General features: G+C 34.9%; 3 protein-coding genes across 3 annotated transcripts; 1 reads left to right on the top strand and 2 right to left on the bottom strand.

The window, feature by feature from the left end:
• The first annotated feature begins 73,639 nt into the window (after positions 1-73,639).
• LOC149417237 (protein takeout-like) lies at positions 73,640-98,598 on the top strand. The gene is made up of 8 exons (XM_089640561.1): positions 73,640-73,766; positions 82,205-82,460; positions 84,113-84,255; positions 85,641-85,729; positions 87,018-87,148; positions 94,749-94,803; positions 97,928-98,058; positions 98,397-98,598. The coding sequence occupies exons 1-8, from the start codon at positions 73,697-73,699 to the stop codon at positions 98,596-98,598; spliced, it is 1,077 nt and encodes a 358-aa protein (XP_089496687.1). The 5' UTR covers positions 73,640-73,696.
• Positions 98,599-106,825: 8,227 nt separating this feature from the next.
• On the bottom strand, positions 106,826-111,137 carry LOC149417236 (protein takeout-like). The gene is made up of 5 exons (XM_089639963.1): positions 110,961-111,137; positions 109,180-109,435; positions 108,457-108,599; positions 107,452-107,554; positions 106,826-107,027 (listed from the first exon to the last, which is right to left on the bottom strand). Exons 1-5 carry the CDS (start codon positions 111,028-111,030, stop codon positions 106,826-106,828), a joined length of 774 nt encoding a protein of 257 aa, XP_089496089.1. The 5' UTR covers positions 111,031-111,137.
• A 14,080-nt stretch (positions 111,138-125,217) lies between these two features.
• Positions 125,218-136,794, bottom strand: LOC149417235 (uncharacterized). The gene is made up of 2 exons (XM_089640172.1): positions 136,728-136,794; positions 125,218-125,680 (listed from the first exon to the last, which is right to left on the bottom strand). Exon 2 carries the CDS (start codon positions 125,663-125,665, stop codon positions 125,333-125,335), a length of 333 nt encoding a protein of 110 aa, XP_089496298.1. The 5' UTR covers positions 125,666-125,680; positions 136,728-136,794; the 3' UTR covers positions 125,218-125,332.
• Between the last annotated feature and the right edge of the window lie 207 nt (positions 136,795-137,001).

The following is a 137,001-nucleotide window of genomic DNA, read 5'->3' as shown; positions in this document are numbered from 1 at the left end:
GGTATTGATCTGGACAGCGTTCACTTTCAACAAGACGGCGCTACGTGCCACAAAGCAACGAAACCATTGATTTTTTACAGTTGAATATCAAAATAACACCTCTGATTGGAAAACCTTGTAGTTATTTGAACATTTACGGCAGTGAACACTTACTGAAAAATTAATGAAGAAAATGTTTGACCAATTTCATCAGAAATATGAAACATTTGAGTTTACTATGGGCACAAGGATATGCCCACAAACACCTCTATCAGTTTATCTCTTCAGTGCGTGACGGGAAGTGAAGGTTCTCTCCGGGCGGGCAATGCCACGGACAAAAGGGGTGGGGGTTGGGGGTGCAGACGTCAGGTGACCATGATATAATGGATTATTAGTAGGGCTTAACTCAAGGTTTTTAGTGATTCAATTTCATTAGGTATAAATTATTGAAGCTTATATACCTCATTATAATATTTGGTCATTGATAATATCAAGAACTCTGTTGGGACCTAGTTCACAGATGTGAAACATCGGAATTGCAGATGCCAGGCGTCCTGTGATGGCTATTTTTTTTTCTATTAGTTATAAGAAGATACGAAATAATATAATCTAGCCAGTGTCTAACGTTGGCTGCCAAAACTAAAACATATAGCTATTACAATGAGGTGATTTTGTCACGAAAACGGCGCTATACAAATGATCCAATCATAACAATCCCAATTTTCTCTAGAACCGTGGTAACACCATCAGTTCTTTGCCCTATCGACCATTTGATTGGCGGTCAGCGGTGGTAGGTTGTGTGTTTTGTTGTCCGGTCTGGCTGTGGACTGCGGACTGCGGAGGCATCTGGCGGGTTTTCGCGGAACTATTTTGCTAACCTTACGAAAAACTTCCCTTAAGAATTTTCACGGGGCGAATTATTGTTATAATGATTTGTTAAATTAAAACATTTCGTGCATGATTTATATTTTGTATGGATAGACACTCTATACAACGCTTTAGTACCTACTTAGACGACTTCTTTTAAAGGAGAAAAAATTTGCACTTTGCACATTGTATGCTTGAAAACAGTAGTACACGAGAGAAACTGGTGAATCTTCATCACAATTGGAGTCGATTTTGAAGTATAATACTCACTTATTGCATAAAGCGTGATAAATAAATTTTTGCATAAAATTTTAGTAGTAATTTTAAAACTGTATTCGAATTATTGTTTGAAAGAATAAGGATATTACATTTACAGATACATTTGCTAGTTCATCGACCTCCACAATTTTCAATATTTCAAAATGCCATTCGTGAAATTGCTCAAAGAAATTTTTTGGCTTACGTTGGCAACAGTTCTATGAAAAAATAGCTCCGGGCCCGTCAGAAATAATTGGTCAATAAAATAATAATGACCACCGCTCGCAGTCCAACTCATAACTCACAAAAGGAGTGACATTACGCGACATGTAATTTGGTGAAACTTTTCGCCTTACGTGTCAAAAAAACATGAGAAAATGAACCTAGCCAAGGGCCCAGGCCTACACTGCATTCTTTTCCGTTCCTCCAATGCAGGCGGGAGGCGATATTTTCATGAACCAACATTTTCTGTGAACATTTTCAAGTGTCAAGGAAAAAAAATTCTTCTTATAATTAGTATAAATAGTACAATATATATGTAGAGGACTTAAATAATTTTTTTATGACTTTGTACAGGGTGTTAAGAGTTGTATCTGATTTCTGATTGACTTCTGAGTGATTCGTGACATTATTTGTAGTAAAAAATACTAATGAAATTTTGGTCTTTTCTATTTTTATATCAAATTTTTTAATTGTTTTTCCTGTTTTTTTTTATGTTTTTAGTCGAAAAAGAAATTCATCGGAGACCAAAATGCCATCCACAATTTTCACTTTAATAACCTCAGGAATAACTCGTTAAAATAGGAAAGTATAAAAATGACCTATCATTTTTATACTTTCCGTTACTTTAACATTTTATATATAAGTTTCCACCAATACCAGTCGGGATTTTTTTTTAAGTGCAAAAATTCTGTGACTAACTACAATAATAACATGTACTCCTCATTACCCAGAATGGAGGGTAAAATTGTAGATTCTGCAGTGGATACCTTCAATTTATCACTTAATAAATACGAAATATTGTTGCTGGCGCACTTCAGTTACTATAATAAAAATTGAAAACCGTTTAATAGAATTATTTTTTGTTTATAATTTTAATTGTATATAACTTTATTTGCATATAATTTTTACTTCATATAATTTTAATTGTTTGTAATTTTAATTGTACATAATTATAATTATAAATAATTTTTATTGTAAATAAATTTATTTGTACATAATTTCAATTGTATATAATTTTAGTTGTTTATAATTTCAACTGTACATAATTTTATGAAATTTTCTTATATAAAGGTCCTTATATAAGAAAATGGTATTACGGATTCTTAACCAGACATGTTAAACTAGATTTTTTATAAACCGGTTCCAAATTTATGTAAAACTGTGTACATATTTTCAAAAAATATAATATGCGAGCTATTTTAAACAACACAAGATTAGCTAGGGTTGAAGTTTATTTAAATATTTTCCATTAAAATATGACAAATTAAAGTACTCTGCACAAAATTCATCCTTATTCTCCAAAATTATGAAAATTCGTCTTCGCAAACTTTGACACCTTACCACATGACAAGGCAAAGTTAAAACCCTATCCAACCAAAGTGAAGAACTACAATGTGCCTCATTAAAACGATCAAATGTCAGATACAAACAAAATGGCGATGAAAAAAGGTTCAAAGTCATGTTAGAGCCTTGCAAAATAAATAGAAGTTTTTTATATAAAAATTATTTTTGTTATACTCGTAGAAATGATCAAAAATGTCAATTAGATCCTTGAATCAAGGCGACGATTGGCGTGATGTTCACATGAAATTGAAATTTTTAGTCTAAGATTTATGCAAATTCAAGTTGGTAAATGCTTTTGTAAAAAGTTTTGGGATGATGAATATTATTGTCACAATATTGCCACTCATTACCTCATTGAAAGTAAAACTTTTCTATTATCCTAATCTAAGACAATCGTGCGGGTACTTTTATATAAATATGTGGTATGATTAAAAATTATCATCTGAGTGCAATAATGAATTTTACTATCTTTCGTTTAATTTTTGCTGAGCAACCCGGGCGTTTATTTATTATTATTTATGTACATACATGATTTTTCTCCTTACCCTCCTCACTAGACAAAGTCTGTTCTGAGGCTGGTAACTAACAATTTCTAATTACATAAAAATAAATAAGTGGTAAAAAAAGAAAAAAAAGAAATATATATATTATAGTAAAAATAATAATAATAAAATAAGAGGAGAATCAGAAATTAAAAACAGAGTAGAAAAAAGGAAATATATAATTTTAGATATTAAGAATATATATAACATGTATATTCATTAGTTAGAACCATAGACATATGAATATTAGTAGACCTGCCCTAAGTGATTAAAAGCGTATTATCCCCACTCCCCATACCGGTTCCATTGGAGCCGGCTGTGCTTGCGTATAGCCTCAAGTGATATTTGAAAACGTGACGTCATCATTCTTGTGCGAACTATGGTCGAGGCATCATCGGTTCATTTTACGAAATAACACGGCAAAATGTTGACTTGTACTATGAAAACTTGTAAAAATAGATTTGAAAAAGAGAATAAACCCAATTGTCGTATTACATTCCATATATAAGCATTATTTTACTTTATTTTAAGCATATTCACATCGTATAATATAGATCAGTTTTAGAAACATATACTATCACATCGAGAAACGTCTGGACGCGAAACACAAAGCTGGTTGGTTGCTGGGAAGTAAATAATGAACATTTATAAAAGTGTCTTAACTAAATACTTAAACGAAATATTCGACTCTGAAAAGGGAACCGAATTTTTTTGCCGAATTTGGACTTCGCAAATTTGTTCATAACGTGGCGAGTAATTTGCGCTCCCATGTAAAAATGTCTATTCATTCAAAAGCAGATTTTACTTTTAAGAAGTAAATGGTGATATTATAATGCGAGATGCCTATTTACTGTCAGATTGATTTATTGACGAATCACAGTCAGCCTTACTCCCTTCGTTCTTCAACAGTTGATTTTACCCCTCGCCATTATCTTCTCGTCTATTAATTCCTATGTCTGTGGTTAGAACAGTATTTTTTTATAGCTCGTGTCCTGCAAATTTTTTAAATGTGGGATATTTCCTCTTACCATTTCACAATTGACGTTAAGTTAACAATAAGGCTTCGATATTTAACTGAGTACACAGGTTTATTATTAAAACACCTGCAATTTTCCACCATTCCCGTCATACAATGTACATAGTACGTAACCCACTTCTGCCTCGGCAACTCCGGTTATAGTGTTTTATTCATCGGGTGGGAATATTAAATCATTTTCATCAGGTACATGTAAAAATTAAGGCACCATTGTACATACTCTAAAAAAAAATACGTTATGATTTTTTTTGCGTTTAATAAATATTTCAATTTGGAATTAATTGTTCTTACTTTAAATAACATACGGGGAGGGGGAGGAGAGATTAATACTAGAGTGGTAATTTTTTTCAAAAACGATATAAAACCGCGCTAGACGTCAACGCCGCCGAAGTCAAGAATGAAAACGAACATGTCGTTTTGGTGGCAAATCCACAATGGCACTTTTTAAATCATGGTGGCAAAATTTGTTCAACATAAAAATATTATGAAAATGCCTTCATTATCGTATTTTTTCGTGAGTAAAAAAAACAATGAAAATACCCTAATGATGTGGATTTTTCTGAAATTCCTTAATTGTCCGCTTATATTATAAGTAGATGCATTCTTATAAGACTTCTAAGTAATTGATATATATTATAAGCCATTGAATGGTGACGTTATTACAAAACAGCGTAATGGACGTTTACAATTAATTCTTTAGAATGTCCTACAATTCCAATTTCAGGAAATGAAAATAACAATTTCCATTACATTCTTGCTTAGAATTTTTGCGAATTAGCGAATGAATAAATGCGGCCAATCTCTACATGAAAAAAACACGTGACTCAAAAAGAAAGGTTTATTCTTCTTAGGTCACCAAGTAAATTACAGGGGTATTTCATGACTATATTAAATGGGGCCGTATCCCCAATACAACCCTTATCTTGAGAAAGAGGGTAGCCAGTACCGTAACACGGGGCCACTTTGATCATCGCGGATGTCTCCATGATTGGACAAAGAATTGCGTAATTTTTCTCAATAAAACTATTCAATATCCTCCCATTTGCAATATTAACCATTAAAAAAATAACCGACTTCAAAAGAAGTGTTAACAAATGGATTATGGACACGGGAAGGAATAACATAGAAACAATGTAGCAACCTAATAAGATTAACACTATATTATGTTTTTCTTCTATATTTTGCTTTATCTTTTTCCTCTTGTAATATATTAGCACACTCACAGAAAAAATAAACATGCTTAGAAAAAAAAAAACTACTAAAAAAAACAAATAAACAAATTTAAAACCATGTATAATGTGATTTTAGAACTGGGTACATTCTTTTCAACATTTGAAAAAAATTATATGTATTTTTTAAAATTATAGTTAAGTACCTCTCTGAAATAACTCGCTTCTTTTTGATAATTTTTTTGGTGAACATGGATGCAATGACGCTTTGAAAATAAGTGTCAAGTAAGTTGATTTCGAGTTATATTCACACATATTGATTGTCAAATCTTGAAACTGTTTTTTTGCAAATTTTTTATAAATTCCTCAGCGATTATTATAGTTTCGTGTCATTTATTTTGTAAAGTATATCAGTGTCAATCAATAGAATATCATATAGCAGCATGACTCCTGCTTTATAAAAAAAAAACAAAATTAGTGATCGTTCTAGAAGCACCTGAAAAGAAAAAGACAAACTTGGGCAGTTCAATACATGTGAACTGCTTCAAAATATTCAGAAGAACTTTGTTCCTGGTATATCTATCAGAGTACATCTTGCGCGTAGTATCCAATAGACAAAATTCTCATGTGATGTAAAAAATCCGTTAAAAATTCACGATTATTAGTCATTTTATAAAGCGGCGATATAATAATAATAATAATTGTTTATTCCAGAATGTGGGGAGGAATTTTTAATAAATTAAAAATTGTCCAATATTATTATTATTATTAATTTGTTAATTTTACGCTCACAACAATTACGCATGACGGCTCCCTGGGTCCCTAGGAAGACTGAGTAAAGTGGTTCAACCGTTCAACCACGCTACAGACGATTCAATTTGGTTAATGGTTAATAGGTGGTTGGATGGTGGTTGGACGCTCTGGCGGCAAAACCGTTCAACTTGATACCCACGCCCCCTTATCGTATTCAACGCATCTCCACACGATTCAACTATACGTCCAACTCAACCAGTTTGATACAACCGTTTAACCAAATTTAACGGTCTGTAGCACCCATAAACTAACAAAAATGGCTATTCAAAGCCGCCCACTCCAAAATGTGACTTAGATCACTATGTTTTTTTGACTCATAAACATATATACAACATTTAAGTATTTTATTAACGTGTGCTATAAATGTGACCTAAAATTTTCTGACACAAATGATTTTTTAAATTAGTTATCTGGTTTAATGTTGAAAATTTAATAAAGTCTCCCCATTTTACAGTACCTAATAGTTAAAAGGCAGAGTAGCCAGTAGCCAGTAACCAGTAGTGGTAGTTAGTGGAGGAGGGGGTGGGGGGAGGTTTGAACCGTTTCCCAAGTGGGTCACACGCAAGAACTATGACTTGCTTCATGCTTGTTATTAATGTGACCGAAGAAACTGACCAAATGTAAGTGGGTTTATATTTTTAATGACTCGGGGAAATGAAACTTTATCGACAAAAAAAACTAAGTCATGCAAACAATTTGCATTTTTTTGTCGGACTCATTACAAGCTCTATTCTCATCTTCCAACAACCAATCTTTATTGATATTGGGGTTAGAGACCCTACTCGCAAATTTAAATTTCAATCTTCCAATCTACTTCTTCTTCTTTTCGTATTATTCAATCTTCTTCTTCTTTTCGTATTATGCAAGGTGTAACATCACTATACTGAAGAATTTTTTTTCAGTGAATCCTGAGCATATTTGCAGTAAAATATGTGATAAAAAATTGAAGGAAATAAGAGAAAAAGTTTTCAGCTAGCGCAAAAACGACATAATCTGTTATTTTTTATATACTTCCGCCTGGGCCCGAGAGGCCCCGGCCTAGGATTCAACCTTGCGGCGGGGACACCGGCCAGGTACCGATTTTATTTTATTTTTTTAACATTAACTCCACGTGTTTATTGATGCTATAATTCATATTCCACTCCCTTAACCCACACCACCTATCCCAATTGGGAACACCATTGCAAAAGTTTTCACCTGCGGCGCTTTTTCATGTCTTTGTGAGAGTTACTTTGTGAGTAACTAACTTTTCACTTTCTTCGCTCTCGTCATTTACTCCAGTTACCGTATTTTTTTTCAATACCGGTGTAGGTAAACTACAAAAAAAAATGTGAATTTTATTTTTATTTGACACTTTTTAAATGGAACAGAATATTTTCGTACGTTAATTGTGTAATAATAATAAATCAAAATGATATGGAATAGTGATATTGAATCTTATTAAGTTATTTTATGCTTTTAAATATACTCACATATCACGTTTAGGTGGCACAGCACTATCTTGCACGAACCCCTTTAATAATTTTTTAAACGTGGTTTTTCTGTTAATGTGCGGGTTTCAAAAGGGGTCCTTTAACTTATATATATATTCCCATGGGCCCCTTCACGGCTCAAGATGGCCCTGTTCATAACCCCGAATAAACGTCAGTTTGTATGTAAATATTTTAATTTTATTATGACTACTTTTTTGTTCCTTCCCTGTAAGCTCTATTACCTAGCTTGGAAGCTAGGGGAAAATTAATATAGCTGTATAATATATTATACATACATAATTTTATCAGGTTGTTACTTCTTTAACTCAACACCTCAAACCCTAAAATGTTTTTATTCTTATTATTTGTACAAACATAATTATTACAGTCATATTTTGGTAGTGTTTACAGAAGGTAAACCTACAAAGCTGTCAAATGACAGCTTTTTTGCAGCTGTCCAATTTATCACAGTAATCGCAGTAGCACCAATGTGTTATTCTTCGTAAATAAATAATGTAATTCGATTAGACCCATTCCCTATCTCCTTCCTCTAACAATCAAATCTTACCTTTTATAATCCTATCTGTAATAATTATATGTAAAGTTTGGAAGATTTAGATAGCTCTCAAATTGTGATGTTTAAATGAGCTCCCACAGAGGCTGTTTTTCCCCGTAATATTTCTAATCACAATAATTGACCTTCTGACCCATTCTTTGACGCGTTGCCGAGAGAATTGTCTAAGAAACATGGAACGAGAAGATGGAATTATGCTTCGAGTATTACAGGTATCTCCATATCAGATACCCTGCGATCAGCACGGAGCCATGCCAAATGGAAGGAATTGCTTACCAAACCCTTTGGAACAATGCAAGATCACAAAAAATCAAGATGACACAGAATAATAATACTTTAATTCCTCGCTGCATGAATGGGATTTGCAATTCAATTTATCCATATTGGCAGAATTATAACAATAAAATATAATATAGACGAGAGAAAAAAGAAGAGTGAAGAGAGAAGAGAGAAGGGAGAAGGTAGAAGAGAGAAGGGAGAAGAGAGAAGGGAGAAGGGAGAAGGGAGAAGGGAGAAGGTAGAAGGTAGAAGAGAGAAGGGAGAAGAGAGAAGGGAGAAGGGAGAATGGAGAAGGGAGAAGGGAGAAGGGAGAAGGGAGAAGGGAGAAGGGAGAATGGAGAAGGGAGAAGGGAGAAGGGAGAAGGGAGAAGGGAGAAGGGAGAAGGGAGAAGGGAGAAGGGAGAAGGGAGAAGGGAGAAGGGAGAAGGGAGAAGGGAGAAGGGAGAAGGGAGAAGGGAGAAGGGAGAAGGGAGAAGGGAGAAGGGAGAAGGGAGAAGGGAGAAGGGAGAAGGGAGAAGGGAGAAGGGAGAAGGGAGAAGGGAGAAGGGAGAAGGGAGAAGGGAGAAGGGAGAAGGGAGAAGGGAGAAGGGAGAAGGGAGAAGGGAGAAGGGAGAAGGGAGAAGGGAGAAGGGAGAAGGGAGAAGGGAGAAGGGAGAAGGGAGAAGGGAGAAGGGAGAAGGGAGAAGGGAGAAGGGAGAAGGGAGAAGGGAGAAGGGAGAAGGGAGAAAGAAGGTATTGATACCTATCTAGAAAATAGCAAAAATCAACATTAAAAGAAAAAGTGAGGTATATGATAAATATTTAAATAAAAAAATAAGTCATAAAAAATATTAATAATGTCAACAAAACAAAATGTTGAAATTTCTGATTTAAATTTTATTATTGAATAATTGAAAATATTAACGGAATTGAATTTATTTTGAAGTATATGACTGGGCAATCAATAAAATAGTTTGTTTTAAGACAATTTAAAAAATAATTAAATGGATATGATAGGATCTGGCCTTATGATAGACTCTGTAACGCTGTCCGAAACGTAGGCTAAAGAAAGAGGAAGCGTAACACGACATAATGACCCAAAAATTAATCACGATATACTTTTGACCGTGAAAATTTTAAATCATACCCAAGCTCATATTAGTTTACAAAACATGTGGAATAGTAATTGGCTATTGAAAACGGGTTAACGTCTTAGTTACGTGCAAATAGGCCTTTTATGGCCGGCATGGTTTCAATTAAACACTGTTATATCCCTAACCGTTTTTAACAAAAATAAAGATTTTTTATATTCGACTTTTACAAATTAGTAGATCTCGAATTCTAATCGTTTTGTTAGTTTTGATTTGATTGAATGTTAACATATATTTTTTAATAATGATTAATGAATTATCTTTGTTACGATATTTTGATACAAAGCAATACCCTTTGAAGGCAATGACAATTTTATAATACCTGCGAAGGGCAAATTTGTTGTTATATGAAAACAATTTTAACAAATCTTTTGCTGTCCTCCATAACAATACAAGATACATTTTCCTCTTACTGTGGTGGTAAAAGGAGATTTTTAAATACTGTCAGGTTATTCGGTACCCGGGAATGATTGTCTTTCTTTAAAAAAAATATTGAAAAGCAGAAAAAAAAAATTATTTCAATGTTTTTCTTCGACAAACATTTAATTAATAACGAAAATACAAATCAATCTTCGTAAACATCTATGACATTTCTAACGCTCAAAAAAATTAATATCTAAATAAAATATTTGTACATCGTTCTTAATCGATGCTACAAAGTCAAATGTCATAACCCTGATGAGTTAATTGTAATTGAATAATTTCATTATTGAAATATATCACTGGGGTAAATTTCAAATTACGCTTTTTCCCCTTTTTACATTAACCAAACATATGAGCCCTTGATGAATATAATTTTCTTCAGGGTCAATATGATGTTTATTTATTCCTATTAAAATGGTCCATAGTTATCTATATCCTGATTCAATCCTTTTGCAGATATTACTTTTAAAAAACACACATTTTCGTAATTGAGGTTAAATTTTTAAAGCGGTTTATTTTTGGGATGTTATGCCGTGTAGCGCTACCTCCTTCTTTAGCCTACGTTTCAGACAGCAATATAGTTTCGATCATTGGGGCATATGTGTAATAATGATGTCCCGATGATTAACACTATAATGCTGTGCGAAATATTGGCTAAATAAGGAGGAACCGCTATACGGCATGATATCAATTCATATCTTAGGTTAAAATTTGTTAATATTTTCTTCTAATTTTATTTCTTCTGGTAGATTCTAGCGATCAGTTTGTCCAGGAGTGACGAACGTATGCATCTATCCCTCCTGCTGCAGTGCAATGCGATGGGTCGAGAGAGACCATTTGGAGAGATCTAAGGGCCTCCCGAACCAGCCTCTTCTGATCTGACTCGCCACGCAGCCTGTGAGACCTGAACATGCCTCACCAGATGAACCCCGGTAGCCCTGCTAAATCGTGAATAACTTGGGGTATTTACAGTAATAGAATAAAAATAAAATAGTATCAGCTGTCGGCAATCCAAGAGTTGTAAGAATATATACAATTTGACGGTCTCCGTCACATCCAAACGTGCTAAAGGAAATTTAGTTTTTTTTTGTTTAACAAAATTTATTTACTAAAAATAATATTTTTGTATGTTTGCGGTACGTTCCAGATATGTAAATACTCTTTGTATTGCCATGGTGCAAGACGAACATTGAAAATTAAAACGTTTCTCAAAATGGCTTTGGCCGTGTTTGGTTACCAGATCTAGCAACTTCCCCACCTTCCCCTCTATCATCTCCTTCCTATCCCCACTACCATCAACCTCACAACATACCCCAATTGGGGATGCCATTGACTGCGGTTGGGACTCTTGTGCGGTACAAGAACTTCACAAAAATAATTGGAATATGTGGTGGTGTTTGTTAGGTGAAGAATTAATAATGATTGCATTTTGATGTTGTACAATTTTTTTCTTAAATGGTTTTGTCCACATGGCATACTCATAGTGCACTGAGCCGCTCCCAATAAGGACGTTAATATAAATACTTTTTGAAAACTTTTGTACATTATACAGGGTTTTCCAATAAGAGGTGTTATTTTGATATTCAATCGTAAAAGATCAATGGTTTCGTTGTTTGTGTGGCACGTAGCGCCGTCTTGTTGAAAGTAAACGTTGTCCAGATTAATACCATTCAATTCCGGCCATAAAAAATCAAATCTCTCGATAGCGCAATCTATTCACCGTAACTGTTGTTCCAGCCTCATTTTCATATATAACAATATTTCATTACATTAAATGACAGAGGTTAATCAGCATCTACGGGTTTTCCAATAAGAGGTGTTATTTTGATATTCAATCGAAAAAAATCAATGGTTTCGTTGTTTGTGTGGCACGTAACGCCGTTTTGTTGAAAGTAAACGCTGTCCAAATCAATACTATTCAAATCCGGCCATAAAAAAATCATTAATCATCTCTCGATAGCGCAATCCATTCACCGTATCTGTTGCTCCAGTCTCATTTTCGAAAAAGTAAGGTCCGACGACTCCGTTGGACCATAAACCGCACCAAACAGTCACACGTTGAAGATAGAGAGGCTTTTTAATAATAACTCTTGGGTTTTCCGAGCCCCAGATGTGACAATTTTGCTTGTCGACGAAGCCACCGAGGTGGAAACGGGCCTCATCACTCAAGATGATTTGCATTTGATTTACTCAAGTGAATTTTTATAATTTCAATGCGTTGTTGAAGCCTGTATTGTTCCATTTTAATTAATGACGTAGTTTTTACTTGTCAAACTTCAAAAAATAACAGTTTCAAAAGTAACATCTACCGAAATAGCGGGCTATTCTAAATAACACCTCTTATTGGAAAACCCTGTATTTTTCCCATTACCGTTCACTACTGCATACCACGTTTTTAATGCTAATAAAACTGCATTATATCTACTTTAAATCGACTCCGTATATTATTCCAGTGCAGAGATAACGCGTTAGTCTTTCAGGGGTGTCCCCGACTTTTTATACCCTTCAAACCACTCTCCAAACACTACTAACAATTTTTTTTTTGATATTTTCAGTGAAATCGGTCCAGTATGTTTTAGTCTATAGGGGACAAACAAACAAATACTAATTTTTTATATATATTAACTACCAATTATTACTAATTGTCCAATATGAACGCCCAGTTAAAAATATTAAAAAATCTTTTAAAATGAACTTACACAACTGGTGGCAGCATAAGTCCTCCACTCCTAAACTCCATGTGTTCTCGTACAATCTCTTCGTGTCGCATCCTTGGTTCATCTACTCGTATATCTTATTCACTAATTAATTTATCCCTTAAACCCAATGAATTCAAATATTATCTATTCAGATTCACTATATGCGATAATATTACGTAATTTTTTAACGAAAAAAAGCTAACGAATATTCACAATAACTTTAAAATATTCATTAAAACACTTCGAGGAACTAGTTAAACCATGACATAAATAAATATGGGTCACAAAATTAATAAATAATTCGCGCACTTTCACATTCACGTCAAATATCAATACGATATCTTAAAAAAAACTTCATACGAATATTTCGTAAAGATACGTTGATTATAATAAAATTTAAAAATGTTTGTAAAAGTTAGCAAGTGTGTTGTAAAGACTTCTTTGTAAGCTTCCACGTCCGTGCTTGGCGGGTGGCAGTTTGAAACTGTGGGTCGGTTGGATATATACAGCGTTTTCATTCACGTTTCAAGCGAAAGTGGATTAGTTTTCAGGAGGGACGTTTGAAGAATTGTAATACAATAATATTATTACAATATTTATTTCATGGTTTCATTTTAATATCATGGTACATTTTCGATTTTTTTACAAAATTAGGTTTGTCGACCTTATGTAAAATGATATATTTCAAGAAAATAGACAAGATATATTTTTTATTTTTGGGATAACTTGATTAGCAGAACCTCAAATTATAATATTAAATCGAAGAGCAAAACCCCGGCAAGGCTGAGGGTCCTTGGTTCGATTGCTAGATATGACCGAATTTGTTTCTGATTTTTCTGTTTCACATCTTTCGTTTGATAGTTGTTAATATTGTCTTCAATGATTAAAAAAAATTATGTGTTTTTTACCTCTTCCCATTTTATCAATACCTTCGTGTAAGCATCTATTAGAAGTTGACATTATAGGTAAACTTATTCAAATTCCTGCAGATAATGACGACCTCCGTGGTTGAGTGTTTACGATCCCTGCCTATGAATCCGGAGGTCGCGGGTTCAAATCCCGAGATGAATATAAATGTATAATATAGATGTATATTTGACTAATTTGTGTCATTTCGTAAATTATTCATATAAAATAATATTCAATGACCGGAGTTGCTAAACAAGATTCCATTCAATTTACCTGCGCTTTCTTTTACACGCTCTTGTGTCCTGTTCAGGGTTGATCAAAGCAAAACGAACTCTAAGCAGAATTCTTGCCTGGACAGACTATGCAATAATTACAATAGCATATTATCTAAGGTTGATATTTTCAGTTGCGAACTTACCAAATACAAGAGGTCCATAAAAGAATATTTCTCGGATGGTTTGTTGATAATGTTTACGTCTCTATTGTTTATATCTCTGTTATGATTTTATTTATATCTACAAACTCTCTCTATGGCTATAAATGTATTGTTTTGTAAATTATTCATTTTATATAATCTTTTGTTTTGTATAAATTTTTTAATTCATATTCTTTTCTCACAAATTTGAATAACTTATTCCATATTATGCTGTCTTAGTTAAAGTCAAAAGGAGGAAATCCATAATTGGTTTTATTTTACTATATAATACTTATGTACAAACTGATTAAATGTAAACTGTCGATATCCTGAAAATGAATAAATAAAAAAATAAATAAACTAATCTATAGTATATTTGTATATTTGAAAGCCCACCATTCAGAAACGAAACGTGGCTTAAAATAGCCGAGTTTGGTGACCAGATTTGAATAGCCAGATACTTCCCCGCTATTCTCTTCTCAATCTTCTTCCCCTCTTCACAAACTTCAGCATCACAAAATACCCCAATTATGGATGCCATAGCCACACTACTTCTCTTAGAAACTGTCTCACCACACAGTTGGGAGCAGTTAGGACTCTTGAGCTTAATAAAAACAAAGAATATTATAGCTGTTAAAATAACTAAGTACTTAAAAATTGTGGTAACATTAATTTTCTTCAATAACCGTGTTATATACTGTCTTGGTGGTACTGTGAGGATCTCAATAATTATACGCGTGTGGGGATAGAATGTTTATTAACACTTTAGAAGGGATTGTCTACTACTATCTTCTTAGCTGTCGGTTGGGAAAAGAGAGCGAGCAGATGCATCCATCATATTTTATACGTCGATCTGTCATCTCGCTCTTACACATTCAAAAAGCAGGCGTACCACCTAAAACCTTTCTTAGATCCTCCCCTACTAAAATTGAATGTCCCTAGCTACATATAGTATACCCTATTTCTACATATTTCAATATTACAATTTTATTTCATTATTTCAATATTATTTCATATATTTCATTTTCTAAAAATTAACACAACATTTTTTTTTTTAAATTAACTATCATTTCCCGCGTTCTTTCTGCTTTTCTTCTCTCTGTCTCGTCGTCCGTCCACTCCTCCTCCTGGACTGCAAAGTACCCTCATCTTGGACGAAGTCTTCCCTGCCACGGGTTAGACCTGAAACATGGAGAAACAGTATTAGAGACACTTCTATTACGTAACATACCTGAGAGATTTACTTCATCCGTCCTAAAACCTTTCTTACAAACCGATAGAACGCTCCTCCCGTAAATAATAACATAAGAAATCCGTCCGCACGAAATTTTCCTGGACTGACCAATTTGTCGGAAAAATTGGGTCAAATTCAGTAATTACTCACAGAATGACCGTGAAACTCTAAAACACTAGATCTTCAGATGTGGGTCAAGTGAGGCAGATGAACTGGGTAGATGCCCAGCACTTAAATGTATAAATTACTCTCTTTACCTTGTTCAGCATATTAAATGATTAAACACTTCTTCTGAAATAACACCAATTGGATAAAGTTTATGGCACTGGCTGAAATGTCGGCCTTGTTCAATTAACGGACAAGGTTAGCATTTTTCAATGATTAGTTTTACCTTGAATTTTATTATTTTTAAGAAGTATTTTCTTTTATCTGGAATTCTCAGGTTACGAACTATACCTTGCATTTTGTTTTTGTTTATACCCATAAAGTGATTTATTTCCTATAAGTCTGGTTTATGCTTGGAAATTAAGGGATGAAAAACGCAAGAATACACAATGCTTAGTTATTTAATGAGAAAGCTTGGAAAGATTAGAAAACCGAAACTACTTGCGGCAATAAATATCCTATGCGTACCATACTAGTGACTAGTAACTAATGACTAGTAACTAATAACTAGTGACTAGTGACTAAGGTTAGTAACTAGTGGCTAGTGACCCGGCAATACAGGAAAGAATCATTTCGCAAATCGATAGGTACATTTTTGGAAACGAGTCAATCGTCTTTCTTCCTTATTTTTCAGGATTCTTCACAATACTGTGAAAACAACCTTCCTTAACCCACCTCACAATTAAGGAGCGACTCATTTAAGCAAGGAATCTCTTATGAAGTATGAAGAAACCAATGTTATAATATAGATCAGCGTTTCCCAAAAGGTGTTCCGCGGAACCCTGGGGTTCCGTAGAAGCATCACAAGGGTTCCGCGTTCCATCCAGATTTAACGTATGTATTTAACAACAAAAATAATGCGCACGGGAGCTAGATCCAGCGCGCTTGACCGCCGTCGCCTCCTGCCGCCACCCACGACCCGTATCGCCCGCCGCCAGCTCAGTCGACTCGTGAGTGGTTCATTTATGGTCGACTCTATGACTGTGACATGAGAAAACGTGTGTGTTCTCGTTCTTTTTTAATTCGCGTGAACTTACAAAGGTGACATTCCAGTGATATTGTTATTCCTGTTCTTATAATCTTGTACTTACGATATCCGTTTTAGGTAAGTATTTTTTTTATTTGTTACCAATTGCAGATAGTGCCAAAACAAATAAAAACGATTTATTCATATTCATGTATTTTTTTTTTATTTCAGCCTTTATTAAAAAATGGATAACTGGCTTAAGACAGGGCGCTTACAAAGTGGCATTAGTGCTTCATCAAGTTCATCGTCAGCAAATAATGAAAGTATTTCAGAAGAAGCTGTTGATTTATCCGTAAGTAAATTATACTTACCTAGCAATAGTAATCATTTATGCCCAGTTCATGAACATATTTTGATTGGTGACAACCGTGACAACCCTGACAAATTACTTTAATGTAGTATAACTGACGCATGGGTTTTCGACTCTAGCCTTTTAAACAGCAAATGCCATCTAATTTTGATATAAATGAATCACGCCCGAAAAAGGGGTCAAATTCCAGACTATGCCAAAGGAAGATTTGGGGTGGGACTGTTCTTTTTAGCCAACACCAAACTGCATATTGCCGTCACATTACTATTGTTTTTTTATTTCATTCCAGGATATCGTAAATACTGAAGGATATTGTCCTGAGCAGGATAGACAAAATACACAAACGACTAAAAGGGCTGGGCAATCTCAGGACAACACTACTTCAAAAAAGAGAAAATATGACGAATCTTACTTGTCCTTTGGATTTATTTCTGTAGGAATGCTTGAGAATCCGGATGGTCAATGCGTTATCTGCAACAAAATCATATGTAATAGCTCTCTGGCACCTGCAAAGCTAAAACGACATCTTAATACCAACCACCCGCAATTAAAAGACAAAAGCTTAGATTTTTTTAAAAGATACAAAGATGCACATAAAACCAGTGTGGCTGCTTTACATAAATATGCTAAAACTGATAACGAGAATGCCACCGAAGCATCATTCCTGTTAAGTTACAGGATTGCTCGTGCTGGCAAACCACACACGATTGCAGAGACTTTAATAAAACCCTGTATGACAGAAATTGTCAAGTGTGTACTTGGCGAAGAAGCAGCGAAGAAAGTTGCAGCAGTTCAGAGTTCCAATAATGTCATATCTGATCGAATCCATAAAATATCTGACCACATTGAAGATGAATTGATTTGTAGATTGAAAAGTAGTGAAATGTTTGCAATGCAACTCGACGAAAGTACAGATGTCGCTGGACTATCAATACTGCTTGTTTTCGTAAGAACGCCCTTCGGGAGATCTATTGAAGAGGATTTGTTTATTTATGCTCCTTTGAAGACCAACACCACTGGAGAAGAAATTTTCAAAGTCATTGATAATAACATGAATGTACATAACATTCATTGGAACAAATGTGTCGATGTATGTAGCGATGGAGCTGCCGCTTTGACTGGCAAAATAAAAGGTACTGTAACAAGAATTAAGAATGTTTCACCTAAATAAAGCAGCAGTCACTGCATTTTACATCGACATGCCCTTTTCGTAAAAAAAATACCACACGAGGTAAACAAAGTTCTCGATCAAGCCGTACAAATTGTGAATTACTTTAAATCACGTCCACTCCAATTGAGACTTTTTAAAAAAGTGTGTGAAGATATAGGAAGTCAGCATCAATCACTTCTTCTTCACACGGAAGTAAGATGGCTTTCCAAAGGAAAAGTATTCTCAAGATTGTTTGAATTGCGCAACGAACTAGTGGTATTTTTTTCCAAAGAATCGCTTTCTTCATCTTTGAGTGGTCTTGTTCAACTATTGCACGACGAGCAATGGCTAATGAAACTTACGTATTTGGCAGACATATTTGATAAACTGAATGTAATTTGCAAGTTAGTAAGTTTGTAAGTTATTGCAAGGAAGAAACACAAATAATTTTACAGTAAACGGCAAAATCTCTTCTCTTAGAAAGAAACTTGTCTTCTGGATAGAATGTGTTGAACAGAAACAGTACCAACGTTTTACTCTTTTAAACGAGTTTCTGGAAAAAAATGAGTTGCAAGTAACCTCAGATGTTGAAAAATGCATTTACGAACATTTGATGGCCCTCAACAAATCTCTGGAAGAGAATTTTCATGAAAAAAACATGCAGTACATTGACTGGGTACAGAATCCATTCCTAGTTCACAGGAAACCGTCGACTCTTACAGCAACAGAGAACGAGGCTTTGATTGATATCATGTGTTCTTCTTCCTTACAACAAAAGTTTAATTCAGAAAAAACTTATCTGGATGAGTTTTGGATTGGACTTAAAAACGAATATCCAGAAGTCGTCAAGAAGGCTATCACAGTTTTGTTACCGTTTGTGACCACTTACCGATGTGAAACTGGTTTTTCGGCTTACGCTTACACAAAAAACAAATACAGAAACAGACTGGATGCAGCTCCAGATATTCGTATTCAGCTGTCATAAAGCCTGATTTCAATGCTATTTTAACAAAAAATGTAAAAAGATATCACTCTTTACATTAAATTTAGTTTTACACAAAACTTTTGATCTTTCTTTTCATGGTAAACATGAAAGTATTCAAACTACAAGTTTATCTTTTTCTTATAAAAATAGGGTTCCGCCTAGAAAAGTATGATCGATAAGGGTTCCGGGGCGAAAAAAAATTGGGAAACGCTGATATAGATTATGCTCTGGCTCTAGAAATACTTTGGTCGAGTAAGAAAATTGTTTAAATTATTAATCAACTCAAAAGTATTATTGTGATTATTTTTTGGGTATTTATGCCGTGTTGCTATTTTTACTTATTTAGTCCACATTTTCGACAGCGTTACAGTGCCATCATCAGGGCATATGATGATGGACATTAACATAATAACCCAAAAATTAATAACGATAGTACGTTTGGCCCTGAAAATTTCAAATCGCATCCCTGCTCAAAGGTGTTTATATATAAGCTTTCAATATTATTATTTAAAATTATAGTAATTTAAAAAAATGTTTGAGAAAACAAAACAAAAATTGTGTGATATTTAAATATTTTACCGAAATGTTTTTTCTATTTTGAGTTTCTTGTAATTATGATTCTTAACTAATTAACCAAATATTTTAGATGGGATTTATTCATAATAATTATGGTAATAATAACTAACTACTTTTATTACTAGCGCTTATAATAAGCTATACAAACGATTGGAAAAACTATCAAACGTGATCAAACAATTTGGAAAGATAAAATACGTTATTTTGAAACCATAGGAACAAAATGAAAACATACAGTAATGATCGCTCTGTCGTAGTAAATAGAATACTATAATGTTGAAATAATTATAATATTTAAGCTTAAAAATTATATTCGTGTGGTTTAAAATGTTATAGATTATACGAAAAAAGCATCATTATAAAGACATCTTTGATAATCTAGCCTCATCCAACCAATAATATACACATAAATGTTTTAATTTGTGTTTATATTTTATTAATTGTAATTACGTAAATTTTCCTGCTTCGATGAATTAATTCAATAATAAGGAAACAGTTTTTCATTTAAAAACACTATTTATAGTATTTTTTGCATGTTAATAAATTTATGTAGTATCTGTCACCCGTTCATCCGTTCGTAAAAATAAATATTTCTCTTCCCCTCATAGCTTCCACTCAAAACCATTAGAGAAGTATTTAGCATTTAAAAAATTACAATAAATAATTTATTTAATAAATACGGACGAGTGAAAGATTCTTTCTATATATTACCAAAGTTACGATTCTTAATTCTTTCTAAATATTACTATAGTCACGATTCTAAATTCTTTCAACATATTACCAAAGTCACGATTCTAAATTCTTTCTAGATATTACTATAGTCACGATTTTAAATTCTTTCTACATATTACCAAAGTCACGATTCTAAATTATTTATATATATTACTATAGTCACGATTCTAAATTCTTTCTACATATTAACAAAGTCACGATTCTTAATTCTTTCTACATATTACCAAAGTTACGATTCTAAATTCTTTCTATATATTACTATAGTCACGATTTTAAACTCTTTCTACATATTACCAAAGTCACGATTCCAAATTCTTTCTAAATATTATTAAAGTCACGATTCTAAATTCTTTTTATATATTACGAAAGTCACGATTCTACATCCTTTCTATATATTACCAAAGTCACGATTCTAAATCACATGGTCGCTTGAAATGACCTTATTTATGTTTCGTAGATACATTTGAATAGTCTGTCTTCCAATTCCTGTTCTACTAGTGTCAGAAGGAGTTTTCAGGTTTGGGAAATTTAGTGCGAAGTAATGCAAAATCAAGTGTTTTTTGTTTGAAAATTAAATTAAATACTGCGAAAAGTACATATCTTTGCTTTTGAAATAGTTCAGCGCTTTTTATAAACCCAGGTAAAATAAAATATCAAGCTTATAAAAACTGTTTTAAAGTGCATAATCTTCAGCTTACGAGCTCGTTTTCGGACATAGTTTTATTGTATAATGTGGCAAATTAAGTTCTTTAGAAAATGATCGGAAAATATTTGAGTCTCAACTTTGCAAAATAAAATAAAACGTGTTTTTAATTAATAACCTTATCGCATTTACATAAGAACTGTGTGATTTTGCCCGATTCCGAATGTTCCACGTCGCGGTGCATCGCATCGCCTTAGTTATTTCATTTTGTCGGCAAGAAAACCATTCCCGGCTTTCAAATAACTTGATAATATTAGAAAAATTCCTACTGCCAGCATTGAAAACGTTTCTTGTGCAATGATGAAGGACTCAGGTAGACGATGAATGAACGCACTCGGTCAATGTTGTATAAAGCATCACGAGTTGATTCAAAACCAATAATCAAATTACCCTTGAATACCTCCCCTAATTACTTGACCTTGAAGTTTTCACAAGAGACACTATTATCAGCGGGTTCAGCGTGTTACATGGTCAAATAAGTGTAACAATATCCCCATCATGTGAAATATTTATAGTCACTGCCGGTTCACTAGGGCGGCGGTTCATCGCTCGAGGCTATTCCGATAAAATGAATAGCCCCGCTGGTGAAAGGAATTTTCTATATCCTGTCCTTCAGAACCGTGTCATTATCTAGGGGTTGGTTGGTGTTTATCCATAATGTAATATAAACCATCAGTTAATAATGTAGTCTGTTAATTAATGGAATATTAAATATAAAAAATTTCGATATCGATTTTTTATAATGTTGCAAGGGATTGCGATGGTGGGTCGCATGAGAGGCATAAATCTTGAACATTCCTGGGATATTAAGGCGAAGCTTAATGCCAAATCACTATTTTGATTAATCTTTATAACGAATTGGTGTACATTGTGAATACCAAAAATATGCTTTAGATAAATTGAAGGTTTTCCTATCGCTTCACTTGAGTAGAATACAAATAAATATATAAATTACTCATATGAGTGTAAACTACTAAAAAATATATTTTTTCAATAGAAATGTATGAACGCGGAAAGAAAACAACTTAAAAAAAACAGTATTATAGGGAAGATTATCTGTGATAGTTTCACTTGATTAACTTTTTTGCTTTCTTATAAAATTATTTACAAAATAAATAAAAAACAGTTTTTTGCTTCAAATCGAACGTTTCCAGACTCCGTTTGTCAAGCGATTTTAATGCCTATACCTACGATATAAGGTATACCAAGAATATACACATTTTTGGCTTGTGGCTTCCTCTTAACCTATTTATGTTTAGACTTACGGAATCCAATACTTCGTTTGTGTGAAAGCACTATGAAACTTTACATGATTATTAATAAAAAAACAGCTGTAACGGAACGCCTGGTAGATGTGAAACATCGATTTTTAAGTGATTTTTATTGAAGTAAGTGAAAATGGAACTGAATAAGTCGTTATGTTTTTGATAGTAAAACAATTATTTTATTATTATTAAAATATACATAAAGAAATTTTTTACAAATGAAATAGAAAACACTAATTTATACAATGAGCTTAAGTTGCATCGTAAACGAATCATTTTTCAATAAAGACATAACACATGAAAATATTGATGATATTTTCATGTGTTATTTAAATATTACTGCACAACTACAAACATCAGAACGAAAAAAAATATTTGAGAATAGTTCCAGCACAACAAAATTTACCAAAAAGCTTACTCTTCGATAATCCTCTCCCGCACAGAGTTTTGGCGGTCGGGTGGAAAGAGCCGACGAGTCACGAAATTGACCAAATGAAGCGTCGTTTCGTGCAAAAGATTGCTACGCAAGAGTCGGTTTCTCCCCATATAATGTTTCAAAGGCGCGCCATAAAATGTTTCAAATCAATAAGTCGACTAAAAATGCTTAATTTAGTCGACGTGAACTGCTGTTTGAACTGATGGAAAATTAGCGACATTGTTAATAAAACCTTTATTAAACAAGCCTAAAAAAGTTACAAAGGTTTTTAATTTCAAAATGTAATAATAAAAGCTTCATCGTTCTGCTTGTACTAAGGGCCGTTGAATGTTCTGCTATCATAATCGAAAAAGCGGCTCTTCTTAATAATAAAAAGTTGATCAAAATGTGAATTTTGCAAATTCCTAGCTGCGTTTTTGCTTATTACGGCGGTATATTTCGAGCGCTTAGAGGAGAAAGGTACTAGACGCCAATGTCCTCCAGGTTTTGCCGAGTTATCTAGTTTCTTTATAGTTTTTGGAATAAATGATTTACGCAGTATATCTAGCATTTGATATGTAGCTTAAAATGATCAAGGTGAAAGCATAATAATATTATTGATGTTGAAAATCCCTTCAATTTTCCATTTTACAATAAGGACAAGTAAGCTTCAGGGCCTCGATTCTCGACGTAGTCATTCCACTCGAACAACGAGTAGTTCAACCCACTCGTTGTTCGAGTGGTAGGTATGTCTTGACGTTTGGCGTATGTGAGTATGTACCTTGATGAGACTAAAAAATAGGAGCGTCGACCTGTTTGTACTTTCGACAGCGATTACGAGCGGCCTGGATTAGAGAATCGATACCCAGCACTCACATTTATTACCAGTCGATACTTCAAAATAACTATGATTGAAAACGTATTGAACTATTGATTTTACTTATTCGTGACTCAGTTTTTATAAGAGTCCCAAAATAGTTATATATTTGACAGCTTTTTGGCACGTCTACCAAGGACTGTTTTTTATTTGTTTGTCGAATCAGAAATTAAAAAGTCGTTAAGCAAATTACATTACGACGATTTTTACTGAAGTAGGTAAGTACTTGTATAAAAGAGAAGGCTGACTTCACCTAAATATTGTATGCCGAACGGGTTTAACGAATGTGTAACAGTTATTTTTGTTATTTAATTGACGTAAGATTAAGGTTTTTTTGTGTGACATATTAATGCCCTGAAAACTTTTGTATTAAAAAAAAACTTTGTGGTCGCTTTATTGTTCTAGAGCTTGTTATTGTCTTACTGTGGGAGAAATAGTTTTTCACTATATGACTTTGACAAAGTTATTTCAAAACTCATACATAGCTCATGATAAAAATGGCGTTGCGTGCAGCAAATAGTTACTTTGACCTATACAATTCATGGAGAATAAGGTGTGTAGAAGATGGTGATATAGACCGGTTTGAGTGGAAAAATATGTCATATTACCACCCAGGCCTCATAATTTTCAAAGCAACATGTTCCACTCAATAAGGAATTAAAGTCATTTTAAAAATAATTTTTCGCCACCCTCAAAATTATATACCAGTATGTATATATTTTTTACAAATGTCGGTTTCATAGTAAAAATAATTTTCAAGGCTTGCATTTTGTAAAGCACGCAAAAACGATCTGACGGGGTGTTTGTGACGTCACACGTACATTGGTTTTGTCGGTTAACAGTAAGGCCAATCCCTTTCCAGTCGGTATGACAAAAAAAACTTTCAACAGAATATTGAATTCAATGCCTGCAAAAATAAATACATATTTCAGCTTTAAATGATAAGATAGTAATCTTCGTCCACTCAAGGGCTTCCGTCACTTAAAATCTTGATTTGCAATGATGTAGTAAAGAGATTAAATATGTATTTAACCCCTCAGACCTCTGGCATATTGACCGTTATGTTTTTTTTAATACGCTGTCAAAAGGTTTGTGTATGTGTTTGTGCGAATTTGTGTGTATTTCCGCTATGTAATAAAATCCAAATAAATGGAATATTTTTGAACGTATCCGAAAACTAAAAACTTTTTTTAAAAATTCACAAAATACGCTTTCAAATTAAATTATTAGAAATTTTTTTTGAAGTATTCAAATTTTCAAAGGAAACATAAAAAATATTTTAAAGTGACTAACTTCACGTTTTTTTGCCTACATACACACTGGATTGAAATTACTGATAGCAAAAAAGATTCGTTTTATTAGAGAAATGTAGTAGAAAATTTTTTGGTTACTTTTTTGTCGTTTCATGTGAAGAAAATAAATAAAAAATTCACGAAGTTACATAATTTTTCTTGATTTTTTTCGTTTCATAGAGGTGTATATTTTTAATTCATCTTCTAGATTAGAATATAAAACGTGGTGTTTTTGCTTTCTAACACCGTTTAGATCATATTTCTCACCAAGTAAGGGAGATGCAACGGTTTCATATGAGATCATATGAGCTGTTCCCGAAAACGAACAAATTTACTCTAGGGGTAAAAGTTGTTTGTTCCCAAAACCAAATAAATTAGCTTGAGGGGTCAAGCTCAACTTAAAAAAACAAAAAAAAAACATTAAGAAATATCTATTAAATGGTGTTCACGAAATACCTACCAAATCCATGACTCAGCAAATTCGAACTCCGGGCATTGAATAATATCTGACCTATTTATTTCGCTATTTACAAATGCATTCGTAAGGATTTTGTTTTGTTGTGAAATATTCAGAAGCAACGTACCTAGATAATGAAGTATGTGGGTAAAATAGTGTTATGCGGGGTTGAGTGTTTCGTAATTCATCACAAATTCTGACATGAATACTTGAAATGGTTCAATGATAACTCAACACAGTGACAATTCAACACACTTTTAAAAAGTGATATAAAGTCATTAGAAACGATAATTTTTTTTTAACCTAACCTAACCTAACCTACATAACACAGTTAATAATTTTTTTTTTCATCACTTTCCATGACTTTATATAACTTTTTAAAGATGTGATGAATTATCATTGTGATGATTTATCCGGTTACCCTTAAAATGAATCGGTACACACAATAGACCTAAAATGGTAAAAGCAATTTTTGACACCACAAATTCAGTTATATAAATCTATTTATAGACCCGTGAAAATGTACGGGATATTATAATTACAGGATTTGTGAAGTTGAGAAATTATTTAAAGGACAATTGCTTCAGAATGTTCCTTTTTTAATTTTTTTTATATGAACTTCCTACACGAGGTCCTGAGGAAATTAATTTCCCTAAGGACCTATTTCATCTTTGAAGATGCTGTGTGGAGGGTTTTTTTGAGGAGAGGATGGAGTGAAGATGAGTCTTCATGAGACCCATGTTGTAGGAGGGACACAGAGTTCTGCAAATGTTCCACAGTTGAGCTGTTGAAATCACGTGACAGAAGATTGCAATCCGTTTGTTAACATAGGAAAATTTATCAAACGGACCCGGACCGCTCAATTCTGTCAAGGGTTTTCCATGTATTTGGGACTGCCAAATTCAACCGTGACAAAATTTAAAATAAAAATAATGTTTTAAAATAATTTGTATAATTTTGGATGTATTTTAATCATACTTTTCATTTATTTTTTCTTAAAAATATATTTTAAAATTATTATATTTTAAAAACATTTTTTCTGTGACATGTCTTTTTCCCTTATGTGTTATTATTTATTCTACAAAATATTATTTTGTTATTCTTACATACATCATGTACGACTACCATAATACGGGCATTAGCCTAGTATGGTAGTAGAGAAAATTGGGCATATTCAACGAAGGAAAAGATTATTCGAATATTAAAATACACAACACCAAATTTTCTCGATGCTTCATCGATAGCACGATTTAGAAAAATAGAAAGGAATTATACATTTTAAAATCGGTATAAGAATACGTAATTCTTTTCGTGTTGTACTTTATTTTGTTTCTTTCTTTCTCCTTTTCTGTCCCCTGTATTTGTAATCGAGCATAATATATTTTTACCAATCTATTAGTGGGTAAGTACCTTCTTTCAATTTTTTTCCTTGGCTCTGTTCTTGTGTGTATATCCCTGTCTGTTTCTTTTTTTGTTTCTACATGTTTGTTCTACTTGACCTCCATTTTCTATTTGTGTACTGTTTTTTACGTGACACTTATTATTATGATATTTTTCTATTTTTGTACTGTTTCGTATTTGAAACTTATAATTATGATATAAAAATACCAATGTAAAATTGTACCTATTAACTCCCACCTATGTAAATTCCTCTCATCCTACAATGAGTTTTGCAACTCATCGGGATAGCTCAAGCAAGAAATAAAATTTAAAAAAAATCTTTTTATGAGACTGAGACTTCAGACTAACAAACACTTTGATGAGACAATTTTTTTAAAGTCAGGATTTAAGCGAATGATTGTTCGTTTCAATGCGTTCGTAATCGGTATGTTCACGGTGCCGGACCCTGTAGGTACACTTTGGGTTGAAGACTTGACTCACTGCTCCACTTTTGACCAATATCGAGTCTAAAAAATAACAAGAACCACGATATATAAGGCAGCATGGACACAAAACGTATATCGATTGAATAGTGGCCTCCAAGAAATAGAATAAGATTTTACCGCACGTAAAATAAATTTACCGTATTCCAGTACAATAAATAAATATATCTGCCATTTCACATCATGCGTCACAATATGAAATTGGTTATTAAATCGAGAAGTTAAGAACGAAAATTATAAAAAAAAATCAATAACCAAAAAAAATGACTGTTTTTAATTTATTACAAATCTCTTAGAATTATTGGTAATTCCAGTTAAAAACGGGATTACAGGCATTTCGAATGAATTAACAGGTATTGTAATAAGCTTTGGGTAAATACTAATATATTATCATGATGTCGGAATTCTTTGTATCGGCATCGTTTAAACAGTCTTAAATAATTTAAGAAATTTTACTAGATGGAAACCTGTTCATTTATTTGCAAAGCCTCCAATCCCGTTTTTAACCGGAACTACCTGAGAGATTCTTAATAAATTAGCAAAAGTCATTTTTCTCCATGTAGCTAGCTTATTTTATTTAAAAATAAATTACTTTCACAATAAGGTGGGACTTTTAATTTATAACAAAAATATTCACCATTCTGCAAGCGAATTTACTTTTCAATCAAATGAGCGGGAAGGAAGTAACATAAATGAAATATAATTATAAACCCTTTTAGTTAAATTATTTTCTGGTCGAAAAGTAACTTCAACGTCAATATTAAAATTCACATTCAAAAAGTGCAAACCTAAAAGTGCGAATGTTATAGTTTTATTTTTATTTTTTATTATTTTTTTTTTTTACTTTATTTATTTTCATTTCTTTACACATATTATACATATTAATAGATAGTATAAAATAACATAATATATAATACCAAATAGTTTACAAAAGAAATGAAAACCCACTAAGGCACTGACTGCCTGAGTGTGGGTAATATAAAACGATTACTATATTTCAAGTACCTAAAGTATAATATACATTAGTAGAAAAAGTTTTTTTTTGTTTATAGTTATTATAAAAAGTAAAGAGAAAACATTATGTACAATAGTTTATAAAGTTTCAGCAAGTGAGTTGTAGAAAGGATAAATAAATTTATAGTAAAAGCGTTTCAATATCTGCGTCAATCAGCCATAATTTTACCTCTTTAATATATTCTATCTTTTTATTTATCATTTGAGTTTGTAGTGGTAGAAGGTTAAATGTACGAGGACCAATGAAACTGCTATGCGTCTGCATTAATTTAGTATTGGTTTGGGGGGTGTAAAATATATTATTTGTTCTTTTGCTCATTCTGTTTTCATTTATTTTGAAATTGTTTTTGTTTTTAAATAGATATTTCATAGTTTGTAATATAAATAATTTACGAATGTTAAATAATTTAGATTCCTTGTATAATAGGTCGGTCGAAAATGTTTTATTTTTGTTATATATGACTTTAATTATGTGCTTTTGAATTATTTGTAGAGGCTTAATAAATGTATCAGGTGCACCACCCCATCCTATTATGCCATAAGTGATTGCAGATTGCACCAGGGAGAAGTAGATCATTTTCAATTTTTCAGCGTTTAAAATTTCCTTGAGTCTATAAAATATGTAGATTAGATATCTTAGTTTAGAAGTGGTTTGATTAATATGAGATTTCCAATTAAGATTAATATCTACTCCTAAATATTTTATATTTTTGACATTAGCGAGTTCGTTGCACAGGAAGCACATTTCTTGATTGCAAGTTGTATTATGGATTCTAATTTTAAGGTTGTCTTTTGGTTTGTTTTTGATGTTTTTATAAAAAGGTAAGTAAAATGTTTTGCTGTAGTTTAAGACAAGTTTGTTGTATTTTAACCATTTTGAAACAAGTGAAATACATACAGTTGCATTCGAAAAAGTTTCTGTCCAATTATTACCATCCACTATTATTGCCGTGTCATCGGCGTAAGAAACAATTTTACCAGGGATTACAAAATTACATAAATCATTAATATAAATTAAGAATAAAACCGGGCCAAGAACAGTTCCCTGCGGAACTCCGTTTTTTATCTGTGTTTCTGAACTATAATTATTCCCAATTTTTGTTTTTTGTGTTCTGTCTTTAAGATAGTTTGATAGTAATTTTAGTGTGTGTTTTTTGAAGCCCAGTTGAGTTATTTTTTTAATGAGTAAATTATGATTAACGGTGTCGAAAGCTTTTCTCAAATCTAAGAATATGGCAAGACATTTCTTTTTTTATCGATAGATGTATAAATATTTTTTGTCAATTCATATATGGCATCCTCAGTGCTTAGATCTTTACGAAAGCCGTATTGGTTTTTCGATAGAATTTTATATTTTTCTAAGTGTTCAATGACTCTAAATTTGATGCATTTTTCGAATATTTTTGATAGGTTTGAAACAAGGGATATTGGTCTGTAATTGTCTAATTTATGCGTATCCCCAGATTTATGAATAGGTATTATAGTGGAGATTTTAAACTGTTCTGGAAAATGACCATCTTTGAGGCATATATTAAAGATATGTTGTAATGGCGTTAATACATGTTGTTTTATTTTTTTTAATGTATCACATGATAGGCCATCATTTCCCTTAGAGTTGGATGGTTTTAGGTTATCAATATATTTTTCAATTTCATTAAATGTAATAGGAGAAAAATATTCTATTGAGTTAATTGAATCGTTATTAGAGTCTAATTGAGGAGTTATAATCATGATTAACATTAATGCCGGAAGATTGAAGTACCTCGTCTACTATATTTGTAAAGAAGTTATTAAAACATTCTGCAATGGTCGATTTGTTAGTTATTATTTCATTATTTATTTTAACCTCATTTACAATATTTGAAGACATAATTTTTTTGTTGGCAATTTCATTTATAATATTCCAAGTTTTTTTAGTATTATTTTTAGCATTTTCAATTTGTTCACAATAGTATTTCTTTTTGCAGTTTCGTATCAGTCTATTTAGTAAGTTTCGGTACATTAGATATTTTGTTTTCAGATAAGGCATTGTTCTGAGATTATTATTTTGGCAATCCATTTGATATTTTATCATTTCTCTATATAATTTATCCCTTTGTTTAATTGATATAATTAATCCAACTGTAATCCAAGGTTTAATTTTTTGATATTTTCTGTTAGTGACAACTATTTTACTTTCACTTTTTAGAATATACTCTCTAAGAGTATTATAGAAATTCTCTAATGCTAAATGTGGATTTTCTATTGATATTACATTTTCCCAGTTTTCTGACTGAAGTAAAGAGTTTAGAGTTTTATAATCAATGTCTACTTTTTCTAGAGTTACAGAATTTTGGTTTAGAGGTGTATTTTTGAAATGGTGTCCATAAAAGGTCGGGTAATGATCTGTGATATTAGTTTCAAGAATTGAAGAGTAATATTGGTCGCCTTGTGCGACTTAACAAATATGTGGTCTAAACATGCAGAGTTACTTAAGGTTACTCTAGTTGGTGAGCTAATATATGACGTATATCCAGAGCTTGATAAACAATCTAGATACTCATTTTGACAATTTAATTTTATATTGTTATCATTAATATTTATATTAATGTCACCTGTCAAAATGGAAAAAGTAAAATTGTTTCTGTCAAGATTTCTAACAAAAAATTTTAGTTCTTTTACAAATAAAAAATCGTTTAATGATGGAGATCTGTATATGGCTAGTACGTGATATTTATAATTGTTTTGAAAAAAGGTTAATTTTATTGCATTGGCTGACTTAAATTCAATAAATTCAGTGGCAACATTTTTCAGAGTATTATGAAAGAAGACAGTGACTCCATCATGACTAGTATGCTTACAGGCAGAGGAAATTGTGGTATATTCTGATAAGTTATATGGAATAACATCTTTCATTTGTGTTTCAGTCAAAACAATTACGCTTGGAGAAAAATCTAGGTTATTAATAAGGATACAGAGCTCATCGAAATGTTTCCTTAAACTTCTAATATTCATATTTAAAATAGAGAAATTAACATTTTTAAAAAGTAGATTTAGTTCATTTGGGTTTGTACATTTATAATTTTCATGTATATGGTTTTCTTCAGCCATGTTAAAGGTTGATTGGTGTTTGCTATGTGGTGTTATTATTATTTATTCGGAGGGGATGTCTTCTGAGCTGTTTATTTGTATGATGGGAGATTTTTCATTTTTTCTCATCCAAATTTTTCCGTTCTTTGCCCAAATAAATTTGTACCCAAGCCTTGAAGATTTAGCAAGGTAAAGTAGATGTTTATTGTATTGGGTCAGTTGTTCGTTAATATATATTGTGTTGTTTTCTTCAAAATTTATGTTTTTTGCACATAAAATACCATATTTCTTTTTATGTGTTATGATTACGTCTTTACTATCTTTGTTTTGTAGACAAACTACTATGGGAGGATTTTTGTTCGGGTTTTTATTTTTGCTTCTGAAAATATTTGCCACTTTAATAGTTTCTTTATCACATTTGAGTGTTTCCAATATATTATTAAATACTTTTGTGATATTTTCATTTTCCTTCAAAGGAACACCCTGTATTTCGACGTTATTTTGTTTTTCATTTTGCTCCATTTTATTAATATGTAGTTTTATTTCTTTATTTTCTGCTTGAAGTTGTTTAATCAATAATTCTTTGCTTTTGTTTTTTTCTTCATATTCGTCTAGTTTCTCACAACAAAATTCGACGGACTTCTTAAGTTCTTTTATTTGTTCATTAAAAGATTTCATAAGTTGACTGGTTAATTCATTAAATTTTTTTTCAATGCATTCGATCATTTTATTAGTCATTGTGTCTTCTTCTTCTGAGTCGCTAGATGGCGCCTTTTTTTGAGGTTTCTTTTGCTTATTCATTTTGAAGAAAGGTTCGATGATCGGATATTTTAAATTTAAAAATAAAAATGTACGAATTTATTTATAAAATAACTTTTTCTTTGGGCTTCAGTAGGATTCGATCCGACTTCACCGGAATGTCTGCATAAACTCGTCCGGCTGTTGATACCACTGACCCACGAACGGCGCAGGGCGATGCGTGGATTTATCAGATTATAATAGGAACCGAGCAGCAAAGAAAATAAAAATAGTTGTTTATTGTTGTGTTCATTGATTGCTGTTAATTTTTTAATTTTTTTTTAGAGAGATGAGTCCTATTTCACTGATTCAAAAACACTTCGTATGATAATTTAATTATTGTTAGCTAATTTTATATCAATAGAATTTGATGTATTTCGCTAGACAAATTTTAATCGTAGCTGGTAAAATACATTGAGCTGTCACTTTTTGATTGTCACTTCACTTTATCATTGGATCACAAATGTTTTTTAATGTTTCTCAGTACACAAGTCACTTTTGAGTTAAATTGAATTGAAATCCTTCACTGTAAACACTTCAAACACCGCAAAAACTTTTTACTTTCTATTTCATGGGTTAAAAATCATATATTTTTAATGTTAGTTCGGAGCGATTAAGATGCGTATATACTGTGTAAGGTACTTTTTGTTGATGATTACTAGAATTAGAATATTACTAGAACCGTTCCAGAGTGAAATATACTCTCAGTATTGTGATGGACTCGCCCTGGGATAAATTTTTTTTATTGTTGATTTATTATGGTGGGAAAGAAATTTTCAGTTGGTCTCACGACATAGGGGATTACCAGATGTTGGACAACTGATTTTAAAACAAGAGCTTAGATTTATTAGGGTAGAGAAAAAAAAATAGGAACATGCACTGTATTGTCAGAGACCTCCGTGATGGTGGTTGATAATAGTAAGCCGAGCTAAAATGCTGGTGGGCCGACACGCCACTGGGCTGAAAGGGTCTTGTTTCTTCTTTGTCAATTCTTTGAACAAAGAATTGGACAGTTTACTGGAGAAGTAACAATTTATTGGTTTCGAAACGATTTAAATTGATGAGGGTTTTTAGTGCGTTTCTGCCCTTGGATACACGAAATTTCGAGAATTCAGGAGACATAAATTAGAAATCGCATATGGTGATTTGGGGGTTGGTTTGGGGAGGGAGAGTCTGGATTTGAAAGCGCGGGGAGACGGTCGAGACAGTTAGCGTTGAAGAACGGAAGAAGGAAGTCGATAGTCGGTGGTTAGAAAAAGCGGTTCAAGAGAGTCAGGTTTTGAAAACGTTGGGAGACGATCAAATACAGTCAAGGGAGTCAGAGTTTCAAGGTCTGGGAGACGGTCAGGAATAATCAGGATCGGTCAGCGTTTTAAGATAGTCGAGTCAGTAAAAACTAGGAAGCGCGTCAACTAGAATTAATCGTCGGGACGCGAACACGGCTAAAGTCATTTAGTGTAGAAGGAGTGATTTTTTTTTTAACAGCATGAGTATTTTACTGCATGTGTGTGTGGTTGTTTCTTATAATTATTTAGATTGTTGACACTAAGATGTATCGGTAAGTCTATTATAATCTAATTATTAACACTTATTTCCCTAATGAAAACCAAATAATTCAATTGTATTTTGAAGTAAGAGTATTTAACTTGAATACTATAGAATAAAATCTTCAACAGAATAATAGAGTGCGGACCCTTTTAGCAGAAGAGGCCATAAATCACCTATTGTGTTAAGACCGCCTGGGCACTGGGTTAGTTTTAACTTTGGATTATCGAACAATGCGCATTATTTTGAGTCGTGAGTTGGACTATTTTATGCAATTTAAAATGATTTTATAATTCTCCAGTAATAATATTTAACGATTAGGTTATACGGAATTCATAAAATATATTTAATTAAATATAACTTATTCAAACATCACTCTTTTCATTCATTTTTGAATCGGGATAACGCAGCGGGTTGAAGCTAGCCGCCGAGAGAATGCATCTGTCTGGCATTCCTATTCTATCAAGTGAGATTTTCATTTTTCATAAGTTTGGCGGGGACGAGGTGTACGAATTTTCCGTAGGCTGTCCTATCTTATCAAAGCGACAAAAGCGAAGGGAACGAAATTTGTGATTGGCTTGCCTAATAGGGGTTTTTGTGTTAGCAAAGTCGATAACCCTGGATACCGAGATAAAGTCTATTTTCAGTAGAGTAGCGCCGGTTTTTACCCTGCTCAGGTGTGGTTGAGTTATTCCCGTAAAAAGCACCGGTTTCTGTCGAAGGTGTTGGCGGACCAGCCTTAGATAGTCACCCTGAATAGACCCCTGTTTCGAGTATTTTCGGCTGGTGAGAGAACGCTTTCACTGAGTTCAAATCGAAGGGAACGTAAATTGCTAATGAGCTTTCCTACTTGAGTTAGCTGGTAGACGAAGGAACAAAGCGGATAAGGGCTATGCTATTCTTGTCTGGCGTATGGGGAGGATTTTCTCGCTGACAGAACGAAGGGATCGTGACGAATATGAAGTTGTTTCGGCGATCCCTGACGTCCTTCCTGTTAAATTCAATAAGTACTTACCCCACTATAGGAGGAGAAGTCATCCAGAATTAGGTTGGAAATTGACTCCGACTGAAACCGTTTGAGCTGACGGAGATCGGATGATTTCAGATTCACGACCTGATGATTCCAGTATCCCTGATCCTTAGCGCCGGAAGTCGAGGATATCAATTTCTACCATTCTTTGATATTTGAAGCGAACGGAGGGTAACAAACGATAGAGCGAATGACCATGACTTTGAAGTGGGGTAAAATCTCCCGTCTAGGAAACATTCGTTATGTCGGATGGACGCCCTCATCCAAATTAAATATTGACATGACTATTTTGAGTGTGGACGAAAGACTTGAAGTATGTTCTGTATTGTACATATGATAAATATGTGTCATTACCTCTACTGGAACGAGAAGCTGTATAGACTGGAGCCAGGAGCTATTTGGAGTAGCGTGACTGCAGAGGCGAAGCCGAACAAACTGAAGCTGAATTCATCATTATTTTTACGAGCGTAAACCAGAGGGGTGTTCACGGGACTCCCGAACTCCTGACGTTGCTGATGCAAACCACTTCAGTATATGTTTATGTTTGAGGTTAGTAGAGTGGACTCCTAACTTTCGGCATGCTGGCGAAGCTTAACTCATCATCGATTTGGGGGAGGTTGACGCGACCTAGACCTCGCGCTACCCACGTGACCCAAATGGTTCCTGACACCAGGCTGTCATGCCACCGGACCGGAGCAGCTTCTTATACCTAACGGTATAAGATGAATCTTCTTCAATCATCATCATCATCAACATCATCATTCACCAACAAGGACCCACATCCCACTTTCATCACCCTGTTTTGCAACACATGTTTTGTCTCTAGCTATTCCCGAAAATACCTACTCATAGAAATAACTCACAAAACTAACAATCCATAGTCAAATCATTAACTTAGAATCTTGTGCATCTTGAATTGAATTGTCTATAGTGAATTTCATGTACTTAATTTGTAATTAATTGTCTCATTATATTAGCACATTATCGACTGCAGCATCCTGAAACGTTTGGGCGAGCAAACAAGGTAGGAAAAGGTAGTTAAAATCAGGGTAGTCGGTCATTGTCTTATTTTCAAACCATACAGAATGTAACACGCCTCATCTAAAAAGAACCAAAGTTACCACAACCAATTAAAAGGATCCTTCAATGAATTAATCCCTGTCGAAACAAAAAATTGACACAACGTGACATATTAATTCGTTAAGATTGAAGGGTTGATAAACTGCGAGAAGTTGCAAATCAAACGTAACAAAATATTAATTCGTTAACAAGAACCTTGAGGGAGGGAGAAAACATTACAGTATCGATCTGGTGAAAAACCACCATTCACAATTAAAACGTTGCTTGAAATGGCTTCAGTCTTCCTCACCTTCCTCTTCCCCATCTCCTTCTCTTTGCCGTTACCTTCAGCCTTACAACATACTCCAATTATTGGGAATGTCATAGTTTCACTGGCTTTATACGGTTGGTAGCAGTTGGAACTCTTGTGCGGTATTAACATAAAAAAATTATATATTTTGTTAATCTTTGGTTCGAATTTTTTTATGGTACAAGCCAATGTTTTCCATTATTTCTAATTCGCTAATGTGGGAGATTCACCCTGTGTGGGTTCGATGGCTCCCAACGGTGTCAACGGGCAGACACTCTAGCGGGTGGGCGACGCCCCAACTAGTTCAAGACCACTAAACTTTGTACTTGAACTACTTAGGGGTAGTCGGATACACTCGCATTATTATTTACACCTTTGACGGTTGAGCTGCCCTTGAAAAGGCCTTTGAAATGTAAAAGCTCTGGAACGTGTGCGCTACTTTCAGGTTGTTGGCTGCTTCCTTGATATTATTTCCTAATTACTATCTGAAGCGTACCCGTCGTTACTCGGGGTATTGAGATTTATTTATTTATATATATACGCCTAAAAAGGCTTTTACATAGAAGTGATACATGATGCAGTGTACATCGGAGAATATCTGTATTATACAGGAGATACTGACAGTAAATAGATGTAATCCATTGTAAAGAAGGTAAAAAATACACAATTGTAAAATTGTGATTACAAGTATAATGCGAAAGTATTAAGAAATAATTAAAAGAAAAACTAAATATGAAGCAATATTAGTAAAACGTAAGAGTAACATAAAGTAAAAAAGAAATTACAACAACACTACATATAAGAAAAATCATTAAAACTAATTTACCAACGCTACTCTAATTTTTAGGATTCGACAAAGTGTTGGTATAGATTATGCTTAGTTCTATAAATTGAGTCAATAAATATATCAATAGCACCCCCATACGTGTTGCCCAGATTATGCATCCTATTGGTCAGTGAGTGTGTCTGATAGTTGATCGTGTATGTATTGCAGAAGAATTTTATATTTTATCTTGTATTCCTAGTCAGCACATGAAATTTAATAGTGGCAACGATGGCAGGACTATCAATTAAGTTGTTCGACTCTATGTAAAACAACCAGGTATGAAATAATTCTCCTGCCATACAGTGTTATTAGATGCAATTGATTCATCAAACTAACATAATTAATGTAATCAATATGAATTCTGAGCTTAAAATTTACGTACTTAAGAAATTTAAGTGAACTTTATATAAAGGGGACCAAATTGGTGAATTGTACTCCAATTGACTTCTGACTAATAAAATATAGAGGATTCTCATACAATCTAAGGACATTCTTGCTGCAGAGTCTCCACCTTCTGTCTTCATGTCACCTGTTCCTGTTCTTCATTTGACTTTACTTAACTTCACTTTATTTTGGTAATATTTAAATTTTTTGTAATACCTGCATCAACTGTAAAGCGCCCCTGAGGTGATAACTCACAAAAGCGGCGCTATAAAAATTGTCCAATATTATTATTATTAAAATCAGTTAAAGTTCTGCAAAGGAAGCCGAGCATCTTTAAGGCCTTATTAGTTATATAGTTGATGTGTGCAATGAATGACAAGTTTTCATCGAATATTACACCCAAGTCACGAATTTGTGACACTGGTATTATTTTAATATTATTTAATGTATATTCATGTAAGATATTATAACGAGTTGATTGTGTATTATAAACTAAAACTGAGTATTGTAATAAGTATTTGTTTCTCTTGAACGTGCCATATCTTTCTCGGGCTTCCTCGACTTCTTTTGGCATTCACTCTACGTCATACATTCTCCTTACACCTATTCTTCGTTCATCACATATTCCACATGTTACAAAACATATGCATTTGATTCATTCAATAGTGACATTTCTTCCTCGTGCGTGTCATATTGTTACATAATGCTAATCTACCATTCAACGACTCTCTAAATACTCCTGGAATAAGAACAAATTTTGTAATTCAGCGACATCCACAGGTCACAAACATACGGACATTGCCTTTTATAGAAGACGTATATTTTGAGGTGGACAGATGGGTCATTTTATGGTGAGTAAACTTATCCTTACTAAACATAATTTATTCAAGTTTAGGTATGGAAGAATTCGTCCTAGACGTCCTTGAAATTACCTCCAGGAAAAATACAGCTACTTTTAAATACGACAACAGTGATAATATAATATTTTTTGTGTGTTTATGTATCATGTGAAATATTTAGAGTCACCTGTTGTAAATTATACAGACTCTTTGTTTTTGGAAAAAAGTATGTATTGAAATAAAATATCTTAGCCAAGTCTTGAGTTAGCCGGGGGAGGATGTTAAGAAGCTTTGTAGATACACGCACAGATGGCAGTGCGTAGAGCTTGCGGGGAAGTACGCGAGATGGAGCCAGTGGCTGGTTGTAGCCATGGACAGTGCGAAGGCTCTCTCACTGGCCCAGATTCCAATTAGCAAGCTTCTAGTTAGGCCGACTAACGAGTCACCAATATAATACGCGTAGTATTGATAAATCCCTGATTAATATAAAATAACTTATTATTTATAAAACTTCTTCCAAGACGAGTTGGAGACTGTTTGTGCGAACACAACAAGGTATAAATAACGGCTTTGTCATTTTCAATCCTGTGGTACATTTTATGGTTGTGGAAATTATTCTTTAGTAAATGTTATCAAGGTTTCATACTAGATTTTACTTTTGTGAAGGTTGGTAAATGGTTCATTTTATGTTTACTGATAGTATAAAATTTAATAAAGAGTTTACATTTTTTTTGTAATTTATTCGAAGCATAATAGGTGGGTCATTATATTTACTATGGCGAGTGAACTCATCGATAGTAAATAAACAATTTTAATTACAAGGTTTGTAATTTTTGCATAAATTACTTTATTTTTATGGTGATAGTATTATTTCGTGGACAATGAACCCAAATATATTACGTAAATATCTGTGCCATGATATCAAGGTTTGAATTTATTTATTTAAAAAGCTGACATGTACCCGGCATTGATGGGGGTTAACCTTAGGAGATAGACATATACTGTTTTAGACTTTCCTGTAGGCCTTTTTAAAATAAACAATTCATTACTAGATTATTTTGATGTATCTCACAAGGTTTGCCAGCGTTAGCAATGTTTAACTTTTATTTACTTTCTATTATTATAATATGTATGTTTTGTATATATAAACGTTCCGGAAGAAATTCTCTAAATGATAGGTAAAACCCATAGACATATGAATATTAGGAGACCTGCCCTAAGTGATTAAAAGCGTATTATCCCCACTCCCCATACCGGTTCCATTGGAGCCGGCTGTGCTAGCGTATGGCCTCAAGTGAAATTTGAAAACGTGACGTCATCATTCTTGTGCGAACTATGGTCGAGGCATCATCGGTTCATTTTACGAAATAACACGGCAAAATGTTGACTTGTTCTATGAAAACTTGTAAAAATAGATTTGAAAAAGAGAATAAACCCAATTGTCGTATTACATTCCATATATAAGCATTATTTTACTTTATTTTAAGCATATTCACATCGTATAATATAGATCAGTTTTAGAAACATATACTATCACATCGAGAAACGTCTGGACGCGAAACACAAAGCTGGTTGGTTGCTGGGAAGTAAATTATGAACATTTATAAAAGTGTCTTAACTAAATACTTAAACGAAATATTCGACTCTGAAAAGGGAACCGAATTTTTTTGCCGAATTTGGACTTCGCAAATTTGTTCATAACGTAGCGAGTAATTTGCGCTCCCATGTAAAAATGTCTATTCATTCAAAAGCAGATTTTACTTTTAAGAAGTAAATGGTGATATTATAATCCGAGATGCCTATTTACTGTCAGATTGATTTATTGACGAATCACAGTCAGCCTTACTCCCTTCGTTCTTCAACAGTTGATTTTACCCCTCGCCATGATCTTCTCGTCTATTAATTCCTATGTCTGTGGTAAAACCCTATAAAAATCAGTTGAAAGACAGACGCGGAAAGTAAATTTATTTGATACTGTTTAGTTAATAATTAATTAATTAAAGATTATCGATGGCCTGGTGCACACTTTGAAAATTCAAATGTAAATCAATATGACAGCCTCCGTGGTGGAGGGGTAAGGTTCTCGACTAGCAATAGAAGGTTTCAAATTCCGGCGTGCGCAAGTAAATTTTATTTCATGAATTTAGTTTTTTACTATTTATTCATTAAAAATAATATAAAGTATACTTGCGGCACGTTCTAGAGTGGAATATACTATCAGTATCGCCCTGGTATAAGACCACCATTCAGAATATTATTTCTTTCTTTCTAAGGTTAAGAGATGGATAATTTAAAGAATTGTTAACCTATCTACCGTAAAGATTATTTTTTTTTAGGTTTTTTGTCATATAATTAATGTAAATACGTTCTCTGGGACGTTAAGGGACAGTTCATAATAACTTATCGACAGTATATACGAATTATTATCAAGGTTTGATAAACTTTATTAAAACTTTCTTTTGCGATTTTAATGGGTACAATTAATGCTTAATGATAAGTGAACTAAAAAGTTATAATATTGTTTCTAAAGTTGAGAATTGGTCCATTATGGAAAGTAAATTTTATGTAAGCTTGTCTTGACTGCTTTCAATATTGGATTGATCATCAACATTAACTCGATACTACACGAAGAAAAAATAATAATGTCGAATATTACTATTTTATTGAGAATCTCTTTAAGTTATTCGTAATCCGGTTGAAAACGGGATTGCAAACCCTAAACGAATGAATTTATAGGTTTGCTTTTAGTAAAAGACAAATGTATTTTCATGATGTTGGAACACGTGTTCATAAAAATCCTAATGTTTCCGCATTTCGTCATTATACATTATTAAGGCAAGTGCAGGTGCATGAACATGTGTTCCGATAAATTTAAAATTTATCAAAAGATTATCAGGAAATGTCGAGAAATCCGGTTTTAACCGGATTAGCAATAATTTGAAGAGATTTTTAATAATTTAGCAATACTCATATTTTTCTCAATGTAGTTAATAATAATATTTTTACTTGACTATTTGTTCGGATTTTACACCATCGTATCGTGGATCTGAAAACTATGAATTTTTAGATTAATTTTTTTTTATTTTCACGTTTTCCAAACGAATATAAATATAGCATCAACAGACCTTCCCGGTGGGATTGAAGAAGTCTATATAGCGACACCAGAGGCCCTAGACTTACCTAGATATTGCCCCACCTGACCCCCACCATACGAAAGAAGAGGAAGCAAATCTTCATTTTTAAAAGCAACTCAGTCGTCACTACTTAAAACTGAAAGTAATATCATGCAACCAATATCAATTGCACAGAAGGAACTCAACAAACTTTTGATTTTTTCGTTGGTTTTTATTTATTCAATGGCAGATCCTGAAAAGGTTGTAGGCTATAAGCATTAATGGCAGGCAGCGACCCTGCGAACAACCTGTCATTTATATTATAAACTTGTCTTTCCTTCAACTCTCTGAATCGAAGGTCAAGAATTCCATTGATGGGTAAACAACTAATATCCATAATGTCCTCATACATTAATGAATTATTTGATGACATTCATTTTGGATGGTACATTATTTCTATGGCTGAAAGTTGTTTTAAAGTAACGAATTGCTAGCAGCGTAACAATTAGCCCAGTCAATGAAGGGAAAAAACACCTTATGTAGGAACTATTTCCCCGGAAGCTGAATTTTTCTCAGATGTTAGAAGATCTTTAGAAATGATTTTTAACAAAAGTCCCCAACTTTCCCCCTTGTGCTTCCTTCCCCATCCCCTCTTAAATATATTATTCAAAGCCTTTCGGAATAAGCTAAAATCTCGTTAATGGTTTTATTAAATCAGATTATTTAGTTTCTAATTAGTTATTCTAAAAAATTGTAAACTTTTATTTCTGCGAGAAAAGCTATAAAATCTCTACAATTTATTAATAAAGGAAAAATATCAGTTTTTAAAATAGTATTTCAGAATATATTAGCACATAACTTTTTCTGAGCATGTTAACGAAAAGAAATAAACCAACAAAACTTGTAGACAATATTTATATCTTTAAAACTATGTAAATAATGATGGGTTTTAATTTATAATAGGGCACGTAGGCTGTTAATAAAGAGGACGGCGCGTGGCGGCTCGAACGCGCAGCGGTTCGCGGCGCGGCGAGAAATTACAAAAACCTAAGGAAAGTAATGATTAATTAATGTATTTGCTTTATTTTTGTAACAAATTCTTCTAACGTTGAAGAGTTTTACTGTTATTTACCAGTTTTAAATCGTTGGGAAGGCGTGGGGGTATGTTTTCCCCTACCCAATGAAGCGCCTTCATTATTCACCAACCGCCGTGCCCTGGTCTGGCTAAACCGTCTTATTATGTTTTGTGATTGTTTGTAACTTATTAATTAAATAAAGGCATGTGAAATAAGCCAAAAATACCTAAGACAGTGTGGGACTACCCTCTCACCACATTAAAATATTGCAGACCTTATGTTATGGCGAAGTTCTAAAAAATCTTTTGTGGAAATTCTCACTTGTTTTATTATGTGCACACTGCACATATCAACAATTAACACTTATTAACAGCCTACGTGCATTATTACAAATTAAAACCCATTATTATATACATAGTTTTAATGCTATAAATATTGTAAGTTTTGATGGTTTATTTTTTTTCGTTAACAGACTCAGAAAAAAGTTATTTGCAAATATATTCTGAAATACTACTTTAAAAACTGATAACTTTTCTTTATTGATAAATTGTAGAGATTGTATAGCTTTTCTCGCAAAAATTAAAATTAAAATTTTTTAGAATAACTAATTAGAAACTAAACAAAAAATAAATAATCTAATTTTATAAAACCACTAACGAGATATTAGCGTATTCCGAAAGGCTTTAAAAAATTTATTCAAGAGGGGGTGGGGAAGGAAGCACTAGGGGGAAAGTCGAGGACTTTTGTAAAAAATCATGTCTAAAGGTCTTCTAATATATGTGAAAAATTCAGCTTCCGGGGAATTAGTTCCGACACAAAACCTTCATTGACTGGGCTAAATGCTAAACTATCCACTTAACACGAACTACGTAGTTCGGTAATTGAAACTACAAAAAAGGATAGGTACTGATAAGAAATATCTTTTCCTCCTAAATATAATCCAGGTCTCTTCAAGACCCGCATTAACTCAAGACCTTCTCTTCTACAGCGCCTATCTTAACCCGTCTCACTACGCTGCCCAACCGGGTGGTGACTTAGACGGGCATGTAAGTCTTGTGCTTTATATGAATCATCAAATGAAGTTTTATTGGAAAATGATTTAAAACAAATTCCCTAAATTCAAAAACTAAAAAACTACTCGTTCTTCCAATCTTCGACCCAAACAAGTATTAAAATTTAAAAATAAATGTTCTTACTTTTCCAACAGCCTCACTGCTGAACAAATGAACGCCGTCGTAGGAAGCATCTACCTGAATTCCAGAGGTGCCGAGTAACAAATATCTAATGTCATCTGCCACCCCGACTACAATAATGTAACTATCGACAACTACATCGCCCTTCTCATCACCAGTGAGGCCATCACCAGCAGTTCCAGCGTGGGCTTCATCTTCCTGCCTTCTAGCTTCACTGGCGCCGGAGTTGACGTCGTGGCGACTGGATGGGGAAAAAACGAAGTGAGTCGTTTTCGAAAACACTGTTTTTCCAATATCTTATTACGAAATTTGATGATTTTATTCAGACATTTAGAACATAAATTTAAAGAAATTCAACCAGAACGACCTGTCAACATTGCCAAAAGAGCGTATGGTTTACGGTAGGTTTCTGGAATACACGACTCCTTGACTACAAACTAGAGGAGGTGGATGATGTTTTTGAGGATTAAAAACTTCACAGATTCGCTCTCTTCTCTCTGGTGGAATCATAGACATTTTTTTATCAAGGTGTAATGGCCCACCTTTGTTACCAAAGTTTGTGATATAGATTTATCGGATCCTCATCATGTCAGCACTGATATTGACTTCAAACCTCCAAAAGTGACATGTTTTTAGAATAATATTATCGAGGGAATGGCCTAAATTTTATTCGGATAATTTCCTAGAACAACTAAAAGATCTTCTTTATGTATAGTACGTAATTGAGTAACATGACTGTAACGGACATTGTTGGTCATTTTTCATCTTTTTTCAAAATCTTTATTACTTTTATAAAATGTGCCAACTCCACACCACTAGCAAATCCTCACTCAATTTTACAGCAAATTTTGTTTATTTTTTTTTGATTTTCTAGATTCTTATATTCCATGAAGTGGTGAATCATTTAAATTTACTGAATTTAAAGTAAATGTTCTTTACACAAGTAGAACGGCGCGGCGTCATTGCGCCTCACAACTTTTACCGCATATGGGTGTTTAAAATGTTACCTGGCTATTATAGACTTAGAGGAATTGTGTTTTCTCGGTGGTGAAAAAAATAGTTACCTAAAAACCCTACTAAAATTGAAATGTTTGGAGCATCATATTATTTTCTTTAGCATCACCAGTAGCCGACATCGGCTATATACTCATACTACAAACATGTCTGTTTGTATTATGTCGGGATCGGGGGGAGATTCAAATTTGCTCCTTATTGTAGATAAAATATTATATAAATAGATATATTAACATTATATATTTGGGAAGGGAGTCGGAAGATTAAGAAATACCTACTGCTCGCTGCTTATTCGTCCGCGTCTGAGTCTGAGTCACACCAGGTATGGTAGTGGTCCATCAGGATGTGTTTAGGGAGTCTGGATGTATCTAAAGGTAAAGTCACTCGGGGAATTGTATTGTCCGATGTCTCGTATAAGCTTATTTTTTAATAAGTCTTAGTGATTTGTTAAAAAAGTGGGTGTGTCAAGCCTACGCAAGACAGAAGTGAAACTTCTAGTTTCAGCTGATGCTTGGCGTGGCGCAGTTCGCTGGTGTCTGAGAGAGAGGAAAGAAGAGAAGAGAGAGAACGTTCGTGAGCGGCTCCCCCACCTCAACAAGGTTTCACTTCAAAAATGCCACAGCCGAGAATCGAACCTCGCTTAACTGATTGAAAGCCAACCACGCTGAGCACCAACTGTAAGCAAAGCCGCATAAATTGATTATATTATGTAGGTTCTGAAAATATGAGAGCTTGTTATGTTTTATAATGTTACCTACATCACACCCAAAATATAATATATTTTTAAAAATAATGTACAATGTACAGAAATAGAATCCCACACAAGATCGCGTAGTGCGCTCTAGCGAACGGATATTTTATCAGAGGGAGATAGTTTTAATTTTTTTTTCTGTAAATTATTACATATTATCAAAATAAATAAATTAATTAAATAAATGTAATACAATTATCATAATATACGGATTAGATAATAATTTTAATCCAACACAATAACGCAAAGCGCGCTCTAGCGGAGTAATGTTTTATCACAGTGAGATAAGTGTTTTTATTATTTTGCAATATTATTTTCTTTTAAAAAATGTTCTGACCTACTAAAAAATAAGATATTGAATGAAAAAGGCGTTAAAAACAAAAAAATAATGTGCGATGGCCGAGAATCGAACTCGGATCAACTGCTTGGAAGGCAACTATGCTGACCATTACACCACCAACGCCAGTTGTCGGGATGAGCTAAGAAGCATTTATATGTTACTTCAAAACTTTGACTAGATCAAATGAACTTTAATCGGTGGTGGGGGTACCCGCATTTTCGTTTCGGTCATGAGTCGGTTTTACTCCGGTCCTCGAAATTGCATGACGCGCGTAAAGAAGTTTCACTTCAAAAAGTTCAGTCTATCTGTGTGTAAATTCATACAAAGTCGGTATTCGTTATCGGTCGTGTGGTCTCTTCATGTTTGTTCTGAGTCTCGTATTGTATGTGATTTTAATGCACAGATTTTCAAGCGTCTATAGTTTTGTGAGGTCGGTGTGTGAGATACTGCTCCATACGGGAATCACATAAGACAGTACCGAACGAACGAGTGAGTAGTAGACGAGGAGTTTGGTTTTGCGAAGTAGCGGGCTTCGTCTGTTGAAAATCGGCTTCATCGCACCGATCGCTTGTCGCGTGCGCGCGTGCATCTTGGCTTGATGAGATTTCCAGTTGAGGCGCGAGTCCATGGTGAGGCCCAGATATGTGACTTCATCTTTCCATTCGATGGTATGTCCTCTCATTTCGATGTTAAAGTCAGGTGTTTTCTGCCGTTTCCTCGTATACATGATGGCTTCGGTTTTCGCATCGTTTAACTTCAGGCGCCATTTTTTGTAGTACTCTACTAGCGCGTCAAGCGCCCTCTGTAGGCCTGTATATAACGGCCATGTTTGCTTTGAGCGAGGAAACGTAAAGTTTGACGTCATCTTCATAAAAATCCAGGTTTCATCTCTCGTCTCGGGATGTTAAATGTGAAATGTGGGGAAGGGTAAAAGATACTCCGATCACCAGTCATGTACCAGTCGCGTTAGGTATTTTATTTTATAGTAAATTTAATTTGATTAATTTGTGTTATTTCACAATTAATTAATTAAAATAATATATAGTATATTTGCGGCACGTTCCAGAGTGGAAGATACTACCAGTATCGCCCTGGTGTAAGACCACCATTCAGAATTGAAACATTGCTCCAAATGGCTTTAGCCGTGTTAAGTGACTAGATCTGAATAGCCAGGTACTTCCCCACCTTCCTCTTTCACTTCCCCACTTACCTTCAGCCTCACAACATCCCCCAATTTGGGATGCCATAGTCTCACTGGCTCCAGACGGGAGCAGTTGGGACTCTTGTGAGGTATTCACTATAAAAAAAATGTATATGAGCGTGTTGTGCACGAGCCAGTTTATCCAAAAGGAGCCAATCAAGAAAAATCCATCTAGGAGCGCAGCGGCGGTGAAACGGTATTCGTTGAACTTTCTTGAGATTAATTCCGCTACTCTGGTGAGTTGTTGAGTTGTGGAGTTGTGGAGTGCCTCTTTCTGAAGCCGAAATGCTCGTCTGGCAAAGTCTTGTTGTCGTCGTAGCGTGGTACAAGCCTGTTGAGTATAATCTGTTCAAATACCTTGCTCAAAGTAGATAGTACACTGATCCGTCGGTAATTCGTCGGCTGGGTTCTGTCTTTGTTCGCATTTGCAAAGGGCACCACGGTCGCCAATTTCCACATCTTGGGGAAGTGCCCGGTTATGAGGCAGGCATTGAACAGTTTTGTCGTGTAAATGATGGCTTTTTGAGGGAGATGTTTGAGTAAAATGTTATGTATTTGATCGCTTCCCTGCGCTTTATTCGTTTTCAATCACTTGATTGTGGCTGCAATGTCGCTCGGCGTAGCAAAGTGGATGTCGATAGCGTTCGTCTGCTTTGATTCGCTCAGGTCTCGAAGAGATTAGATAGAGACGATTCGGTCCATAACCGGGTCGTAAAGGCAGTCTGCGGCCGCGTAGGCTCTCTCAAACCCGTCGGCGAGCGTGATTGCTTATTCTTGTAGCGACAGCACCGTCCCTGAGCCATTTTGTTTTGCTAGAGGGGGGATTGTGTGGTCTTTGTGTTTCAGCGCGCTGACCATTTTCCATAGTGAATTGTTCTTTGGCGTGAGCAATGCAACAAGCACTTCACAAAACTTGCCATGTGGGAGCAATTACAGGACCCGTGCTCCTGGCACCGGTAGCGCTGGGTGCCGTGCTGCAGGTGGTGGTTCCTGTGCTTCTGCAGGCGTACGCGGCAGTGAAACAGATATTTGACGGCCGCGCGCAGTTGTCCCATATTTACTTCCTTATTGAAGTGGGCTAGGTAGATAGGGTATTCAGTGAAGGCGGTCGTCATCCTTACTACCTTGACAGCCGGGAAGCTTTGTGGCCCCAATTCCTTCGCGATGTCGGCCAAGTCCACGCTTGGTAGGCTTCGCTTTTCCGCTTCGGCCGTGAATGTATGGAAGCCGCGAGCCTCCGCTCGTTGGTGAGGGCACAGTGGTCCTCTATCGAATATATTGGCCGTGCCACCCCTGTTATAGCTGAAGGTAAAAAGTTTGCCCACCCCTAGATGTCCTTATAATAATATTGGACAATTTTTATATCGCCGCTTTTGTGAGTTATCACCTCAGGGGCGCTTTACAGTTGATGCAGGTATTACAAAAAATATAAATATTACCAAAATAAAGTGAAGTTAAGTAAAGTCAAATGAAGAACAGGAACAGGTGACATGAAGACAGAAGATAAGACAGAAGGACTCTTTCGCTGCAGCAGCTGGACCAGTTTCTTCACCACCTGGGATTCTTGCTGCAGAGTCTCCATCTTCTATCTTCGTGTCACCTGTTCCTTCACTTCATTTTACTTAACTTAACTTCACTCTATTTTTGTAATATTTATATTTTCTGTAATACCTGCATCAACTGTAAAGCGCCCCTGAGGTGATATCTCACAAAAGCGGCGCTATACAAATTATCCAATAATAAATAAATAAATAATAAATAAAATGGAGACTCTGCAGCAAGAATCCTAGGTAGTGAAGGGCTGGACCAGTTGCTGCAGTGAGAGAGACTACCGCGTCCACCAACAGTGCCAGCACGAGGTTCGTCATCCGTTCAGGTATGTGTCTGCTGCTAATAAAGCGCTGACATGTGTCTGCTACTATTAAAGCGCTGACACAATATCCTCACATAGATAACAGACCTTGGCAGCACCGCTGTGACGTTCAACGAAGATAGAAAATGGAGACTCTGCAGCAAGAATCCTAGGTGGTGAAGAAACTGGACCAGCTGTTGCAGGGAGAGAGTCTTCCGCGTCCACCAACAGTATCAGCACGAGGTTCGTCATCCGTTCAGGTATGTGTCTGCTGCTAATAAAGCGCTGACATGTGTCTGCTACTATTAAAGCGCTGACACAATATCCTCACATAGATAACAGACCTTGGCAGCACCGCTGTGACGTTCAACGAAGATAGAAAATGGGGACTCTGCAGCAAGAATCCTAGGTGGTGAAGAAACTGGACCAGCTGTTGCAGGGAGAGAGTCTTCCGCGTCCACCAACAGTACCAGCACGAGGTTCGTCATCCGTTCAGGTATGTGTCTGCTGCTAATAAAGCGCTGACATGTGTCTGCTACTATTAAAGCGCTGACACAATATCCTCACATAGATAACAGACCTTGGCAGCACCGCTGTGACGTTCAACGAAGATAGAAAATGGAGACTCTGCAGCAAGAATCCTAGGTGGTGAAGAAACTGGACCAGCTGTTGCAGGGAGAGAGTCTTCCGCGTCCACCAACAGTACCAGCACGAGGTTCGTCATCCGTTCAGGTATGTGTCTGCTGCTAATAAAGCGCTGACATGTGTCTGCTGCTTATAAAGAGCGCTGAATTAATATCCTCACATAGATAACTGACCTGGGCAGCACCGCTGTAACGTTCGGCGAGTCCATCATATCTAGTCTCTATTAATAATAATAATAATAATATTTGGACGATTTATACAGCGCCGCTCTTGTGCAAAATCACCTCATCTCTCCTAGTCTATTTTAGTCCCTTCTAGTCACTTCTTAGGTATTCATGCCACTTAGTGCATCTTCTCGACCCTTTTAGACTCTTTCCTGGCTCTAATACATAAATAAATAGTCCTTGACCTGTGGATGTTAGTCAAGCGTGAGTAAAGTTTCCCAGGGTCATCACCACGGGGGGAACACGATCCTTCCTGCCGGCACCAGCGAAAGAGAAATTAAGTGTTGGTGTGCTTTACCCGTGGCGCGCCGGCGCCTTCACTCACCTCTGGCAATCCAGTATACCGGTTGCCGCACTGGATCTGTTGTGGTTCTTGGGGGACAGGGGATTTCTGGTGGGGTTAGACGGCCTCGTCCAACCTCCATCCTGGGGGGCAGCCGTCTCCAACGGCTGCTGTGGTCTCTGGGGCACCTGGTAGGCCTAGGCTGGGCCTACCTGGGGGCGTCTGGTGGCTGGGCTGGGTCCTGCTGCCCGTGAGGGGCCTGAGACGGGCTCAGAGGCGCCGGGTATCAGGTGAGCCATAGGGTTGGATAGCCTCCGGGTCTTCGGGTCCTAGGGTCGGGACTGCTGGGATGCGGGGACCGTGTAGAGTACGGTACCTGTCTTCTGCCGGGGAACCAACTGGTGGGCGCCCGGCGGTACCACGACCGGGGAGTCCTTGTGGTCCACGGGGAGCAGCCTCGTCGCGAACATCGTAATTATTGATTACTCTTTAGTATACTCACTAAAGAGTAAAAACAGGATCCCACTAATAGAAGTAGATTTATTTATTTATTATTCATTAACGCCCTATCGGGCTTTTCCATAATAAATTGAGAGTATATGTATGTAAGTGTAACATAATACATAGATAAAATAGCATTACTAAATTCAAAAAAATAAAATTCAAATGGTAATACTAAGGACGGGTTGTTTCGGAGAATCTGAACAATTCATCAAATTTCAACGTTCATTTTCAAGTTATGTGAAAGATTTTTTCAAGTTCTGTTTTTATTTCAGTTTTGTCAAGCAACTAGCCTACAATGATATAAAAACAGAAATTGAATAAGTCTTTCACAGAACTCGAAAATGAACGTTGAAATTTGATGAATTGTTCAGATTCTCCGAAACAACCCGTCCTAAGATTAACATAAATCTAAATAAAGTAATATTGTAAATAAAAATTGCTGCGTGGTTGGGGCCAGCATGGGTCTTCGTACGTAAATATTATTAATTTCAATGCCCTGGTGGGCTTTTACATAACAAGTTTTTTACATAACAAGCTTTTACATAACATAACATACAGAAACATTTTTAAATGGAAAAAGATAGACTATAAAAATAAAAATAAAAGTAAACATAATATGAAAGGTAGGTAGGTGAATAGATAAGTTAATGTAGAGTTAATTCACTGCAATAAAAGAGAAATAAACTAGTAGGTATGTTAACAATTACAAAATTACATGTGAATGGCTAAATGTGATACATGACAAAATTTATTTATTTGTTTGTTCACGCCTTGACGGCTTTTACATGCAATGAAGAGGGAGGGGGGGGGGGTGCCTTGAGAAAGGCAGTTGGTACGTGCACCTATGCAGGAGACCGGCAGGGTTCCTCCGGCCGGCTGAAAACTAGCGGGGCCTGGCTGTGTACACACAAGCCAGACAGTGACACTTTCTGCGGCTATATTTCAAACCACAAAAAACGCTTCCTAGCTCTAGCTGACTTTCATCCAAAATGGCCCGAATTCCTAGACTCAGAAAAGCATCGATACCGCATCGCCCACGTAATCCAGCCGATCGAATCAATAAATGTTTATACAGCACTTTTGAGGTAATTTTTCACAAAACTTAACCATACAAAATATCCAATTATTATGATTAGTAAGCCACTATCTATAAATCTTAGATGTACTTTTTTCCTTGGAAACCCAACTACAGTCAACGCGATGTTTTAAAATGTCAACGACCGCTGTTTACTTTTACGCAGATCGAATTGACGAGATGATTTTTGATCAACTCCACCATTTCAATCAGCATGGTGCTAGATGCGAGGATACTTATTGAATAGTGTTTATTAGGCTGGAATCAGTCCACTATTCATGAAATTATGTCGAACTAACCGCTGAAAATGTAATGTTGTACAATGGAATTTTTTAAATTCCGCTTACCCTTACCAGCCTTTTTGCAGATCGAGTAACATCCTTTATCAATTAAAATCATCGGAATTCCTTATCGCTCGACTAACCATCGTAGTTTTTACTGGTAAAAGTGGGCAATTTACATAAATTTAGATGAGAAGAAAGTTTTCTTCTATTTTAGGTTATTATTATTAACTAATTTTCTGCTTAGCAAGGATTAAGCATCCGATTTAAATTTGAGCGATGAATCTCGCACTTAGTGAGGATTATGAGCAAATGGAATACTAGGCCTAAAAAGTGATAAATTAATGCCTAGTTCACACGAAGATCGGACAACATTACATAACAGAAGTTAGGATGACAGGACAATGGACCAAGAAATAATTACGTAATTGTTCTAGAATCAGACTGGAAGGGGATCTCCGCAGGACCCTACCACCACCGCATTGTCCGCGAGTCAACGTGCACGGACAGACAATATGACAATATCAACTATCCAGTTGATCCGCGCTTACGTGTCACTCCCTCGCATTTCTGCTGAAAATGTCTAATAAATGGATTCCGGCAGATTGGTTGTGATTTGAGATTTTCACGGCCAAAAGTAGTATAGTGATTTTTTTTCGGGTATTGTGCCGTGTTGCGCAACTTCCTTCTTTAGCCAACGTTTTGGACAGCATTGCAGATAGCACATCTGCCCTGATGATGGAGCTAAGTTTAGAGCTAAAGTACAGAATTTTGTGATTAAAAAAAATTCTTGATTGGTCAAGAGTGTTCAAGATTTATAAGTAAAATAGATATAGTATAGTTTCTAACTAACTCGGATAAAGTATGGTATAGTACAATAGTATGATTGATGGAAGCAGCAATTTTTCAAATATTGATTTTTTTTTTTAAAGATAACAAAAATTTCAAATGTGCTATTTAAACGGTTGTAAATATTGACACTAAATTTAATCATTGGGTATGCTAAGCTTATATATATATAAAAGAGAAATAAACTAGTAGGTATGTTAACAATTACAAAATTACATGTGAATGGCTAAATGTGATACATGACAAAATTTATTTATTTATTTATTTGTTTGTTCACGCCTTGACGGCTTTTACATGCAATGAAGAGGGAGGGGGGGGGGGTGCTTTGAGAAAGGCAGTTGGTACGTGCACCTATGCAGGAGACCGGCAGGGTTCCTCCGGCCAACACTCATCACTCACTCACTCCAGTCCTGTTCCAACAGCGGTAAAGTTCACAACCCCCTGCGCCTGCCATAGTGAAATCGTTAATTATTGTGTTTTTATACAATCATCTATTTTAATTGTAAAGACAGTTCTTCCGTGTTTTTGCTCCACTGGAGATTTTTCACGTCAAGTGCTGCCACCTCACAGTGAAAGTAAATCGTTCTTCAACAGAAACTTTTCACATTTGTGTTTTTTAAATCCAAATATCATTTCAAACTACAAACATTCAGTGCCTTATCAGTTTTGTGACTTGATTGAACTTGTGAATTCTTAAGTGTTACAGACTCAAGTGCTAGTGCTTTGAACTTTCGTGGTTTATTCTCTACGTACAAAGAATTCCGTCTGAAAGAAGAGTAAGACCGTCTGGCTACGTGGTACTAATCTCGAAATCAGCGCTGAGCACCCATCAGCTCCAGCCAACGTCCAGATTCCATCGCGCTGTACATTCAACAGCATCTCCACAGACATCTACTCAATATCCGGTGAGAGTATTTTACCTACATTGTACTTGTCATATTGTTTATTTGTCAGAGTTCACCAAAATTTTTCAGATCAAGCGACGTCTCAACTCAAAAATAATAATTAAATTACATTTTTAACAATTCTGCCGCGTTTTTCCCCAGGAACTAATTACTTAAAAATCCACCTGCGCACTTTCACTTTTCGCATAGTAATAGCCATTGTTAAACTAAAAGCACTTAATTTTTGGTAAAACCCTCATTAGCGAAATAAATAATCTCCTTCAAAAAGGGTTTATTCAACGACTTAAGATTGTTAACCGCCGGTTGCTACCCAATTCAAACAATTACCCTTCATACTTAAGTTTCATAATACTTTAGAATCATGAACGCATACGAAAACAAACTTGCCGCATTCATGTATGCACGTATTAATAAAGATGTTTCTGCTGAGGAAAAAATACATCTTAATAAATTGATACACCATGAGATGGCTTCATCATCTCACAGAGTATCACCAAGCCTGCCGCCACTTTCTCCACGCCGTCTCCCTTCTCCAAGGAGGTTCCCTTCTCCATGTGTCCTCTGATATGGAAGAATCTTATTCGTCTTCTGAAGAGACAGGTTTTAGCCTAGTCTCCGGGCGTAAAAGATCACGCGCTAGTTCTGGGGGATCACTGACCCCTGTAAATTCTCCGAGAAACTCTCCTAATGCCTCTCCCCGTTCTAAAAAAACAAATTACGAAACTCGCCCGCCATCCTCAGAATCCTCTCAAGCCAATAATCAATTCGCAGTTCTGAGGTCACCATCACCCGCGCCAGGAACCTCTTCAGGGCAAGATGAACCTATTTCGGCTGAACAACCGCCGCGTAAATTTACCCGAATTCCCCCTATAGTACTTCATAACAAAAAAGAAACGACCGCCCTCTTCCGAAGCTTCGAGGATAAAGGCATCGACTTTCTAGCTAAAAACATGGGTAAATTCATCCACATCCAAACAAAAACCCCAAAAGAACATAGCAACATAACTAGAATACTCCTTTCTAAAAACATAGAGCATCACTCTTATCGGCTACCAGAGGATAAACCTCTGAAAGTGGTGATCAGGGGCATCCCTGAAGATATCCCCACAGACGAGGTCAAGCGTGAGCTTGCCCTAAAAAAATACCCGGTCACTTCCGTGCACCGTATGAAATCGGGTCGGTCCCGTCAGCCGATCCCGCTAGTTCTGGTTAACTTGACGAAAAACGAAGATTCAAAGCGAATATTTACCGAATTACAAACTGTTCTCCACCTACGTATCCAAGTAGAATCATTGCGTAATAAAACTAGGATGGGGCAATGCTTCCGTTGCCAGACACATGGCCATTCGGCAAACTGCTGCCATGGCCAGGAGCGCTGCGTGAAATGCGCAGAGCCCCACAGGTCCTCGGATTGTAAAAAACCGAGAGATACCCCAGCAAAGTGTGCCCAAGGCACAACAACAAGGGTTGTCCAGCCAGACCCCAACATAATCTCATGTATAACAGAAATAGGAACTACAATTACCAAAATCATCCCAAGAGGAACCAACGTTACGATTATCGTCGTGATTACCGACGTAATCAAGACATCTCCACCCCCCAGTCACAACCTCAGCAACAAAGCAAATACGCTAATCCAGGACCTAAAAATAACAATAATACGCATGTCAACCAGCCTACCCACCTCGCCCCATCAACCTTGACTTCACACTCTTGGCCTGCACCAACTTTTTTCAAAAACCGTAACTCCCATCAGGAAAACCGGCTCCCCAAAACCCCGGCTTTAAGCCAACAATTTCGGCTCGAACGCCGACCTGAGTCCCCCCAAACCTCCCAAAGTACCCTCCCGCCCCCTCCCCCTCCCCAATTCTCAAAACCCGAGGCTAGTCAAATTCAAACCCTCATCGAAAGAGCTACGGAGCTCCAATTCCTCATTCAAAATGCCGCCAAAGAGCTAAGTTCCATACAGACATACATTAAGAATCACAATGGCTAGACAACGTGTCAATAAATCAAATTTACAAACAGCGTACTGGAACGCCAATGGCACAGTACTAGCATACCGCGAAGAAATCATAGAATTTCTCCACGATTACAACCTAGACGTATTTCTTATAAATGAAACGTGGCTAAAACCATCACGCAATCTAAGAATACCAAACTATAACGTTTTCCGCAATGACAGAACCGCCACAAAAGGAGGCGGCACTGCTATCTTTGTAAAAAGTAACATTGACCATTGTCTAGCTCATTCCTTTTCTAACGATAACATTGAATCCACCGCGGTTAAAATCAATACTTCTTCTGGCCCACTTAAATTCATATCTGTTTACAGTCCGCCCAAACGTCACTTGATTCCTTCAGAACTAGACTCACTCCTCTCAGAAAATGTCCCCACTATTATAGCCGGCGACCTAAATGCAGAACACGGCTCTTGGCACAGCCAATACGATAACAAAAAAGGTAGAGACCTTGCTAAATACTCTCTATCAAAACCAATCGTCATAGACGCTCCGGACCTGCCCACACTTTATCCTCCAAATGGCAGGCCTGATATTATTGATACTGTCATACTAAAAGATACGTCTCACGTACATTCCCTAAGAGTACTGTACGACCTCGCATCCGACCACAACCCTGTTCTTCTAACACTAACAGGTGGTTCGAATCCACTGGTCCCATACAAGCCAACTCGTAAAAAAATTAAATGGCCAAAACTAATAGATTTATTAAATTCAACTACGACAGTGCCAACTACTATTCCTGACGAAGCCAGTCCTAACACAGCCACTTCAAATTTAATAAATTCAATAAAATCATGCATCAACGAGGCATCCGTTGATATTCTCAATGACACAAGTCGTCACGGTATCCCCGAAGAGATCAAAGATCTTATTAGGGAGAAAAATCTTATTCGGAAAGAATGGCAAAAAAGTTGCAATCCCATAGTAAAAATGCATTATAACCGATTAGCCCGTGAAGTCAGGGACGCCCTAAATGAATTTAGCAACGAACGTTGGCACGAGTATATATCGTCCCTCGAAAACGACAGAGCAGCGTACTGGAAGCTCTCCAAAACTCTCAGACGTCCAAAGACCAGAATATCTCCTCTTCAAGGCCCAAACGGAGTAGTATACTCTACTGCAGATAAGGCAGAAGCCTTTGCAGATAGCCTTGAAGCCCAATTTACTCCAATAACCGACCATGATGACCCAGCCTTCGTTTCAATGGTGGATTCAAAAGTAGCCTCAATTTTAAATACAGAATCTGATGACTTGCCAATCAAATTCACAACACCTAAGGAAATCAAAAAGATAATTAACGCTCTTAAGATAAAAAAAGCAGCCGGTCCAGACGGCATATCAAATAAAGTAGTAAAATGTCTCCCAATTAAAGGCATCTGCGCCCTAACAGCCATCTACAATGCGTCACTACGACTTAATTGCTTTCCTAAAGCATTTAAACATGCAAATGTAATTCTTATACCGAAACCGGGTAAAGACCCATTATTAACTGAAAATCATCGCCCAATCAGTCTCCTCCCTTGTTTAGGTAAAATCCTAGAGAAAATCATTAAAACTCGTTTAGAATCATTTACTCGCGAAAATAAAACCTTGCCAGATTTTCAACACGGCTTTCGACCGGGACATTCTTCAGTCCATCAACTTCTTCGCGTAGTCGAACACATAACAGAAGGTTTCAACATAAACAAACATACGGTTATCCTTACGTTCGACATAAGACAAGCATTCGACAGAGTATGGCATTACGGTTTACTATATAAAATGTATCTCATGGGCTTCTCCAAAGCTTCAATTAAAATGATATTCAGCTATCTTTCAGAGCGTACTTTTCAAATACAATTGGAGGACATACTATCCTCAATACATCCGCTAAAAGCCGGTGTGCCCCAGGGCGGATCACTATCTCCTGACCTGTATAACGTATATTCTAGTGATATTCCTCCACCAATGGACCACAATGTAAAACTTTCTCAATTCGCAGACGATACAAACGTTATTTCAAGTTCAACTGTCGTGACCACTGCTACACGCCGCGTACAGCTCCAGGCCAGTCTAATCGAAGATTATTGTAAAAAATGGAGAATTTCAGTTAATCCCACTAAAAGTGCTGCGACAATCTTCACACGAAGAGTGCCCAAACAGCCCCCGAACATAATTCTGTTTGGGGAAAAGGTCCCATGGGAGAAATCAATAAAATACCTCGGAGTAACTTTAGACTCTAAATTAACGTGGGCTAAACACATAAATGAGAAAATAAAATCAGCAAATAAGTCAATATCAGCCCTCTACCCGATGCTAGGTAGAAATAGTCGACTATCAGCAGACAATAAATTACTTATATACAAGACGACCATACGGTCGGGCTTTACATACGCTGCACCCATTTGGGGACACGCAGCTCACACACAATTAAATAAATTACAAGCCCTGCAAAACAAAGCCATTCGATTAATATTGAATGCGCCAAAGTGGATCAGGGTTAACACTCTCCATAAAGACACAAACATTCCTCTGATAAAGGATCTAATTGTTTCACACTCGGAAAAATTCTATGCCGGCCTAGCCGGACATGAAAATCCAACCATTAATACTCTCGCTCAATACAGCGAGAATGAAATTACGAAACATAAAAGACCTAAAGTAATCCTCCGCAAGGAGTAGGCAATTAAGTATATAAAAATTAAATTAATCCTGTCCCAAGTCGCAGTATAGTTTTAAGTTTCATTTCACACCACCTAATAAAATCATTCCAAGTAAAGTTTCAATAGAAAATCCAAATTTGCCCTTACGCTAGAGTCAGTAAACTCATTGTTTAGGAACTCTGTCATTAAATAATATCCAAGTCCAAGTCCTCCGGCCGGCTGAAAACTAGCGGGGCCTGGCTGTGTACACACAAGCCAGACAGTGACACTTTCTGCGGCTATATTTCAAACCACATATATATATATATCTCATAGTTCTGAAAAGTCGTTTGCCAAGTTTTCATACATGAATATCCCATTTGAGAATACATTCAATTTATTTTTAAGCCTAGATCACAAACAACCTCAATATGCAGAAATGGACATCGCTGTATTTCAGAATTATGGATACAACTAACTGTAAGAAATAAAAATGGGGTATAGGGGGTAAGGGGTTAAAGGGTTTATGGTGATGTTGGCATGAAGAAATCTGATGTGCATAAGCTTGGTTTTTTGGCATTGATTATTAACCCTACACCATGCGACACTTTTGAAGAGTGGCGAAATCTTTTTGCACTAAAATATTCGGATGGGTTGTTTCACAGAATTTGAACAATTCATCAAATTTTAAGGTGAATTTTCAAGTTCTATGAAGGTTCTATATAATTACTGAACAGTTGCTTCACAAAAATGAAATAGTAACAGAACTTGGATAGAACCTTCACAGATTAACTTTGAAATTTGCTGAATTGTGCAAATTCAGTGAAACAACCCGTCCTCAGTAATCAATAAATCCTCACACATAGTAAGCATAAATATAATGTTTTACGTGAGAGAAAAACAATTCCATTGCAGAAACATGTAAATATAATATACAATGTAGGACCCAGTATCGACTCTTGTGGTATGCCTACGAAAATATTTTTTGCTGTAGTTGCTATATATAATATTATAATGTGTCCAATATTTTTATCTTTCTGTTTTTAAAATAATCTACACTTATTATGTGCAGGTTTCCTATAATTCCACTTTATTCAAGAATTTTCAGTAATTTAATAATTATTCAATTTCTTTAAGCCAGTGAAGTTTTCGCATAAGAAACATATTATGTAAAAAAATGTTAATCAATAAAGAAAAACATGAACTGTATAAAATTAGATAAATAATAATACAAGTACTGTTTAATTTTAGTAAGATTACTTACTGCAACGGTATTTATGCCAGCCTTCCAAATATTAAGCTGACAAACTTCAAACAGTGTTAAATGCAGCAGCACCGCTCATAACCGGGGTCTCTAAATATTAACACATTTCGACAACACTTTCGTAACCTTCACTGGCTCAAGTGCCCTGAAAGAATCCAGTACGAAATGAAATGCCCCTACCCTACATCTCTGAACTATTCGTCGCGGAAAACAATGGTCTAAGGCAGTTATCTCTTAGATCGGCAACATCATCAGTTATAGGCAGACTGATGGAACCTAAACGCAAGCCAAATATTAAATTTGATGATCGCGCTTTCTGAGCATCTAGGCCGAAGGCTTGGAATAAACTCTCCTAGGAACAAAGATGCATAGCAAGTCCAACAGAATTCAGGTCTAAACTAAAAACTTACCTTTTTAAGTTGTCATTCCCTTAAATTAAATTTACCATTCTTGAGAGAAAGTCTAGTTATATCCAATTTTTCAATTATGACCTAAATCTAAAAAATTTCGCTAATAAATAATTAGTTAATGTTAATTAAGTGTTAATCTCAAGTGACCTACCAGGTAAGTATTGTCCTGTATGTTTTCTCCATAAATAGTTAGTAATAACATAGATCAAACGGCGCTACACAATTCATCCAAATTTTCCAACTTTATCTCCGGGTTAAATCTTCCCCACAGGAAAAACTAAACCCTTCCACACACTTTTCCACAATTGATCATCTAGTCAATCCACATTATGCAAGTGCATTATATAAGCATAATAAATACAAAACAATACAAGAACAACACCAGAGATCAAATGGGAAAATAATTCACCGACTCCAGATATTTTATTATCAGAGGGTTCGGCTCGGTAGAACTTCTAACTGGACTTATAAATCCTACTGATCCCTCAGTACAAACATTTAAAAAATCTTTCGTAATCCTACAAGTATTTAAAATTACTGATTTTTGCATTTTTATATATAAATTCTTTGAGAGGTCTAATACTCCTAAATTTTAAATAAGAGAGCTAGGTATAGTGCCAGTAGCCAAAATAACAAATCTTAATATTTTTTTATTATTATTAATAACATTTATTATTATTATTAAAAATATTAGAAATTTTTGAAGTAATAGATCTGTGCTCTTTTTTCTGGAAACCAAATAACTACCCATCGATAGATGGGTGTAAATTAATGATAATTAAGTTATTTTTAAAAATATAATTGTGCACAACGATTCTACTGCAACTAAAGGGTTAGAAATGTTGGACGACAAGCATTATATTAGTATTGGTACGTACTTTAAAACACAACACGCAAAACTGGCTTTCGAAAAAAATGTTGTCACAACTTTATTATTGTTAGTGAGGTTTCATAATCCTGAAGTATCACATTATAATTAGAGGGAATCATTATTTATCTTAACTTGCATTTCTAATTAGACTTAATGACCTTCCCGACCCCGAGTTGCTGGTGGATGCAAAACGTAATTATTATAAATTAATTCATACATGCATACAATTTATCATCAGTCATCTTCTTCCCTCTGTCCTATTCAGGTAGGGGACTCCTTGTATCGTTGCAGCGCCTCCAGGCGTCCCTGTTCTGCGCTACTTCAGCGACCTCCATTCATAATAGGCCCATCTTCACATCGCACAGCCCATGGAGTTTCTCCCAATTATGTCTGGAGCGGCCCATAACATTTAATCTTCTACCAAAACAAATTTAAATCAATCTTCTACATAAAAAAGCAATGTCCTTAGGCGTGTGTCCTATAAACTCAAAACCACTGGACCGATATCGCTGAAAATTACAAAATATGTGTTTATTTTTACCAAGATGTTTAAAGGGTAATATGATTGATAGAAAATTGCCAGGGACACCCGAAGAAGAATTAACACATTAATTCATTAATAGGAATGAGATATTTATTTACATTTTTACAGAGAGTCTAATTAAAGCCGATAAATTTATTTTTTAACGATAGTAATATGGTGTACGGAATTCAATGGTAGAAAAGTCGGGGACACCCGGGAAAGCTAGAATGTCAACGACGCAGGTAAGTGAAGCAGCCGTGCACGAAAATATGCGACACGCGGCCTTGGTGTATTGGATAGACCAGCGGTGGATTTGCTTTATCAAATCTCTAAAATAAACCCTTTACCTCCCCCTTATATGGCCCCTGGATGAAACTATAAATCGTAGTCATCCTCTTTACTTCCACGTTTTTTTTTTTTTTTTTCGTAATCAATGTAATTATTTAAATTAAATTAAATTATTAAATTATTTAAATTTGTGAAAAGAACAGAACGTAAGGAAAGAAAATGAAATACGTTCTCCAGGGCAACATTACTTACTCTTTCGCATAAATATTAGATTTAATAGACCATAAATAACGGTGTTAGCTTCTCGTAAAATACGCGTGTAATCATACATGTATAACATAAACATAGTTTCCGACAACCAGTATTTTAATATCATATTGTGTCGTAATAAAAGTAGATAATTATATTAATAATTGGTCCTAATGAAACGTGCAGGAATTAAGCGAAAACAACAATATTAAATGTAATTAAAAACAGCAATAAATAAAACCACAATATTAATTAGTTATCCTTTTAGAGGATGTTAAGGGACGTACTTGACTTATGTTGACCAAAGATTCCTGAAGTTACTTGGTAATTTATTAAATTTAGGTCTCCGGTGATTTTTGTAATGTTTTTTTTATTCGAAATTAAACAAAAATTTACCCAAAATGTCGTCACTGGTCACTCAGCCGACTAACCGTCCAACCCTTCGCCTCGACCCGAACTGTCCAATACTGACAGATTTCTTCCACATGTCGTCACTGGTCACAGCCGACTAACCTTCCAACCCTTCGCCTCGACCCTAACTGTCCAATACTGACAGATTTCTTCCACATGTCCACACTGGTCACTCAGCCAACTAACCTTCCAACCCTTCGCCTCGACCCTAACTGTCCAATACTGACAGATTTCTTCCACATGTCGTCACTGGTCACTCAGCCGACTAACCTTCCAACCCCTCGCCTCGACCCGAACTGTCCAATACTGACAGATTTCTTCCACATGTCGTCACTGGTCACTCAGCCGACTAACCTTCCAACCCTTCGCCTCGACCCGAACTGTTCAATACTGACAGATTTCTTCCACATGTCGTCACTGGTTACTCAGCCGACTAACCTTCCAACCCTTCGCCTCGACACTAACTGTCCAATACTGACAGATTTCTTCCACATGTCCACACTGGTCACTCAGCCGACTAACCTTCCAACCCTTCGCCTCGACCCTAACTGTCCAATACTGACAGATTTCTTCCACATGTCCACACTGGTCACTCAGCCGACTAACCGTCCAACCCTTCGCCTCGACCCGAACTGTCCAATACTGACAGATTTCTTCCACATGTCGTCACTGGTCACTCAGCCGACTAACCTTCCAACCCTTCGCCTCGACCCTAACTGTCCAATACTGACAGATTTCTTCCACATGTCCACACTGGTCACTCAGCCGACTAACCTTCCAACCCTTCGCCTCGACCCGAACTGTCCAATACTGACAGATTTCTTCCACATGTCGTCACTGGTCACAGCCGACTAACCTTCCAACCCTTCGCCTCGACCCTAACTGTCCAATACTGACAGATTTCTTCCACATGTCCACACTGGTCACTCAGCCAACTAACCTTCCAACCCTTCGCCTCGACCCTAACTGTCCAATACTGACAGATTTCTTCCACATGTCGTCACTGGTCACTCAGCCGACTAACTTTCCAACCCCTCGCCTCGACCCGAACTGTCCAATACTGACAGATTTCTTCCACATGTCGTCACTGGTCACTCAGCCGATTAACCTTCCAACCCTTCGCCTCGACCCAAACTGTCCAATACTGACAGATTTCTTCCACATGTCCACACTGGTCACTCAGCCTACAAACAGTCCAACCCTTCGTCTCGACCCTAACTGTCCAATACTGACAGATTTTTTATGGTTTTAGTGGAAAAAATTGTCACCGGAGACGAAATTTCATTTAAATTTTTTACTCCAAATAATTTCAGTAATTACTGGTTAAAGTAAGTCCCTTGTCATTTTGTGTTAGTAAGGAATGTGTATATTTTTCTTACTGTGCCTATCCCTGTGATATAAAATATTGCTTATTTATTAAAAATCTTTTCAAATATTAAAAAAAGAGACTGCAGACCCTAGGTATACGGAAGAATTGATAGGTTTCATGTTAAGCTTGTAGTAAAAAAAGGAATGTATTAACGCGGCGTCGGAAAACGTGTTCATAAAAAATAATATATTTTCGCATTTCGTCATTATACAATATTAACAGGGCAAAAGTACTAACATTTTATTAGGAAACGTCCTCCTGTCCAGTTTTTAACAGGATTTTAATAAATCAGCAATTCTCATTTTTGTTCCGTGTGTAGAGGCAGGCTATAGTTGACAAGTATCTTATTTTATCAATTGGTAAATTTTTCGATAAATTGGAAGCAAAAATATTTGACAGATTTCAATGAGGGTGTTATTGGTTTCAGTAGGAAGATAAAATAAGAGAATTTTTATTATAGATTTGTGAGATTTCACTTATTATTATTACACAGCCATTGTTGATCTATTATTATAATTTTTTAATTGCGTATTTAAATATGCACAATCACAGTCATTAAAACCGAGATGTAAATTATTTTATTACAAAACTTTATCTATTTATCTTGAACCAAACACTGTTCACTTAGAAGAAAACATAAAATTTCATTCCGTATTATGCAGGCGGGATTAGAGCGTGTAACACCACCTACCTACGTAGGCACTAAATAGATTGCTCGCATGTCTTGTATAGGGAAAATTCAGATAAATATCTATACGTATGGTGCAAAGTGCAAATGTAGATAAATACCTACCTAACTGCAAGGTGCACGGAGAAAAATAAATACGGCTTTTTTATCAATGTTAAATAATGTTAAAATGTGACTGCATAACCATTTCCTAACCAAATATTAACCATTGAAAATATATCTGAACACGTGTTCAACGCAGGTGGCCTCGTCCCAATAAATATAATAAATGAAATGCGAAAATATTATTATTTTGAAGAAAACGTGTTCCGACTTCCTTATAACAAATTCGTCCTTTACTGACAGTTTGTTATGAAATTTGTCAAATCATTCGTTATAAGCCTCTAGTCCCATTTTTGAACAGGACTGTTTCCAATTTAACCATTTAAAAAAATTAACAATATTTGATATATGAGTAAGTTTTATGCGTGTGTAAAATGCAAGTGTAGATAAATTCCTATCTGCATGATGCAAAGTGTAAATTTAGATAAATACCTACCTAACTGCAAAGTGCATCGTGTAGATAAATACCTAGCTGCATGGTGCAAATTGCAAATGTAGATAAATTCCTACCTGCCTGCATTACAAAAAGTGCATATCGTGGGGTTACTTCCGAAAGTTGGTAACTTACAAAAACATGTTTTGAATTAGAATGTAAGGGTTTTGGGAAATAATGACAATGTTATTTTTTTAAATTAACTAGGATTTTGTTTTTAAACAAACGTGCTTATTTCTGAAAGTGGTTATCAAATATTTTCCTTTCTATTCATCATAAAAAAATTCAGTCACAAAGTTTTATAAAAAAAACAAAACAGAAGCTAAAACCGACTTCACGATATGAAGAAGGAGAAAACTAAACCTTATTCCAGACATAGATTATAATTATTATTATTATCTATATCTGGAATAAGGTTGGGTTCTATACATAAACATTAAAACCGTTGCTAACTAAAAAAACTAAAAAATTAAGTTACAAACATTTGACAGTAACTCTATACGAAAACGTAAAAATATGTAGGAACAATTTTTTATTTTAACTTATTTTGAGCGTCATACCCATCAATGTAATTTATCATTTGAAGATAAAGATAATACTAATAAATTTAAATGAAATATGAAATATAACACGACTACAAGATAACGGTCACAACTAGGAATTGAACCCAGGGTCTTACCGGGACAGGCGTTTTAAACCACTCGACTATTGGGACCTATTTATTAAGAATGGGTTGTTTCGGAGAATTTGAACAATTCATCAAATTTCAACGTTCATTTTCAAGTTCTGTGAAAGATTTTTTCAAGTTCTGTTTTTATTTCAGTTTTGTCAAGCAACTAGCCTATAATGATATAATAACAGAACTTGAATAGGACTTTCACAGAACCCGAAAATGAACGTTGAAATTTGATGAATTGTTCAAATTCTCCGAAACAACCCGTCCTAAGTGTCAAATTTGTCGATTTCATATACCGAATTCAGAATAAAAAATATTATCTTCCAACTAATTTCGCGTATTTTTTTATTTTTCTATGTTTATTATAGATAGTTAAAAAAAAAATATATATATAGTTAAAGAATAGATTCGCGATTTTTGCAAATAATTTATTACCCACACATAAAAAATCTGTATATTTACTATATAGGTTAGTAGACGACATTTAGATTTAACAAGTACAACGAAGGCAAAAGATAATTACCAGTCTCCCTTGATTAAAAATACAATGAACGTTTAATCTATTGAAAATTATACTTACCTAGCTAGTAGAACCTACCTTCATTATAATACTGTGTTGCTAATGATGATCAGAACTGCTAATTAAGACGTATAACCCTCTCAAGCCCGCAACAAACGAGTACCTCTCCGGAATAATGATTTATATAGTGGGTTAAGTAGGTTGAGTAGCAAGTCGATACTGGATTCTAAAAAAAAATTGCCGTGATTAATATCTGTGGTTGAATTTTATTCATCGCGTATAAGGATCTATGTTATCCAAATATAATAGAGTATGTGTGATGTTACTCAAGATTTCGAACCACCACAGGGCCGAACTGGAACGGGGGCGTTGCCTTTTAAATAACATTCTTAAATTTTACAAAATACTTAACTAAATAAAAAAAGGTTTTCTATAATTTATTCATTTATACATGTAACAAACACTTTATGGATTTAAATAATTATAATAAAATAATTTTATTCTTAATACCACTTTATTGTTTATATTTTTCAATCAATAACCATTAGTATCTTTTAAATCTAAAAAATATCGAAAATATTAATTAACTAAGATTAAATAGAAAAATTATCGTAAATATTCATTAATTTAGATCAAATTTGAAAAATTATCGAAAATATTCATTAATTTAGATTAAATTGAAAAATTATCGAATATATTTATTAATTTAGATTAAATTGAAAATTTTTCGAAAATATTCATTTATTTAAGTAGATTAAATTGAAAAATTATTTTAGACCACACATAGGTAAGAGTCCACATATCTATTTTTTTTTTTTTTAAATCTTAAAATATATTTTTGATAAATGTTGTGTTTCTCTTACTTACTTTTATGTTTTTTAATAATTCCCTCACAAAACACAAGAGCTTTGTCTCTTTATGGCGAGGAAAGACTACTTTTTGTTTCACCTTATAATACTGTATGACATATAAACATTGTACATTTATTGTAAAAAATACAAATATTAAATAAAATTTAAAAAAAACCAACCGTTTCGGTTCACTCAGAACCTTCATCAGGGTAATATAAAAACATATTAAATCAATAACAGAGTTACAGTGTATTTATAGGTAAGATAGAAGAGGGAGACAGAACATCAAATTTGGTGAGGGGCGAGGGGGAGGTAGGGTAAAAAAGTAGAAGGGTAGAGCCGTCTATTTCTACGCTTGCTATAGTGAAAGTAAAAATAATAGTAATTGCTAAAGTTAAATTTCACCAAAATGCGTTTTTAATCAATTTAACTGCCTGTTTTACGTGTCTTTTAACATAAGCCTTTACTCTCCGAAAACCTAAGGTTAATCGCCATTTTGGCACATTTGACAGTTCTGTTGGCGGAAAGGTAAGAAATTGTGCGCCTCAATATTACATACGATTATTAATCATGACCATAGACATATGAATATTAGGTAGACCTGCCCTAAGTGATTAAAAGCGTATTATCCCCACTCCCCATACCGGTTCCATTGAGCCGGCTGGGCTCGCGTACGGCCTCAAGTGATATTTGAAAACGTGACGTCATCATTCTTGTGCGAACTATGGTCGAGGCATCATCGGTTCATTTTACGAAATAACACGGCAAAATGTTGACTTGTACTATGAAAACTGGTAAAAATAGATGCGAAAAAAGAGAATAAACCCAATTGTCGTATTACATTCCATATATAAGCATTATTTTATTTTATTTTAAGCATATTCACATCGTATAATATGAATCAGTTGTTACTATCACATCGAGAAACGTCTGGACGCGTAACACAAAGCTGGTTGGTTGCTGGGAAGTAAATTATGAACATTTATAAAAGTGTCTTAACTAAATACTCTGAAACTAACTACGACTCTAAATATAGAAGCTGCCTTACTTTGCCGAATTTGGACTTCGCAAATTTGTTCATAACGTGGCGAGTAATTTGCACTCCCATGTAAAAATGTCTATTCATTCAAAGCAGATTTTACTTTTAAGAAGTAAATGGTGATATTATAATGCGAGATGCCTATTTACTGTCAGATTGATTTATTGACGAATCACAGTCATCTTCACTCTCTTCGTTCTTCAACAGTTGATTTTACCCCTCGCCTTTATCTTCTCGTCTATTAATTCCTATGTCTGTGATCATGACTAATATTACAGATGACAGTGAAGATGAATTCTTTGTCTAAATTACAGGGAAAATCGAAAATATTTTATTCGGGATTTCTACTGCGATATCGTACGTCGAAAGATCTTTTGTCACTTGGTGACGGTGGGAGATGTGAAAAACTTAAATTATTATTTTTTTCTAACTAATGAAACATATTTTTACTATAACCTTTGTGATTTTATTACATTCTATTTCACAAAGCAATTAAAATAATTATTTCAGGCGTGTTGCAGTTGAACTCAGCTTCGATGCAGTTAGTAGATTATATCTAGCCAACTATCTACCTACTTCGCAACCAGTTCAACTTTGTAGTTTCTTTCGCAGAAAAATTGCTAACCTTGTTCCCGTATTAATATTATCGTAATATTTAATTAGGGCACGTCAATAAACAAGTAGGATATATTTCTTCTTCATGTACCCAGCTGCAAATGTATTCAGCCATATTTGAGGATATGTTTTACATTCTTGTACTTTGGCGCGATACTAAAGTAAATACCGCGGAATATTTTGACACATACATAAATAAACCACTCAATTTAGACATTATAAAGTTTTGTCTGTCTCTATAGATCAAATCAGATATCAAATCGTCGGTGTGGCAGCACCAAAAAATAATACGGCGTTTTTTTTCACATAATTTTGAGGAATATTCTGCTTTTTAGACTGGCCAAACTTATATCTGTTACTTTAAGAAAATTATACTTGAATCTTGCGATGGGCACTATCGACGAATCGTCCATCTTTTTGACCATCGAATTATTTTGATTCATTGTCATGGACAAATTGACAGTCCGAGACAATTGTCTTGAAACGTCATCGAACAAGGAATCGATTCACAAAGCACGTCATTGGACAGAATTAATTAATCTTTATAAAAGCAGTCACGTCATTGGTCAGAATTCATCGATTCCCAAATCCGAGATACTAGGCGCTCGTAATAAATTATCATATGACATTTTTCAATAATATTTCCGAGTCTGTCCTGCCTAAATCTAATTATCTATTTTGCTATTTTTGGACCGAAGGATGACTATTCACATCTGTTCAGTTGTGAAGGGATTTCATTATATATTTTTGGTCCGAGGTACGAGAATACTTTTTAATATGTCGCTGTGTTGCTCGTTGGAACAGAAAGGCCATTTCTGCCCTTACTTCTAGTCTGATATTTGTGTTAGATGGTTTTCATGTAATTTTATTTTTGTGAACATACATTATTATATTTTTCATAAAATGCTTTCAAACCTAAAATACTTTTTAAAATAAGTAACGAAGCAAAGTTTTAGAAGAGTACTGCGATAAAATTTTTTAAGATTTTTGAAAATTGTAAATTTAGAGTTTGTTTTACAATTTTAGATAGGTACATAGTTTCATCATAATATAACATGTGTTCAATCACCAACATAATTTAGCATTCAGCGTCATTCAGTCTACTTTCGCCATTCTTCTGCCAATCCAAGGCTCGTTGCTCCATAAGAGTTTGTATCATAACTCCACTGTGAAGAATACTACCCTCGCTTCCAGCGCTTTGGATTGTAATTTATAAGATCACCTTGAATGTTTTTGACAAGATGGGCCCTGGTACTCATCAATTAATTCCATTTTGAGGGAGCTAAACGTACAATATTTATTTGTTTTTGCCTCCCAAGAAAACAATGGCCTAACTTATTATATTGAAATTGATTCGACAACCAGACACTTGGATGACATGATAATGTCGAATTAGATTTGAACTTAAAGTGATAATTTAAAAGTATTGAAAATGAAGAAGGCCAAAAATAATATTGTATTAATTAATAATATTAATTTACTCAATTTTCCATGTCCATCAGCGTTCCTTAAATTTTTGCGATACCTCTTACATGAGAGAGTTTTTACCCAGTGGTAAAAATGGGTACAAAGCATACAACAATATCTCGGAAATTCTTAGTATCTGCAGCCTTAGTTTTAGGAAAGATGTCGCATTACTTTACTGCTGATGGTTTATAAGCTTCTAAACCGTTTATTCTTATTACTATCAATACTGGCTAAAATAGGATGCCGCCAAAACAACTGCGGAACTAACTTAATAATGCTGATGAACTGCCTTGCAGGAAATTTATTTATTGGACAGTTTGTATAGCGCCGCTTTTGTGAGATATCACCTCAGGGGCGCTTTACAGTTGATGTAGGTATTACAAAAATATAAATATTACAAAAATAAAGTTTAGTTAATTAAAATGAAGTACAGGAACAGGTGACACGAAGATAGACGATGGAGACTCTGCAGCAAGAATCCTAGGTGGTGAAGAAACTGGACAAGCTGCTGCAGCGAAAGAGTCCACCGCGTCTACCAACAGTGCTAGCACGAGGTTCGTCATCCGTCCAGGTATATGTCTGCTGCTAATAAAGCGCTGACAGAATATCCTCTCACAGATACCAGACCTTGGCAGCATCGCTGTGACGTTCGACGAAGATAGAAGATGGAAACTCTGCAGCATGAATCTTTGGTGGTGAAGAAACTGGACCAGCTGCTGCAGTGAGAGAGTCCACCGCGTCCACCAACAGTGCCAGCACGAGATTTGTCATCCGTCCAGGTATGTGTCTGTTGCTAATAAAGCGCTGACAGAATATCCTCTCACAGATACCAGACCTTGGCAGCACCGCTGTCGAGGTATGTTTGTGCTACTAATAAAGCGCTGACACCTCACATAGACGTTCGGCGAGTCCATTCTGGTGATTATTGAAGCAGTGCATTGTGCCCGCAATAAAAGGTGACGGCGGGATAATAAATTATTACCCTGGGTTTAGCTTCCTAGTCCCTTCAAAGTTTCCGAGAATTCCGTTGAAAACATCTGGGGTGAATTTACCGATCGACGTTCGTTTGGAATGTCGAATATTTTGAGCAAAATACCAGAAAATTCACTTTTAACACACTGCACTCAAATCACATATTATAAAGTTTTAATAAATGGTTGATAAGTTTATTTAAAATGTTGACTGATTGATTTTAAAATAATCTCAAAGAGATGTTGCTTCATTTCCCTTGAAAATACTAAAAAAAACCACAATGCGGTTGACGCTTAGGACGCGTTAAGATGCGTTCGGCTGCCACGAATGGTGCTACACTAAATGTGTATGTTTTCAAGATGTTCTTCGACAACTGGGTGGTTTTTGATCACCGAGGATCTCCCAACAAGAAAGTTGAGTAAAAAATATTTTTACTTGAAAAATATGTTCATGTAGACCAAAAAACACCGATTCTGAATATACGTATATAATTCTAAATTCTTATTTTAACATCGCCGTGCTTCTCTTTCTGTTACATGGCGTACTTTGCAAATAAACGGGAAAGGTTGCTGTATCAGACGTAATCGTGTGACACACAAGACTGTAAATGAGGCCGGTGATCCCAATCTGTAGAGGCGTGAGATGTCGTCCTTCAGTGACGTGGAGGGGTAGAACGGGGCCGTCTCTGAAGCCGCTGTAGAGCTGGTCCGATTACTTGTCGCTTGTTCTTGATGCTGATTCCGAGTCTGGTCCGAAGGGGTAGGCAGTCCGTGGTCCAGGGTGAGGCGGGGTTCAGAGTGAAAAAAGGCGAGCAGAGTCAGAAGTCGGAGCGAGGTAGAGGGCAGAGCAGAGAGAGAGGTGTAGAGCTGGTGGTGGTTTCTGGAGATCTGACGTTTTGAGGGCCTGTTGCCCGTTTTATAGCCGCCAGCGGGTGCACGAAGCGCACACGGGCCCACTTTCTATTTGATTCCTGGAATCCGTGAGCCGTGTTTGCGACGCTCACGCGGCGCCCCGCTGAGCCGTCTACCGCCGCTCGGCCGGTAGTTTCGGGCCGTGGTCGAACGTGACCACGGCCTTCCTTTGTTTGGGCACGATCCTCGGAACCGTGCCCGTGGGACGTAATGACGGCGTACCACCGGTCATTTGTGTCGCTATGACGGCGCATGGCGCACGGCACGGCTTCCCACTACGTTTTGGCACGGTTCTAACAATTTTCGAAAATTTCCGTTGTATCCTTCCTGACTTAAGTCTTCTTGATGTCCTCTCAAAGCCAAAGAACTCTTTGCTAGGGTAAGTATGATATCGCATAACCTTTGAAGAACCGTTTTCCAAAATGATGCTTCTTTGCGAATTTCATTTTCAAGTTCCTTGTCGATGGTATTAGTATCGTTTTTTTCTCCAAAATTCATACACAGCACATGCTTCCGAATGGCCACTCGAACAACTGTGTTGTTTAATTCTTTCTGATAAATGCTACCAATCTCGAATTCCCGTACACCAAACATTAGTCCTTTGTGAAGCAAATAACCAGCAGGGTTGACAATAGGCAGCGTCTAGTATTTTGGAATAACACAACCAAAAACGATTAACTGGCCCATAATGAGAACACGAAAAGTAGTACGATTTTGAAAAACACCTATTTTTCTGGTTGATGTCTGTTGGAAAAGGTCCTGAAGGCTGTAAAGGCCCCATATCAAGAATTTGACGTTTTTCGTTTTTACTTAATATTTTGTTCGTGAAGTTTCCCAAGTCATAAGAAGATTTGTCGTACACATTTTCGAAAAATGTAGAGGTCTGTGGTTCCTCCAAACCCTCCGCTTTTATGTGTATCATGCAAACATCATCCACGTTCACATGATCGGCGGCGGAGGTATCTCCAACTGCAATAATTGTCGAATCTTCTTCAGTAGGCTTCTCAACCAACACTGCAGTTACCACATTATTTGAGTCACTATCAATAAAAATATTTTGGCCAGATGTACTTGCAGAAGGCTGACTAAAAAACTTGTCAATTTTGGGCAATTTTTGTTTACCATCTTCTCTTTCTTGGCGTTGTTTGCGTATAAATGCACCATTGGGTTTCTTCTTTTTATCCACATTTTAATACGCTACACGGGTCGTTGGGGAATGACGCACATATCACTATCCGTCAAATTGACAACACTGCCAACCTACAGAAAGAATTCAGGGGAATTCCCATAAGGCATAACTTTTGAATTTCTCTCAACTGAGTTGTCATGATTAAAGTGGGGTTGCAAGTTGCAACCTGTCATATTTATTTTGAAAATGGGAGATATAACCAAAAGTTCAGTTCGATCGAGATTTCTGGTAAGGATTCGAGGGCCCCCTGAGCTTGAGGTCCCCGGGGCACTGCCCCGCGTAGCCCCTAGGTAGCTACGCCGCTGGTCATAATATCCTGACCCTTATATCTACGTTCACCCTGTATTAATGTCAGAACAATCTAGACAACCTGAAAGGTCTTGCATCCAATAACCCAAAAATATCAACAACAACTCAAAGAGAATCAATATTATTAGATATTATCGAAAAGATTCATTAGAAGTTATTTTTGTTTATTTATCCATTAACGCCCTTTTTAGAGGCTTTTACATACGAGTAGTAATTATACATTATACATAGTAAGAACTTATAAATAGTTAATAACTATACATAACTGAACTGCCTCGGAAACAACACCACTCCGATGTATAACCAATAATACAAGTGTCACTTGACACCAGCCCGTGTTTACGTGTCTAGGTGTAAAAATGACTTTATTTTAATTAGGATATTACCGTCATTATTTGCCTTATTATAAGTCTGCATAAATAGACAGACTTCGATTACCATATTGCAATCTCTCTGCTGGGTTGCAACTAGACTGCAACGAGTGTATTTTATACGCTAAGAAAATTTACAATATGGTTAAGTGGTTTTCAGTCCTTGTTCTCATCGCTTTGTGTAATGACTTTGGATTAGGTGTGAAATTCCGTAAGTATTAAAAAAATGTTTTATTTTAAAAATTCTGAGTGATATTGTAAAAAGCAATCCATTATGTGACATTTCTATAATAAAATGTTACACCGACTCCTTAAGAGGAAACTACAAGCCAAAAATGTTTATATTCTTGGTATACCTTATATTTTAGGGAATAGGCATTAAAATCGCTTGACAGAAGTCAAAGTAGTCTAGAAACGTTCGATTTCAAGCACAAAAGTGGTTTTTATTTATTTTGTAATTAATTTTATAAGAAAGCAAAAAAGTAAATCAAGTGAAACTGTCACAGATAATCTTAGCTATAGCACTGTATTTTTAAAAGTTGTTTCCTTTATGCGTTCATACATTTCTATTGAAAAATATATTTTTTTTGTAGTTTTCACTTATATTTTTATTGAGTAATTTATTTGTATTCTACTCAAGCGAAACGATAGGAAAACCTTCAATTTATCTAAAGCATATTTTTTGATATTCATTATGTACACCAATTCGTTATAAAGATTAATCAATATAGTGATTTGGAATTAAGCTTCGCCTGGTTTTGAAATACATTGGCTAAATTTGCTAAGTTCAGTTTCGTAATAGAATAGTTTTCGCTAACCTTTGAAAGTTTTTCACAATCTTTTAAAACTTAAATTTAACTATATTCTTTTTGTAAGGCAGCTAAACGGTTATTTCAAATCTTTATAACTTGTATTATTGTAAAAATTGTTTTGCGAGTTAAAGTCAATGATAATAGTAATATTTGGATCATTTGTATAGCGCCTTTTTCTTGCAAAATCACCTCAAGGGCGCTGTGCACTGATCCATAATTTATAGATAGAATTTGCCATTAAAAAAGTCTTACTAAAAAAGATGGTGAAAATTTTATTCAATTTAAAAACGAACGTGTATGTGAAAACCATCCTAATTGAAACGTAAAATAGAAACTGACATAAAATAGTTCACAGAAAGGTAAAAAGATATAAACATCGCATATCCAGTCAAAGAGGGTTGTTTATCTGTACTATCAACTTGAAATAATAATAATTTCTCATCGAATTTGGGATTTTTTCCAAGGTATTTTAAATGTTTTATATATATTTTTAATTATGAAGAAGTCTTAAAAATACTATTTTAAGAACTTGATAAATTTACATATCAGATTTTTGTATTTGATATATATTTAAATATTCTAAAGTGCAATATTTTGATTTCGAACAAATAAAAAAAGCTTATCACAAACATTTTTGATCAAATCATTGCAAAATTTAAAATAGATCAAAATTCCAAAAACACAGCCTTTTTACTTGAGGAGTTTGCAAGAAAGCTGACACCTTACTTTTTATCTCGTTCATACAAGTAAAAATTATTATAAATTATAATAATAAATCCCGGAGAATAACCAAAAAAAAATCTGACTACTTGGATCCATTTTGTAACAATATCAACGTTGATTTAAAAAAATTGTATTTACCTGCACGTGCATAAGGTATTAATATTAATATAAACATCACTTTCATAGGAGTATTATTTAATTCATGCGGTAAAAGTCAATTAAAAAATAAAATATTAAAAATTACCTTGCTTCTGACAATAAGTTGAAATTATATTCACAACATTATTAATTTGTTAAAACTGACAAAAATAACACAAATAATAGTTTATATATTAAATTTTACTAATTAGAATAGAAATTATTAACACAGTGTGTTTTAAAACTTACATTACAAATCACAAATCACAGCTGTCCATGAAAATGCGCCAGTTTTGCCCATGCGCCAGTCTAACAATAAACAGTGTTGCGAGATATTTTTATTAGTAATAATTCGAAATTAAAATTGTACAGGAATTGTACAATGTGTAACTAAAATACCATTTAACGATTGTGAAGTGGTTTTTTTTTATTAGAATAGCTGATATTGTATTAAAAAAATACAAACAAAACGTCATTAAAACATGAAACTCTATGTTTCACTTCGTCACAACAATATAACATTATTATATCATATATTTTAAATTTTCTTACTGTTTTATAAAAATATTTTGAAAAAAAAAAAAAATATTGTATGCTCGCACATACACTTTAAAGGTAATTAGATGATAAATGCAAGTAATACCTTAGGAATACTGCTTCCTTTGTCCTACGTGAAATCTGGTACAATGAACTCTAATTTGCTTTGAATTTTGAATCAAACTGATTGTTTGAATAACTCAGACAAGTGATAAAGTACCTACCTATTGTGTAATATTTTTGACAAAAAAATATTTCAAACGCCACTTTGAAAATTGGATATCATTTGTCTAGATGTTGACTCTTCTGTGATTTTTCACGTCAATAACACTGATTTCGGTTGTCTGCGTACAATCAGGTTCACAAAGTTAATTTAAGTATTAAATATCACGGCTTAACTGTTGACCATAAACTAAATTGGGATCTCCATATTAATTTACTCACTAAAAAATCCGGAAATTATCACACATCTTCAAAATAACACTAATTATGTCATTAAAATAACTAAAAAAATATTGATCTGCACTTTGTAAAAGCATTCAAATTCAAATTAAAAAACATTTATTGTACAAAAATACAGAGTACAAAAGGTATATCTTATAGGTACATCCTATTTTGTCCAGCTAACCCAACAAATACATATTATTTTATAAAACCTAACAAATATATGTAAATAAAAAAAAATGAAAAAAAAGTGCAGTGAAATTTGTTTAAAAGAAATGTTTTTAGTGATGATTTAAATTTTGATTAGGTCGGTTATTTGTTTGATGCTACGTGGAAGGTTTTTATATACTTTAATGGTCATGTAGTGTGGTTTTTTTTGACATACAGTTTGTTTGCTTTTGGGATTATTTAGTTTTCTGTGAACCTTGTTGCGTGTTTATGTCTTGAGTTTTTCTGTGGGAAATTTTCTGGAGATGATCGAACTAACAGGCGTAACTCCATTATATGTCCGTCACTGTCAGAAGTTTGAGATTCTTAAAAATTGGTCTACATCAATCCTGGTGATCAGAGTTTGTAATTTTTCGTAGGCACCTCTTTTGGATGATAAAAACATCTTTGGCGTTTACTGAGTTTCCCCAAAAAACTATTCCGTATTTTATCATTGAGTATACGTATCCATAGTATACGGTGATTACTGACTCGATGTTTAAGAAATTAAGGGTGCCTAGAACAAAAGAAAAGCTACTGATTTTTGCTACGACTTTAGATACATGTTCTCTCCAGTTTATATTTGCATCTAGTTGTATTTCCAGCAGTGAACAAGTTTGGGAAGGTTCGATATGATTATTATTAAAGTTAACATTTATGTTTATAGGTGTAGCTTGTACTGGACAAAATTTTAGAAGATCAGTTTTGTTTGTGTTAAGCGACAGATTTTGTGACAACAGCCAGTTTGCTATTAATTGACAAGTCTCGTTAACATGTTTATTAAACTCGTCAACGTCTCCAGTACATTCAAATAACAGAGCAGTATCATCAGCAAGCATTGGACATTCGGAGTTCGTTTATGTCCTCAAGGAAGAGGAGAAGACCTAACGATTCGAACTATTGTATATCAGTATAGGGAGGATCAGCAGACACTCACCTTAAAATTCTTTTGATAATTAGACCAAGTTTCAAAAGCCTTGCCAACATTCGACAGAACAGCTAATGTTTAAAAACAAAATACTGGACATTAATAAACTATTCATTAAAAAAATCATCGATAAAAACTGTTTCTTAACATCACCTCACCACATACCTCACCCGCAAAACACAAGAGCAAAAATAATCGAATAGTTTCAAGCACCCTATGACAAATTAACTGTCGCCAAAATACATCAATATAACTTGGCAACACAGATATTAAATATCTTCCCAACACAAACTAAATAATCTGAATTAGTTGTTCAAAAGATTTGTACTGTGGCAGTCTGAAAAAAAAACCGAACAGATACTCGATATATTCTAAATATCTAAAGCTACATATTATAAACACACTTTTACAAGAAAGATACATTACGCTTTACGGTGACCGGATAAATCATCAAAATGATAATTGATCACATCTTTTAAAAGTTATATAAAGTCATGGAAAGTGATGAAACAAAAAATTTACTAACTGGGTTAAGTAGGTTAGGTTAGGTTAGGTTTAATTAATTTTTTTTCATTGTTTTTAATGACTTTATATCACTTTTTAAAGGTGTGTTGAATTGTCACTGTGTAGAATTATCATGCAACCACGCTTTACACGTCATTGCTCGGTCTATTTCAGCATACCGCTCGTCATACAATACCAATGGGAATGTATGGCGAGTAAAACTATTTTATTTTTTTATTTTAGTTTATTGGGGAAGTAAACAGTTATTTATTTATAATTTTACACCTGGCTGGACTTTTAAATGTTATTTTTCTTTTTCACAAAGAACATCTAAATAACAAAACTAAATAATAGAACACAACAAAATCAATGCAAAATCAAAAAACAAAATCAAAAAAAAAATAGAAGACAAAATAAAACACAACCTCTAAAACAAAAACAATGTCAAAAACGAAATAAAGTGGAAACTAGACACCCCACCATGCGAGATGGAAAAATATAATACAACGAAAATTACAAAATATTGGTAACATATACAGAGCTACGTAGTTTCTATAGTTAAATTATTTTTAATTTGATGTTCTTCTTTCTGAAATAAATTGGGAATGACTTTTTAATTTTGTTTAATTTGGTGAATGATGTGTTGAATATATCAACAAAATCTTTAAAGTCACTACCCAAATTTTGTATACGGCTAACGGGGTAATAGAATTCAGATTCTGTATATATATATATATATATATATATGTTATATAAATAATTACATGTTACATGTTTGCACGAACCAGTAAAGTTTCAACATAAAATTGATGTTACAACAAAAAAAACATAAATAAAAATAAAAAAGTAATTAAAATAATAGAAGTGAAAATAAGAAAATATCTTACACATACCAAGTATTGAAATTTATACAGGTATAGTTAAAATAAAAGAAGCCTAAACATAATAATGGATGAAATAGCTGCATAAAGATTAGGCCATTTATAGAGAAAACAAAAAAAAATTAAATAGAAAAAGAAAACACATTACATACATTCATGTTTATATTGAAGGAATCTACATTTGAACATATATAAATTTTACCGGAGAGTATTACACCCGTCCACTGGCAGTCCCATCGTGAATGTGCATTGCGATCGGTCTGTCCGTACCAAAGAGTATGGATACTAGAGAGACAGCATGTGAAGTGTGTCCGCGCGCTCCAAGTGTGAATTTTGTGGAATTTTACGGAGACGGCTGACATTAGCTTTTACACCTCGGTCGCGTATTGAGCTCCTAGTAAAACGCTGATAAAACATAGAAAAATGGTTAACTGCGCCGTAAAATTGTGTATAAGCAATTCTGTGAAGAAAATTAAGAAGAAAGACGGCCTTACCTTTCACATATAAGTATTTAAACACCGCTCAATTAGACATTTTATAGTTAATTTTTTGACGAGTTCATTTCAACCGCCATCACGCCAGCACGCCATCTCGGAATCACGCGGCGGACGAATGCCAATGGGCCGAATCAGTCAACTTATTTTATAATAATTAAAAATTACCAACAAACCTTTATTTTTTTATTAATTTATAACACACGTTTATAATGATTTGTCTTGTATGGTGACCTGATAAATCAACACATCGACGATTCAACACGAATTTTAAAAGTGGTATAAAGTCATGGAAAGTGATGAAACAAAAACTTTATTAACTGGGAAGTTAGGTAAGGTTTTTTTTCCTTCTTTTTTAATGACTTTATAATGTACTTTTAAAATGTGTGTTGAATTGTCGATGTGTTGATCAGGGAACCGTCTGTATATATATATACCTAGGTCGTACTTTAAATCCTAGTTTTGTGAACAATCGCGCATGTGCGCGCGTCGGTACGACGAGATGTGTGTCACTATTTTAGGTTTTCGATAAATAACTCTTAAAAGTTCACTTGTATCACATTTTATTTTTTTCCGGTGTAGATAGTACCTAGTATAGTACGATTCTAAGATATTCCGTGTTTTTTTATCGTATTTTTGGAACCATGGTTTTTTTATTTATTTGTTATAGTGAATACCTCACAAGAGTCCCAACTGCTCCCGTCTGGAGCCAGTGAGACTATGGCATCCCCAATTGGGGGGTGTTGTGAGGCTGAAGGTAAGTGGGGAAGGGAAAGAGGAAGGTGGGGAAGTACCTGGCTATTCAGATCTAGTCACTAAACACGGCTAAAGCCATTTGGAGCAACGTTTCAATTCTGAATGGTGGTCTTACACCAGGGCGATACTGGTAGTATCTTCCACTCTGGAACGTGCCGCAAATATACTATATATTATTTTAATTAATTAATTGTGAAATAACACAAATTAATCAAATAAAATTTATTTGCGCACGCCGGGTTCGAACCCGCGACCTTCGGAATGGCAGTCCAATGCGTTACCACTGGACTATGCCGGCCGTCAAAGCTTGGTTTGATGTTTATATTTATTCATTTTGTATCATGCCTATAAATTGTGTTTATAACATAATATTTTATTGATTATTTAAAATTGTTATTCATGTCTCCTGTACTTATCTTTAATTTGATTTTTTTTCTTCTTTTTTTTGTTATCACTGTAAAACTGTAGAGTTTTTTCTTATATTATTTACGACCACTCATTTTCTTAAAGTCAAGCACCAGCTTCCATAGGGAAATAATAATGCACAAAATTGTACTATGCAAATCTGTTGATTAAATAAAATAATACTACCTAACTCTATATTATCAAGTTATTCGTAATCCGGAAATTTTTGTCTTTCTTTGAAAATAAATCTTTATATATGTATATTGTATATATAAGAAATCTCGTGTCATGGTGTTTGTGGTCACACTCCTCCGAAACGGCTCGACCGATTTTTATGAAATTTTGTATGTATATTTTTTAGGTATGAGAATAGGTCGTAAAGTATATTTCTTACCAATAGGTGATTATGTGTCCCTCCGGGTCAGCTAGTATATATATAGTTGATACACTGTAACACTGTAAAGTTATTTAATTTGACTTTTATGTCGTTTTTAGTGTTTTTATTAGAGTTTTTTCATCGAACTCTTTCAGCCAAATTTTTATTTTTGATTTGTATTCATGAAACTTTTCCAATATTTTTTTTTATCTAGAGGAACGATGTTGTCAATTTTTGTTACAAAATAAATTAAGTTTCTTCATCGCAATATGGGTTTATAACTTGCAATGTTTTCTGTCTTTTTGATTCGTCTAGTGTGATGGATAAGTTTTAAGTTTTTTCTTATATTATTAACGACAACTCCTTTCCTAAAAGTCAAGCACCAGTTTACATTAGAAAAGAATATAATAATGCACAAAATTGTACTCTGCAAATCTGTTGATTATTTAAAATAATTCTACCTAATAGAAAAAAAAAATCTATTCAAACTGATGAATTGCGCAATATTAGCACCAAGGAATGGCGCTGCGAGTTTCAGCAAGTTCATAACATTAGTTTTTCACCCAATTGCACTTGTTATACATTCCATGAAGATTGATACCGATTTATTTGGACGCGCACTACACGATTCGATCATAATCTTGATTTGGCAAAAAAATAGTTACGTGAAATCAGATTTAGGTAATTAACAATAACATGTATGGTACAATAAATAAATAAACAATATGTATGTCTTTTTTTACTTCCCTTTCTGCACTAGTTAATTTTATATTTTTACCACCATTCTTTGTTTGGCAAATAATGCGTAATGCGCTGTATGCCCAAAATGTGACAAAAAATTAAGGATGTTTTTTTAATAAAAAATAAATAAAATAATGTGCAGCCCGTTCACAGTTCGGCCCTTAACTCTGACCCACGGCCCCCTCCGCGCTCGCTTACCGCTCTTCCCCGTCTCTATCCCCCCCCCACAAGGGCGTTGACAATTATGGGAGCTTCATTGGTTTTGCGTATTATTTAATACATCTCGACAAATTATGCCGCTTCCATTGATCCTAGTTCCATGGTCCGTACACAAAGAACGACTACCGTGCCCCTCCGCAGGATTACAATTCGACCCTGGGGACTAAGTGAGCGTCAGACATTCGGAAGGTGGGCGGAAGGTTGCCGAGTTCGCTCAACCATTCCTCCAGCCCGCATATGGCGGTGAGGGAGGCGCCGTCGACTCTGTGTGAACACTTGTCCGGTGTAGGAGGCGTCTGATTAGGCAGGGACGAGGTCTATTTCACACCCAAAAAGGGTTGTAGACTTAATATAGGTACAAAAATTGTAAAACCCTTTAGCAAAGAGCGAGACGTTCTAAATAAACACATTTGCCTCGCAGTAACGCCACTCGAATGGAAAGGGTTTTTAGATAATGACATGTTCTTTTAATGTACTCTTCTAGCCGCTTCCTTCAAAAGATGCCGAGTGGCCCCGGAACTCGATAATAAGAACAACACATGCCTCGTCGAGGCTGTGGAAGATGCAATCCACCAACTGTCTGGGCATGGCAATTCAGACCTGCAGGCCATAGACCTGGACCCTCTAAACATTGCCGAAATCCACATCGAGCAGGGGGCCTCCAGTCCCATAGCCATTAAGCTGGACTTCACGGATAATAATTTTTCCGGGCTTTCCAGTGTGCATGTCAGATCTGTAACGTAAGTAAATACTTTAAATAGTCAGTTTAATTTCGTATTAAATAATCGTATAAAACTCCTTTACCAGATCCCAGAAAAACATTTTCCTTGGTTCATTAAAGAAGTACATCTGTAATGAACCAAGTGACTCCCGATGCTTTCGACTGGCCAAATAACCTCAGCATTTTTTTCTTTCCACAAACTCTCCTGAATCACACAAATAAGAATTTAGTCATCCATAATGAGGGTACAGGGTAAAGGCTTCCAATGACACACTGAGCATTTACTTATGATTTTATCAAAGTTACTACAATTGCGCTGTAATTACTTTCATACTTTTTTTCTGTACTTATTTTGTACTCTTGTTACTAGAATATATAAACTATCATTTTTTATTAAATATTCTAAAACTACTTTCTTTAATTTCGACTGTTGGGAATTCCTGCAACTCGTAAATCTGTTATACTACAGTATACCCAAACACACATTCCTCTATACTCTATACAGAGGCTTTACACCATGGGAAACCAATATTTCTCTTGTTATTGACGTATTAAATATAATCTTTAGGCGAATTTTGTCGATCAAATAAAATATGTATTCCAACACTTCTCTTAAGAGGAAGCTACAAGCCAAAAATGTGTATATTCTTGGTATACCTTATATGGTAGGTAAAAGGCATTAAAATCGCTTGACAAACGGAGTCCAGAAACGTTCGATTTCCAGCAAAAACTGGTTTTTATTTATTTTTAAATAATTTTATAAGAAAGCAAAAAAGTCAATCAAGTGAAACTGTCACAGATAATCTTAGCTATAATACTGTATTTTTTAAAGTTGTTACCTTTACGCGTTCATAAATTTCTATTGAAAAAATATTTTTTTAGTAGTTTACATTTTATTTATTGATATATATTTTATTGTGTAATTTATTTTTTTATTTGTATTGTACTCAAACGAAAAGATAGGAAAACTTTTAATTTATCTAAAACATATTTTTTGGTATTCATAATGTACTTCAATTCGTTATAAAGATTAATCAAAATAGTGAAACTTCGCCTTAAGCTCATCCATGTATTTTATTTTTTTATCCATGTGTCTTATTTTATTTGTAATTTTATTTTTATTATTTCTTTTTAAAATTATCTGTCATCTTTAAATTCCACTAACTGCATGTAAAAGCCCTTTGGACGTTAAATCAATAAATAAAAATATCAATTAGGTAATATCAAAAATATTTTGAACAAAAAACATTACAAAAGTAAATCGAAATTATCGATCTACGAGTATATTTTCAAATTTAAAATACATTGTGATAAGTGCCCACCGAATGGCATTTTATTACGCCGTATTACTTCTCGTAAACTTTCTCTTTTTCCATCTAATTCTCTTCTCTACTCCTTTCACCCTTATACCCTGAATGAGGATTTCCTAGTCCCACTGGTGCCTTCGTGGTACTGCACATTACAAATAATAATCTGTTTTATTTCCCCTTGAAAAAAGTATAAAAGGTTCCACCTAAAAGGTTAATAATATATTTGAACGTTGAAAATGGGAAAAATATATGAAAAAGACATCATACTTGCACGATAAAGTTCTACTTTGGTATTTTTCTTTTTCACTTTTGTTCAAAACTTCACCTCATTTTTCTAGAAATTTTTTGTATTCTTTTTTAGTGGAAAACTCTCGAGTCCTAAAGATTTCGTGTTAAAAATTAAGCTTGACGCAGAACTCTTGACACTGGCAGGCCCCTACAAAATCGAAGGAAAGGTGCTCATCCTGCCCATTCAAGGAAATGGCCAAAACAAGTTGTCGATGAGTAAGTATAACTTTTGCCATTTAACACCGAAAATTATAATCTAACTACAACAGATGTCTATATTATCTAAAAAACAATAAATTTTGTTTTATAAACTATGGCACTTCTTTTATCAGCACTGGGAAATAATTATTTACCCCCTTCGTTTAAAATTTTACGCAACTGATGAGCAACCATTTAATAATAATAATTGGATGACTTATATAGCGGCGTTTTTGTGCAAAATCACCTCAAGGGCGCTGTACAAATTTATAATACATTTCTTCAGTGATCTGAATGTTATTACTAACTATTTATGGAGATAATATACAGTACAATACTTACCTGATAGGTCACTTGAGATTAACACTTAATTAACATTATCTAATTGTTTATTAGCAAAATTTAGATACAGGATTTAGGACATAGTTGGAAAATTGAATATAACTGGACTTTCTCTCAGGAATGGTATATTTAATTTAAGGGTATGACAGCTTAAAAGGTAAGTTTTTAGTTTAGACCTGAATTCTGTTGGACTTGTTATGGACCCCGGAGGGAGTTTTTTCCAAGCCTTCGGCCCAGATACTCCGAAAGCGCGATCACAACTTAGTATTTGGCTTGCACTTAGGTTCTATCAGTCTGCCTACAGCTGATGATGTTGCTGATCTAAGAGTTGACTGCCTCAGACCAGTGTTTTCCGGGACGCATAGTTCAGAGGTGTAGGGTGGGGCCATTTCATTGGTGGATTCAAACACCATCCAGCACAATTTGTACTGGATTATTTCAGGGCACTTGCGCCAATAATGTGTTCTGAAATGTGCGATTATTTTGAAACCCCGGTTATGAGCCGTGCTGCTGTATTAAACACTGATTGAAGTTTGTCGATTTGATATTTCGGAAGGCTGGGATAAATGCCGCTGTAATAATCGAGACGTGAGACTACGTTGATAAGTAGTTTTGTTGCTTCTGTAGGAAGGTTTCTTCGGGCAGACTTGAGTTGTCTTAGGTGAAAAAAACCGGTGCGTACAGTCCTATTTATTTGACTTTTATACAGAAATGGTAGTTTACAGGTGTGTGAAATTTAAAACACTTTTATAAGTAAGGTCCTTGATCTATAGATGATCAGTCTGAATTCAGTACTTAATTTGATTTATTCGGCCTCTTCATATATGTATTCCTTACTGGAAAACTTCCACAAAATTGATGGATAATATAATTATGCGAAACAGTTTTTTTTTATGTTTCTGACTTTCATTATTTTAAAGAAAGACAAACATTACTGGATTACAAATAACCCGGCAATTTTTGGAAATCTCCTACTTCCACAGTGAGCCGAAAAAGTTTGCTTGTGTTGTGATGAAGGACTTAGCCAGACGAGGGATTGAACACATTTTTTTCCTTTACAGAAAATGTCGAATGCTACATCGTCATAAAAGGAGAGTCGCAGATGAAGGACGGTAAAGAGTACATGAAAATAAAAAAGTTAACTTTGAAAGTAAACATGAAAAGGTTCGTGCTTTTTTTATTAATTTTATTTTATTGAGGGTTACAGGCGGGGGGGGGGGGGGAGAGTGGGGACTTTTGTGAAAATACACCCTGTAGAAGGTACTATTCACTTGCAAAAATTCAGCTTTCCCCTGATTTGTTTCAGTTTAATGCTTTCATTGACTGGGCTAATATTCCTCCGACACGAAAACCAAAAACCAAAACAAGCAATGCGAATCTATTAAGGCGCTGCTTGTGTGTGAGAAATATAACAAATCATTAGAAAGTAGTCGGATACATTATAAATTTTTAAGTTATAAAATAAAAGTTTTACCTCTAAGTAGAGTTAAAGTAAGTTGGCCTAAAGTACAAAATAAGTGCGTAACGGACATGTTGATATTGCAGTATTCATAATATATGTTGAAAATATTATAGTGAGAAAAGAAACATTTTTTTACGAAGAATGTATACGAATATTGTATCAATTTCATTCGTTATTATAAATTTGTTTAACAGTATGATATTTTATACGTAATTTGAACTTGTATAGGGAGAAGATAAAAATTTACGAGGAAGAATAAAACTGCAATATGTTTACATTAATTTTGAATTAGTTCTAGTGGTTTAAATCACATTATCCTTGTGCTAATTCAATTTGAATATAAAATATAATTACATATAACTTTAAACATATTTTTAGTTATTTGTAAAGGCTTAGTTGCTAAGATATGGGCCACCACCTAACTGGAATCGAACCAGGCTATGAATTGGCTAGCTCAGTGAATGGGTAAGCAGATGACTCGTGTACTGTCAGGGGTGAGCAGCTCCTTTAATCATTAGCTCGTCCATCGGTTAGGAGGTTGGAAAGGCTGACACACAATAATAACACATGGGTAAAAAGGCACACGGTATATTAATCATCTCGAGAAATACAGGGTTGACACAGATCTCTACTCTCTCTCTAAACTGACGACAGGATGAAGCGTGGATTTTACATGAAGTTAACTATTGAACACAAGAAAGGGTATGCCGAGAAAGCTTACGGGTTTCCAAGTTCTGATGATGGGTGGCGGCATGACGTATCGAGCTGGTAATGGCCCGCGCCTGCAAGGGCGGCGGTACTGTTGAGGTGATGATATGCACTCGGAATCTACCCGGAAACGAGACTCCATTGAGTTCAGTTCGAGCTGAGATAATAAACATGATTGGAAATTGGTAGCGCAAAGCATCTAGTTTAGAAAACTGGAACGAGATCGCGTCTAATATCGCGTAACTATGCACGTCATGTTGGCGTGTAGTTTGCTTCCGCGAGAGACACTGTTGTTGTGACCAAGGTCGGGTCTGGACTGCGGGGGCGGCAGGTAGTGACCAGTGTTGAGCCGAAGACGCTGTGTGTGGTCTGTGCCGAACACGCGGCGGCCAGCTGCGGGTAAGCTGGGGTAACCAAGCCCCTTTTAATTGTAGGGTAACCATTCTTTTAATTTAATAGGGAGACTGTATTACGTAACACATTCCCCTCCGCCAGTAAAAGGCGACGTGGTAATGAAGCTTTAGGCGTAAAAAAATCCTCTTCACCTTGTCGTGATGGAAGTAGAGAGAGAAAAAAAAGTGTTGATTTACAAAAAAGAAAGAAAAAAATGGTTATGCAATGATGAAAAGACAACATACAAGGTTATGCAGTGATGAAAAGACAAACATACAAGTTTATGCAGTGATGAAAAGACAAACATACAAGGTTATGCAATGATGAAAAGACAAACATACAAGGTTATGCAATGATGAAAAGACAAACATACAAGTTTATGCAGTGATGAAAAGACAAACGTACAAGGTTATGCAATGATGAAAAAAAAAAAAAAAAACAACATGACTCTAAAATTTCATTGGTCTGTAAGCTTAGTTTGAAGAGCGTAGTGTTTCGTCGAGTATCAAGTAGACGTAATTTCACTGGAAGTTATTGAAGTTACATTTTCACTGTAACTTGACCCATTTGAGATTGCACTCAAGTATCACTAGGGCCATAGAAATTGAACTGTGCTTCTCGGTTGTGGTTGAGAGATGGTGATGCTGAGGGCCAGAAGTATCCGGGTTCTGTTGTTGTTGTACCAGCGTGAATTCCATTGTGCTGATGTGGTGGAGCAGTGGTTGTCAAGGTGAAATGAAGTTGGTAATAACATGGAGTAATACCAGTAAGTTGATTGATGATTGATGCGTGTAATGGCTATTATGTTGAGTTTGCGCATCGGCAAGTAGTTGATTTGCCCAACGGCAAGTGGTTGATTGCACAATGGCAAGTGGTTGATTTGTACAAACGGCAGGTAGTTGATTTGTACAAACAGCAAGTAGTTGATTGCACAATGGCAAGTAGTTGATTGCACAACGGCAAGTAGTTGATTGCACAATGGCAAGTGGTTGATTTGTACAAACGGCAGGTAGTTGATTTGTACAAACGGCAGGTAGTTGATTTGTACAAACGGCAAGTAGTTGATTGCACAACGGCAAGTGGTTGATTGCACAATGGCAAGTAGTTGATTTGTACAAACGGCAAGTAGTTGATTGCACAATGGTAAGTAGTTGATTGCATAATGGCAAGTGGTTGATTTGTACAAACGGCAGGTAGTTGATTTGTACAAACGGCGGGTAGTTGATTGCACAACGGCAAGTAGTTGATTGCATAATGGCAAGTGGTTGATTTGTACAAACGGCAGGTAGTTGATTTGTACAAACGGCAAGTAGTTGATTGCACAACGGCAAGTAGTTGATTGCACAATGGCAAGTAGTTGATTGCACAATGGCAAGTGGTTGATTGCACAATGGCAAGTAGTTGATTTGCAGGAACAATAACTAACCTTGAGCTGGCATGCTCTGAGGTTGGTTCTTTTGAATGTGGTTTGAATGATGAGACGACTTGATTTGCTACTACACGCACGACTCACACCTAATTTGGGTATGGTCGGGTGTTTTTGGTACGCAGAGATTGGAGAAAAGTGAGTGATGGAAGTGAAGGTGGCAAAGAAGTGAAGCTCAGCTTGCAGGTGATGAGGAGGGCTGCTGGTCTTCTTTTTAATCCGGGGACAGGTTATTATTAGAGCCAAAATTTTTGAAGTTTACCTGCCTGGTAGACCAATGATGAAAAAACGTTTGGAGAGAAACAAATTGTGTTCAAGAGAAAAGACAAAAAGACAAAAAAACGTTGTTGGTTAGAGAGAGAGAGTAGAGAGATCTAATATGCTGACTATACCATGAGTATCCCGAGATTGGGGAGACAAAAAAAACTATCACGACTGGCGTGAGGTTACCTATTTGATATACAAGGTATAGGTAGGTGGTTGTACAGTAGTAACACCAAGTTTCTGAAAGAAGTTGGCCTTCCATGGCCGGTGTTAGCGCTTGAGCGATAACAACTTACGACTTTCAAAATTACAAGAAATGTGTTGATTACCTAGGAATGGGGTGAAAGAGGAGATTTTGAAGCAAATTTCATGGATAAAGATTGTCTTATAGACAGACGATACGCTATGTGCGTAGGGTACACCTTCCAGATTCATGAAATTAACCTCAAGGATAATGAAGGATGAGAAAAAAATGGCGTTGAGCGAGAAGGTCTGTTGGTGATGGAGCTGATTCTCCGTTCGATCTCTTTCAGAGAACGAAATGTGGTCAACCAGCAGATTTCCTAACTTCTTACAAATGTACATGAGTTTGATGGAAGGGTGAAGGATGGAGGGTTGAGTAGCGAAAATTGATAGTGACTGAGCTAATTCTCAATTCGATCTCTATGTGAGGACGAAATATATCAACCAGCAAATTTCCTAACTTTTTACAAATATACATGAATTTGATGAAAAGGTGAAGGAGAATACACAGTAATAACAATCTAATCTTTCACGTGTATTTGGTGAAAGATTAGGGGTCGTTTTTAATCTTCTACAGTTTGTGAGAACATGACAGACCCTTGCTCAAGCTTAAAAAACCTGAGAGTTTTTCTTATTCGTCTCCCAGACAACGATTTAGGTGGTTTTGTGTCACTGTCTCGATTAACTCCCACGACACGATACCTCATAACCAACAGTGAAGCTGATGGCTAGTCCATGGTCAATGGATAGTGGATGGTTCTTGGGTCCGCTGACAAGAAGTCCACAGGTATCAGTTAGCGAAAAAATTGCTGAATGCACAACTTCATGTTTGTTTGAAGAGAACAAAAATTCTCACTACAGTGAAGGACATTTCCCTCAGTGTCATGAGTTATACAAAAGGGTCCCAATTAAGGGCGACAAGTCAGGGTAAAATGATCTACGTCTGGTAGAACAAGTACATAGTGTCAACTTATTTAAAGAAAACAACAACAAGATATTGTATCGTTCGCACGAATCATGGTAAATATTATAACGTTTCCACGTCTCATGTAGAAATTGAACGAATTACAAAAGGACCCTAGTATTGAAAGGACGGTACAACATAGATATTTATAACCATTTATGGAACAAATTATCTCTTTGGCCACAGTGTATGTAAGCCAGTAAAAAAAGTAATTATAACGAACTTCTCGTATCATGGTAGATATTATAACATTCTCATGTATAATGTTAGATTTTATAACGATCCCTCGTCTTATGGTGGATATTGTAACATTCTCATGTATCATGAAAATAACATATCAACGTTCAATAATAAAAAAAATACCATTTCAATACCGGAAAAAAGATACATACACAATGTCAAAAACAATCAAGTAGTGGCTATTGGTATTATCAAAAAGACGATGGCATAACCTTTGGTTGGGTTTATGCGTTAAGTTGGCAATAATACAAGACATATGCCTAAGGATGTCTTACAAGACACACAGTATAGCAGAAGAGACCTATTGGTTTTACTAACTCTTTGCTTACAAAAAGGTTTGTAGTGGTTTATTTAAGACCTTTTAGGGTTTTACTTACTTAAAATGACCAAACAAAAAAACGGGAAACACCCTTGGTGTTGCCAAAATTGCCACGAACACGAATGTTGTGAACTTTATGATACAAATTGATACAAAAGGCACCTAGAGACACAGGATAACTTAATATGAGTGATCTGGCTTGGTGTATTTGACAAGGCAAATTAATGCTATTTAAGTCAAAAATAGTACATAATATAACAAATTGGGGTCAGGAAGTTGAGATCTTAAGATTTTACATACTCAATGTGACCGAAAGGTGTTATGTATGATACATTGTTATTGATGAGGAGGACAAATCGGTGTTTGTTCTCCTTTACAACAACCTTTTTCAGAATTGACGTGTCAATATCAAATTCTGGAAAACAGCAAATTAGAGCAAATGGGAATGTTGAGCGCCATTCAATTTTTTAGAAAAAACTGAAAAAACTTTAAACAAAGGTAATTGTAACTTTTATTTGTTACACCTGTGTAATTTGAATCAAATGACGATACCGAGCTGGAATTTACACACGCATTATGATTACGAATTACAGGGGTAGGATATTCACCTCAATTGGGTGTATGTTGCAAAGGGTCATTGTTTTATGTACGATGTAACCCATTGGAACAAATGTGACGAACAAATGTGAAAGAACAATGTGAAAAACAATGTGAAGAACAAAGAACATGAGAGGATTAAAAAAAACATTTACATACAATGTTGTACGTGACTTTTGTGGTAGTTATGACAAAAATAGTTATGTATTTAGTGTCGTAAGTGTCGGAATGGTGACGACTAACAATTGATGTCCAGGGTCATGACTCCGGGAGCATAAACTGTTTGGGAGGCGTAAAAAGTCTCTTGACTGGAATGATCAGTTCCAGAGGAGATACGTACAAAATATGAGTACAATTATAAACATTACACGGTGAGGTGTGACAAAGAAACAAAAATAACAAAAGGTTTATACAAAAAAGCATAGTTGTACATGTATGGGTGAGAAATGATTAAAAAAACCACAGTTGACACTTCTGTGTTTTTAGAAAAATGAGAAGGTTACCTTGCAGAGGTCGAAATGCGAGTTTTTATATGAAACTTACGCGATAAGACATGCCGTTTGTCTGCACGAGGGCAAAATCTCGTGGGACAAAGGTAGAGCCAGAAGTTTGTTAGTTATGAGTGTAGTGACCTAGTGAAGGTGGTGTCCATTGTATCCACACTTCCTAGTTTGACAATATCTTTCACGTGGTAGTTACCGATGTGTTTACCAGAGGCGTCTGATAGGGTATATACTACATCTGAGATTTTTCTCAGCACTTTTGCTTTAACAAAGCGAGGAGCTAGTTTTTCAGAGAAGTACAAAGCACCTTGTGAGAGTGTGTTGTTGCGTCTCCAAACTGTGTCGTTTTCCTTAAAGGTAACATGTTTCCTGCGTAAATTGTATCTTTTAGCACTCTTTTTGTGAGTAGTATTAACGCATCTGTGACTTCGCTGTAAATAGCGGAAAGTTCTTCAAGACGGTGAGCGTAGTTCTCTGATGGGTTATCAGTAGAAAGAGAAGATGATGGGAGACTAGCGTCCCCATGCAAGGATCCATGAACAATTTGTTCCATACCGTGTTTCAGGAAGAAAGGGGTGTATCCAGTAGTGAGGTTCACCGTATTGTTTAGTGCAGTTTGAATTTTTTCCAGATTTTTGCACCATGTTCGTTGATCTTTGTCAACCAGGATTGCCAGAGCTGTATTGATGGTCTGGTTGTAACGCTCTACTGTATTATTTTGAGGCGTGTAAAGTGTATTATAGAAAATATCTTTTATGCCGTATTTGGCCAGAAATTCCTTGAATTCCAGGGCTATGAATTGTTTTCCGCTGTCGCAAATGATGGTGCGAGGGGTGCCGTAGGGGATAAAAATGTTTTTTCTAACAAGTTTATGATTGCAGATGCTGTGGCTCTTTTTAATGGGAAGATCCAACAGAACTTGGTGAATATATCCACTATGCTAAGTATATGCATGTTTCCGGCGTAGCTTCTGGGGAAGGGGCCGATGAGATCCATAGAGAGTGATTGTAGTGGTCTGTCCGCTCGTTTGGGGTTATTCATGAGACCAGATGGGGGTGCAGTACTATGTTTGTATGCTTTGCAAATGTCGCACTTAGAGATGTAGTTGCGAACTTGTTTAAACAGGCCTGGCCAATAATACCTTAAGGCTATTTTCTTATAAGTTTTGAAAGTTCCTGGGTGTATGGATCCGGGGCCGCTGTGATTGTTGATGATAATTTTTTGTGTGTCCTCTGAGGGAATGACTAGCTTCCAAGCATAGTCCTCGAGTATAGACAGTGGTGGTTTGCAGTTACGATATAACCGACCTTCCTTTATAATAAAGTTGGGAAATTTTTGCGGGTTGTTTCTGCATTCCTCGTAGGTTTTTAAATACCAAGTGTCTTTGGTGGTAGGAGTTGGTGTCGTTTCTTCGGAGGTCAGAGTGGCGAGTTCTATTCTTGAGAGGGCGTCTGGGACAATATTGTCTGCGCCTTTACGATGGATGACATCAAAGGTGTATTGGGATAGGCGAGACGACCAGCGGGCCAATCTGCCAGAAAGGTTGCTTAATGAAATCAACCATTTTAGGCTGCTGTGATCGGTGATGACTGAGAACTTACTGCCTTCGATATAGCCGCGGAAATGGTGGATAGAGTCCATGACTGCGAAAAGTTCTTTTCCCGTTATCCCATAGTTTTTTTCGTGTTTGTTTAGACTACGAGAGAAGTATGCCACTGGGTGTTCGCCGTCGGGGAATTCTTGTGTTAAGACCCCGCCGATTCCAACATTGGAGGCGTCTGTATGCAGGGTGAAAGGCAGATCGAAATCTGGACAGTTTAGTACCGGTGCAGATTGCAGTGCTGTTTTTAGAGAGGTGAAAGCCTTTTCAGTTTCAGTAGACCAGGTGAAGTTACTGACACCTTTTCGGGTACCGGTAATTTTACTAAGAGGGGCCGCTATTGTGGAGAAATCCCTTATGAATCTTTTGTAGTATCCGGCGAGACCAAGGAAACCTTTGACTTCTTTAGCGTTCTTTGGCCTGGGAAAGTTTGTCATAGCTTCGACTTTGGCAGGGTCGGTCCTTAGACCTTTTTCGTCTATTACAAAGCCGAGGTAGCGTAGGCGTGATTTGCAAAATTCGGATTTCTTAAGGTTGATTGTTAATCCGGCAAACTTGAGTTGTTGGAATACTTTTTCTAGGGTGGTGATGTGTTTTTCAAACGTGTCGCTGATGATTATTAGGTCGTCCAGGTAGCAGAACAAATTATTTTCGGATTCGGGGCCGAACAGTCTGTCCATCAGTCTTTGTAGCTCAGCAGGGCTGTTTTTTAAACCGAAAGGGAGTCTCTTAAAGTGGAACATTCCTCTGCCGGGCACTACAAATGCTGTTTTTTCACATGAAACATCATCCAGAGGTATCTGCCAGAATGCTTTGGACAGATCTATTGAAGAGATGAATTTTGCGTTGCGTAGTTTATCCAGGATTGCGTGTACAAGGGGAAGTGGGTACGCGTCAGCCTCAGTGCAGGCATTAAGTCTTCTACTGTCGAGGCAGAATCGGGCGGAACCGTCTTTTTTGGATACCAGAAGTGTGGGGTTGGTCCAGGCGCTTCTGCTGGGAACCACGATGCCCATATTTAGCATATCATCCAGTTCCTTCTCCAACAGTTTTAGTTTCTGGGGAGCCAAATTGTAGTATCTTTGTTTGATAGGAGGTCCATTTGTCTTGATGTGGTGTTCGACTAAATGTGTCAAACCAAATCCACACTTTTCGAACGAGATTGATTCAAATTTCTTGATCATGTCTTCCAGTTGTTCGGTCTGTGGTGGGTGCAGGTTCTCGTACGGAATTATTGTACGGATTTCGTTGATTGAGGTGGTGGGTGTGGTGTTGTTGCAAGGGTTGAAAACCTGAGGTGCAATGTTGAATTCTTTCCAAAAATCAACTCCAAGAATAAATTTCTGGGTGATGGTTGGTACGATTAGAAAATTTATTGGAAATGATTTGCTTCCACACTTGACAGGTAGGACAATTGCTCCTGTGACTTTTTGAGTGTTGTTGTCTGCAGTGGTGACGAAAGCGGGGTGTTTGTTGATTGTGAATCCGTTGTTGACAAAGGGAATGTGGGCGTTACCGCCGAGGCAGCTAACTGAAGCTCCACTATCCAGTAGTCCAGAGAAAACGACGTCATTAACAGAAAAATGCGCGTATGGGCGACCATCTTTAGCTTGGGTGCAGCTCACCGTAGAAAGTCGTAAGGCCTTTTTGAAATATGCAATGTGTTTCAACCACTCGGTCCATTCAGTAGCCCTGGATATTGAATGAATTTGCGAGGGGTTGGATCTTAGTTTTTTGGAGTTCTCTTGGACCAATTCGGCGGAGGTTTGGAGAAATCTGTAGGTGGTCTTGCAATTAAGTTGTTAGAAGGATGTATTCTTTCAAGATTATTTCTTGATCTCTTGAAGATTTCTCTCAAGTTGTCATGTTGAGGAGAATGGTCACCGGGGCGCTTTTGGTGGCCTCTGTTGTCTTGGGTATACGAAAGTTTTGCTTTTTTGTAGCAAGATGATTGTGAGTGTCCGGTTCTTTTGCAAAAGGTGCAAAACTTCTTCTCGTTAAACTCTGGTTTGATTTGATTGGTTGACCGAGAGGCGAGGCTTGGTAGAAGGGGCTCGTTAGAAGGCTTGGTGTTTCTTCTTTTATCTTGGTAGTTTTCTAGTAGTAGACAGACATCCTTGAGTTGTTCTACTGCGGATATTTTTTGAGAGGTTATTATGTTCTCATATCTTGCTAGAAGGCCATCAATTAAGATAAGAACTAGCTCTGTTTCGGGGACTGGAGTTGTCAGTTTGATGTTTAGAAGATCTGCTCTCTGGGCGTATTGTGCTACTGTTTCGTTGGAGGATTGTTTGATAGAAAACAGAGTAGACTTAATCCTATACTGTGTTTCTTTTGGTTTTTCAGGAGAGCAGCTTTGAGTTCGGGCCAGGAGTTTACTTTTTTCTTGTGGATTCTATGCCAGGAGAGTAGTTCGTGTGAGATGAGATCTATGAAGTTACGGTGTAGTATCTCAGTAGGAATGTTGCGTATCGCGGCTGTTTCTTCAATTCGGTCGATGAAATCTTCTACGTTAGTATTGCCGTTGTACTTAATTTTCCATCCAGTTAGGTCGAAGGGTTTTGTGGTTTCCTTGATGGGTATAACTGGTGGTTTAATTTCTGTGCAAGAGGGTATGCTTGTGTCAGAGATTGTTATACTGCCGGGTTGAAATTGCAGTCTCCTAATATATTTCCTGTTGTAGAATGTTGCGTACTTAATCAGGACGTTTTTGGTTTTGTTGAAAGGAGAAATATTCCTGTCTTTTAATTCCTTTTCTAAACTTTGCGTACTTTGAGAGCAGATGTTGGCTATTATGCCTAAGGTGTTGTTTTGAGGATTCATTTTGTGGAAGTCGAGTTAGACTTTGTGAGAAGAAAAAGGAATTGTCAGAGTGTGTGGCTGGTTATTTTTCAAAAAAAGATGTGCTTGTGATGATGGGTGAAGAATTTTGTGAAATTTTTCAAAGTCCCAATATGGAAAAAAAATGGCCAGCGGTTTCCTTGTGTTTTTGATGGAAAAGTTCCTGAGATGTGCGTTTTTGAAAAAAATTTCAAAGTCCTTAACGTGTGGAAATAAATGGCCAGAGGTTACCCTGGGATTTTAGTGAAAAAGTCCCTGAGATGTGCGTTTTTGAAAAAAATTTCGAAAAATTTTCAAAGTCCTTGGTTTGTGAAAAAAAACGGCGAGGGGTTACCCTGGGATTTTAGTGAAAAAGTCCCTGAGATGTGCGTTTTTGAAAAAAAATTTCGAAAAAGAAAAAAAAATAATTTTTCGAAAAATTTCCGAATACAGATTTCGAGGGAGTATTGTTTGTTCTTTCAACAATTATTGTAGGGTTCTTGTGATTCGTGACAAATTGTCTGAGTTTAGGCAGAACCAGTTTTTGGCTATTTACACGCTAGTTCCTTACATCCCGTCAAAGTCGCGCCAATTAGCAATATGTGACAGATGGGGCATTCACGTCAACGCGAATCTCAATTATATGTAAAGAGTGGATCGGCTTTCTAGACTTTAAAAAAAAAAAGGATACTCTACCCACCTTCATTACATATAAAACGAAATTATCAAATGGCAGAAGGGCTTTAATTTCCTTGGTTGTATTCTTGTGCAGACGAACTGACTAATAAATTCCACAAACAAGGAATTTATTTTGTATCATGTACAAGATTTGAAATTGTTGAATTGTTGTTTATTGTAGCTCGTTCTCTCTAATAGTTGTACTTGGAAAGTAAACCTTCATGGTTTTGGATCACTATGTGATGTTTGAGATGTCCGAAAAGAAGTAAACGTCGATTGCGCACTTTGTGATAGAATACCGGTAATTAAATTTTGTCGAGTGACGATTCGTAAAAGTTGTAATTTAACACAGAATAGTTTTAATGTGACACGGTTGTTTTAGATTTGACGCGATGGTTTGTAGAACAGCTATGATTTATTAGAAGAAAACATAGTTATTCAATGGTTAATACAAAACAAGGCATGAAAACACAGTGAAAGAGTACAAGGTTATTTCCAATTTGACCTCCCGATGGACGATTAATAACCAAAGAAAACCCACGTTTGCGTCAGTGCTAAGATATGGGCCACCACCTAACTGGAATCGAACCAGGTTATGAATTGGCTAGCTCAGTGAATGGGTAAGCAGATGACTCGTGTACTATCAGGGGTGAGCAGCTCCTTTAATCATCAGCTCGTCCATCGGTTAGGAGGTTGGAAAGGCTGACACACAATAATAACACATGGGTAAAAAGGCACAAGGTATATTAATCATCTCGAGAAATACAGGGTTGACATAGATCTCTACTCTCTCTCTAAACTGACGACAGGATGAAGCGTGGATTTTACATGAAGTTAACTATTGAACACAAGAAAGGGTATGCCGAGAAAGCTTACGGGTTTCCAAGTTCTGATGATGGGTGGCGGCATGACGTATCGAGCTGGTAATGGCCCGCGCCTGCAAGGGCGGCGGTACTGTTGAGGTGATGATATGCACTCGGAATCTACCCGGAAACGAGACTCCATTGAGTTCAGTTCGAGCTGAGATAATAAACATGATTGGAAATTGGTAGCGCAAAGCATCTAGTTTAGAAAACTGGAACGAGATCGCGTCTAATATCGCGTAATTATGCACGTCATGTTGGCGTGTAGTTTGCTTCCGCGAGAGACACTGTTGTTGTGACCAAGGTCGGGTCTGGACTGCGGAGGCGGCAGGTAGTGACCAGTGTTGAGCCGAAGACGCTGTGTGTGGTCCGTGCCGAACACGCGGCGGCCAGCTGCGGGTAAGCTGGGGTAACCAAGCCCCTTTTAATTGTAGGGTAACCATTCTTTTAATTTAATAGGGAGACTGTATTACGTAACATAGTATAGTAATCAAGCACACCACTCCAAGCAATGATGCTATAAGTGATTGAATATTGCAACAAGGAAAAAAACATTTTCAATTTGTCAATATTGAGTATTACCATTTTTAAAATATGTACGTAAGATATCTTAATTTTTAATCGGACAAGGGTCTCTTGTCTTTAGCCTGTTTTAAGTAAAATCCCTTTCGCGTTTTTTGTTTTTGTTTTCATTGTTTTTCCTTTGAGGCTGTCTTCATAGTAAATGTTTTTTTCAGGGCGACATATTACTTTGGTAATCTATTCAATGGCGACAAGGCATTGGGAGACAATATGAACCGCTTCCTGAATGACAACTGGGAGGAGATCTACACTGAACTCAGGGAGCCGACACAAAATGCTTTTGGCGCTGTCTTTGAGGAATACAGCAAACGGATTTTCGAAAACTTACCTTTCAACGAAATTTTTCTTGTAGATTAATTATTTTTGAATAATAATCTAACGAGATATTTTTTTTTCATTCAAAGCCCAGGCAAGAACAAGGCATATTTCGTTTTTCATTTTAATGTCACGCAGTTGAATTGAATGGCATTGTTTGTTTCATGTAATGAATATGCATTCTTGAATAAATTGTAGTAGAATATAAGAGTATTTTTTTATTTAAAAAACGTTTAAACACGTAACATATAAGTAATTAGTAAATTTTTCAACTAACTTCTAAGCGACGCTATCTGTAAGGAACGTATGTCTAAAGATATGACAGAGACATTCGTGTATGGATGAGATAGCATGATTATGCAGAATACATGCAGCTCCCTTGAGGTGATTTTTTAAGAAATTGGCGCTATATAAATGAGCCAAATATTATATAAATGGGCAAGTCTACTTTGTCTCTTGCCTTTTAATTATTACCTTTCGAGATAATAATCAAATAGTAACTTGTACATTCAAATTAATACAATACATTATGTTAATACTAATCGAACAAAAAATATGGCACGTTCCTGTTTATAGATTGATATCGAATAACGAAACGCACAAGAAAATAATAGGCATAACGAATATGTGTGAATTAATGAAATGGCTACAAATGACATCATTAATAGCTAAATGGAACGGAACGCATTAGAAAGAGATAGCCACTGAAATAATATAAGTACGGGTGAAACAGACATGTTACGAACGCAACTCGTTTCTGTACGTGTTCTTCGCGACACCCGTTGTGGCCCACTGACGTGCGAGCATGTCCGCGGCAAGCATGACGTTACAGGAGAGCGACGAGCATTTGTTACTCGACCAAGCACTCGGCAGGAGTAATTCGGCCTTAATGGATTCAATTCCCTTTTTTCTCGGTAGGAGATGGAACCCTACAATACTTTGTCTCAGCGCGACTCCTTGTTTTTTTATCAAATTCCATGCATAGTTATTCAGAACCCAGGCGTGCCTCGGGTCACGCATTTACTTTCTTTGACTATAATTCCTGGAAGCACTTCCAAACTCGGGTGTTTAGGATTACATGGGCCTTTTTACAAAAACGTAGTTTTGAGATAAATGAAAATAAAGATTAGAATTCTCATATGCGAAACTGTATGTTATACTGAAATGCCCAACTGTATCTCTTAAACGGCTGTATGTACGAGATAGAGCTTCGTGTCACTAATACAAATGATTACGGCATTGCCGAAACCGAGCTTAACTAAAAACACCAGTTTTAGTAGTTAGGCCCCTAATTCCTCCTTCCATTTACGCCTGATATATTCTCCTGACATTATGTACGCCATATCAGCAGAGGCGGATTTGCAGTCTTGGCCGCCCTAGGCCCCAGACCATGTAGCCGCCCTTTTCTCAGTACCCATCACATTGACCAGGAGTATCCAAACTTTTCAGTAAGTTCCTAGGGTCAAAACCGTTCTAATTTTCCTGCCATTATCATTCATGGTTCATGGGGTGAGATTTGTCCAGGTCTTGGCGGCGGATACGTCTGCCCACCTGCTGCGTGGCGGGCCGGATCGAGAGAGACTGGATGAGGGAGGCCTTTTGACCTTTCCAGCCGGACTATCTTGACCCATCGCCTTGCACCGCAGTTGGAGGGATGTATTCATACGTATGTCACTCCTGGATAATAAAACGGCAAGGTTGGTGGAGATCGACTGACGTTTATTTAGTTTAAAGATACATCATAGATGGAGCTAGTCACACATATTAATTTTGTTTTATAATTCTAACACCCTCTCGTAACAAAATAAACTAAATACCATTCTAACAAAACAATATTATGAAAATGGATTTAAATTTCCGATATGCCCATTGAACTTAAAAAATTTTGATGTTTACTCGAACAAAGACTTTTTGTTAACAAGTCAGCTGGCATATTGGAAGTTGACACATATTCAAGCTTAACTTTATTATCAAATACACATTCTCTGACAAAGTGATGTCGTGCATCAATGTGCTTGGTGCGTTTATGAAACAGTGGATTAACAGACAAATTAATAGAACTTTGACTGTCACTATATAAACATACCGGTGTATTTTTATGTATTTCTATCATATCAGATAATAAGTTATTTAAGTAAATAGCCTCTTTGCAAGCTTCGGATAGAGCCATATATTCTGTTTCAGTACTAGACAAGGCAACTGTTCTTTGCTTTCTAGATTCATAAGATATAACACATCCTGACATTATGAAGCAGAACCCAGTATATGACCTTCTATCTAAGGTACATGATGCCCAATCAGCATCTACAAAACCATGTAAAGAATAATCACTTTTCTTATAAACTAAAGCATAGCTTTTGGTTTTTTGAAGATATTTTAACAATCTTTTTAAATGTTTCCAATGAGTTTCATTATAACAGCTATTAAACTGACTTAGGTAACTTACACTGTAAGCAATGTCTGGTCTTGTCAACACAGATAAGTACATAAGACTCCCTATTAACTTTTGGTATGGATATTTTATAATATCATCACTTTTATTTACATCTTTCTCTAACTTTAAATTAACTTCCATAGTATGACAATCTGACATATTGAACTTATTTAAAATATTGTTTACAAAAAGCTCTTGATCAACAGTAATACAATCTTTTTGAGCGTTCACTCTCATTCCTAGACACTGTTTAATCTCACCTAAATCTTTTATCTTAAATTTATCGATAAGTTCATTCTTTAACTGTTCATAATAATTTTCTGAATTATAGAATACAAAGAAATCATCCACAAATAATGCAACAAATATTTTAACATTATTATTACTTTTTATGAAAAGACAAGGTTCATATTTGGATTTTTTATATCCTAAGTTCAATAAACATTCTTCTACTCTAATATACCAACTCCTAGCAGACTGTTTGAGACCATAAATGGCTCTTTTTAATTTCAATACTTTATTTTTACAATCAACAAAATGAGAGTATTCTGGTATTTCTGTAAAAACATTTTCCTTAAGAAAACGATTTAAGAATTCTGTTGGTACATCAAGGTGGTTCATATTGAGATCAAGTTGTACACTCAAGGCAAACAATAATCTAAGAGTGGAATATCTTAACACTGGTGAGAAGGTTTCGGTAAAATCTATACCCTTCTTCTGAGAAAAACCTTTTGCTACAAGTCTTGCTCTGAAACGCACTTCACCATCACTGTTATATTCCTTTTAAGAACCCACTTATTTTTTTACCACTGTGCCGTCCTTTGGCCTCTCCACTAGCTCCCGAGTGTCATAATCACTAAAGGATTTGAACTCCTCCTTTATTGCAATTTGCCATTGCACTTTTTCGGGTCCAGTTATAGCCTCATCGAGAGAAATCTGTTCACTTGACACGTCTTCTATACACATGTTCGTGTAACCGTAATAGTCTGGTTTACGTTTAGCTCGTTTTTCTGGAACAACATTTGCATCCGCGGGAACAACATTTGTGTCAGCCGGGGTCAAAGTCTCATAAAGACTGTCATCTGACTCACTTGTCGATTCAGCAGGAACATATGTAACATCATTCACATCATCTTCTTCGATATATGTGCTATTCAACTGACTGTCTCCTGTGTAATCTGGTTGCTGTTTTTCTTCTACGAAAATAGTTGTTGATGAACTGTCATTAATATTTTCCATCACTACAACATCTCTGCTGGTCATAATACGATTGGTCTTCGGGTTGTAAAGCTTGTAACCCTTAATGTTCTCTGGGTAACCAATCAGGATATATTCTTCAGCCTTTCTGTCCCATTTAGTCCTCTTTGCTTTCGGAACGTGGACCATCACAGGACTGCCGAATATCCGAATATGACCGAGATCTGGTTTTTTACCACTCCATAGCTCATAAGGTGTTTTTTGTAATCCTGATGCATTTTCACACCTTGACCCTTTGTGTGAAAATGGCAATCTCGACTGCTTCCCTTCACAACACGTGATGCAGTTAAACTTATCAAAGTCAGCCTTATCCGGGTATAAAATTCCTTCCACAGCGCCATCCTTCATAGCATTTAAAGTTTTACTGTTAATGTGTCCCAACCGTCGATGCCATATTTCACTTGTCACATTTGTTGCTGAGCACGCAAACAAATTTTCTGACTTAATATTTAATCTGTACACTCCATTTACTAGATTTGCTATTCCTACCAGCACATTCTGTCGATTGCGTATATAGCAAACTTCCGATTCAAAGTTAACCTTGTTTCCACTTTGAATCAGCTGACTTACTGATAACAAATTAGTTGACAGGTTAGGCACACATAAAACATGTTTAACAGGGATATCAAACTCCAAATTGTCCACTACGGTCGTAATCATCGTGTTTCCTGAGCATATAACTGGTATTTTGTTTTGATTTGCAACTACTATTTCTTTTACTTTGTGTCTGTACGACACATTTTGTAAACAATTCTTATCAGTAATCATGTGTGAACTTGCACCCGAATCTACGTACCAATCGGAATCTTTGAATGTTCCATTCAAAAATATCGCACTAAATGCATTACTTTCACTTTTATGCTGTGAATTATTATGGCACTTATTCATATAATGTCCGAGTTGCTTACATTTATAGCAACGGACTGTTTTGACAGAATTCAAAGATGGCGGCGGTGACTCTTTCGACTTTGACGTATAAGCAGGGTTGCCATTTTTCTTGCTATTTCGGAGCTGCCAACCTTTTGACAAAAAAGCACTATTTGTTCCAGAGCTGCCAACTTCCGAACTCATGTCCAACAATTTCGATAACATCCGTGCTGATGTGCAATCCACTTTGCTCTGGATTGCAAATGGATGGCCATTACTAAAGGAGCAAACCTGTCTGTTAGCCCCGCCAGTAATAATGACCCGATCCACTCATCAGTGATCTGGAAGCCGGTACCTTTAAGTTGCTGTGCGGTATCAACCATTTGAAATACATAGGCACCCATTGACTCGGAGTCTTCTAGTCGAATAGATATTAGCTGACGAAGTAGACTGATGCGACGAGTGAAGCCACAATCATCATATAGGGCCTTCAAACGCTTCCATACATCTTGTACTGTTTGCTCATTTTTGATGTGAACATAAATTGAAGAATCAATCGTCATAATAAGTTTAGCTTTTGCCTTTTTATCATCCAGACTTGTACAATCAGATGATTCTGGCTTGTGAATATCCACACCATCCAACATCAAAAAATGTTCAGCTGCAAACGCCCACTCATCATAATTTTCACGTCCTTTCAATTTAGGTACATTCACTATGTAACTTCCCGCCATGTTGAAATAAACGCACACCGAGAACGCGGTAACAGATTGTCGATCACAAAAACAGTTATTATTGCGGCGATTTACACTGTTTTTAAAGAGTATATGATATACTGGTCACTGATTGTCCAACTAAATAGTATTTTACGCAGGAAAACTTTGATTTAACGCGAGTTATAGCCCTGGGCCCATAACCCAATAAAACGGCAAGGTTGGTGGAGATCGACTGACGTTTATTTAGTTTAAAGATACATCATAGATGGAGCTAGTCACACATATTAATTTTGTTATATAATTCTAACACTGGACACACTAATCCCCAGATTCCTACCCAGCCCTCATACATTTTCCTTTTCAGAACTTCCTATCCTTCCCTTCCTTACAAAGACCCTCCACACAGCATCACCTAAGATGACATAGGTCGTGAGGGAAAATATTTTTCTCATAGCCTCCTGTGTGGAATTAACGTAAAAAAATACGCTTGCTAAATTCGCTAGTTCAATCACTGTATAATTGTCGATTGTCGCAGGCCGGATTGATGACATTGGCGGCCGTTGTTTGGAGACCCCTGATATAGACTATAGACTACATAATGAATTTACTTTATTGACAACTTTTATCGAAATCGATTCAGAAATTTAGTTAACTATAATAGCTGCTAGTTTGTAATACTTTCTAAGGTAAGTTTTTAGATTCTCACGGCCAAAAGCATTTTTGTTGTTTGTTTTTGGGGTGTTATGCCGTGTTGCGCTAACTCCTTCTTTAGCCGACGTTTCGGACAGCGTTGCAGTGTCCATCATCAGGGCAGATCCGGTAGATCCGAAGATGTACACGGCATAACACCCCAAAAACAAACAACAAAAATACTTTCTAAGGGTTCAAGGCTTTGAATAAAACATTTAAAACAGTTCTCATACGTGTACATAACGTACATTCCAAATTGGAAAGTATTAAATACGCCATCCCACGCATATTATAGCTCTGTGTGTGAACACGCTATTATGCATAACAATACCTAACGCGGTTCAGTCACTAGTGCAACTGAATCACGGTAGGGATTGGAAATAGGCGAGCGGGCGAGCCACGGAGCATGATAGGTCTGGCGAGGGCGGCTGCGGGGCGTGGGGGCGCGCTGTGTGCTGTGTGTGAACACGCTCTTGCATATCGCTATTTCGTACGTAGAATATGTAGGTACTTAGGAAGTAATTTCTTGTTATCATCTGTGACTTTTTTGTCACGATTAGCCGCCCCTAATATCTGGCCGCCATAGGCCCGGGCCTACATAGGCCTAAGGGAAAATCCGCCTCTGCATATCAGACTTGTATCATTTTTGAAACTCCTTATTCATGATAGAGTCATAGATAGTTTTACCACATATTCACCCCATTAACGATGGGGTCTATGGTCAAGGGGTAAGGCTCTCGACTAGCATTTTTAAGGTCACCGGATAAAATCCCTGCGTGCACAAGTAAATTTAATTTGATGAATTTGTGTTACTTCACAATTTATTAATTAAAAATAATAATTAGTGTGCTTGCTGTGCTGTGCTTGTTCCCGAATGGAAAATACTAAAAGTATCGCCCTGGTGTTAGATCACCATTCAGATTTAAAAGATTGGTTGAAATGGCTTTAGCCGTGGTTGGCGACCAGTTATAAATAGCCAGGTACTCTCCCACCTTTCTCTTTCAAATCTCCTTTCCCTTTCTACTACCTGCAACCTCACAACATACCCCATTTGGGTATGCCATGGTCTCACTGGCTCCAGACGATTGGGAGCAGTTTGGACTCTTGTGCGGTATTCACATAAAACAAATAAATAAAACAATAATAATATATCAGGCGAATTCAGTCTACTTTTGTACTTGCTCAGCCAATTCCATACCTCTAAGTCCTAATTTAACCTTTGGAATGAGACCAACAAGGTCTGAGGCAGTCAACTATTAGATCACCAACTTAGACTGATGGAACCTAAGCGCAAGCCAGATACTAAGTTCGGTGATCGCGCTTTCGGAGTATCAGGGCCGAACGCTTGGAATAAACTCCCTCCGGAACTAAGATCCATAACAAGTCCAACAGAATTCAGGTCTAAACTAAAAACTTACCCTTTTAAGATGTCATACCCTTAAATTAAATTTATCATTCTTGAGAGAAAGTCCAGTTATATCCAATTTTTAAATTATGTCCTAAATCCTGTATCTAAATTTCGCTAATAAATAATTAGTTAATGTTAATTAAGTGTTAATCTCAAGTGACCTACCAGGTAAGTATTGTCCTGTATATTTTCTCCATAAATAGTTAATAATAACATAGATCAAACGGCGCTACACAATTCATCCAAATTTTCCAACTTTATCTCCGGGTTAAATCTTCCCCACAGGAAAAACTAAACCCTTCCACACACTTTTCCACAAACGATCATCTAATCAATTCACAATATGCAAGTGCATTATATAAGCATAATAAATACAAACTAATACAAAAACAACACGTAAAATCACCAGAGATCAAATGGGAAAATAATTCACCGACTCCAGATATGTTAGTCTTTAGAACTCCTAACAGGGCTTATAAATCCTACTGATCCCTCAACATAAATATTTAAAAAATCTTTCGTTATCCTACATGTACTTAATATAACTATATTATATTACATTTATAAATTATGTAATATAATATAGTTATATTAAATACATGTAGGATAACGAAAGATTTTTTAAATGTTTATGTTGAGGGATCAGTAGGATTTATAGGCCCTGTTAGGAGTTCTACCGAGTAATATTATTATTACGGGAAATGGCATGCTACACAAAATGAGTCTCCAGGGTTCCCGTCCTGCTGCAAATTTCTTCCACATCGTCAGTCCTTAGTCCACCTCTTTACGAAAGAAGAAGAATAAGTCCACCTCTTTGATGAGTCGAATTATTGATATGTAAAGAATAAATACGAAAGTTTTTTTAAATCTTTATTATTATTTTAAAATTATCAATTCTTAATCCACTAGGAAAATTTCGTTAAACGATAAGTTCTCCAGAATTTGTTTCGTATAATCCCTGTAAACATTGCCAAAAGCCGTTTCGATGGCTTTCTTTAGTTCGTTGAAGATGTCCTCCCAGTTTTGGTTCAGGAATAAGTTCGTATTATCGCCCAGAGCTTTATCGCCGTTGAAGAGGTTTCCAAACTCATAGTGCAATCTGAAAATTAAATTAAACAATTATGTTATAATCGAAATTGTTATCATGAAAATTAAATTAAACAATTATGTTATAATCGAAATTGGTATACTGAAAATAAAATTAAACAATTATGTTATAATCGAAATTGTTATAATGAAAATTTAACTAAACAATGTTGTTATTATTGAAGCCTGCAAAGCAAATCCAATTTGACTGAGGTGTGCAATGAAGTTATTACTTGAAATCAGTTGTCTTGAAATATAATATATTCACAGCTTTTTCTACTTCAATGCCCAGATTTTCTATTATTGAATTTTTGTAGAAATTATTCCTTTGATGACATATAAACATTAGTCATACACTTATCATACAAGTCTTACACTCGCTCGCTTTATAAAAAAAGGAAAACAGAAAATCAGATAAAAGATATAAAGCTACATACTTCTTGGGTCTAAATTTCAAATCAAAGCTGGTGATTTTTAAGGTTTCCTTGCCATCCTTCATCTGAGGTTGTCCATTTATAGTGATGGTGCCCGCCACTCCAGCTATATTTAAATTATCATTTAAAAATCATTATTGACGTGAGCAATATTATTTTTTTATATTAAAACTCCCTTCAATCACATATATCTAAAACACAGTAAGATACAGAAAGGATCATCCGATAGTTTTGCAGTGTCACAGTGAGTTATTATAGTATGTATTGTGTTTAAACTTATTCTATCTGTATCTTCAATATGTAAACAATAATGTAACCTAAAATAATGGATTGCTGTATGGGAACCCATATTAAACATTTACATATTAGCAAACCATAGACAAAATGGAGAAATAATTAACTAAAAATTCTGCCTCAATACAGGTTCGCCTAGTGAGGCAGGTTATGCACAACCTAAAATATAGTATATTATGCCATTTCTATATAACACTCTTACATTCATATATATTTTTTCTTATATTAGAAACTGCCGTATTATTGTAACATTATTCTTTCAACAATTTCATTGTTTCTAACTGACATATAATTATACAACTTACTAATGATATATTATATATATTCTGTAATTTTTTGATGAAATAAATAAATTAAAAAAAAAAAAAAGTTTTCACCCCAAGAAAAAAGCTTTTTTAGGCTTTAAAAATCATAATATTTTATAGATAACGACGGGTCGCGGATAGACGATGCGATGTCTGTCTGAACACATTTTATCTAGAACAGGCGCTTTCTTAGAAGTAAAATGCACATTGGCGTAATAAGGAATTTCTCTCTTAAATTTAAAATCCCTAGATTAATTCCTTCCTTAACCAAAAAAATATGAAGCTTAGAAGTCTTTAGGCTCTAAAAATTTCAGTTCTGTATCTTTCTAAGGAGATCTAAAAAGGGTCGCCAATAAATACCTATGTAGAATCCACTAAATTAAAAAAATGATATATCAAGAAAACTCACTCAATAACATGGTGCTAGTTCCCGTTCCTTGGATCGGCAGGATGAGAACCTTTCCATTAATCTTATAGGGTCCAACAAGCTTCAAATTCTTTATTGTAAACTTAAAAACCATATGAAAATCTTTAGGACTCGACAGCTTTCCACTGAAAATCAAAACATTGCTCATTGCTTCAGAAGTGTAATGTCAATGCACACTTGAGGTGAACTAGTACAAGCTTTATATAGGTTTTTGTTATTGTGTTGTATCGTGCTCTATATACATTTATTGTTGCATTTATTTATTGTTTAGTTGGTTTCTAAAAAATACACTTTTGATAAATAAATAAATTTTCATCTTCCGTTTTTGGGGGTCAATGTTCCGATGACCCTGAGCGTAAACCGCCAATGAATGTAACATATCTTTGGTAGGAATCATCTCATTGTCATAGGGCTTTAACTGTAGCATTGGAAAAATACTAAGAAATTGAAGTAAACATTAATATTACATCAGCATGAGACCATTGTAAGATTGTGTAGCTCCTAAAGTGCCGGAAAGATTGTATGGAAGAGGATTTGAGCCGGACACGAAGGGTTGAGGACCGGAGGTGAATAGCGAGAGACCGCAAACAATAGAGAACGTTGAACAGTCAAAGCCCCGGGAAGAAAGTGAATACGGTGTATTTAGTTCGTTAAAAAAACCATAAAATAATCATATTGCAATAAGGCTTGTTTATTTTTTCCTACCTTACAGACTTAGTATCCAAAGTTGAAAATCCGGTAAGATTATTATTGGTGAACTCCAGTTTAATGGCAATTGGACCATTGCCTCCCTGATCGATAATCATGTGTTTGATGAGCAAAGGGTCCAGATCAGTGGCTCCAAGGTCCGAGTGTCCATTCTCGGCCAGTTGGTGGATTGCTTCATTCATCGCAGTGACCAAACATTCGTTGGGCTTTCCATCTAGTTCTGGAGACACCTTGCATCGCTTGAAAGAGTCAGCTGAAAATAGACAAAGGCTTAGGGATTTTGAAAGGTTGCTGACTTAGCTACTTATGCCATCATCTATTCTTTTTTATACGAATGGAAAAGATATCCTGCCAACCACGATAAAATAAATGGAAATATAGAATTACATTTAAAAATAAGAAAGCACAGATAATTTCATGGTACATTCATTTATAATCAAGATGGTGAGTCAGTAGATAAGCGGGAAACGAGAAGAATCTCTCTTTACACATATCGAATATTAATTTAACAAAGATCGTCAGGAAAATGCGAAATGTGATCTTCAAGGGAATAAAACTCTGCAAGAGCTATTTTTGTTATTTGAAATTCCATTTTTTAGTAAAGAATTCCATCAATGTCCTTTTCACGATCGACTTTTGACAAAGCGTAAACACGAATAATAACAAAATGTTCAATTTATTAGGCAGAAACTAAGGAAAAGTTATTCAAAACCAAAACACATATTTTTTCTGTATATTTTATGTAGAAAGATATAATAGTAGATTTTCACGGCAAAAAGTTTACATGTATAGTGATATATTTTTGAGGTATTATGTTGAGCTAAAGTTTCGTTCCCTCGTCTTGAGCTAACGTTTCGAGAACAAAAACGGAAAGTTTCAAGAACGAACGATCTCCGAAATTGATATCAAAAAACTTTCGAGCATGTAAACTCGGCCATTCTCTCAAATCGGCAAATACCAAGCATTTTATTGAAACCGGACATTTGGATTTGTTCCTGATGTCCTGGGAAGATTCAAAATAGAGCACGCCTAATTACGGAGGTAATTGAAATACATACAAATCCCATTAATATTAAAATTAATTTGGGGCTTAGCTCAATAGTTCTCGGTATCCGGTAATTGATGGTTTCACCAAAACTAAACACTGAAAACCATTTTAAATTATACTGCTATACCAGCACTTAAACGATTGGAGCTGGCAGCAACGTAATGCATCTACTCTTACATACATAAGTACGCACTGCAGATTCTTCGATTACACATCTACCTTGATAATGAACACTGCAATGATGTTCGAAACGTTTTCTAAAGAAGGAGGTAGCACAACACGGCATAATACCCCAAAAGTAAATCACTATAAGAATATGTAGGGATTTGCAAAACGCAACAAATATAAAAGTTTCGATGTAAAGTGGAGCTCTTCATACTCTATATAATATTTGTCTTAACTCTAACATTGACATTTTTTAGTATTCACTGCCCAAATTCAAACGTGGCATCATATCAATAATTTAAACTGTTCAATGCGCATACATACAGACACACACATACACACACACTAAATACTACACACGTTACCTGGTAACTAAGGAATAAACATACCACTTAGCAGACATTACAAGGAAACATATCATAGGTACCCAACATGAAATATCTTTTTCCTGTATATTTTTTCATCTCTGTAAATCATGTACTGTTTGTTTCTATAAAATAAAAATAAAATTGTATTTTCAGAAGTCACTGAATATCATTCAGCGTCAAATCCTAAGGGCACTTACGAAATTTGTATCCAAATCCGGGTTCACTAAACAAGACCACAATGCTCAGAACAATAAAATTTCTCTTCATTTTACTATTTTTATAACACTTTTATAAAACTTGCACTGCAATAACGGAATCGACGTCCTCGATATGTGTGTTGGCAAACAATGATCTAGGTGATAAGGACGGTCAGGCCAACAGATCTGCCGGGAGTGTATATTTAATTGTGTAGTTTCTCGTATTTATAAAGATTTCATGTTAATGGCACGCGATCTAATTATGGATTACGATAAAATGAAGCAATTATTTGTGGAGTAATAATTATAAGCTCTTAGAAATCCTTAGAAACTTGCAATATCATGTTTCAAAGTCGAAAAATAATGAAATTAGCAAAATGCAATACATGTTTAGATTTAAAACTTCAACACTCAAGTTTCAAAGAATATTATTAATGAAATGCAAAATATATATATCAAGTAAAGTTTATTTAAGGGAACATGTCTCAAAGCGAATATTTGGTACAACATGGTAACAATTTTTACAAAAATGATAAATAACCATATACCATACATTATTCGTTGTTGTTGCATTTTTCCTACTCCATCGTTTTTTTCTTTTTATTCTGTTTTCTTGGTTTCCCGATTTTCGTTATTAATTTCTTCGTCTGTGGTTTTCTTCTTGTCTGCTTATTTTCCCATAACCTTTTCTTACAAATTAAAATCACACATGTATTTCAATATGTTTTTTTTTTTTTTTTTTTTTTTTTTTTTTTTTTTTTTTTTATAGTGAATACCTCACAAGAGTCCCAACTGCTCCCGTCTGGAGCCAGTGAGACTATAGCATCCCCAATTGGGGGATGTTGTGAGGCTGAAGGTAAGTGGGGAAGGGAAAGAGGAAGGTGGGGAAGTACCTGGCTATTCAGATCTAGTCACTAAACACGGCTAAAGCCATTTGGAGCAACGTTTCAATTCTGAATGGTGGTCTTACACCAGGGCGATACTGGTAGTATCTTCCACTCTGGAACGTGCCGCAAATATACTATATATTATTTTAATTAATTAATTGTGAAATAACACAAATTAATCAAATAAAATTTATTTGCGCACGCCGGGTTCGAACCCGCGACCTTCGGAATGGCAGTCCAATGCGTTACCACTGGACTATGCCGGCCGTCAATGTATTTCGTTGCATAGATGTTCTTTTTTTCCCTGGCTTAACCGGTGAATATTTTTTTAGTTATAAGATATTGAAGCTATTCTCTGGTTTATTTCGTAGACTATTTAACCCTTTAGGTTTTTAAATATTTTTACCAACAACTCCCATGGCATGGTGAATTTTCTTGGAATTTCGAAATGCTCTCCCTAGGTATCAAAAATGTGATACATATTACATTTGTCACAAGTTGTCGTTAAAAAAATACTATTTAACTAGATAAAATTGTCTTTGAAATATTTACATAAAAAAACATTGATCTTTCTAAAAAATATTTTTTTAATATCAAACATGAAAATGTTAACAAAAAACTTAATAGGACATTTTGACTCGGAACGTCCATAATTTTGATATAATTCGATATATTATAAAACACATTCCTTTGTATAGGTAATAAGTTATAAGACTGTCACTTCTTTTATACCGTTAGTACAATAAAACAATATAAACATTTTTTTAACTTTCAACTATCACTGAAAAAATGCAGAAATTCATAATCATGAACTTTGAAAAATTTTCAAATTTTATCCATGTAATAATGTATAGATATTTGATACAAACTGAGAAGAATAATTATTTATCTTTCCAATTACGAACATATCACATATGTACGCATTATAGAAAAAAAGATAAAATACTTTTATAATGTATTGACGCACCGGTCAGATCTGTCCTTCCGAGTCTATAATGGAATATGATGTTTGTGGATAGTATTGTCCTTCCGTCGCCTGAAAGGCTAAATAAAAACTACGGGGTCAACAAAAAACTCTAGGCTTTATTTATGATAGATAACAATGAGCTCTGATGTCTTGTTTAGCAGGCGGTAGGAATTATTCTGGGCCTCGACCTTGAGGATGCAATAGTATTTATTATAGTCTTAATCCCTTCTTTATCGACGGTTATGTACCATACATGAGAAACCACTCAACCTCTCCAGCGTTTGAGGATCATATATGACCGGGCGTCCATATTTTATAAAAGTATTTTTATTTTTTTTTTCTATCATGCGTAAATACATAATTTTTTAATATAAGAAATAAAAATAATCATTCTTTCCAGTTTTCCTCAAACATTTAAACTGGAATCCATTAATAAAATCCTAAAAATAGCCAAAATGAAGAATTCATATTTCGCGCTTCTATCGTAACAATCAGTTTAACTAAAAAGTATTTTTTATTTTATGAAGGAGATAAAAGTGAAGGTACATTATTTTTACAAATTCCTCAAAAAAACGAACGTGTTTTCAAAATATCGAGTTCTCTCAATTTTTCTATGATTGGAGTAAAAAATTATGCAAAAATGTGGTTAGCGCTTTTGACAACATTTTCACGTTTGATAATAAAATGTTATTATTTATAAATAGTAATATTTATTTTAAATGCATACACCGGAAATATAATTTTAACTAGTTTCTAAAACATTATTGGTTAGACGGAAAATTAAAAAAAAGATCTATATAGCGCTTTTGAAAACATTGCAAACTGAACAAATGTCATGAAAGTACTGAAGGGTTAAACCACTCTCCAGGATATCATAAAAAAAATTGCAGATGATAAATGTTAGAAAGCAATCTGCAAGATAAATAGTTATATGGCTCACACCAAGTAAATCAAAACTAAATGTTAATAAATCAAAATATCTGGTAGACGGGTTTGAGTACTGCCGCCCTGCGAACCATTTATTGGATGAACAACACCTCTGCATAGGTCTCCCAAGTAGTTCGCTACTTTGGTGGTTTAGCAGAGGAGCCCGGGTTCATCGGGTGAGGTGGGTTCAGGGATCGCCTGTCCACCACATGCGTGGGTGCCAGATCGGGAGAGGCTGGTTTGGGGAGACCGTTTGACCTCTCCAACTGATCTCTTGACCCATCGCCTTGCGCTGCAGCGGGAGGGATATCTTCTTCTTTATGTGCCGTATCAGGTCCCCCCGACGTTGGCGATCACTCTAGAAAATGCCTCTTTGTCTTGCGCTGCCCGGAATAGCTCCTCCACACTTCTAATGCCGGTCCACTCTCGTATATTTCGCAGCCAAGACATTTGTCTCCTACCAGGCCCTCTGCGACCCTCTATCTTGCCTTTCAATATTAACTGGAGCAAGTGATACTTCTCCCCTCGAAGTACATGACCCAGATATGAAATTTTCCTGATTTTTATTAATCTAAGCAGTTCTCTCTCTGCTCTAGCCCGCCTGAGAATTTCTGTGTTGGTGATCATGTCGGTCCATGGGACTTTGAGTATTCTCCGGTGAAGCCACATTTCAAAAGCCTCTAACCTGTTCATGGTATTTACTTTCAAGGTCCATGTTTCACATCCATACAACAAGACCGACCACACATAACATTTTAGCATTCTCTGCCTTAGTTTTAAGCTGATATTATCATTGCAGAAGAGGGATTTCATTTTAATGAACGCAGTTTTTGCTGTTTCAATTCTGCACCTAACCTCTATATCTGGGTCAAGAGTCTCCGTGAGAATACTGCCGAGGTATCTAAATCTTTCGACCTTTTCGACATTGCAACCATTTAACTGTATCACTGATTCAGAGTGATCTAGTCGTCCAAATGTCATCCATTTTGTTTTATTGACGTTGATTGTTAGGCCCAGTTGCTCACCAGCATTATTAACAAGATTTAATAGGTCTTGGAGGTCATCGATACAGTCAGCTAGTAATACAGTATCATCTGCGTATCTTATGTTATTAATGACAACTCCGTTGATCTTAAGACCCTTCTCAGTATTACTTAGGGCTCTTTTAAAGACATAGTTGGAAAAGAGATTAAACAATAGTGGCGACAGGATACAGCCTTGTCGTACTCCACGCTGAATGGCAATTGCATTAGATCTCTCGTTCCCATGTCTTATTTCTGCTGTTTGGAACCAATACAGGTTTTTTATGAAATTCTGGTCTTTGGTGTCAACGTTACAATCCGCAAGCATTTTCATTAGGTCAGCATGTTTTACCCTGTCAAATGCCTTTTCGTAGTCAATAAAACAGGCAAAAACTTCCTTTCTTTGGAAGGATATATTTATACGTAACTCCTGGACACACTGATCCCTAGATTCCTACCCACCCCTCATACATTTTTCCTTACTTTTAAACTTACCTTTTGAACATCCTATTCTTCCTGTCCTTAAAATACCAACCCCCCATATAGCATCCCCAAACATGACATGTGAGGTTAACGTTAAAAAATATATCCGAAGTTTGATATTTATTTATTAATTTATTCACGCCTAAAGGCTCTTACATGTACACAATGTTTAAGGTAAGCTGATTAGAAGTACAGTAATGAGTGTATATTATATAGAATGTTAAGCCGAGTACGGACAATATAAGCAAGCACAATACAAGATATCATTGAGAGTTGTTGTTAAAGTAATAAATATTCTTCAAATTTTAAAATTCACTTTGTGGCACCATTTTATTAATAAAATAATTAAAACACTTTGTTTTTACCACGATAATCTTTATTTTTTATATAAAGTCAACATGTTTCGAGAACGATGTTCTCTTCATCAGGATAATTAATGTACTAAAAACTAAATAAGGAAGTTGAGTCCATTTTTTTATTTTTTTTATCAATGTTCGCATTCAAACTTAAATACTGGTATTTTTTTTTTTTTTTAAAGTTTGTTTTCATAATTAAATTAATTCTCAAAGTTTAAATTTTATTAAGCCCGCTAAAACGAGCGGAATCCGAGCGGTAAGAGGCGGGGTGTGGTGTGACGTCATTGGAACTGTGAAAACCACGTCGCATAAGCATTTTGTATCGAAAAGTTTGTAATTCTTCAACAAGGAATTCCAGTAATTTTTTTACCAATGTTAACCGTCTATTAGAATTGATGTTATTAAAAAAAGAAAAAGAAAATTGATTAAGATTTCATAGTTAAATTAATATTTTAAGTTAGAATATTTGCTTTTCTCGCCCGGTACGGTACTTGTACGGTATTGCCGTCGCTACTTGTTGACGTTCCCCGCGCGAATTCAGGACCACCGCGCAGAAAAGTAAAGACCAATAGTAAAATAACGGTTTACAGCCCAGTTCACTGTTTGACTTTTCTGGGCGGCCGGCGGCCTGAAGTGTATCACATGCTATGTGACATGTATAATAATAAAAACTTCTAAGTTATGCAATAAACAACATATTATTATAAAGCACTATTCGAATATGTATCTTTAGAAATCCATTTAATATAATAATAACAACAAATACGTACATATATTTGACAAACCCAAATAAACCTTTGGCCTATACACCTCTCTCATCTAAACCGACCATCTCTCATGTAATAGAAAGAGATGCACCATAGGTGATCTGTTGTACGTACAATCACGACACATGTGACGTCAGAATTCTTTCGACCAATCGTGGAGCGTATACAGTCTATTGCTATTGAATGCTTTTTCAAGAACGTTTAACTAATTCTAAGAATAATAATATAGAAATATATTTATATATTTAGAATCGATATTTTTTGATCTACATGAACATATTTTTTATAAGTCAAAATATTTTTTACTCAACTTCCTTATTGTCAAGTATATAGAGACAGGTGTGGGTAGAAAAGGAAGTAGTGTGGGGGGGGGTTGAGGGGAGGGGTGAGAGGTGGAAAGGGGAGGTGCTTAGAAGATCAAAGACAAAAAATTACAATGGAAATATGTTTAAGACAGGGTTATTCACAAAATTTGAATTTTTTATTCATTTGAGATGTCTAATCAGGAATAATTATTCGGAATTTGCTAACCATCTAATTGAATTCAACCATTCATTTGACATAAATACTGGTTTTAAAATTTTACACACTAATGTTAGTGGTTTTCAGTTAGACCTTTTAGAAATATTAGAAATTAGGAAAAATGTCAATAGAAATTTAAATATTATTAATAATCAAACTAATTTTGTGAATAACCCTGTCTTAAACATATTTCCATTGTAATTTTTTGTCTTTGATCTTCTAAGCACCTCCCCTTTCCACCTCTCACCCCTCCCCTCAACCCACCCCCCCACGCTACTTCCTTTTCTACCCACACCTGTCTCTATATACTAGACAATTTAGTTTTTAGTACATTAATTGTCCTGATGAAGAGAACATCGTTCTCGAAACATGTTGACTTTATATAAAAAATAAAGATTATCGTGGTAAAAACAAAGTGTTTTAATTATTTTATTAATAAATATTCGTTTAATAAATAATTTATAATAATAATAGTACAAAAACGATACTTAATGTACTATGTAAGTAGTAGCGGAACAATATTTAGTAACATTGTTGATGTAATTAGAATAAATATAAAATGTTTATTGCCAAGCATGATAGTGATTAGCAAACCTTTACAATGACAGATTGGGTATTATACAGAACATTGCTTAACATTAGTATAATAATAAACAAGAACTGTTCGTTGTAAAGCAAATTTGTAATCAATAAACATTTATTATGCCCGATTGGGTATTTTATGTAACATAGAAAAATTTGTACAAAGATAAAGTGGGCGTGTAAGAAAAAATAAATTTTGTAGATCGGTTAGAAATATTCTAATTTATTGATTTTTAGTTTAGTCACTGAGTGGTGGCGGTAAACATCGATTGAAGTATAATTATTACCTAGTCTGTGTAGCCTTTGAATGGGAAATTTTTTCTAAATAATAATTAGCAGACTTTGGAACATTATAGAGAGCAGTCTGCCTTGTCTTACACGTGGATACACGCAAAGTAATTAGTAAACTAAAAAATAAGGTTCGTTAAATCCATGGCGTCTCATCTGCCATTCGCTATTTTGAAAATCAAACTAAATCAATCTCTTTGCGCCTTGATGATAAGTCGGTCAAGTTTAGTCCATTGAAAAGGTGTAATAATTTATTATTTATTTATTACAAAATAATAAGTTATAATGTATTATTCCCAGTGAGCTTACAAAACTCATTTGGTGGAAGACAACTTAGATTAAAGACAAAACAACACAGATGCATAAGTCGGTCAAGTTTAGTCCATTGAAAAGGTGTAATAATTTATTATTTATTTATTACAAAATAATAAGTTATAATGTATTATTCCCAGTGAGCTTACAAAACTCATTTCGTGGAAGACAACTTAGATTAAAGACAAAACAACACAGATACATTAAAAAAAATAATCGCAGAAGTTATTTTGGAGTTCCAAAGAAAGAATGTGTCAGTCATTAATAAAACTGCTGAGGAAATAGCTTTTAAAAGCTTTTGCCAAAGTTTGTTTGTTTGTTGCTGGAAGTTTTAGATTACTAGGTAATGCGTTATATTGCTTATGTGCAACTTATTGTAAGGAGTTAATTCTAAATTTAGTCGTGGAAGTAGATAACGATACGTTTATTTGATTTTGTGATAGTGTGTTGTGCTGGTGTATGTCGGAATTAAAGACTGGTTTAGTGTTGGTGTGTGAGGAGTGTTGAATTATTTGTAGAATGGCAGTTGTGATGTTATACTTTGGCAGAATCGTAAAAGGAAGTATTTGTGTCAGTGAGTATATATCTTTGACTTGTGTATCCCATGGCAGATTATATATATTCTGTACGGCTCTATTTTGAATAACTTGTATTTCGGAACCTTTTTTTTGTAATGGTGCCCCAGATACTAACTAGATAACTCAGGTGGGAGTGGATCATAGCATAATATGTGGCACGCAGTAGGGATGTGGGGAATTAAGATCTTCGACTGAAATTATTAATTTATAATAAATAAATCTTAGAAATTTATGCTATACTCTCTCTTGATTTTAAGTTGGTGAATCACATCTATAGCTATTTAGGAATAGTTCATCTCGGGTGCAGCACTCTTGTAACCTCGCAAGATTTAATTGTAACCCCGTCATAAAGAGAAACCAATATTTTTAATAAACACATACTTTGATTTACATTTATGTATTATTGTATTATCTCAAAATATAATGGTTTGTTGCAGATTTGAAAACTTATAACACAATTAATGAATTTAAATACACTCAGCCTTTACGACGTTAAAAACAATTAATGATGGTAATTAACATTTAAATACATTATTCCGGGTAATTTTCATTAATTTAAAATATATAAAGAAGCAGTTGTAAACATTCTATTAAATACTACAAGATTGTAATTAATAATTCATTATGTAATTAAGTAAGCAGTACATTAATCATTGAAGTAATAAGTGTTAATAATGTAGTAGTTAATAAGGCAAAAGTCAAACAACTAAACAACCATAGACACGAGCAACCACATGTCTATGGAAACAACACAAACGAATAGTTTAAAAAGTCCGAACAATTACCTGTATAAGAACAAATTGTTAAGGAAAACACCAATTTTGACGGCCTATGTGGTCTAGAGGTAAGGTTCTCTACTATCAAGCTGGAGTTCGCGAAATTTTTATTTGATTAGTTTGTGTAATTTTACAAAATAATAACTTAAAATAATATTATATAGTATATTTGCGGCACGTTCCAGAGTGGAAGATATTCTCAGTGTCGCCCTGGTATTAGACCACCATGTAGAGTTAAAACGTTGCTTGAAATGGCTTTGGTCGTGTTTGGTGACCAGATTTGAATAGCTAGGTGCTTTCCCAACTTCCCCTTCCCATGTCTTTTCCCTTCTCACTACCTTAAGCCTCACAACATACCCCAATTGGGGATGCCATAATCTCACTGGCTCTAGGCCATCTCTCTCTTATCCGGTTTCACATTAAAAAAAATCCATACCTGCACATTTTTAAGTACGCACATTTTTTTGGTTTTTGGTTGTTGTTTTGAAACATTTAATGTATCATTTTGTTATGTTGTTATTTATGAAATCTGCGGAGCGGCTAAATTAATTTAAAGGAAGGGATGTGTATAATCAAATGTATACAAATCAGTTGTCATTCTAACTGTTCAGAAATCGTCCGGTCGGAGGGTTTTGGAATATCTAGTATTAAATCATTTTCCAATAATGGTTTGTTAATTCCAAGTTAAATAACGAGCTAACTACATAATTAAATAAATAACCAATTATCAAGTCGTTTCGCCGCAGGGATGGCAGAGAGGTTTGAGCGACACACAACTCTGTCTTCTTGGCACGTACTCCTTCGTGTTTATTATTATGACGCTTGAGAAAACTCGAATCAAGTATTTTATTCAATATTGTGCTTTTTTTTTCAGCATCAGTGGAGTTCTATAAAGTGTTGCATTTCCGAAATTACTGCCTTTTCATTTTCTAGGTTACATAGGTATTAAGTAGCCTTACAAATTATGTATTGAAAAATGTTCGTAAATGCATAAACAAAGTACTTAAAATATAACCAAAACAAAAAAGGGTTTTATAAGCAATAACTTATAACTTTGGTTTACATATTTTCTTTTAGCATTTTATTAACATTGTACGATTATATTATTCCCAAGCATTTGCTTACATATTATTTGATATTCAAGGTGAGATAAAACGGATGTTGTTTTCCTTTTAAAGATTTTCCAACAAAAGTTCTTACTATTTTAGAAAAATAAATTACGTACAAATAAAATTAAAAAAACACAGGTGAGTAAAGGGAACGCGACTATCCCAAAGGGACTATGTCATCTTTGGGGATGTTGAGTGCGGAGTATTTTTGAGGAAAGGAAGGAGTGACACTGGTTAAGATAGGGGCTATACGGAGGGACCTATCAATGTGGGTCATGAAGATTCCCATTTGTATGAGGGGGGAAACACAGAGGCCGCAAAATCGTTCCGCAGCTGAGCTTTTGAACTCAAAAACGAGTCGTAGAAGCGACCCGTTGTCATGTGACAAATATCAACCGTTTGATGTGTTTCCCGACTATGCATTGGTGCCAAAGGTACCGATAGAATAGGGACAGCATATCTACCTGTGACGCCTGTGCTCTAAAGATTGTGATCCGTTTGTTAAGATATGAGAATCTATCAAACGGACCACCCGTTTCTGTACAGAGTCAAGGGTTTTTTTCAGGTATTTTGGGGCTCCAAATCAATGAATAAATAAAATACCTCCATTTAGTACTCCAAACTATAAATATAACTACGTTTAAATAAAATAGAATACTAAAATCAACATCAAGCAAGTTGTAGAGTAAATTTTAAAGTTACGATATTTTAATATAATATTGCTATGAAGAAGAAACATATAAGAAATATATATGATAGATTATATAGTTTGGCAGGCGGTTATGGGTACCGCCACCCCGGGAACCATTCATTTTATAACCAACACCCCTGACATAGGTCACCCCAAGTGGCAAGCTAGGATGGGTGACTTAACAGGGGTGCCCGGGTTCATGGGGTGAGATTTGTCTGTGATGTGTCTGTCCAACAACTGCATGGCAGGTCGGATCGGGAGAGACTGGTTGATGGAGACATTTTGACCTCTCCAATAAGACTCTCTTGGAACATCGCCATGCACCGCAGTGGGAGGGATGGATGCATACGTCCGTCACTTTTGGACTCACTAACCCCCAGATCCATACCCACCCCTTGTACCTTGTTCCTTCCCAGAACTTCCCATCCTTTCTTTTCTAAAAACACAATCCCTGAAGGGGATTATTTTCCTAAGGGCATCCCGTAAAATAGAAAAAATAAATTACATACATTAACAGGTTATACATATAATAATAAATTATACATCTATAATATGAAGTTGTCATATTTGTTAGTTGTTATTCTTTACTTACTTCAAGCTCCGTCTAAAATTTCGATCAATTATTGTTAGGGAATATTTTATATCCATTAAATTAAGTCCATAATGATAACAATGGTTTTACCGCGAGGTTTTGGTCCAATTTTTCTGTTTTGATTCACGCCAAAGATTAAAATACAATGGTATTGTGTTGCCATAAGTAATTTATTCATGTAAACACATTCTAGTTTACTATTGTTAGTATGAATGTGGTTATTTTGTATGAATCCTTCACCATCGATTTAAATCTCTTTCCTATTAAAATAATCGAATTAAATAATAATAATTCTTAACGTAGGTATTATTGAATGTATTTATCGTTATTTAATAATGATCACCATCGTGTATAATGGGAACATTTGAATGATACAAATAATGGTAGTTTTTACAATGTAACTTTGTTGGTTCTTTTTTTTCATTATTATTTTATTAATTGTTTTTGTCTTTAATTCGTATTGGTTGTTTAGCTCGGGTTCAAATAATTGCTAATAACAAAAATGAAAATAGTTGCCTCTCTCTGAAAAAATAGTCAATTTACCAATTCTGATATCTGGAAATATGTGTTTGAAAAATAATCTTGCTGTATAAAATCGGTTAGAGGGTTTTAGGGGTGAGTTAATTTACTACTTATTCATTCGATAAGTAAGAATCTTGCAAAACCGTTTTTTTCGTACAAACAGGATTTTTATGTAATAATAATAAAGATTTACTGTCTGCTTTTCTTAGTAACATATTGAGATAATGATATCCTCACTGGGATTTCCCGTGCTGAGGATTTCATTTACATATTATAATTTGATTATAAGAAATTAATATTACAACAAAGTTACATATGAATTTAATTATGAACATATACCATGTAGTATATATATACATATATATATATATATATATTTTTTTTTTATAATTTTAAAATAAGTAAGATAGTGTTTTTTGGTATAGTTCAGTTGATTCTGTTTTAGTCTGTGTTTGATCTCAGTAAATTTTCAATTTCAAATATCCCTATATTAAGTATCCAGCTTTTTATTTGAGATTTAAATGTTATAATGTTGAGGTTTTTGAGTGAGAGTGGTATTTTATTGTAGAGTTTAATACTATAATATAAGAAGCTTTTTTGCCCAAAAGTTGTATTAGTAGTTATTTGTTGGATAAGTTTTTGACCATGAGATCTAGTGTTTCTATTGTACGCGTTTGTTGTTATTTCTTGGGTTTTGTACTTATGAATGTAAATGAGTATAGTTTTAGAATATAGTTGTTTAATTGACATGATGTTAAGATTGGTGAAGATTTCGTCAGTGCTAGTTCTTACAGGAACTTTCAGTATAATTTTTATTATGGCTTTTTGAGTTTTAATTAGTGGATTTAGTATATTTTTATTTGCACTGCCCCATCCAATAATACCGTATTCTAACAGTGATTGGCAGAGAGCCATGTAAATTTTGATTAAGTCTTTTTTAATGAGCACATTCCTGATAGTTTTGAAAAAATAACTTAGTTTTTTAATTTTATTATCTAAATAGCTAATGTGATTGGTCCATTTTAAATTTCCCCTCAATTTTTATACCCAGATACGTTATATGGTCAACGTTTTCTAATGAGGGACCATTGCAATGCTCATTTAAGTGATGCGGGCTATGAATTTTCAAGTTGAGGTTTTCATGAGAGTTTTTTGTATTCTTTATTTTGAAAGTGATGAATTTGGTTTTATTAGCATTTAGTGTAAGTGAATCGTAGTCTAGCCATTTTTTAATCCTATTTCCTGTCCTATTATTCCCATGTGCATCACTGTTGTAAGGAAATTAAAAATATTATTATTATTTTCCAAATTCTCATTCGTAACTTATTGAGATCGACATTGATTGAGCACCTAACAAGTGTTAACTAAATTCCTCGAAAACGCAAAAATCTTGAACTTACCGCCAAAAATCATAAAAGAGAAGTGAAGTTGAAATAATTTTATTTTAAGTCATTTTTACTCCTTTTTTTGTTAGTATGTAGTTCATTTAATATTGTGAAATATTAACTAATTTGACTGAGTTCTGCAAAAAGTTTTAAATCCAGAGACGCCCGAAAATCCTGACTAAAATAATCTATTGGCTTTGGTCTAGAAGAAACAAAATTAGTGTAAGTATGTAAATGGTAGGCACACCAGCGATTTCAAAAATATACTAAAGCAAACAGTTCCTTTTGACGTGATCTATTTTCCTTTCAAAGGTTTGGGTCGAGTGCAATCCATATATGAAATGGTTCCATGATAACTCAACACAGTGAAAATTCAACACACTTTTAAAAAGTGAAATAAAGTCATTAGAAGAAATTTTCTAAATGCTAGTGAAAACCTTACCAAAATCAGTGGCGTAGTTTACAAAAACTAAACGCACAAACAGACAGACGCGATCAGCGACTTTATTTTATACTGTTTAGAGATTAGTATTTTTAGAGATCTGGTCACATTTTTCGTATTTCTGTTAAAAAAACGGGACTGCGGGTCTTTAACGAATGAATTGACAGGTTTTCTAACAAACTGTCGGTAAAACACGAATATGTTATGGGGATGTAGGAACGGTTCCATGATAACTCAACACAGTGACAATTCAACACACTTTTAAAAAGTGAAATAAAGTCATTAGAAACGATGTTTTTTTTTTTAACCTAACCTACTTAACCCAGTTAATAAAGTTTTTGTTTCGTCACTTTCCATGACTTTGTATAACTTTTTAAATATGTGATGAATTATCATTGTGATGATTTATCCTGTTACCATCTGAAATACAACAAAATTGACTTTTTTTTTGTAACGTAGAACAAATCTAGAACCTTTTACAGTAATGAATTATATCTCGTTAAACTAACAGTTCTTATTTGTGCTGTGTCTTTACGCTGGTAATTCAAAACCGAATGTTCACACTAAAGCTGGTAGATTGTTTTTATGACTCTCAAGTAAGATAATAATAATAAACTGTCATCAATAATCACTATTTCTTTTAAAAGATTCAAATCAATTAGGTTATAAAAAGATTACCACAGTGGAAACAAAAAGCTTTTAGTTTGTTGTGCCACCTTAAGAATAATGATACACAAGAACAATAATTGATTTTAGAATTATTATCAAGCTATTTATGGCAGAGTTTTTTTGTAATAAATTAAGTTATTTTTAAACGATTTATAGTAACCGTTTATTTTGGGAAATCGGAACGATTTCGGTTTTTTGATTAAGAAACAGAAATGCCTACCTCTAGTGCAAATGGGATAGAAATAGTGTTTTGTGAACACCTCACTAGGAAAACCTCTGCTGTAATGAGTGGTGGCATACTTTTGAAATAGTGTTATTCTGGCGTCACAAGTAGAAACACAGCACCATTCCAGAGAAAGGTTCAAAATCAAACAAGGATCAATATTTACAAAATACTTTATTAATAATTGAAATCCTTGTGGAAGAACCTATTTCGAAGAGTTTTAGTACAAAAGGGTAAAAACAATAATCGGTAAATTTAATAGATATGTTTGTTTAGAAGACAGAGTGTTCAGGCAGAATGAAGAAATAGCACTTGGCGAAGTCCCAAGCTGTATCCAAGGTGACTTCTCCAACTTGTTTCTCGCACTTGTCCAATGTGTCTGAGACCTTCTGTTTCTCTGCTCCAGTGACGCTTGCCGTGGACAGTTCCTTCTTGAACTTGCCGTTTTCATCCATCACAGTCTTCTTGGTGAGGCACTTGACGTAGTCCCTGACTGTCAAGTCGTTGGAGGACCAGTCTTTCTTTCTCAGCTTTTCGACCTCATCTGAGTTGACCTTGGTTTCATCTGCACAATCCTTGGAGAGCTTGGCGATGTGTGCATTCATTTCGTCGGACAAACCCTGCAAGGAGGAAAATACACATAGTTATATAAGATTTTTTTATAACATGCCTTCGCCTGTAAAAATTGTTTTTTTACCATAGTACATCCATTTTTAATAATAGATGTATGCAATCTTTTGTTTGTTTTACTTCTCCCCAGGGACTGGAGTCAACCGCACTAATCACTTAGCCAAATCCTGATTCCTACCCATTTATTTCGAATATTAACATCTGTAAAGGTCATCCAATTTCAGAGATTGCATACATATCCGAGTGTGTATGCGTGATTGCCGCCAAAAGTTGATAGAATGTATTGTCATTTCGTTAACTAAACATTCTTTACATGTATACCTTTTTTAGAAATTACCATGTTTATTTTCCCAACAAACAATTGAATTTTTTAACTTAAAAGCTCGCTTACAACATTGGAATTTGGAAAAAAAGTATTATTATCTTTTTTACTGCAAATATCATGAAGCCCCCAAAGTTAGCGCCCTTTTCCCCCGTACACCCTGTACAATAAAGTTTCCATATTTACATAATATCATAACTTGGCTTGTTACTAAAATAATTTTAATTTTTGAAACTTTTTTTCAGTTACTAAAATGGATGGTTTGTAAAAATTTGATGTTTTTTTAAATTGTTAAAATTATTTTTAAACACTCCGAAGCTAAAAATTATCTTATTTCTTTAATTAAAATGACCGTTCAAATTCTACACAATGAGTAATAAATCATACTGGCATTTGTCTTTCCCCCTACATTGATTCCCGTCCATTTGATTTAATCCGACCATCTTACAGCCCTTTTCTAATTCCGCCTTACAACTGAGCTAAACCGATGGTTAAAATATATCTTCTGTCTACATAGTGTACTGACATGGATGCTCTTGTAGGGTGTCGCCTAAAAATATAACTTTTCCATTGATAATTAAGTAGGTACTTAGATCATATTGTAAAATCCGATAACTATCTGCTTAATGACTTAATTGCTCTTTAAAAAACGATTATTTTTAATTTTTATTACGATGATAATTATTTTTATGAGTTGGCATATTTACTTGTGGACTCTACGACTTAAATAATACAGACTGAAAGTTGTTAGAGAAGCATAGAATGTATGCATGAGGGTATCCAAATATACAATCTCCTTCCCGATAGCCTGAAATCGGAGACTTCGAATAAATAAATTTAAAAAACTACTGTTTAAGGCGATGCACTACGTCGTGTAATATTTTTAATCGAGCCGCTATCAATAACATACCTTACGTAGATGGCGATAAGGCTTAAATTCCCTGCTTCACACCATCCACCTTTTTTGATTTATGCAAGAAAAAAACATGGCCAAAAAGTGCCTTTTATTTTTTTTTGTGGATGTTCAGGCACAAATATTTAAATGTTTATCGATCATTTTATAAATAACTTAATTTGCCACATTATAAAATGAAATCATAATCGAAAATGGGTTCGTAAGTAGGAGATTTTGAACTTTAAAGCAGTTTTCATAAGCCTATACATAATTTTTTCTGGGCTTGTAAAAAGACTTATTTAAAAAATACTCGATTATTTCAAAGGCCAGGATGTATTCTACTTGCAGTATAAAGCATCTGAATCATTTCTAGGCGACCAAATTTTCAAACCAAAAACATAGGATTTTAAATTACTAGTAGTGCATCGCCTTAATTTTAAGTTAAGTGAACAATATTATAATCACCTCTAATGCAGAATATTTTTATATGTATAATTCTTCTACTATCGAAAATGATTTTTTTTTATTTTATTTTTTATTTTTTTTTATTTGGTACATTATTTTGTTACAATTTATGTTTTCCAGTAATGTAGGCCTCACTGGGTGGCTTGCCCGTGCTGAGGCCTTCATTTTATAATATGAAAATCTTATCTACATATTACATTTAAAGAGAAGATAGTAAATTTGAAAAGAAAATAATAAATTTAAAATTAAAAATTAAAATACATAATAATACATTTAAAATTAAAAAAATAATACAATGAAAATAATCTTGTGTGTTTGTGAGTGATGTGTGTTTATGTTGGTTTTGTGTGTTACGTGTAGGTTTTATTTTTATTTTATGCTATGACATTTTGGTAATATTGTCTTTTTTGTTGTTTAATCCATTTTGTAATTTTGTGTGTGAATTTATTTTTATTTTCCTCAATTTTAATTTCAATTTTTAGACTGTTGAAAGCTTTTATAGCATGGTATTGGTAGTGTCTTTGTCCAAATGTTGAATTTACTGTTGGAGTTTTAATGTTTTCTTTGTACGCTTGTCTAACTGGTCTGTTAGTGTTATTTTGTGTATGTTGAAATTTATTTTTTTTGTTAAAAATGTAGTTTAGTAGTGTTTTAACGTATAATTGGCGTATATCTAGTACGTCACAATTATATTATATAGCTGTATTGTGTATTTAGAAAGTGAGATAGTTATATATAAATATCTGTATTATGTAGTTAGAAAGTGAAATAAATATATGAAAATATCTGTATTATGTAGTTAGAAAATGAAATAGTTTTATATAAATATAACTATTTCACTTTCTAACTACATAATACAGCTTTTAAACCTGAACTTTTTAATATTAAATTTTAATTATTTTTTTTGGTAAACTAATGTTTAAGACAAGATTTTTTTGCATTGCACAAGGGGTAACAATTATTTTTGTGCTATGCATAAAAACCTTTGTGCTATGCATAAAAAATCTTGTCTTAAACATTAGTTTACAAAAAAAATATAATAATATTTGACAAGTTCAAGTATCTTCACCAAAAAATGTAGACAATTTGTCTCGACGCCATCTAGTGAGAGAGTTAGCACTTACAATGCCTTTCTCATATAAAATAAAGTTGGTTGTTTTCAGGTGAAAAAAATGTAATAAGCAGTAATTGTTGAATGAAACACTAGTATATATTGAATTATTTCGCGGATAAGAGATAAGCCGCCATAGCTCAGTGGTCAGAGCTGTCGACTGGAAATCGAAAGGACACGGGTTCATGTCCCGTTGGCGTCATGTATCTTTTATCAGGAGATTTTCCAATGTGGATGAGTGTTTCAGGCTAATAATTATTGCTTGTAAAAATAATTAAATTTTTATTGAACAACTTTTATTTGCAAGATGATAGTGTTATTTCTTAATTGAAATATGAGAACGACAAATATGACGTTTAATAAATAGGTCCCAATAGTCAAACGCTGTCTCGGCAAGACAAAAGATCCTGGGTTTGATTCCTAATTGTGATTGCAATCTTATTTATTTTCTGTGTCTTGTTCTGTTTCATGTTTCGTTTAGATTTGTTAGTATTATCTTCTTCTTCAATTTTTAATTTAAATTGATTTCCGTACCTGAACAGTTACGAAGGCAGCCACCACAAAGATCAGGAAGATATAAGGCTTCATCTTGTAGAGATAACTTAAGGGTAGCGGGGGTGGTTGACTGCGTTACACTTCGCCAAAGAAATCGGACTGATTTACCCTCGAGGTTTGCTAGTCTTTTATATTCGAAGCACAAATTGGTTTAGAAGTCAGAACAGGTAAAGATTTAATATGTTGTTGAATAATTGGTCCTCTTGTTTTTCTAAGTACTGCAGAGGTGGATAACGTTGGCACATGAAATGAATAATTTATTTGAATTATGAAAATTAAAGCGAAACCTCCTCCATCGATCTTAATGTAGAAATGTCCTAGTAGAAATCAAAATCAAAGTTTCCTCTCTCATATTAAGATTTGTAAGTAAGTACTTAAATCGTATATTTCACGAAACATTTAAAAACATATAAGGAAAAATACAATTTGTCTAATGAAACATCACTGTCTCAATGACAATTCTTTTGTCATACTTTCTTCAGGAAGGTAGGTACCATAATATTGAAAAAATGTGAATAATAATGTCTGAAAAATTATGAAGATTTCACATTTGAAAAAGGAATCTTTACTGAACCATTACGACCACCATATTGAAACGAAACGTATAAACATATTTATTGACATACGAAATGCAAAACGGTGGAGTTACAACAGAACTACGCTACGCTCAGTTAATAATTATATAAAATTATCCCCACATTACTTCTTCTAACATTCTTAGGAATGTTCTTAAAAAAATCTTGCTGTCGTATAACAGAAAACTACAATTATTTTTATGTTTAAATGTCCAAAAAAATGCATTTTAAAATTATTCATTAGGTATTTTTATTGTGTTCATTTCGCGGAACTCAATTATTTAATTTAAGCTTAGTTGTTTTATGCATTAGTTCCACACCTGTTTTCTGAGTAAAAAAATCCTTAGGGTCTCTTTTGATACGCTGTAGGAGGGTCTTTTTATGGAAAAGGAGGAGAGGAAGTTCTGCAAAGGAAAGAGGTATATGTGGTAGGTAGGAATATGGGGGCTATGTGTTCAGAATTGACGGACGTATGAATCCATCCTTCCCACTGACCTAGACAATCCTCACCCCATGAAAAAGGGAATCCCTGCTAAGTCACCAAACGTAGACAGGGATGTTGGTTATACAATAAATACATAATCGCCTTCCAAATTAATTAAGTTGTAAAACGAATTTAATAACATCAATATTTTAGCTAATATTTTAGTTTTTATTATTGAAACAGCTGTTTTGGCGTTCAAAGTCAAAACAAAAACTTGCCGAATTGATTTACTTTTTTTTTAAATTAATGATTGAAAACAGAACCGAATGAAATATTGAAGGAGGAGTGAAGGGGGATCGAAACAAGTATTTATTATGTTTTTTTACCATCTATATAAATAAAGTATTTATTATGTTTTTTTACCATCTATATAAATGAAGTATTTATTATGTTTTTTACCATCTATAAAAATAAAGTATTTATTATGTTTTTTTACCATCTACATAAATAAAGTATTTATTATGTTTTTTTACCATCTATATAAATAAAGTATTTATTATGTTTTTTTACCATCTATATAAATAAAGTTTTTATTATGTTTTTTTACCATCTATATAAATAAAGTATTTATTATGTTTTTTACCATCTATATAAATAAAATTCAATGTGTGTGCCCTATAGACTCCAAAAGTACTGGACCCACAGACATAGGAATTAATAGACGAGAAGATAATGGCGAGGGGTAAAATCAACTGTTGAAGAACGAAGGGCGTGAAGCTGACTGTGATTCGTCAATAAATCAATCTGACAGTAAATAGGCATCTCGCATTATAATATCACCATTTACTTCTTAAAAGTAAAATCTGCTTTTTAATGAATAGACATTTTTTACATGGGAGCGCAAATTACTCGCCACGTTATGAACAAATTTGCGAAGTCCAAATTCGGCAAAAAAAATCGGTTTTATTTTCAGAGTCGAATATTTCGTTTAAGTATTTAGTTAAGACACTTTTATAAATGTTCATAATTTACTTCCCAGCAACCAACCAGCTTTGTGTTTCGCGTCCAGACGTTTCTCGATGTGATAGTATATGTTTCTAAAACTGATCTATATTATACGATGTGAATATGCTTAAAATAAAGTAAAATAATGCTTATATATGGAATGTAATACGACAATTGGGTTTATTCTCTTTTTCACATCTATTTTTACAAGTTTTCATAGTACAAGTCAACATTTTGCCGTGTTATTTCGTAAAATGAACCGATGATGCCTCGACCATAGTTCGCACAAGAATGATGACGTCACGTTTTCAAATTTCACTTGAGGCCATACGCGAGCACAGCCGGCTCCAATGGAACCGGTATGGGGAGTGGCGATAATACGCTTTCAATCACTTAGGGCAGGTCTACTAATATTCATATGTCTATGGATTAAACGCATTATCTGTGCACTGCAATGAGATGGGAGTCGATGTAATGTAGTTTTTTTAATAGTTTAAACGTGTTATAGAGTAGTGGATGGTAGAAAAACTTGTGGACCCCCGAGGAAGACTTAAAACATTATCTTTGCACAGGAATGAGAAACGGAGTCGAAATAAATTCGATATAATCTAGTTTTACAGAAACAATATGGATATCTGCTTGAATTGAACGGTAGAAAAGTAGGAGACGCCCGAGGAAGACATTATTTCTGGAAAATGAGATGTAAGGGATGAACGAAGAAATTGTGTAAGGAGAATGCATGACCATGAGGTGAATGGTTGAGGAAGTCCGTAACACTCGAGGAAGACATGCCACGATCAAATAAATCAAAAAATGTGGCGTATGTGATAAACTGGGAAAAGGATGAAAGTATCTTAAAAATGCACTTAGATGTCAGGTACACTAGAATTGATAACCCTAAATAACACGTACACGTCAGCTAGTTGTTAATAAAAACTATTATGTCGAATATTTGTGCTTGTATATCTACTCGAGCGATTTTTGGCATATTATGCCAAGTTTGCAAACACGTTTTGAGCAATCGCTTGCCATAATGTGCCAAATTTATAGGACCTAAAGATATTCACTGGCTTTAAACCGCAGTAAGCAGTTACATATCTATGTTTCAATATCAATATTTTGAGGAACGGTGTTAATTAAATAATATGGTAAATGTATATATATGACACCAATCGCTCGAGTTGGCAAAGGTTGATTACAACTCTGTCAATGCGAAATTTCGCAATCAAAAACCCTAATCATCATTATTAATAACACCCCATAATAAGGACAATTATTATCGAAGAACATTAAACGATCTAATTTTCTTATATGACATGACAATTGGCTCTATTAGTTTATTACTTTTGCGTGTGACATCCACTTAGCGATCATAGAAAAACATTGTTTTAAGTGCTAGAACGTAGGGTTTTAAATGGCTACCGATTAATAGTCAATAAAAGAAATTGACAACAATTAGTCGACGCTGTTATTTTTTTTGTAATATCACCTTTTTCTTTTCTTTGGATCTTAATGTTATATGTGAAATATTTATTGTTTCTCTCATTTTTTTGTATCGAGTGTAAGATTGTTGAATGCATTTATTGCCTGGTATTTGTCTTTGTCCAAACTTTGTGCTTATCGACGGAGTTTTTGTAGTATTTTTTTGTGTGTATGCTCTTCAAACTCGTAATGTTAGTTTGAGGTTGCTAAAAAGTGGTTTTTCACTCTAGTACGTCAAACGTGTGGAATATTTGGTTGATGTGTCATTCTATATGTTTTGTGTAATACTTTTAAGACAGCTTTCCGTGCAATTTCAATACGTCCAATTGCTTGTTTGTTTTCCCCCTCCCCCAATCAATTCTCAATCGTATTCTCTTATAGATGAAAAGTGCAATTTATATTGTTTTAGTATAATTATGGTTTATTTGTGAAGTGTTTGTATACATCCGAGGTTATGATTTCCAGAAATTTGATTTGGTCAGTTTTTTCTGGGGTATGGCAATCGCAGATGTTGGCGTTTATACATTTGTGTAATTTCATTGTATATTTTAGACTAATGTTTGTGACCGCTGCAAGATGACCTGTTCCAAGATTAACAATATACGGTTACATTCAGAATACCCGTATATAATTTGAACAGAAGTAGTGTCTCATGCTCATTAATACCCATCATGCTAATTATTATAACAACAACTAATTTATTTCACATTACATTGTCAATGTTTCATTCTAAGATCTCAATATGATTTTAATTGAATTAATGATAATAGAAGTCGATGTCTGCTTTTATTGATAACTATTATTAGTGTTTTCTTTTTATCTCAATGAAAAGCAATTCATTTGTCTTAATTGCTTCAATCATATAATAAAATTTGATATGGGGAAGAACGCTAACTTCGTGAATATCCTTGATTGGATTAAAAACAGTAATTTCGGTTGTCTGTCTGTAACTCCGGCTCAATAAACTCTCCAACTCTTATTTGCTTTGAATTTTATTTGTCGTCATTTTTTAATTTTTAACCGTTTGTTTGGATAAATTCTGAAAAGTTACTAGATTTTTTTTTTACTCTTTTTCATAATAAAGAACTCCGAAAGTGGCTATATATATAATATATATATACAGATCAACACACGCTGAATCTGAATATATAAATTTTACTATACGTAGAATTTATCTGACTGAATCTGTTAATTCATAATATATAAATGGTCTAGAATATCTACATCAGATTTGCCAAATCATGAAGAACTCTCCGAATTGTGGGGAATTTCTAAGATTTTTCAAGAATAGGTTATTTTGCGGGGACAACCTTTTTGTGTGGAAAATGCGACAATGCTGGTTATGTCTCAATTATCCAACTATACTGTTACATTATATTTGTGAGAGCGTAGCACATTTCATTTTTTTTTTGGCGCAAATTATCAAAAAAGTATATTTTTATGGCATGAATATTCGAAAATAACTAGACAATAAAAATAAATGCTAATTTCAATAGAATTTTGTTTAATTTTGGAGGTAAAGGAACCTGTGGAGATTTTATGGGGAATTTCAACATCTCTTCAGCTGCTGTGGGTATTTTAGAACATATGAATTGGCAACCCTGGTTCAAATTAGAACCGAAGAAAATATTATTACATTTTTTTTTCGGAGCTAATTTTCAAAAAAAGTATATATTTATCTCATGAAAATCCGAAAATAACTAGACAGTAAAAATGCTAATTTCAATTAATTTTTGTTTCATTTTGGAGGTAAAGGAACCTATGGAGGTTTTATGGGGAATTTCTACATCTCTTCAGTGGGTATTTTAAAACATATGCATTGGCAACCCTGGTTCACATTAGAACCGATGAATGTTAATACATTTTTTTAAATACCGCTAAATTGTTTATAAGGAGCGGTTATGGGTGTATTTCTGCATTTTAATTTTTTACAATGCCATTGTTGACGAGATGCTAACATTTTACCTAATGTTGACTGGTGACTGGTGACTGGTGACTGGTGACTGGTGACTGGTGACTGGTGACTGGTGACTGGTGACTGGTGACTGGTGACTGGTGACTGGTGACTGGTGACTGGTGACTGGTGACTGGTGACTGGTGACTGGTGACTGGTGACTGGTGACTGGTGACTGGTGACGTCCATTTATTTTAGTTGTTTTATTTTTATTTTTATGTTAAATTCTAAAACCAACTGTAACAATAAAAATATACTGGTATTTTAGTAAGAAGGTCATTATTGATTCAATAACAAGTGAGTATCATACTATCATAAAAATCATATTATCATTTAAAAAAAATTTGTATTTATTTATTTATTTATTCAAAAAACAGTTTTTACATAAAAAAACATACTCTGCACATCTCACTAGGGAATTCCTGTATCAAGATGTGCAGCTTTACAATAATATCATTTAAAAAAATACATATATGTAAACTTAAAATAATAACAACATTAAATTTAAACCAAAAAAAGAAAAGTTTATGACACGGTCGTTTCGAGACCGGTAGACAAAAATAAACAAAATTTTAGTAACAAATGTATGAAAAAATAAAAACAAAAATGTCAACAAAAGAAGCATTAGTAAGTAAGTTGGCAACAATAATATTCTTCTGTTAACTAAAGTACAAGGTACCTGTGCTGGCTTATCAGACACAAGCATAGGGTAACCATACTAACAATTACAACATGGATAGTATGAATAATAAATTATAAGAAAAAATAAAATAAATCATATAGGAATGTATCATATAGGAATAATAATTTCTCGTGACTTTTCACGGGTTTGCTCTCATCATATAATCAAATACGTAATGGGGAAGGGCGTTAACTTATTTAACAGATACCATTGATTGTACGTCCTCAATAACTTCTAGTTTTATTTTTTTTACCTACCTTATAAACTATAATGTACATTTCTTAAGGAATAATATGATACCTGTCGATTTGTGTGTCCTGGAACGGGAAACTTTCCTAGTTGGACAGGCAAAGCTTCCTTATTTGTAATTTGTACTTTCTTTTGGATCTATCTATAAATAAATAAATACCTTATAAACTATAATAGCACTACTCCCCTATTCAAACGCGAAAAATCATTTCTCAAGTGAAGTTTTGTTAAAAATACTCATTTTTGCCATGAGCTTTGAGCTATTCTTTATTTTCAATCTATTGTATAATATATGTACAATTAAATAATATAAAAGTTAATTTTCAGAAACTTTCCCATTTCTTTAGGTGATGGCCACGCAAGAGTCGCAATCCTCTATTTAGGTGACGACCACACAAGAGTCGCAATCCTCTATTTAGGTGACGACCACACAAGAGTCGCAATCCTCTAGTTAGATCATGACCACACCAGAGTCACAATCCTCTAGTGAGGTGATGACCACACAAGAATCGCAATCCTCTAGTTAGGCCAAAGTTGATGGAAATTCGTAAGAACATGGCTCTTCAGAGCTGTTCACAATCACAATCACAATCACGTAATGATTATAGCAGAAAAAATTCCACCACACCTAATATATAATATGAAGTTGTCATATTTGTTACTTGTTATTCTTTACTTACTTTAAGTTCCGTCTAAAATTTCGATCAATTATTCTTATGGAATATTTTATATCCGTTAAATTCAGTCCATAATGATAACAATCGTTTTACCGCGAGGTTTTTTGTCCAATATTTCTGTTTTAATTCACGCCAAAGATTAAAAAAAACAATGGTATTGTATTGACTTAAGTAATTTATTCATTTTAAACACATTCAATAGTTTACTATTGTTAGTATTGTGAATGTGATTTCTTTGTATGAATCCTTCACCATCGATTTAAATCTGTTTCCTATTAACATACTTGAATTATTAACGTAGGTAGGTACTATTGGATGTATTTAGCGTTATTTAATAATGATCACCATCGTGTATAATGGGAAGATTCGAATGATGCAATTAATGCTTTTATTTTAAATCTTTATTTTTGGTTTAAATTTATCTTAATCTTTTTTCTTTTTATTTTATTATTTGGGAAAACCAACAGATTCTTTACATTCTTAAATAATCAACTTATAATACAAATAATATATAATGATAGGTTTTCACTTGAACGTAAAATTATAATAAAAAACTAAGGGACCAGTACCCGTGGGCAAAAAAATACAAAATATTAAATAAAATTAAAATAACATAGGATATAAAAACACAAATAAATTACCAAATATCAATTTTATCCTCACTCAACACCAATAATCACTAATATTCGTATACAACTATAACTAAACTGAACAAATGTTTATAAAATGAATCACATGCAACTGGACAGGGTTCATATCAACAATATGATAACTGGTAAGTTTTTAGATTCTCACGGCCAAAAGCATTTTTGTTGTTTGTTTTTGGGGTGTTATGCCGTGTTGCGCTAACTCCTTCTTTAGCCGACGTTTCGGACAGCGTTGCAGTGTCCATCATCAGGGCAGATCCGGTAGATC

The sequence above is a fragment of the Hesperophylax consimilis genome, chromosome 15 (assembly GCF_061612785.1).
Source record: "Hesperophylax consimilis isolate HC1 chromosome 15, BYU_Hcon_1.0, whole genome shotgun sequence".
NCBI lineage: Eukaryota > Metazoa > Arthropoda > Insecta > Trichoptera > Limnephilidae > Hesperophylax > Hesperophylax consimilis.
The sequence above is the reverse complement of the archived record's forward strand: the minus strand, read 5'-3'. Positions and strand labels throughout refer to the sequence as shown.

Coding starts and splice junctions, on each gene's coding strand:
- LOC149417235 (XM_089640172.1), bottom strand. CDS start 125,665: ATGAATGCACACATCGCCAAGCTCTCCAAGGATTGTGCAGATGAAACC.
- LOC149417237 (XM_089640561.1), top strand. CDS start 73,697: ATGGTTAAGTGGTTTTCAGTCCTTGTTCTCATCGCTTTGTGTAATGAC. Junction 84,256..85,640: donor CCAAAACAAGTTGTCGATGA/GTAAGTATAACT, acceptor TTTCCTTTACAG/AAAATGTCGAATGCTACATC. Junction 94,804..97,927: donor CCGTTGTTGACAAAGGGAAT/GTGGGCGTTACC, acceptor GTTGGCGTGTAG/TTTGCTTCCGCGAGAGACAC.
- LOC149417236 (XM_089639963.1), bottom strand. CDS start 111,030: ATGAAGAGAAATTTTATTGTTCTGAGCATTGTGGTCTTGTTTAGTGAA. Junction 108,600..109,179: donor TTGGATACTAAGTCTGTAAG/GTAGGAAAAAAT, acceptor TTTGATTTTCAG/TGGAAAGCTGTCGAGTCCTA. Junction 107,028..107,451: donor TTGAAATTTAGACCCAAGAA/GTATGTAGCTTT, acceptor TTTAATTTTCAG/ATTGCACTATGAGTTTGGAA.